The 140,681-nt window shown below is 47.5% G+C and overlaps 8 protein-coding genes and 1 non-coding gene across 12 annotated transcripts; 3 read left to right on the forward strand and 6 right to left on the reverse strand.

Annotated features, from left to right (window-relative positions):
- Positions 1-4,332: 4,332 nt before the first annotated feature.
- Positions 4,333-8,006, reverse strand: LOC127016446 (cytochrome P450 1B1-like). The gene is made up of 2 exons (XM_050896960.1): positions 7,927-8,006; positions 4,333-5,743 (listed from the first exon to the last, which is right to left on the reverse strand). The coding sequence occupies exons 1-2, from the start codon at positions 8,004-8,006 to the stop codon at positions 4,333-4,335; spliced, it is 1,491 nt and encodes a 496-aa protein (XP_050752917.1).
- A 13,947-nt stretch (positions 8,007-21,953) lies between these two features.
- On the reverse strand, positions 21,954-33,949 carry RAD51 (RAD51 recombinase). Its single transcript, XM_050897546.1, has 10 exons — positions 33,899-33,949; positions 32,705-32,817; positions 32,088-32,225; positions 30,814-30,931; positions 30,167-30,258; positions 29,181-29,275; positions 24,454-24,567; positions 23,494-23,623; positions 23,089-23,210; positions 21,954-22,782 (listed from the first exon to the last, which is right to left on the reverse strand). The coding sequence occupies exons 2-10, from the start codon at positions 32,789-32,791 to the stop codon at positions 22,659-22,661; spliced, it is 1,020 nt and encodes a 339-aa protein (XP_050753503.1). The 5' UTR covers positions 32,792-32,817; positions 33,899-33,949; the 3' UTR covers positions 21,954-22,658.
- A 5,397-nt stretch (positions 33,950-39,346) lies between these two features.
- On the reverse strand, positions 39,347-68,618 carry KNL1 (kinetochore scaffold 1). The gene is given in 26 exon segments (XM_050896961.1): positions 39,347-40,532; positions 40,643-40,765; positions 42,099-42,217; positions 42,804-42,913; positions 43,060-43,128; positions 43,421-43,521; positions 44,000-44,101; positions 44,204-44,243; positions 44,668-44,736; positions 45,515-45,602; positions 46,258-46,374; positions 47,877-47,967; positions 48,808-48,923; positions 51,519-51,617; positions 51,744-51,811; positions 52,810-52,954; positions 53,738-58,996; positions 60,432-60,484; positions 60,832-60,869; positions 61,988-62,027; positions 62,491-62,540; positions 63,071-63,132; positions 64,718-64,777; positions 65,022-65,061; positions 65,463-65,532; positions 68,399-68,618. Coding segments are annotated over 26 exon segments (7,455 nt in total). The 3' UTR covers positions 39,347-40,426.
- A 255-nt stretch (positions 68,619-68,873) lies between these two features.
- On the forward strand, positions 68,874-68,955 carry TRNAS-GCU (transfer RNA serine (anticodon GCU)). The gene has a single exon. It is a non-coding gene; the product is annotated as a tRNA-Ser (tRNA).
- A 3,449-nt stretch (positions 68,956-72,404) lies between these two features.
- On the reverse strand, positions 72,405-75,715 carry RPUSD2 (RNA pseudouridine synthase domain containing 2). The gene is made up of 3 exons (XM_050897551.1): positions 75,314-75,715; positions 74,504-74,800; positions 72,405-73,785 (listed from the first exon to the last, which is right to left on the reverse strand). The coding sequence occupies exons 1-3, from the start codon at positions 75,713-75,715 to the stop codon at positions 72,973-72,975; spliced, it is 1,512 nt and encodes a 503-aa protein (XP_050753508.1). The 3' UTR covers positions 72,405-72,972.
- A 178-nt stretch (positions 75,716-75,893) lies between these two features.
- LOC127016396 (protein-L-isoaspartate(D-aspartate) O-methyltransferase-like) lies at positions 75,894-82,046 on the reverse strand. Of its 4 annotated transcripts, none has more exons than XM_050896856.1 (9): positions 82,004-82,046; positions 81,072-81,207; positions 80,050-80,154; positions 79,476-79,507; positions 78,874-78,978; positions 78,071-78,191; positions 77,348-77,433; positions 76,959-77,128; positions 75,894-76,632 (listed from the first exon to the last, which is right to left on the reverse strand). In XM_050896856.1, the coding sequence occupies exons 2-9, from the start codon at positions 81,184-81,186 to the stop codon at positions 76,620-76,622; spliced, it is 747 nt and encodes a 248-aa protein (XP_050752813.1). In that variant the 5' UTR covers positions 81,187-81,207; positions 82,004-82,046; the 3' UTR covers positions 75,894-76,619. The 4 variants fall into 4 exon arrangements, with proteins under 4 accessions (XP_050752813.1, XP_050752812.1, XP_050752811.1 ...); XM_050896855.1 differs by lacking the exon at positions 82,004-82,046 and adding an exon at positions 81,765-81,808; XM_050896854.1 differs by lacking the exon at positions 82,004-82,046 and adding an exon at positions 81,702-81,750.
- Positions 82,047-82,275: 229 nt separating this feature from the next.
- On the forward strand, positions 82,276-88,249 carry CCDC32 (coiled-coil domain containing 32). The gene is made up of 4 exons (XM_050896859.1): positions 82,276-82,302; positions 82,665-82,914; positions 84,889-85,045; positions 86,920-88,249. Exons 2-4 carry the CDS (start codon positions 82,674-82,676, stop codon positions 87,056-87,058), a joined length of 537 nt encoding a protein of 178 aa, XP_050752816.1. The 5' UTR covers positions 82,276-82,302; positions 82,665-82,673; the 3' UTR covers positions 87,059-88,249.
- An 11,152-nt stretch (positions 88,250-99,401) lies between these two features.
- LOC127016395 (prolactin-releasing peptide receptor-like) lies at positions 99,402-100,493 on the forward strand. The gene has a single exon (XM_050896853.1). The coding sequence runs from the start codon at positions 99,402-99,404 to the stop codon at positions 100,491-100,493; it is 1,092 nt and encodes a 363-aa protein (XP_050752810.1).
- Positions 100,494-136,448: 35,955 nt separating this feature from the next.
- On the reverse strand, positions 136,449-138,693 carry CHST14 (carbohydrate sulfotransferase 14). Its single transcript, XM_050896852.1, has one exon. The coding sequence runs from the start codon at positions 138,635-138,637 to the stop codon at positions 137,543-137,545; it is 1,095 nt and encodes a 364-aa protein (XP_050752809.1). The 5' UTR covers positions 138,638-138,693; the 3' UTR covers positions 136,449-137,542.
- Positions 138,694-140,681: the final 1,988 nt, after the last annotated feature.

Genomic DNA, 140,681 nt, shown 5'->3' on the forward strand with positions numbered 1-140,681 from the left:
CTCTCCCATGTGCTGGGAAACTTCTGACTCAGTATTGGAATAGAAATGTCAACATCGCTTCCTCCTAGGAACGGGGCAGTCATTCCGACTCCCACCCCAGCTTATTTCTGCTAAACCCGGATTTCTTTGGTTCAATGACACTTGTAATTCCTTGGAAATTCCCTGGCAAAATCTGACCTGCACAGCCCCTGCCTGGTTTGAGAGACAACCTGGAGTGGGAGGATTGCAAGCACCAGGCTCGCTGTCTTGTTTTTGCAGCAGTTCTTGCTGTTACGTGACTAACCTTCAGGTTGATGTGAAGGAGCAGTCGCTGGTTTTGTCTGGCATTATTTAGCATAAGCCCACCTCAGTTTCCTGAATATTATAATAAATAAACTGTTTGGGGTTTTTTTGGGGGGGGGGGGGAAGGGGGGGGTGGTCAGCAGAAAACACGGGTAGAATTAAAATTTACTTAAGTTGGCTTGGCTAATATTTGAGTATTGTATGCAAAGCACATAGTAAAACCAGAGAAAAAGCTGACCTTGGGGAAATGTTTTCACTGTGAAGGGAAATTGAGGTTAAAACTGGGGGGGGGGGGGGGCGGGGAGGGAAGAGAGGGAGGAATAAGGTTGAAGATAATTACTGCTCGCTGTAGACCTGCCATGCTTCTGGTTTTGCACATACAGGCAGCCACGGCAGTATCGGGCATGAAAACATGATCTCAGTGACTTCAGTAGCCAGAGATTTAGTTTTCTTCGTAAGATGTATTTAATTTTTACCTTGTGAGAAGGGCACAAGACCCTGAAGGCAGACAAGATAATACAGGATTGCCCGCTGTCTTTGGAGGGTCCCATCACTATAAAGGTATCCCGTAACAAAAATCAGCTGCTTATTTACTGGCCTGATGTCAGCTTGACTGCGATGTAGAAGTTAAAGGCCTTTTGGATCAGGTTTTAAGAACAAAGTTGTTAATGAAAAGCAGAAGAGACTCTGAGATTTGTCTAGGCTCCCTGTGCGGGGTTGCTTGCATACCTGCAGTGAATTGTTTTGAAGGCAAGATTAATGATGGACTGATTGCTTTTCTTCTTAGTAAAAGGCTTACTTCTGCAGCCAGGTCTCTTGTGTATCTTTTGACTAATGATAGCATATTCCAGCATTTCGGTGGCTCACAAGCTGCGGTGGGAGCAGTGCAGTAGCTGCCTGCGTGCAAAGATGGCTGTCATCGCGGGCGAGGAGCAGGAAAGAGTTTGGACACGGGACTGTAAATAGACAACGTGTTTCCCAGCATCCCGCTTCCATATTAAAAAAAAAAAAATAATAATATTTCCTGGCGCGTCTCTCCTTAAACATGAGAAATGAGGTGGTCAAAGTATTGCAAAATCATTCAAGTGCGTGCTGGAAGCAGATTCCTCCCCCCGCCGTGGAAAGAAGAGCTGCGGCCGTACGCTTTGCATGCCGCTGCCGTGAGCTCCTGCACAGCAGCGTTTCGGTGCCGTAGCAAGCGCCTAAATCTTCACGATTTGGGCTTGAAGAACCCCAACGTTAAATGCCATATGGGTAGGGTGAGAACTGGAGCTAGAGGCAAGCCGGCTGGGAAGCACGGCTGGGGAAGCACGGCTTGGGAAGCGGGGCGGGATGCTCCCGTGGGCATTGAACTGTGCTGCACGCCAGGCAGGCAGCACCACGGGCTCTGCCCCATGGGCTCTGCTGTAGCGTGGGGCGAAGCGCGGAAGCGAGTCACGGTGCTCCTCGTTCAGCCCAGCGCCTTTTCCTCCTCCGTGGCCTTCGTTATGTAAAGAGTACAGGGGTGGTTAGTTTTAATGGCAGAGGATGGCCTGCATGCGGTGTTTCTGTGTCAGGCTCCGTGTCAGCTGCAGGCGAGTAGAGAATAATGCAAGGACAAGGAAAAACCACGCGATATTTATCAGCAATATTCCTGATGAGCAGCAGCAACCTCACCTATTTTCTTGGGGGGGGCAAGAAGGGGGAGCGAAACACGCTCAGCGTGCAGATGGGTTTGCACAGAGCCCTCGGGATCTGAATCTCATCTCGAGGTTTCAACTGAGTGGCGGCTGCTGCTGCCTTCACTTCGTGCCGGTTCCCACAGGGTTTTGGCGGGCGTGTTGCTTCTGTTGACCATGGGTGTCATGGTCATACCGGTGGCAGTGCGGTGTGAGACAGCCTTGAAAGTGTCCTCATGCTCTGAGATGGCTGAAAGAGGAGGGCTGAGGCCCCGGGGCTGTTCCCATAGTCATTCCCCTGGTTTAGCGTACCCATAAAATACGGTTGAATAAATCACCAGCCTGTGGTCCCGGGCAGGAAGGCTGGCCACTGGCCAAGGGGCGCAGGAGGCCGCGGTGTCGGCATCTCCAGAGCGTGCTGCCATCGGGCAGAAGGTCTCCAGCTGGACCACAAAAGCTGGAGATGACCATCGGTGGCAAAACTCCGAGCAGGCAGTATATGATGCCGAGATAAGTACCGTTTTCTGTCTTACGACACCTCAAGTTTTCACAGACCTGTGTCTAAAGAGGAGGAGAAAACTTGCGCTTTCTTTCAAACCTTGGTACCATGGGGCTGTTGCTGAGCGCTGTCTTGTTCATGCCTAGTGATTTTAATTGCCCACAGAGGTGCAGCCGTGGGCCGAGCATACCCAGGGGACAGCGCGGTGGCATTGGGAACCCACCGGCCCTGAGGCTGGGCAGGGCACGACCAGGACTTAATTCCTGTGCTGTATTTCGGAGGAGTTTCAAATCCTACTCGTGCTGTTTATGCGGTGGGTGAGGATTTGTGTCGTGCATTTGCACCGTCGGTGACACACGAAGAGCTGGCGAGTGGGTATTCAAATAGGCTGTAGCGCAGAACGTTACTGGGGCAGTGTTTCAACAGGCCAAATGACGATGAAGTCAAGGGGTGAAAGGCGGCTGCGACCAGAACAACTGACTCTTAGGCGCTACGGGAAATCCCCACGTGATTTTCAGGACCAGCATTTTCCTGACGAGAGCGAACACCAGCACAGGCAGGTGGAAAATTGTTTCTGCCACCTCCCCTCCCCAGCCAAAGACATAAATCCAGCCTTACCGATTGGTAAAGCCTCTGAAGGCAATAAATCGGCTATCGGTAAATCGCTGTCTTTAGGAGGGGATTTGTGCCGTCCTCTGAAGCTCCTCGGGATGGCCACAGGCTGGGGGCACTGAGATGAGCCCGGTTTTAGCTAGTGTGGCTGTTTCTGCCCTCCCTTTTGGGGACTATAGAAAGCTGAAGGCACCCTGATATAAAGCCAACTCTATTCGCCTTGTCTGACCTTCAAAAAAATTGCTGAGGTTTATCTGCTTTAGCGACCCAGTGATGCGGTACGGCCGTCTGACGGCGTCAGTGGTGTGCAGGGCAGTAACGGCGACCCGGCAGGGATGGATTTACTTCATGCACGAGGGACTTGTGCCCAAGAAAAGAGGATTTCCTCGCAGCTGCAGGTCACGCTGCCAGGTGTCATTCAGGAGCTGAGTTTGGGGGGGGAAAGCTTGATTTCGGAGATCGGCCATGCCCCATTTCAGCAAAGAGACTCAATGCACACTGTCAGAGCCTACTTTTGGGTCCCAAAGCCTCCTTCCGCTTCAAGCAGAGGCTTGTAGAGGAGAAATACCTTCCCCTTGGTTGCTCAACCCCCAGGGAGGTGTCCCTCCACCCCACGCCACAGGCCACCAGTGGGGTCAGGGGGAAGGGGGGCGAGAAAGCCCCCGGCCAAAACCTTCCCCAACCTCCTTCCACACCCAAACTGGAGCAGGGAGACTTGCTCATGGGTTCAAACTGATGGGGCCATCCTCCCACCCCCCGGCAACTGGTCCTTAAACTCTTCTTAAGCTCTGTCAACCAGACCCCCCCCCCCCAGCCTCACTTAGCTCCCGTGTGGCTTTCTTGGACGTTGGGAAGTGCGTTCCCCGCCCCGAATATCCTCCTCCAGCTTTCTGCTGCGATGGGTGAAGCAAATTACGCCTTGCTGCACCCTGGGGCGAAGCGGGGGTCCGGTCCTTGCAGGGAGGTCGCTGTGGGGAGGTGGGTTTTGACCTGTTTTGGGGTGGGAGAGCTCAGGGGGATGCAGGACGGGGGCTCGGGCGTGAATGATGCTTCCAGCCACCACCCTCCCGGAGAAAACGAGCGGAGCCAGGTCCTGTGTCAAAGGCCTTTATTGCTGCGGGGACTCGCTGCCCTTCACCCTACGAACAGGGACAGGGATGCGCCGCAGCAAGATCCACCGGCGGGCGAAGCAGGATCCGTCCCCCCACACCCCGGCCCTGCCAGCTCCAAACCGAGGGGGTGCAGCACCAATGGGACCCGCCACCCGCCCCCGGCAGAGGCTCAGGGCTGGATGAGCGCGGGGTGCCTCTGCCGCACAGTGACGGTGAAGGGCCACGGCTTCAGCGCCAGCCCGTGGATGCAGTCCATGGTGAGGTGCTCCGCCGGGTTGGCGTGGAAGGAGCACTGGTGGAGGAGGATGGCGGCGAAGAGGAAGAGCTGGAGTTTGGAGAGCTGGTCGCCGATGCAGCGCCGCTGTCCGGCCGAGAAGATCATGACGCTGCCAGCTCGGTCGCGGTCCAGGCGCTGCTGCGCATCCAAGAAGCGCGCGGGGTCGAAGCGTTGCGGGTCGGGCCACTTGTTGCAGTCGTGGTTGACCGACCACTGGTTAACGAAGACCACGGTGCCCTTGGGGATGTGGAAGCCCTCAAGCTCCACGTCGTCCGTGGTAGCGTGCGGGATGGTGATGGGCACGAAGCTGCTGTAGCGCAGCGTCTCGTAGATGAAGGCCTCCAGGAGGGGCAGGTGGGGCCGGTCCTCGGCCGTGGGCAACCGGGAGCGTCCCACCACCCGGTCCAGCTCGGCCTGGAGGTCCCGCTGGAGCCGTGGGTGCTTCAGCAGCAGCAGGAGGACCCACGAGAGCGCTGTGGACGTGGTGTCCTGCCCCGCGCCAAAGATGTCGGTCATGGCGCCCTCCACGTCCTCGGGTCCCAGCCCCTCGGGGGGGCTGTCGCCGCGCTCCACGGCAGCGATCATGACGTCGCTGACGTCGCGGAGGGCGCGCGGGTCAAAGGTCTGGCGGTGCTGCGCCACCTTGGCGCGCACGAAGGCGTGCAGCTCCCGGTTGAGGGCTTGGAAGTCGCGGAAGACGCGGCGCACGGGGTTGGGGAAGCGCAGGAGCCAGGGCAGCACGTCCACCACGCTGCCCGCCCCCACCGTCTGCCCGAAGCGGTCGTTACGGCCCAGCAGCGCCGTGAACTCTCTGTCGGCGTGGCCGTAGCGGCGGCCGAAGCAGAGGGCGCAGAGGACGTTGGCGTTGGCCACCACCAAGAGCGGGGAGGGCTCGAAGTAGGCGCCGCCCCGGCTGCGCCGCAGGAAGAGCCGGACAAGGTCCCCCGCCTCGGCCGCCACGTGCCGCTCCACCTCGGCTGCCGTCGAGCGGGCGCGCAGGGCGGCGTGGGCCAGGCGCCGGCGAGCCCTCCAGCGGGGCGAGCAGGACCCGAAAGCCACGCTACGCCCTCCGGACACCAGCTCGAAGGATGGGAAATCGGGGCGGCCGGCGAAGCGGGCGCCCAAGCCCACCAACGCCCGCCGGATGACCGCCTCGCCGTTGAGCACCACCACCCGCCGGCGTCCCAGCCGCAGCTGGAAGACGGCACCATAGCGGCGCGCCATCCGCCCGAAAGCCAAGTGGGGCAGGCGGCCCAGCTGCAGCACGTTGCCCACCAATGGCCAAGCGAAGGGTCCCGGGGGGCTCCGGTTACCCGAACCCCCCGGCTTCGTCCCGCTCCGGCGCCGGGCCCCAGCCAGCAGCAGGAGGGCACCCAGGGCCAGCAGCAGCAGCGGCGGCAGCAGCAGCAGTAGCAGCAGCAGCAGTGCCGGCCCCGCGGCCGCCCCGTCGGGGCTCCCCGCAGCGCTCATGGCCGCGGCCGCTCTGCCCGGGGAGCGCGGCTCGGAGCCGCTTTATAGCCGCCTCCGAGGGGGCCGAGCCTCTCCCCTCCCCCGGAGCGGCCCCGGCCGCCCCCAGCTCCGGAGGGGGACGGGCAGAGCCCGCCCGGTGCTGCGGGGAGGGGGGGGGGGGGGGAAGCGGTCCCCGACGGGGCGCACGCAGCCGGGCAGAGCAGCGGTGATGCAGGGGGAGCGGGGGTGAGAAAAGGGGGGGGGGGTGTTTGGAAAAGGGGGGGTGGGTGCTGGGCTTTCTGCCCGGCTGCGAGCTCCGCTGTGGAAATGTGGAGAGGTAATCGGCAGCCAAAATTTATCGGGGGGTGAGGAATTTGTATAATGACCTATTCCCCCCCCCCAAAAAAAAATAGAGCTGCCACCCTCCCAAAACCCGCCCGGGGCAATAGAGCAGGCGATGCTCCATGTCCCGTCTCCCCACCAAGCTCTTTCCCCTCTTTTCCATTTCCCCACGCAGGGCTGCAGAGGGCCCCTCGGCACTTGCGGTTTTCGAGAGCCTGGCCCCACGCTGCGGCTTCTCGGTGGAATTTGGGCTCCGGGCGGGTTTTTGCGAATCTGGCGCTGGATGTCGACTGATCCTTGGTCCTGAATGTCGCCTCGTCCTGAGCATCCCCTGGGCCTGGCTGCCAGAGGTGAGGCTGCGGGTACCGGCCGCGACGGGATGCGGGGATGCGCGGGCGCGTTTCAGGTTTGCTGCGTTACCGGGCGGCTCGAAATCTCTTGCTCCCCTTTTCTCCTGGCACCCACCTGTGAAGCAGTCACACCTGCACGCTGCGGTCAAACAGCTTGATAGTGGTGCCTGAAGGGTGATAAAAAAGAGGCTTATTTTTATCAGGAGAGATGGCATTTTTCTCACGCATCCCCCTTCGCGTGCGCTGCTCGGCGATGTCCCCCGGGGATGCTGAAGAAGAAGCTCCTGCCGAGCCGAACGGGGGAATACACACGGTGCTGCAGGGAGTTCTGCGCTTGCTGTCGCGCTGGGGACGCATCGCCTTCCTGCCGAGCGTCTGCCTCCCGCCTCCCACCGCCAGAAGCGGCTCTGGCTTCGTCTAGGTCGTCTGCGGGTGGGGAGCAGCCGTCCCCAGCACAGCCTCTCATCGCATCCGCTCGGGGCACGTAGGATGGGTGCTAGTGATGCCCCCGAAAGAAAAAGCGGATTTCTTCTAAAAAAAGGGATGTTGCTATTGGTGGGAATAAAAAAAAAAAAAGAGGGAGCAGAGCGTATGTATGTGGTCTGGTAAAACGGCTGTGGCATTTACGTGGTCGGCTGGCGGGGGGTTAGACTTGCTGCTCCCCAGCTTCATTAGAGTCAGTGGGGCTGAAGAGGAGCTTTCCTAGGTTTGATGCCCACAGGGATTCCCGGCGGGTGCCGTGGCCGTCGCAGTCACCACGCAGCAAGTCCTGCGGCGGCGAACACCCCAGCTCACACGTGGTTTCGCGGGAGCGTGGCCACGGAGGTGTAACTCGTTATTACGTGCTCGTGTTCCCGGAGGACCCGTGAAGCCGAAAACCACAACCCTGCGGTGTTCAGAGATGGACAGAGAATAAAAAAGCGTGTTTGCCCGCGCCGGGCGAAGCCAGCGGGTGATCCCTGGGTCTTCTCATGATAGGAGCCTTTAGATATTTATCGTGGCATTAGGATTAGGCAGCAGCGTGTCTGTCTGTCGTTCCAAGAGGGCTTTTGTAAGTGCCGCATTTTCCTGTGAAAGCTGGGATTTCTGTCGGTTGCGTGAGAGCTCAGTGCTGGGGAACAGACATTTTCCTGGCGGATCCCAAGGGAGCGGCAACGCGAAATCAAATCTCAGGCGCATGCAAGCTGAAGCGCATCAGCGTAGGGGCGAGCTGCACAGCAGAGCAGGCCAAGCGGCCGTACCGGCAGCGAGACGGCGCGGTACAGAGCATCCCAAGTGCCGGTGCTGGGGATGGAGCGAGGAGAGGAGCGTGCCCGCTCCTTCCCTCTGGCGGCTTTTCGACAGCCTCGAGGTGTAGGGCTCAGCCGTGGAGCTCACGGGCGGTTTTACACGTCGTAACGCTGCAGCCGTCGTCACGCGGGTCATCGAGTCTCATTTTTCAGGAATGAAACTTCGCATCACCTGAGGTTTCTGCTGGACTGAGGGAGCCCGGCACCGACTGCAAGGGCAAAAACCTTCCCAGGGAAAAAACATCATTTATTTCCTCATAGTTACAGGCGTGTGAAACAATAATGCTTGATTAGATTAAGCTGCAATTTTTGGGCTCCTATAACACAAAACTTTTTGTTTTCCGGCATGCAACGTTGCATGAGGCTAGCCTGTAATTCCCGTTGGCATTTCCCTTAATTGAAAACACTGAAATTGTTAGTAACTTTCTGCGCTCTGCCTGGCACGGATGTGTGGTGGCTTCGGGGATGTTTCTCCGCAGCTCTGGCTGGACGCTCCGGGGAAGGTCGGGGGGTCCCGGCGCTGCAAAGGCTTCGCTTTAAAGATGTATTTGTCACCGCAAAGTAGCAAATCCTATTTGCTTGGGTGAAGGAAAATGAATTCTGCATGAATAGGGTGAAATGGGAAATTTTCTCGGCCATTTCCCACGCTGGTCACCCCAAAAACGAGTGTCTCGGGGTCATTCGTTGCTCCCACCTGGCTCTTCGGCATCGCCTCCAGCCAACAGGTTCCCAAAGCAGCGTGTGCGGGCGAGCAGCGATGCCGTGCTCAGAGGGGCTGAGGCAGCCCCGGCGGCAAAATAGTAATAACAATAATAATAATAATAATAATAATAATAATAATAATGATAATAGTAATAGCAGCAACAACAACAACAAAACCAACGATAAATAGTTATATAGAGAGATACCATAACCATTTTCAGACTAACTCCGCTACCCCAACGATCATTTTAGCCCATGCCATCTCTCCCCAAACAGCCACCTTTCAGGGCGATTCAGCAGTTGGGTTTTTTGGTTTGGGTTTTTGGTTTTTTTTAACTTTTGCTTTTTTTTGCTTTGTTTCCTAAAAGCTCCCGAGAGGAAAAGAAATTGGTCTCATGGTCCAAACGCTGGTGCTTGGCCAGGGGCAGAGGAGGTTTTGCTGCCGGAGGGCTCGCGTTGGGGTCTGGAGGGGAGCGGCAGGGCTGGGTGCCATCCAGGCGAGGGTGCCGGGAAGGCGGCGGGATGCTGGCAGCGACGGCATCGGGGTGTTCATGTCTCTGGGGGTTCAAGCCGACGTGAGGGGGCTCAGCCTGAAATGGGCTCTGCCCTTCCAGTCCCGTCCTCCCCTCGGGGGTCTTGACCTGCATCCCAGATCCGGGGGGGGATGTAGCATCACTGGGCACGTGGAAAAAAAAATTAAGAGGAAAAAAAAATCCCACGCCACGGGAAAACGGGGAATTGCTCCTTAATGCAACCGTTGTGGTTTTGGCTCCTTAGTCCCCTTTTTTGGGTTATTCCTCTTTTTTTGGGTGGGCAGAGGAAGGCGATGGGAATTTCCAGCTCCGGGAGGCTCAGAGGCAGCAGCAGGAAAGCTTTTCCCAGCAGGATTCCCAGACGGGATTAAAGCAGTTTAAAATGTCAGAGAAATCAATCGAGGTTGAAAACTTTGGGGTTTGGTAAGTGTCTGGTCTTTACAACATCGGAGATATATAATTACGCTATTAAAATTAAGCTATTGATCATTAATTAAGCTATTAATTATTAATTAAGCTATTAATAATTAATTAAGCTATTCGAAAAGGAAAAAAAAAGAAGTCTCCCGCAGAGGTGGTTTCTTTTCCCCGCCCGGGGTTTAGGGGACGGCGAGCAGCTCCCCGGCCATCCCTCCCCGGGGCCCGCAGCACGACCCAGCACACGCTGGGCTGCTCGGGGTTAAATTACACCGCTCTCCTGGGGGGGAAAAGGAGGAAAAAGGGATCTGGGGGCTCTCGTAGGGCTCCTCCAACTTCGTGTGTCCTGTTTGATTTGAAGAACTATTATTTTGTTACATATTCATGTATTTTTATAATGTATTTTTAATGTATTTATATAGATAGATGATAAATCGTCGTGCAGAGAGCAACAGTTAGACTGGAAATTGTTATGGTATAACTCTATACAACTATGTCTGTCTGTCTGTCTATTTTGTCGTCTCTGGCCCAGCACCGCAGACTGGTTTGAAAGCGGCGGCTCCATTTCCCCGCCGGGCTGCCTCGGCCTCGCTGCACCCAGCGGCTCTGCTCACCTGCACAATTAGCTATGTACAAATTTATAAACGTATAAAGATATAAATACAGAAATATATAAATACAGAAATATACACATAAATATAAATATATAAATACAAAAATATAAGTATATAAATACATAAGTATACATATATACATATATATAAATATAAATATATAAATACATAAATATATAAACATATAATATATAAACATATAAACATAAATAGAAAAAAATCTGAGTGTGTTGGGGGAATTTGGATGTGGGGAAGGCAGAAACATTGCTGAGTGCTGCTGCTGCGGGCGGGGGAACCAACCTGTTGGGCCGTTTGCCGGGGAATATTTCTCTTTTCGGCGCCGTCCGGGTGAGCCGCGGTCGCTGTCACCGCATCGCAAGCCCCAGGTTTGGGGCTGGCAGGATTAAGAGCGGCGTGGCGGTGGGAGGCGGGAGGGGAGGGCGGCGGCGGCAAGCCCCTGCAATTAGTCCTTAAACCTTCTTGCCCTGAAATGGGGAAAAAAAAAAAAAATCTCTGATGCGGGTCTTCTTTTTTTTTCACCTGCAGCAAATCCCGACCCTGAGCGGGTGTAGGAAATGTGTAGGGAGAACGGGAGGAAACTGTTGGCTCCCACAAAGCTGAACCTGAGAAGGGAAACAGGGACCAAAAAAAAGGTGGACGTGGAATCAAAATGTTTTTCACTTGGAATGGCCCGTGGGGTGGCCAGCAAGAGAATAAGGATAATAATTTCATTAATTATTAATATGAGATTACAGATAATAATAATCATGACCTCCAATAATCTTGATTTTTAAAATGCTTTTATTTTATTTTATTTTATTTTTTTACTTAATTTTTTTGTTTTTTGATTTTTTTTTTTTTTAGGTTAAAATTGTTAACAGACACGAGAGGTGATGAATTTTTTCCAAAGGGATCCACGTGACAAACTCAGCCCAAGTAACCAAGAGTCCCATATCACTCTAAACATATTTGAAATTTTTATTCCAGCGTAGTCAGGGAATTCTTTTTAAGAAAACCAAAAATGTGAGCGAAAGCGTTAAATCCTCGGACTTTTTTCGGCAGGACTCGCCACGGACGTTGCCAAACGCCTCGGGGTGACGTGCAGTCCTGGGAGCCCGTTGGCCGTGCTTCGCGTGAGGGTTTAAGGAGACGGAATCTGGGCGCCTGCTGCTTGAAAACCTTATTTGCAGGGGGAAAAAAAACCCCACGGTGCTGCTTTCTGGTGGTGAAGCCAACCGCTCTGACACGTTTTCTCGTCCAGGGAAGGAAGGGATGTCTCCCATCGCCGCAGGCTGTATCACCGCGGTTTTGGGGATGCTGTGCTCCCTCCTGGGCAATTTCCACCTCGGCTAGCTCAGCCCCCCCCTCTTTAAGGGGCTCTTCGACTATGTTGGCCACTTTTATAGACTATATCACTTTTTTCCTGCTTTTTTCCCTGCTTTTGCTAATTGAGGGTTCTCCTCAAAGAGAAAGAAGAAAGATGTTCTCCCTTTCGGCATCGCCACTGAGATATTAATCCCACTTAACCCAATCGTGGACTCTTTGGTGTCGTCCCCGAGATCAGGGGATGCTGAAGGGGACCTGGTGCTGTTTGTTTTGCGGGAGCAAAACCCGGGCCCTCTTTCTCCTTCCCGGTCGTCCTTCCCGCAATGCCCTGCCTGCAAATGAATGCATCGGTATTTTCATAAACATCATTTTCACAAACATATTTTTCATAAGCACAGCAAACAGGCGCTGCCCCATGTATGAAAAGCCGGAGTCGATGCTGGCTGAGGTCAGACTTTGCAGATTCCCGCTGCCAGCAGTGAGCTTTGGATCAAGGACAAGATAAATAGAAAAATGAATATAGGAGACGGTTAGGAAATCAATCAAAGAAGAAAAAAACAAACACCAAACCGAACCGAGCCCTTGGGCTGCTGGCCACCTACGAACCCTGACCAGAAAAGTGAACGCACATGAACTAAATGCCTAAAAAAATACAGCGTCAGATGGGAGGAGAGGGTTTCGTCTTTAAATTAAAAACACATTTGGAAAAATAAATCTGTTGTAATATCTCATTTCCTCTCCTTGATGGGCTTACACGTTATCTGGTCTGATTTTAAACGGCTCCGGAGGGGATTTTTCATCCTGCATGGTTATAAAGAGCCCGCCGGTGTCTGAGCACAACATAAAATAATAGGAAAACTACACCTGATTTGGCAGGCCGAGCCTCTCCTCGGCATCCTCGCGGGATCTGGGATTGCAGGGCATCCCGGGCTGGCTTTCGGGGGGTCCCGGGGCACAGCCCCTCGCCGGGCGCTGGGCGCATCCAGCTGCTTCCTCAAGCACCCTTTAACTGGGATTATTTCGGAGGGGGAACGAAAACAGAAGAATTGGCTTTAACCACTTTTTTTGGGGGGGGTCTCCTCTCTCCCCTCCTCACCGAACTCTTGCTGGTCTAATTTTTGCCTTCCCTGGGTTATACGGATGCTAGAGCTTTCTCTTGCTGCGGTCCTCCCCCCCGAAACGCTGAAGCAGCTGGGGAATCCACGCCTCTCCTCCCCGTCCGTGCTTTCTTTAGTGGTCTTCAACTTCATTCCGAAATAAATGGCGCATTGCTTGATAGCAGTCGTCTTGCTAAGGGGGTTCCTCAGCCTGGCTGTAAAACAGCTCAGAGAGGCTTTTTTTCCACACCCCCTCCATCATTTACTCCCCAAAATGCAAGCCGCCTTAGGCTCAGTTCACCGTTCTGCTTCCCCAGCGTAAATCTCTGCAACGAATTCGACTTAGATTTACTAACCCAACGAGGGTAGAAATGTTGTTCTCCTTATCGTCAATCTTAATGACAGTAATCACTTAAGAAATAATTAAACCTACGCACAAGAGAGCTGGGAAAGCAGCCGGTGAAGCTGGGAGCGAAGCCCCGAGCAAAGGGATGCTCAAACCCACCCCGGAGGTGTTGGGAAATCATTTGCTTTGAGTAACCCAAACTGTTAACGTTTGGGTTTGAAGGAGTGGTGTGTCCCTCGCGTGCTTTGGAGGGTGACGTGGACAAGACATTGGAGGGGGAAGGGAGCCCCGATATGGGCTCTCCTGGGAAGCCGGCAGGGATGCAGCTCTCGGCATCGATTCCGTCCGGGCAATTCGGCTGAAAATCGAGTGAGATTTGCCCAAAGGGGACGCAGGCTGGTCGCTCTGTGGATGCAAAGAAGGTTGTAAAGAGGAAAACGTGGCCAGCGTCACGCTGAGATGTTTAACAGGGGTTCGAGGGGAGCTCACGGCCACGTCCCCTGCGCTCACACCGGCTCCTATGCCCACGGGGATTTTAATTTAATGTCCCCAAGGAGGGGAGATGATAGCTGTACACCGCTAAGGAGGGGGGTCAGCTATAAAACACACCAGCAAAATGCGTCTGCCCGTCCTCCTGCGGCTGGCTGAGACAGTAAGAGCTCATTACTGCCAACACTTTATTAGCTGAAGCATCACAGGGCTATAGGAAGGATCCAAAGCTCCAGCCCGGCTGGTTTTCCTTGTGGTGTGGGATTTCTTTGGGGGTTGCAAGGCCAATCCCTTAAAATCGCGGCATTTTGGAACTAAATCACCTCCTCGGTTGCATCGCGATTGCCATGAAGCCAAAGGCTGCGTACTTTTCTTGCCCGAATCCAGCTGAGAGCTGTCTCCGGGATGGCTGACCCTCTGTTTCCGCCTCCTCTTTCGCAGTTTCAGAGCTACAACCGAGAACGACGGCTGACGATTTTGCAGGCGAGGCGTTTTCACGCTGCCCTGAAGGGGTGGGGATGGCAGCCCTGCCTGCGGTGGGCTTGCAGCGCTTCCTCCCCAGCACGTCCCGGGGGAAAGCTCCTGCAAGCCTCGTGGTTGCTTTAACCTCCGAAAGCTCACGCGAGACCCCTGCCCCAGTCGAGCGGAGGTGGTTGGCCTCCACCGGCTTTGCCGACAGCCCCGGCGGAGCTGCAGTAGCAGAAGGGGCTGCCAAGCCCTGTTCCTGCAGCGCCTGGAGTCTCTTGCATTGAGTTTTGTTTTGTTTTTTTCCCCCCCCTCCTCTCTCCCCCTCTCTCCCACTGCATCCAGCTCTGTCACCCAGCCAGGATCCCAACTGAACTGTGTAATTGGGTGGATAATATTCCCCAAGTCCTCCAGCCCCATTTTCTGCTCCAGCAGCAGCACAAAACGCAGCTGACATTTAAGGAGCCCAGAGCACTGCCGGCTCACGTAGGGTCGAAGGATTTTCTTGAGCTCGTGCAAGGCACGGAGGGCATTCGCAGGGGAGGGACAGTTGCAGCGAGGACCTGCTTCTCCGCGGTCCTTGCACCTTGATGTTTGAACCAGGCTGAGCTTTAGCCCCCCTTAAAATTGGGCTTTTGCAACCTGTAAATCCATAGATTAATAATCCTGCTTCAAGACGAGGTCCTGATAGCTGGCCTAAACTAACGTCCTATGAAACGCAGCCCGTCTGTGCTATAAACTCGGTCTCCCCGCTCTCGTGGGAAAGGCAGCGGAGGGAGGGAAGCTGATGCCAAGGCACCGCATCCCTCCGGGAGGCTGCCGCTGGCTGAGGTTTACCAGAAGGAGCGCGTGGATGTTAAGAAGCCAACACGCTATTTCCAGGCAGCTTGGGTTCACGCGAAGTTGGAGCAGCAAGGAATGAAAGCCGTCTGTTGCCCTCTCGCTGGACTCAAGCCACTTTGGCCTGACACATCCATTAAAAAAGCAACGCGGGATGTTTCTTCCCCGCCAAAGGCAAGGGGAGGCCCTTTCGCTGTTCCTGAGGCAGCTAAAATTTCATCCCAAGTGGATATACATAACGCAGAAGTTGTGGACGCAGTAGATGAGCGTCACACAGGAACCCGGGGCAGCATCCCCACCTTATTTTAAGCCCCGGCCTTCTTTACCAAGACTCCCCTGCGACATCTTTGCTCTGGCCCTGTTGCCCCCGCAAGCGCTTTGCCCGCGTTGAGGGTGGTTTTGGTTCAGTTCTTCCTTCTCCTACTTCTGGAGGTTCACTGCTACTGCTCTTGCACGGTGCCGGCTGCTGTTGCATGAAGCCTAAGCGGTGTCTCAAGGCTGGCAGAGGATTGTGCTGGGGACCTACAGGTTTGCTTAGAGCTTCTTGGAGGTGTCTCTGGGGGACCTTCGAGGTCTTTTCGAGCGCGCGATGAGTTCAGTCCTCGGGAGGCTTCGTCAGCTGCTGCTAGTGAGAGCAGCGGGCTTCGAGTTGCTGAGAGCAAGCGAGGGAAGAGCTTGTGATGGTCACAGGCTTGCAGGACGAGCTCGTGAAGGCAGCAGGCAGCAGGTATGGGCTAAGCGAAGGGAAGCGGTTTTTCACGCAGCAGATAATTACACCGTGGAGCTCATTATTCAAGTCTTTTCAAACTCGATCTAAAGAGCTGTAAAAGTGAGCTTGTAGCCCAGCTAGATGCTACGACATCGCCTGCACTGCGTTCAGAGCTGCCTAGGGCTTTAAATTTGTGGGGTTAGCCCATTATACATGGTTTCACGAAAAATTGGGGTGCAGAACGTTGCATGTTCAAAGAGCAACTCGCCAGCAGCCCAGCTGGCTGGAAGATGGGCAGACCTGGATTTCAGAGGCGCTGGAAAAGCTCCTGGGGCGGGAAAGCTCACTTGGGCTCTGCCCTGCTCAAGAGCCAGAGCAAAGAGACATGTTTCTGAGTCCAGGAATTGTTACTGTGGGTTTCTGCTGCCACGCATTCGGCCACAAAAACAACCCAAGATGGGCTGGGGGGAACACACACACAACGCCGAAGACATGGACCAGCAGCTGCAGGTCAGGGATCCACCATTACCCTCCATCCCATTCCTTTTGAGGATGTTTCCTCTGCGTTAGCAGCACAGATGCTGAATTCTGGCGGATAAATCTGTGAACCTGCCTGTGCTCGACGCTGGGGGAGCCGAAACACCCTGGTTTATGCAGCTGGAACTTTGGTGCGATGCGAGAGCGATGTGGTGTCGGGGTGCCCGTGGCTCTGCAGGTGCTCGTGCCCAACGGGAGAAGGCAGAAACCTTTCAAATCTTACAGGCTGGCGGGGAAACAGGAGATATAGAAATGGCAGCAGCTGGATTTATAGGCAGGAAGGTTAAGCCTCCCTATCACTTGACTCTCGCCCTCTTCTCTAGCAGGAATTCAAGTTGTCCTGGGTTGTGGTGAAACAAGGGCTCTGGCTGGGAGGAAAAACAGGTCTTAGGAAGAGCTGGAAGCTTAGTCCTGGCCCCAAGAGGGCTGTGATAACGGAGCAGCTGTGCGAAGGCTGGAGCTAGCTCATCCCTTGCATCCAGACTTTTACAAACCAGCGTACGGTTTGTAAACCCGTACAAACCAGTATAGTTCAGACTCTGGAAATGGTGTTGAAATAGTCCTGAAAGGGTCTGCACGCCTCCTGCAAGGCTGGGTGCAACAGCCCTCTCCTCCAGCAGCCGTAGGCTTCCAAGGGAATTAATTTGCTTCTCTATTGCTTAATAAACCGGTCCTAAAAGTCCCGCTCAAAGAAGACGCCGCCAGTGCACCCAGGGGTGCCGCGCACGGGCTGACAGCCTTTCTTTTCCTGTAATTAAAAGCTATTCAAGGGGTGTTTGCGTGCTGGCGGGGAGAGGGAGAGTGTCCTGCCAGCGAGAAGAAGGAGGCCGAGATGAGAGAGTCTCCTCTGGCACGTTGCGAGGGGGGAATAATCACCGCTCTCCCTCAACGGGCTGTTGTTTCTGGGCGAGCAGAAGGCAGGGCAGCGCGGGCTGCTTGGCGAGGGACCAGCTCCCCCCCGCCGCTGTCTCGCCCCTGGGAGGGAGAAGAGATTAATCCACCGTCGCCACGGATTAATGCTGACAGGAGGGCTGGCCCGCGACAAGATAGATGACAGGGTTACACGGCAATGCGTGAGAAGGCAGCCCCTCTCGAGCCAGCACGGTTTTCCTTGCGTGACTGCCTTCCTCCTTGCTTCCAGCCAGCTCCCACCTTGGGAAAGGCGCCTTTAACCCGTTCCTGCCCCGCCGATGGATGGGGAGCGCACACGAGGCCGGAGGAGACGTCGGGCAGGAGAGGAAACCTGGGACCAGGCTCAGAAGTAGAATAAAAATGCCCCAAACCTGCTTTGTTCTGGGGGCAGCTTCGTTTTTGCTTGTTAGCCTTGCCGGACGCACAACCTCCCTGGACCTACAGAGTCCTTCTACACCTACAGCATCCATAATCCTTTTGTCCAGCCTCCGATAAATTCGCACGCATGCATTTCTGGCAGCGGTCGAGCGCTCAGGTTTTTATTGCAGCTGTAAATACAAACTGCTCTCCGCCTCGCTTCGCTCAGTGCATCCACTTGGAAGTCCCGGCCCTCCCAGGCTGCACCCTGAACACCCCCAAGGCTGGCCTTTCTCGACGGAGCGTGCTCTCACACAGGCAGCTCTCAGCTTCCCCTTTCCACGAGGCAGGTTGTCCGCCCACCACGACCACCTTCTCCTCACCACGACCACCTTCACCTCACCGTGACCACCTTCCGAACCCTCTCACGTGCCCCCCAGGTGCTCTGCGCTGTACTGGGCTTGCTGTGCTTTTCCCTCCATTTCATACACTCAGGCATCTAAACCTGTTACTTAAGCAAGCCCCGGAGCAAAGCACACATAAAGTTGACTTTTATTGTGCTTTCTGTCCCAAGATTGGTTTAACCATCTACTATTAATCTCACTCTTCTGTCCGAGGCATAATGCCGAATGTGACCCCACAGCTACAGGACGGATTGGATGGTGTTAAGCTAGAGCGGTGCTGGAGCTCATTAACCCTGACCAGCCAGGCTCAGAGATTCGCTTTCATTTCAGAGTTTTCACTCCAGCAAAGCCTTTCCCTGGGGGGGTGGGGGTGGAGATTTGCACACAATCGTACTTTTCTCTTTTTCCAGCGGATTTAGATGTTTTTGAAATATGCGATGGACCATCAGTGATTAAAGGATGATATTTTATACGATACGGACAAAGAAACAAGTACAGTCACGTTATCTTACAAACAAGCTTCTGCTAAAGAAAAATACAAGTCCTCAGGATAAATTTAAGCAGCAGTAGAATACAAGTAGTTTAATAAAAAGGAATGATTTTAAGTGAAATTTGAAGTCCTGCAGTTTATTTTCTGAAAAGGTGTGAAGATACACCACCTCCGATTTCTCCCCCTCGCACCTCCCCAAAATCCGTTCAACACTCGAACACCTTCCAGCGTACCAGAACACCAACTTGCCGGCATTTGCTGCACAGGGAGAATAAAAACACTGCCTTTGCTTTCAGACTGGTGATGAAATCTTTGGCTTTGCTGTTAGTTTCTGGTAAGACGTTCTAAATATTCTGGATGTCACTTTAAGCTGCAGCATCCCCTCCATTTTACTTTTCTTCTTCATTCGTTTGAAGCCTCGAGGTTACAGTTATTAAAACCTCCTTTGTGTCTTGTATTTAATGATTGGACAAACAGATATTGAGTGCTCCGAAGTTTGTTTAAAGCCCCAGATCATCGCTGGATTATGCAGATATTTTCTGCCTTTCCTGGAAGAGAACACAGCCCACTTGAGCGAGACAGGGTGAGGAACCACGTAACTCTGTGGCACAGAGAAACGCTTTTGTATTTTAAAGTTTCTCCTGGAAATAAAGGCTGAAACCATCTGAAAGAGAAACAGTAGGATTGTACGTGGCCGTTGGAGTCGGCAATTTGTCCTTTCAGTTCTTTTCACCATCAAGAGCGAGGTCTGTGCCAGGAAGGATGGAGTATTAAAGCTGCATTTCAATAGCATAAACACACATTGATCTGAGGAGGGAAACCACCCCCGCCAAGACTAATACACGCTGCTGGCCCAGGGCAGCAGCATAACGGTAAACTCAAGTACAAGTTTATGTAGTTTAATTAACTCAAGTTAGGCAGTGAAAATAACTAAGTGTAACCGTAGACTTTGGGCACTTCTACCTTTGGTTATTTTTCTCCTCCCTGGCTAAGTAAGACGGGTTGTACGAGGTCACCTCGTAAGGCTGGTGCTGCAACCTCAGGTCTGGGTGGGGAAACCGAGGCACCGGGCGTATTGACCTGAGAGAACATAAACCAGGCGCAGAGGTCCGATGCTTTTCGGGCCATTTTGTGACCTTTAACAGAGATTCCTCCCCATAATTAAAAGCACATCCCGGGGAAGCGCTGTTGTCACACAGTGGGTTTGTGTATTTGCAAAGCTAACAAAAAGGGAGAACTGGAGCCACGGAGCAGCACTTCACACTTGCACCGCCGTGGCTGCATCTGGAAAAAATTTAGCATTTGCTTCTAAAGCCGGGTAGTTGGGAAAACTTCACCGGCCACACACAACGATACACAGCCAGCCAGCCATCTGCCCGCAAAGCGAGACGCATGGAGTTCCGAGATGCGGCTGCTCCCTTCTAAAGAAAACGGGAATATTTTTCAACGTGACACCGCGCTCGCACCCTTCCAACCGCGAGCCTCGCTTCGCTCCTCGCGGTCTCCGCATTTCGTGTTATGAGGGGTTTTTAATTTGTGTACACAATGGAAGTCGCGTAGCTAATAGCATCGCCAGCTCTTCTGGAAATTCCAAGCGAAGGCACGGGTGGGCCGAGCCGGGTAACTAACCGGTGCTGAAGGAGCGGCGGCCGAGCCCGGCAGCAACGCAGCCAGCTGTTCGGAGATGAACGCAGCTCTCAAGGGAAACATGGGAACAAAACGCTGCAGGCTCTATCTATGTCGTTTTAATTAATCAAACCGCTCTCCATCGTGCTCTAATAAGGGCATGAGTAGTTCAGAGTAACGCACGTATTTCTGTACACATTTCAATTCGGTTACAATTTCCTCTTCAGCTCTAGACATGGGTTCAAACGCAGCAAAACTTGGCCGGATGAACGTGGGCCAGACGATTGCGCAAACACACACACACACACAAAAACAGTTTAGAATTTAAAAGTGAGTATGATTTCTAATCATATTCCACTGCCTTGAGAGGAACTTTTGGGGAAACATTGAGAGAAGTATTTCAAGGAGACAGCCGGAAATATGTTTACTAAAGGAATATTAATTATGCCTCCTTGAGGTTAAAGGAATGTTGACAATAAGCTTATTTAATTAGCGTTTCATAGCATTGTGTCATAAGCAACTTAAACCCTCTATGGAAATACTGGCCTGTGCAGCTGCTACAGGGATGTCATGAGATGACTTGAGAAAGATCTTTCGAAAAAGGTTCTTGTGTTTAAAAGAAACAAAACAAAACCCCTAAAATCCCCCCCGAGTTCAGAGCCGAAGCCATAGAAGAGCTTCGAGAAGAGGAACAAATATTCCCTAGTTTCTTCACCTTTGCTCTCCCAATCAAAGTCACAAACCTTTCGGCTAGCTCAGAGAAGTACTGCAGGCTATTAGAAAAATGAGTTTCCATGCTGAGCATTACACGAACAGAGCGCACTTCAGATGTAGTTTTAGCTGTTCAAAGACCTAAGCAGACGTCGAAAAGGAGGAAAAAAAAAAAAGGTTCTATTAGATGGAATTACACAGCATTAACATACAAAGAGATACAACCAGCAGAGGACTGACATAGGCATGGCAGAACTCCCTCTCCTCAAAGGACACGGAAGAGAAGCAACAGAGCAGAAAACAAACGTGACATTTTGACCGTCAGAGTAGCCAAAAGCAATAAACCAAACTGTTCCATCGTCCCATAAAGTGTCATTTATACCTACCTGATACCACATGACATGTACACATTTACAAAGCGGGGCTTAAAAACCAAAAAATACTTGGTTACCTGTAAGCAAATTTCCGCAGGGACAGGATGAGACATTTCCTCTCAGAGACCACCTTCTGCCAAACTTTAGGTCTGGGCTCTCAAAACCAGAAAGGCTAGAACTTCTCAGAAGTCTGGACTTTTTTGAGGGGGCATAACATTGCCTTTTACTCTAGCCTCACTCCCGAGGGCAACTGAAAGTCTTTGCCAGATTCCCCCGCCCTCCCAGAAGTATCAGCCTGTTACAGACCCCAGCCATGTCAGGTTTTGGCCGACAGGATTAACGTCTAATTACTTTCGGCAATAACAGGATCTTAATCGGTCACGTCAGACAACAGCAATCACAGACAGTATGTTGTACCATCTTCACCCACCTGTACAGCAAGCGTGAACAAGTGCTGAACTTCTGTCACTAAAAAACCTGAACATCTCAGTTCCTTACTGATGAGTTCAACCCCAACTTAATCCCCTAATTAACATTTTTACATCAGTTTTGATTCTTGAAACTCAGCTGCAGGCAATGGTGACAGCAACGGCCTTTTGTGCACATCTTCTGAATAGAAACAGCAGACACTCGGTGGCTACGCAGAATTTAAGAACAAAGGCATTCAGCTATAAATGAGAGAGCAGACAACTGACCACGTCCGGAGATTCAGTAGCCAATATAGCACAAGTAGTTAAGTACCTGGATAAATGTAGCTTATGCCTGCTAGCCTGTAAGAGACAGCCGGATCCCGCTGCATGTATTCCTCATTATTTGTCCCAGAAAAATTGTGCCAGAGAAAAAGAACAAGGAAAATATTTTCTGCTGCCAACCACCACTATGATATTATTCTCTTTAATCAAGTTTAGAGTAGTTCACAATAGCACAGCTTATATAAAAAATGTTGCATAATACAAAAGACCCTTTTTAACCTCAAAAACTCTTAAAAGACATCTACAGGGCACTTAGAGCACAGTTGCACTGCACAGCTCAAACCAAGAAGGAGATGATGCATTTTGTTAGCATTAGGAGAAAAAAAAAAAAAAAAAAAGAATCCAGACTGAGATTCATTGAAGATTTATGCATCTTCTTCCTACCTGCAGATTAAAACTGCCTTGGTCTGAATTCCAGAAACCTGTAATGTCGTCAATATTTTCATAGTCCTTTTTATTAAAAGCAGATTTCCACAGAGAATTAATGAAATACAAAAAAAGTAATTGAAATGTAAATTAACAATTCCTCAAAACCAGCATGTTGCAGCATCCAAAACAAAATTAACATAAAGAATATGGATTGTGATCATCATCAATCCCAGCAATATCCTCAAATTCTTATTGTGGAATACCATTCTGCTTTATTTTATAATTAAAGCAATCCATTAAGTATTTAAGTCACCACTTTTCTTATTTGACAAACCCATCAATGCTACTTCAAATTCACCAAGTTATGAACTACGGCCACATACTCTCAGATTTTACTGTGCTATGTCCACCGGGAGAATCCAGCTGGAGCAACAGCCGTGAGGAAAATACAAAGGCTATGGTCCTCTGAAAATGTTCGCAAGAAACCACGTGAATCTAACATGTGACTAAAGCGCAAGAGGGTAGATCTCTTCCAAGCAGCACCTCCAGATGCGTCTCAAAGTGTATTCACGCGACGGACTTCTGCGCTGAAATACAACAGATTCCTCTGCCAGCATTTGAACAGCAGCTGCGTTGGGAAAGCATCTGGAAGGCGCCAGAAAGAAAGGAGTCTTACGGACACCTAGTCTTGGGCTACACGGGAAATGAAATGGAGTCTTCAGTCTTTAGCATCTCCCACTCCATCAGCATTAATAGCAAACATTGCTTCAGCCTCAGGAAGGCAAGGCGAGTCATAGATTTTACATATTCTGGTTTCACCTCGGCCTTTTCGCAGATACAGTCTAAGAGGGAGAAGGAAACAAAACAGGTAAGGGCGTATAGCCTACTTTCAGTAAATCATTATCATAAAGATTAAAACATTGCGTTAGTACATGAATACAACACACTGCAGAGCTGTAAGAACTTCTGAAAATGTTGTGTTGGTTTTACTGCAGATTAATGAGTGCTCAGAATGGCACTCATTTGTTGAGAAGCGGGCTGGACTTGCCATTGACAGACTACGCAGAAACCCAGAATTTAAAGGTGCTTAGCTAGTTTCACAGAATCTTCCAAAACAAGGCTAATGGAATGATAATCTGTTCTCTCACCTCGTGGTGGAAGCGTGTGCTATGATGTTTCCTCCAATAGGTTTTTTGGGATCTGCAGCAAACATGGCTGCTCCATCTACTTGTGCTACCACTTGGTTAGTGATCACAACTGCCACCCCAAACTGTACGGAGAAAAGCAACAAATCAAAATCAATTTATTTTCCACAATCTGAACAAAGGAAACAGAAAAAGAGAAGGAAACAGAAAAAGAGAAGGACAAAAAGACACGCATGCACTGTTGCTGCCCTCTCTGCTGTCCATAACCACTCTATCGTGCATCTCAAAACAAAATGGAAGCAGACACTGAGCGGGCAGAAAGCCCTTTGTACAAAACTGCTAAGCTTTACAAGAGAAAGAAAACTGATCACCGGTCCTTTAGAGAATAAAGCCAAGTTCATGGTTTACCTCATCTGCAAGTCGAAGCAGCATACGCAGAAATCTGGCCAGATGCATCTGTCTAGCTGACAGCTCACCTCTTCCTGAGTAATCTGTCCGATAAAGGGCTGTGGCACTGTCCACTATCAGCAGCGCGTACCTGGAGAAGATAAGTACAAGGTTCTCAGAAACATTTCCAGGCATGAATAATGCCTCCATCGACACGTGACAGCGCCCAGCACATTGTAAGGCTGCATACAGGTGCAGATGTAAGCTCCTCTCAACCTGTCAGCAGAATTATTTTTAACAACACTGACTTGATCTGTAATGTTTGGATTACTAACTATAAAATAAAACCCAGTAAACCCAAAGAAAGTTGCTGCATGATGAAAAACTTAGATTTATTGTACTCTTATAAACTAGCCCAGAATTTAATGTTTTGACACCACAGATATTCTGTGGACAGGTCCCTATATACCTCATACCACCACCTCCTTCCCTCTAAAGGGGCCCGTAACTCAGTTTCAAACTAGAGCTGTCTGCACAGGTTTCTTTGGTGCTCGGCATGCTCTGAATCAACACTCTATTTCTGAAAGCAATTATAAACTGATCTTTAAAATTGTTCCTCAGGCTGGCACTTGTTCTTTGTAAAGTAACATCAGTTGTCGCAGTTCAAGTCACTCGCTGTCACCCAACATTTCAACAGCAAGAGGTATTAACTGACAACTGATTGCTGATACACCAAGCTTATTATCTGGATATGCCAAAGCATAATCCAATTTGAGAATAACAAAGCCTGATCTAATGGAGCTACGCGCTGAAGAAAGCAAGTATATTGCAAAAAAGTTAACTTTTGAAGTAAACAATTACTTTGACATTTCACAATTATGTAATCTACACTTCTCTTGCACTTGTTCATCATCTCAGGTAGCTTTACAATATGATTATGTGCTAGCACAAAAATCACTCCATCTAAATCAGTCTTATTACCGTGACTCAGCCATCATAGCAGATGCCTGATACAGGAGCTGGGTCTGATGGTCTGTGTTAAAACCTCGAGCATACGCCACATTATCCAGGACATCACTGCCAGACAAGCCATACCTGGAGAAATCAGTGAAAAAAAATAAAATTAAAAAAAAAAAATCTTTAAGTGACAACTTCATCAATAGGAGTTATGTAGCAGGTTCACCTAAAGACTAGAATAAAAATTCACATTCCTGGGAGAGTCTTAAGAGATAAAAACAGACACCAAAAAAGGCAACACAACCTGGTGATGAAAAGAGAACAGAATAATTTGAAACCATTTTTAAAGACTACTTTCCTGCCTAGGAACAATAGTAAAGTAGAACACCAGACATTTTCCTCAAAATAAAACCACAGGCAAGGAAAGCTACAATTCTGGAACAGAATATTCTGAAAGCAGTATATTGCTAATAAGAACCAGTGATAAACAGCCTTCCACCTGCAATACCTCTGTCAGTGGTTTACTACCAAAATAAAATTAAAAAAAAAAAAAAGTTACATTCAACACCTTGCATTTAAATTATTTACATGGCACTTTGAGAAACCCCTTAGAATTTGGAGAACCAGTTGATTATCCTCCTTGAATCTGAAATGTAGTAATATTTTTTCCAATGAAATGGAACATACATAATCTGTTCTCATTTTTCATTTCACACTACAGCATATTTCACAGAATTACAGAGCCTTTGAAGTTGGAAGGGATCTCTGTGGATCAACGAGTCCAATTCCCCTCCCCGCTGAAAGCAGGATCAGCTGCAGCAGGTTGCTCAGGACTGTGTCCAGTCGGGTTTTGAACATCTTCAAGGACGGAGTCTCCACAGCCTCTCTGGGCAACCTGTTCCAATGTTTGGCCACGCGGAACACTAAGACCTTTTCTTGCTACCTTTTACATACCTCACCACATTCAACTCCAGACAGACTGTGGCCTTCCTATCCCCATTCCTGCATGCTCGGACAGTGCCTCTATATTCCTCCCAGGTCACCCGTCCCTGCTTCCACCTCTTGTATGCCTCCTTTTTACATTTAACAGGAGCTCCTTGTCCATCCATATAGGCCTCCGACTGCCTTTGCTCGATTTCCTGTTCAACAGGATGGACCGTTCTTGAACTTGGAGGAGATGATCCTTGACAATCAGCCGGCTCTCCTACATCCCTCTTCATTCAAAGAGCGTGTCCCATGGGATTCTTCCAAGCAGATCCCTGAAGAGGCCAAAGTCGACTCTCCTGAAGTCTAGTATTGTGACCCCGCTGTAATGCCTTGCGCCTATCTCAGGATCCTGAACTCCACCATCGCGTGGTCACTGCTTCTCTGTGATCACAGTGAGTTTTTAGACCTGAAACTGCACACAGATGTCCAGCTCTTCCCGTTTGTTCCCCATTCTGCATGCATGAGTGTACAGGCACTTTGGAGAGGCATACTTAAAACGTCTATGTAAAGCAAATTAAATGGAGTGCATATATCAATGGTATACTGAATGCAGAAGCACACATCAATGAACATAAGTGCACATTCAGTTGATAAGACGTCCTGGGAGAAGACTGCAGAACTTTTCTGGTGTCACAGAACTGATTTTCTAGATTCTGCCTGAAGAGCCAGGTCAAAGAGGGCTCTCCGGTGAAGGACCACAGCTTCTAACAATACAGTTTTACACTCTAATGACACTAGCACAGCTCAATTTGACTTTCCTCAATGAATAGTACAAAAGATCCAAGTCATGCCAAAATACATCAAATGAAGAACGTGAATTAAGGTAAGTATCTTTATGATTTCAGTATTCTGCTTTTCACAGCTGGACGCCTAATGTCTCCCTCCCTAATTCCTCCTAATTAGACTTCTAGGCTAACCATAGCTTTGAACAGTACACTTTCAGAATCACAGTTACCAATTAATTTTGTTACCTGCACATGATACCTATTAATAAATCAAATAATCCAACCTTACCAGGCTATTGGCGCCTTATGTTTGAAGGTGAATAAGAGCCAATCCTGACTAGCATTCTGAAGCAAGACCACACTGAAATATTACATATTTGAGATTAAAGTCAAGGGTGCTAGTCAAATGCTTGGCAAATCAGTAGACTACTGGTCTACAGAACTACAACTACAGAAAAAAAAAAGAAAAAGAGTGGAAAGATAGTTAGCCTCCATCCTAGCTGAGCTGGAGAAAAAGACTGAGGGCTGAAGGGATGGAACTGACTGGAAGAAGTACTCTCTGTATAGAGCCACGCACAGATACCCTCTTACAGATGTACCTACGCTGCAAACATCATTTCACTTTCTCATCAGTACCCAAGAGGTGTTTGTTGCCAAATATCCACTGGTGACCGGCAATGTGGGAGTACTCCTCTACTTGCTGCAGGAAAAGCCAGCAGGGTTAGATCAAATTGTCTTCAAGGAGAGTTAACAGGATTTAGCTGGTACTGTCCCCAGATGATTAGGAAGCACACGTTCCCTTCCAGTAGCAAAAAAGTGAGGGAAATTACTTCCTGCAGAGGGACAATTACACAAGAGCTGTGGGGAGAGAGAAGCAGCAGAGAGAGAGGAGAGGAATAGTAATACCAGATGTTTCCAAAGTGAACATCTGTCAAATTAACCTCTAGGACCTGTGTAAAATGTCTTCCAAAGAGTTTTTTTGCCTTTCAGTAGAAAATCATCCAAATCTAGTACTGATCCAAATCTTCAGCTTACTATTTTTCAGTAACTCGACCTTACTTCATTCATTTAGGATGGTACATCCATTAGATCATCTCCCTCTATAAAGAAAAGGAGGCTAGCATGTCATATTGGCTTGGTATTAAATCTTATTTGATTTTTCTACCTACAGCCATGGAAAGGCCCATAAATACTGGCCTTACCTCATAAATCTGCAGTGCTACTAAAAAGCAGCAGTCCTACCCTTTCATTCTCTCTGCTCATTCTTGTCCCTTCCTTTGCTCCAGCACCAGCAATTTATGCTGCCCTGCAGTGAACCACGTTAGCAACTGCTCTGCTTCAGCCTACAGCCTAACAGTCACTAATGCCAACACCGTGGGGCAAAAGGAACAGCAGGACCGCCTGCAGTGGCACAGAATCGAGCCTCATTAAACCAAATTAAAACTTAAGTTTCTGCCCCATACAGACTGTTATCATGCTCCATAGCTATTACAAAGCAGACATACTGTGAAATCAGCCTACAGCATAAGGAAGGCAGCTTTGCCTACCAGGTCACATGGGGTCATGGCAAAAAAAAATCCCTTCACGAAAAAAATATCTGCTGCGAAATGATGAAGGGTGAAAATAAACAAACTTTAGAGAAAACATCTATAATGATAGGCCAGGCCTGGAAGTATACTTGAAGGCTGCTTGAAGGAAACACAGTCACTTGACAACTAAGTCTCGCTTCTGTAAATGCACGGTTAAAAAAGGAGGACAGTTGCTTTTCAAGCTAGGAAATTTGTACAAAAGCTTTTAAAATACTTTTTAAAAAACCCCACGTACACAGCCTGAAAAACTATGCACCTAAATCAGACTAGCAAAAGTGTAGTAGAAAACAGGCCAACTGTTTTTATCTTTGCAGAACATCTGAGCCTCTGTATTCAAATCAGCCCAGCCTCGCTGCATGATTTTGGCTTGCAGCTTAGAAACAATCAATGTTTGTCACCTTAGTACTTTCAGAAGAAAGTGCACAGCTTACTGACATGAAAATTCTAATCAGTATCTCGGTGGAAATATTTTTTAAAGCTATCATAACACTGAAATTGTTAATCTGAAGCTTAGGCCCAAATTCCAGTCTGAATAATTGCATTATGCATCCTTAAAATTCCTGTCCTACTGCAGTCAGGTATGACATGCTTCACATCCCTTCCCAAAGTGTTGGGCTGCTTTTCTGTTCAAGCTGATGCAATTTCAGCAATTGATAAACACTGCAAGATCAACCCAAGTTCACTGAAGTTGCATATATACCTCGATATTTAATTGAAACAACTATCACAGAGAATTAAGCCCCATAGAAGCAGTTTTAATTTTGAGAAAGTCTAAAGAATCACAAGACCAGAAGTAGCTCCTTTTTCTAATGTACAGAACCAGTACTTCAGGCTTTTAAGTCTCACCAGAATCTCTGTGTATACAGCAGAATTTTTATTTGGGTAATTAAGTTTTACTTTCCAATTGGTATAAAAAGACACGTCAGAACATTCTGAGATAGAGGCAGGAGATGAGAAAACAGCTTTTCAACTGGTCAGTGGATGCTCTTGTATTCCCTAACAAAAATCTTCCAGCTGCTGTTGTGATAACCTTTTTACAAAAGAATCTTTGTTTCAATGTAATGCTATTGGCAGAATTTAAGAAAAAACTTCGAATATATTTCACTAACAGTAAAACTGAATTTGAAAGAGACACTAGTAAGAAATGAAGACATCATATTCCAGGGGACAATGGTGTTGGCTGCTGTCATATCTAACTAAAGCTAGAAACTTTGTTTATAAAATACAGCCAATGAAGTGGTCTAACATGCATGTAGGTAGGCAGACAACTAGAATACAAAAAGGTTTTTGTTTGGTTGTTTTTTTGGGGACAGTTCTTACTGCAACAGTCCCGTGAATTTAAGGAGACAGGCTGATTTACGCAGTGATCCTTATTAACTAAGTTGTCCCATGAGTAAATGTATTCCTTTCTTCAACTAATGCCAGTTTACTTCTAGCCGTAAGTACAGACCTTTCAGCCACAGCAAGCAGACGTTCTGGACGGAAGGTCCCTTCTGTGTCGATATACATAGCTTTTCCTTCACCACCACCTCGGTCAATGGGAAGCTAAAGGAAAAGCAAATGAACGAACATGAAATAAAGTATTAACAAATAATCCAGTTATTACCTCATGCCCTCAACTGACATCATACAATAAATAACATACCAAGCTATTGTGATTAAAGTCACCTTTATCTGGGAAAAGCGAGAAGATTCCTGTTTCAATCTCTCATACCTATGTAAGAGGACAGGTGCTTAACTTTGAGCTGGTAAGGTTAGGTGCATAAGGGTGTTAACTAAATGATCAAATTAAGCCCAAAGCCTCTAATATTTTATGAAATAGCAACCTCTAGAAAGTAATAAACACTATTATTTGTTTAAACTAAGATTAGGAAAAAGGTTAGTCCAAACTGATCTACTGTTTGATAGCAAGAGCCAGCTGAAGGCTTTTACAAAAGTAAAGTGAAGTAAGCTTAGGATATGTTAGGAAAAAAAAAGCAGCTAATCAAAGAAACTCGTTGAACCTAACACAGTTTCTTCTCTCTTTTCAACACTCTTGGTGATAAGGAAGGTTCTCTGCAGTCTAGAGCACCTGAAGAGAGACACCGAACGCTTCTCTGCACTTAAGACCTAGAATTACGCTACAAGGCTAACGCGTGTTAAATTTTGTTGTCAGAATACTGAGGAGGGGGAAAAAAAAAAGCTACAGAACATGTCAAACACAAGCAAAAAACATCACAAACTTAATTGCTGCTAAGTAATCCTCATAGGCAGATTAAGCACAAAACAAAAGATCCTAGAAAGCTGCAAGTACAACCAAGGGTGCTGCAAATACTCACGTTCTCTGCAGCTGTTTATATGCATCACATTTGCAGTGGTTGAGAAAAGTGCACAAATTAGCAAATAGCCAAAGCTATGTTGTCTGAACACTTGATTTTAACAAAGTGGACTACTCACTTGACAGGTTACTGCCAGGGTATGACACAACTGTGTTTTTCCAGTACGAAACTCCCCGAATAACTCTGTTATGGACCCTGTTTCTATTCCTCCTGAAGGGAAAATAATATTAATAATAAAATAATTTTAAAAGGTCACATACTTCAAACAAAGACCACGTATAAAGTATTACATTTACAGAGACTCAGTTAAACACTTACTTTGGTTAAAAGTTTCAAAACTCTAATTGGAAAAAAAATAGTTTTCATACCGAGGTTTGTTCACGTTACAGATAAGAAGTTTAGGTGAGTGTATTTTTGAAGATGCTGAAAAGCTGAAACAACTTGTTTAGATTTTTTGATTACAAGTAGGAACGGGGAGAAGATGATACCTGGTTTTGTTTTTTGAAATAAGTCATAGACTAGAATAAACTAGAAACATCCAAAATGAACAGCTCTGGGTATTGCATCATGACTAAAAGGTGTTAAAACTATTTCTGCAGCTTTTAAAAGAAAACCAATTGTGATACAAGAGAGTAGTACTTGAGGAGATTTTTCATTCAACCAGAACTTGTGTGTCTTACGGGTTTTTGTGCAAGGATCATGCTCATAGGAAAAAAAAAAAGCAGATAACAAAGGCTAATCAATAAAGAGAAATAAAATTATTACCTTGAAGAAGTTTATCAAGTTCTTTGGACCCAGTGGTGATCTGGATGATCTCTGACCTTCGCTGGTGGAATTCCGTTGCTGTGGTGAAACCCATCGGAACCAGTTTAGCTGCTTCAGCCTGAAGAAAACCAAACTAAGCAGTGCAACGAGAGTTCATCCCGTTCGTTTACCCCCTCTAGTAATTACTACTGTAATTTTCTATTTTGTGAAATGGAGAAGCACCTATATAATTTGATGCATACATTTTATTTTATAGACCATATATTAGTTGGTACCTCTGAACAGAACTGAAATTCTGCTCAAAGAAAAAGCTTCAACATCCATTTTGTGTATGTTATGGAAATCTTCCCCCCCTCGCCCCCACCTTTTAGTTCAGTCCTGTCCCTGTGAAACTTGAAATACTTAGGCTAGGCATACAGCCTACTAGGAATGCTGTCTTCCTAATAGTGAATAAATACACAAAGTAAGAAAAGTATTGGAGTTAAACATTGTGCTAGGTCAGATTTCGATAAATGAGAACCCATTTGGCAGAAACTCCACATTCTGAACTAGAAGATGCTGTGAGATCACAGCTCAGGCTTCACTCTCAGTCCCCAGAAGTAAACCCCGGGTCTCAGGGTGAGTGCCTGTCTGAGGTACACAATTAACACGCTTAAGAAGAACATAACAGAAGAACAGCTGTACTGGGTCAGTCCAGTCGCTGTAACGCAGTAGCCTCTGCCTTGACAACTGCCAACAGCACACACTTAGGGAAAGAGCGTAACAAATCAGGGAACAAGGGATGATCCTCTATCTAGTAGTTCCTCTGGGTTCAGTTAGCGAGCTTCCTGATCTGAACGTTACCCCACAAACATTGCACTTAGCCCCTTTTTAAGCCAATTGATCCTACAGATGGCCAACGTGTCTTGGGACAAGGAGTTCCATAACAATTACAACCTGTATGAAAAAGTACTTTCTTTGCTTTAGGCTTCTCATGATAAGAAGGCTTATGAGAAATACTGAGCTAGAAATAATAGTCATCTCAAGCATATTCTCCATACCTTCCACGATTTTTATAGACCTTTCTAACAGTCCCTCCCTCTTCACTTCCTGAAGCTGGTCCTAGTGTTTTTTGTCTCTTCTTATCAAAAGTCATGTCACACCTCTAATCATCTTCACTGCCCTTCTCAGTATATCATTAATGTAGACCTTCCAAAATCACCAGAACACTTTAAGCCAGTAGAAATAGAACTTCCTAAATATCTTGGGTTAAAGCTTTTCCATAACATCCTTACCAAGATTTTGTCAGCTTTGGCTTCACTGATGCCTTTAATACTTAGTAGCTCCTTCTTTGGTGCATAAGCAACAGCCTCAACTGTGTGAAATCCAGCTTCTTCTAATTTCTTCACATCATTTGCATTTATACCACATTGCTGAAAGGGAGGGGAGAAAAAAGGACACACTAAGACACAAATACTTTATCTAACTTCCACTGAATACCTTCAACTGGCTTCAGCAGATTTGGATCAAACTCTGTTGTTAGAAGTCAGCATACTGAATGTTACCTCCCTATTCACTTATACACAAAGAACCATAAAAAATAAAATCCTTTTACCAGTGTAATGTTTGCATAAGCTATTAACTATATAGATGGCATAAAACAGGCAGAAGATATCATTCTCCATTTGGTTTAATAGATGCTGGAGGTGACCAATGCACGTTAGGAAAGGGTACACAGCAAGGCAACGTAATATAAAACGTAATCGTTAACATGTTGGGTGTTTTGTTTTGGGTTTTTTTGACGGAACACAAGTAAGGATTTAGCAACGCAATTTTCAGATACAACTTGTGCTTAAGGAAAAAGACTAGCACATTTCTTGAAAACTTACTCTAGAGCTAACTCCTTACCTACCTCTAACCTAGATATGAGCTGTGGTCCAAAGCTCTCTTCCTCTGCTGAGGTATCTGCATTTGCTTCGAACTGCATCTGCACAGCCATCGCACCAAGTACTCAGTACAGCCCCACTAGAAGAAAACCAAATACCTCCGTGATGCAACATACACCATTCAAACAAGATATACCTGCAAAGTGTTTCAAAACATATTAACAGATCATCCAAAGTAGTATTTGATGGTTTTCTCCCCTCCCGTATCTCTTAGCTCGCGGTATGCGAGTGCTGTAAGAAATATCTTCTGTGTGCTTTCCTACGTAGCATTAAACATTAAAAACAAAAAAACCCAAACAACTCTTGTGTTACCTGGTAAGGAATAATAAGAGGCTTAATAGAGAGCTCCACAGTATTTAGGAGTATAATATAACAAAATTAATTTGCTATTAGCAGTATCTCATTTTAGCAAGAAGTTATGCAGTCGCGTTAGATGTATTACTCGAAACTGGCACTTGATGTTCGAGCTTGATTGTGCCTAAGAGGCTGCCCTCACGGCAGCTACAAACACCGCTAGTACCTTGCAGAAGTCTGAAAGGGGCTTCGGATTCTCCCCCTGCCCCCTGCTAACGCTGCAACGCATCCGCACCCCCTCCCCGAGCACTCAGCAGAGGAGCACGACGGGAGGCACAAACAGCCAAGGGAAACCGAAGGAAAGAAGGGAATTTGCACACTCCCTGGAAATAAGGCTCCTCAGGTGACTTTACCCAGGGGCTTGGCAGGAGCCAGAAACGGAAATCACTAACAGCACCCCCCAGACACCAACTGTCCATTTGGAGGAAAGGAGAGCCACACGCAGGCACAGCAGGGACAGTTACGCTACCGGAGCAAGTCTGTTTAGCCCAGTATCCTCCACCGGAGCCAAGCACCCCCAGAGCAGGCGGCAGAAACCCACAGCACGCACACAGGCTCGAAACCGCCGCCCACTGCTCAGCCTTTGCCGACTCCTCGGCGCACCACGTTTCACAATTCCCTTGGTCCTCCTACGCTGGGTACTCCCACCTTGTCTAATTTTACTATTCCTTTTAATTTTCCCTCACAAGTCTGCCCCAGGTGCCGCCCTTCCCCGTCCCTCAGGCCGCCCGAGGCCTCCCTCGCCAGGCCGAGCCAGTCACCGGGGCGCAGGCCAGTGTTCAACCCGCCGCTCCCCCCCCCCACACCGGAGAGGGATGGAGAAGGAGAGGGGAGGCCGAGGAGGGGGCCGGCTGGGCCCCGGCTCGCTCACCCGGCGGCGGGGCCGAGGCCGGGCCCGGCGCAGCTCCCGGCCGTTAAACTCGCAGCAGCCGTGTTCGGAGGAGCCCGCCACCGCGTCACGTGACGGAGAGCGCGCGCAAAGCCCCGCCCCTCCCCGGCGCACCCTTAAAGGGGCCGCTCGCCCCGTTCCCCGCACGGGAGCGCGCGTGTGCGCGCAGGCGCTGCGGGGGCAGCTGACACGCTGCGTGGAATGAGACCGCGGTGAGCGGCGTCGGGGCAGGGATGAAGCTCTGCCGATAACGATCAGGCGTACAGCCCCGCGTTGGGCAGGGCGGGCTGTCTTTTTTCTGTCTTTCCCCCCCCCCCCTTCTCTCTCTTTTTTAAAAAAAAAAAAAAAAAAAAAGACAGGTGCGGAGCAGAGGCGGAGTGCCGGGGGAAGCCCCTTCCCTCGGGGCGCTCCCCCAAATTAAGTCTCAATCTAATGAATTTGAGGAAAGCCCTTCACCTCAAAGCCTTGTTGGGCAAGGATAGGAGCCTCTGATTCTCAGCGTGTACAAGTGAAGTTCCCCATTAGCTTTGAAAGGTGAAGAAGGAAAATTAAATTGGGGGGTAGGATCTGGGGAAGAACGCTGCTGGAGCTGAAGGAAGACCTCCAGATTGCTGGAAGAAGGATGCTTTGTCCTCTCACACCGTTCTCGTCGGTAAGAAGCAATGCCTGCATTATTTCCCCTCCATTTCCATAAAAATAAATTAGCTACAGGAAAATCCCGGTAGAGCAGTGAAAGCTCTTCCCATATATAAAGCATCTGCTAAAATGCCAAAAGCATTTTACACATAGCAGTTACACTGAGTTAGCAGAGGAGTGGAAGCCGGGAGCAGGGGGATCCCAGGGACACCTCTCTGCCTGTAGGAAAAGTTCTTCCAGCCTTTCCGCCCTGGTCACCCTTGGAAGCAAAATACTGGGCAAGATGGACTTTTGTGTGGCAAGCGAGGGTAATGCTAAATAGGAAAAATCTGCATTTCACCAGTGCTTTTCATTTCCTCCGATTTACAAGGAATTCCTTGTAAATTGCTTTATTAGTACCAAGCATTAGGACAAAACATAGCAGTATCATCTTAGCACAGACGCTGACAAGAAGCTATTCTGACACTAGACAAAGCATCACAATCACAATAGCTGCGGGCCAGGCATGTTAGAAATACCTGCAGAGTTTTTATGCTTTTCATTAAAATGTTTATTAAACCCATTTTAGTGCTGGCAAGCTATCAGGAGCATCACGCAAAGATAAAGGACATGAGATTTTAAAGAGGTATCAGCCTAGCATTAAATATATGAGAATATTTACACAGCTAGCTTTAAAAAGGCCTATTAACAACTCAAATGGGAATCTCACAGCACAGAAGTAGGAGGGAAGGATACACAGCTGAGGTTCACTTTGTACACACCGTCGTACCTCACGCGTGCTGTATCCTGACTAGTTAGAAAAGAAAATTAAAGTAAAGACCTTTTGTCCACTTGTGCCCCACAGGGTGTAAGGCAATGCACATCACAGTGCACATAATAATTCTATTAATTGTCCTCCATCACATGGGCAAAACCAAGTGAAAAGCAATGGAGATCTGGACAGGAATTGTTCACAGGTGAGAAGAGCCTGTTTCCTCCCGCCCTCGAGTGCCTGACCCCGTAATTGCACAAAATGCCTCATTACTCGAGAGCTCGCTACCTCATATGGTCCAAGGGCATAAATTGTTTGACTTTCCTGTTGACTCTTAGAGCTCAAGGATGAAATGAGCACAGGATTTTTGAGAGGAGGTCGACTGACTTACCAGTAGCTTCTCCATTACAGGGAATAACTGGTCAAGGACACGCAGCAGGCTCTGATGCAGTGCTGCCCCATTATTGAAGAAAATGGTTAGAAAAGCCTACCCTGGCTCAGGACTTTTATTGTATCATTGAAGATTATTGATTACTGTACACAGGAGCAATATCCTGCCCACTGTAAAAAGAGATGAAGCTGTGTGGAAGTTGGGAAGTCTCCCTGTGGTAAGCGGGTAGGTAAGCAAAGGGTGTTTGTTTCTACTGGTTAAGGTGGTTTTTACTCACTCCCTTAGGATTGTAAGAGTGGCTGATAAATCCAGAGCTTTTCAGGTTAACATAGGTGGTATCAGCCTGTGATAGCTGAGTGTTTCCAAATCAAATGAGATTATCACAGCCTCTGAGCAGGAATTTCTGGAGTTCCATCTCCCAGTCTTCCGTGGAGCCATGTTTACAAGATGGTGTGGGCTGGAAGCAAGAGATTTGGTATTTACAGGTGGTACGAGGATGAAAAGTAATTCTACGAGAATCCATTGACAAGCTCCATAAGCCATCCTGGAGGGCAGAGGGGTAATCAGACTCACGACAGAGCTGAAGAAAGCCTGCAGCAATAAATGAGTCCAGCAATAGAGGACTGCAGCTGTGAGATGTGCTCCAACTTCGGTACCTGCATGCAGGCAGAAACCATCTTACTCATAACAGATACCACACACAGAAAAATGGGTTGCCTGGCCTTAAGTGATAAGGCATATGTGTCTGTAACATGACAACACATGTCAATAAACACTCAAAATACATAGATATTTAGATTATAGACTTGTGAATGTAAGCACTATTTGCACAGTTTTACCACCACAAAGCCACACCGGGGGTTTTCAGAACAAGCAGCGTGGAAGGCATGAGCCTCTTTACAGAAGTCTCTTTTCCCAAAACTAAGTTTCAAGTTCAGAGAAAAATAGAACATTAGTTGCACTCACGGGCCATACAGCAGGGAATGAGGAAAAATACTTAGAAAAAGGAAGCATTCAGAAAATAATCCTAATTTTCTTCTTATAAAACAAGCAAGCCCAGCTCAAGATGTCAGCATGCCCCTGGAATATTGTATACGTAATGCTCATGACTGGATTTTGCTAACTCAGCAGCAGAAGCTGACAGAACGGCATGCTATTGCCATTCATAACTGAAATCCTGTAACCATTTGCATTATAAGGTGAAGGAATGTTAGGAGCAGTTTACAACTGATGGCAGAAGATGCCTTTTTTAATTCTAAGATCCCGTATCAGCCTGATGAGAACTTCAGGTGACTTAACAGGACAGCAGAGTCAACTTTGACTAAAAGAATATCAAAAGGAAATTTTGTAGGTCTCTATAGAACTCGAAGTATATTTAGGTATCCAGGTGCACGGTATAAACTGAAATACATGGAGCACTTCAGAATCTCATACCCAAGGAAATACTTTTTATGGTCCCTCTACTGACTTAAATCCAATCGTTGTGTATTTTAAAACTTCACAAACAAAAGCTACTAGAATTAAAGCAGATGAGCTTGTGTACAAGTCTACACTGTTAAATGTAACTAAATCTTCCATATCTAACAGTTAATTTGAATTTACCTGTTATACCTTCAGAGTGGCATATCTTGTATAAATATCCTATTTAGAAATTATTTTCCACTCAGAAGTCTTTTTCCCCGATGGTTCTTGGAAACACTGGGATATCTAACGTTGGTGTTAGTAGCTTCCGTTGCCACAACTGAAGTAGCGCTAGAGCTGCAAGGAGAGAAATTACTAGGCATTTTGCAGAGTTCAGGTTTAGAAACATTAAGCGATTTCAACAACGTGAAGCAACGATGCCCTTTAAAGAACCTGGTTTGCAAATGGCCGATGCCCCGGACTCAGAGACAGAGAGGTACAGCAAATAAGTTGATTCAATACCAGAATTTTACCTCAATTCCTGAGCTAGCCGAGCACTTGCTTTAGCGCTAGACTGTCCTTTCATCTTACTCTAAATTGCAAAACTGATCACTCGCTCATTTTACTCTTGGACATTCCTCAAAGCATTGCCGTATGTTTAAATGGATACGTTCTCCATTCGTGTTTCTGTCTTCTGTCCAGATTCTGGAATGTTTCCCATGAAAACTAGGGTTGGGAACGTGAAAGCAGAGTATTACTAATAATGCACGATAATTTGCATCCTCATTATTTAACCTTTTGCCAATGAGCTAAAGAATTTAATATGCATTTAAGAAGACAAAATAGAGATCACAAGAGGCTTTTGCATTTATATATACAGAAAGATATCAGTCTTAAGTTAGCAATATTGAAGGACCATAAAAGATTCTTTTCCCATAACATACTAGAACTTGGATGTGGTTGACATTCTCCGGGAATTCACACTTATGCCAGGGCATAATCGCTCATGGATGATCTCCAAATTTACAAGAACAAGTGCTTTAAATTAAATGCAATAAACCAATGTGCCCTATTACTGATATCCATAAATTAATCATTAAAGAAAGCCATAGTGAAAACAACATTCCAACTGTATTAGTATGAAAACACGATAGTGCTCATTCTTTCACAGCTAGTATTATATTACCAAATATGAAATAAGAATCATCATCTATAGACTTTTTTTTCCTAGAAAAGTAAATTAATTCTTGAAACGTAATTAATTTCTTCTCCCTTACCTTTTCCCCATCCTTAAGAGTGGTACAGCCATAACTTCAGATCTAATCTGAGCTTTACTCCATGAATTGCAGTGGATTGTTGAAGGAAATAAGAGTGCTCTAATCTTATATATCCAGCTTTATGACTGAGCAATGGTTACAATAAGCACTGTGTGTGAAAAGCTTTAGTAATGGCATTCTCATCAAAATTTGGCTTGCAAAATAATATAGTTATTGTAAATATATTATCTCTATGATGATTTTAACAGTAATACATCAAGTCCTATAGATGACAGATGTTATGACGTTTAAGTCCTAATGCCCTGGGAGGAGTTTAAATAAGAGTGTCAAGTACAAATAAAAATTAATTACGAAAAAGGAACTGCTTAATTTCTGCCTAATCCCCTTTTTCTACTGCAAGTGCATGGCTTTATTTTGCTTTGTTTCATCTGCTACTTCGATTCAATATCCAGAGCAATATAATAAACTCTGCCAAAAACTGACTTCAGTCTTCATAGTTATCGGATTCTTCAGCTTGTAGATATGCTGAAAGAAAACTAAACCAGACAAACAAAAAAGCCTAAACTGGATAATGCTCATGAAGTACTGCTGCGGCACCCTCTACTGGTTAGTAATGCTGATATAACGACCTTTGGAAATTTAAAAGCAATTCCAGGTATAATACCCAAGTCATTTGCAACTTAGGCACTATTTTCCTAGTTAAAAAAAAAAAAAAAAAAAAAAAAAAATTCTTCTGCGAAAGCCAGGCCACAGAAAGCTAACACTAGGGAAAAAGAAACCCAACAAGTTCATATTACGAAAAGTCCTCCCAAATCGCTAACAAAATTATTTCAATAGTAGCAGGCAAATTTTCAGTCACAAGTTTAAACAGAGCAGCCAATAATCACAACTTGAAGAAGGAAGAGCAATAAGTCAAATGTTTAATGAACTTCCACCTTCCAAACAGAAGGAAAATTTGTAAAAAGACAAAAATATATAAACACTTAAACACATGAAAACATTTTTAAATTCAACATATTTTACAGAGATACAAAAATTTGTGTCTGCCTAAAGAATGGACAGCTGAGAAATGGTAGGCACTTCTACACGATAAACTCAGTCAGGGTTAGATCAGTTCCAACAGCTCAACCTACATAATACACAAAATATGTACAAAAGCAATCCAGACCACACCAACGATATTACAGATACCTTCTAAATTTAAATGGCTCAGTCTCCTCACTGAAATTCTAATGCATTACAAACTCAGACAAAGTACCGGAACCAAGAGACAGCTTGTACTGGACAAAGACACTGAATATCAGAACAAACTTCTAGTTGGAGAAGATCACACAGAGGGAACCTGATGGCTTTGAGTCTGTTGCACCACAAAGTCTATGGTCAAGCACGGGGATCTTTAGTCTTCATGACAAAAGTATTTCTGACTTTGGCCACCTGGTTAATTATTACAGGTTATTTGGTTAATCAGAAGCGGGACTATAGTTTCTGTGTTTTGGGAGGGGTTCCAGGAAACTGATAAAAATCAAACGTGATGTGATATGTTAAAATGCTACGCAGGAGTGAAGTAATGATAGTGAAAGTAAATTCCAGTCACGTTAATTTAGAAAATACTCATAATTGGTTTATACAAGAGCTCTGTAAATCAACCCAAAACAAAATTAACATGCTATGTCAGAAGAATATCCATACTAGGAAAGACTATACAAGGAGGCCAAGGCCACCGGTGACTGAAAGAATATAAAAGGCAGACTGGATTTATAAAAGACATAAGAAATTCTTCCTTCTCCTCTTTAGAGACCTCTGCTTTTTATAAAACTTGTGGCCTACACCAAGCATCCTGGATATCAGCCAATTATTAGAAAAGAATACTAAAGAGCTGAGTAGCTAACAGCACTCCCATTCTGGTGAGAGACAGCTTGAATTCTTACAAGACTAAAATCAAAGACTATCCAGTCTGACTTCTTCAGTCCTGCACGTGGATCTAGTGAATCATCTGGGATCCTGGAGCAAGTTTTGATGAATCAAGCTGACTATTCTCCGCAGATAGTGGTAACCAATTGGTACATTGGAGAGAACAGCAGAAATTTCCTCCTCCCTGGGAAAGGGAAAATTATCACATGTTTGAGAGGATACAGAGCATTTAATTCCCCATCCCTAGCTTGGAAACTTAAAGTCATATGGAGTGGTTCTTTCTGTTCAACTCACCCAATATTCCCAATTTGGTTTTGGACAGTAAAAGGCAGTGAAGCAGACGGGTAGTTGGCGGATAGAGACAGGGTCAACTCAAACTTTGCAAAAGCTGTGGAAGCGGAGAACAAAAGCTTCACTCTGTATGCGAAATAAACACAAACAAAAAGATCAATCCAAAATATTCAAATGTACTGCTACTGCCTTTGAATTAGGTTCCAGAAGTGAAAACAAATGTTGTAATTGATGCAGCAAGCTCAATAACTCCTAAAGAGTTCCAGCACAGACTAACAGTAACTTCATAAATAAGGTTAAAAGAACCTTTCTGCTGTCAGCACTCTAACACTGAGTTAGAATACAAAACCCCAGCTTTCCTCACAGAAAAAGTTAATACACACATAAGTCACAGAATCTTTCAAAAATTATGGGAGAATATAGACTAATAATTAAAAAATACGTTTTCTAGTTAACATAAAATATTCCTAGATAGCTAAAGTTTTCTGAAGTTTTAAGTAGGACTGATTGACCACTAATTCCATAACTCTAAGATTGTTTCATGAATCCAACCCTATTTAAATCAGGCGAAATTTCCATCTAGCACAGTACTCTTGTCTATGACAATGTGCAGGAAGGCCAGAGTTGAATTTTATTGTAAATATGGGTGAGACCATCACCAAGGACACAATGCCCAGGAAGCAGATGCTTTGGGGTAGCGTAAACTAGAAGCAGCATCATACAGGTCTTTTCCAGGTACATCTCCCACAATTTGCAACTTCCTGAGCACAGGCTGCCCTTGCACCTGTTTTGCTGACTTAACTAAATACAGCTTTTGTGGGATTTTTGGCATGTAGAAGAACACCACTCTTGCAAAGTGTACTACAAAATGAGAATAATCTGTGGGAACAGCATCAAGGCATGCAGAGCAAGGTTAACTGGGCGCTTCTTAGGTAAGGATATACATCAATAATAGAAGGATAAGGTGAGGTAGTATTTATCTTGTTCCACTGGGACATGCCGCAAAATTGGGAAGTAGTATGTGAAAATGAAAACTAAAGAAAATAAACTTTAGTTTAAGTGCGTCCGTCCTTCAAGGACTGATTCTGCTTGGCTGAAGCAAATAGAAGATTAAAAGAAACAAAGCACTAAGCTACAGGTAAACTCTTGGCTCTGTCTCCTTTGCATTGCTACACTCTGGCCTAAAGTTTTAAGTGAGAGTCAAGTCAAACAGGAAAGCAGCAAGGAAGGAGAGGTTATATGACAGTAAGGAAGTGGCTGAATCCAAGAACAGCTTAATTTCCATGCATTTGGATATTATAGCGCAATTGTATTAAAATAAATCAGACTGTTGTTAAAAATAGTTGCATAAAATCTCAATTTCCAGAAAACCAAATTGAAAATATTTCAGTGTTTTGTTTCTGGTTATCTAGAAACACTCTCTGAAGGACTGGTGTAAACTCCATCTGAAGTTACTCACTTTGTGTCACTGATATCTGTCTTCAGAAGATGAAATTTTCCACCCCATCTCTCCAGAAATTCAATCTCCTCTCCTAAGATCTTGCAACGACTGACCACCAAAGAGATGTCATGAAGAACCTAAGTGGGCAATCAGAAAAGCAATCACATTGGCACTCAGGCTGGTAAACTATGTGACACTTGAAAACGCAGTTTATCCTAGAAAGCATACAAAAAAAAAAAAAAAAAAAAAAAAGTAGTTTAACTGCTATCTCAGTTTGGATGTGAAAATGAAATTGTACAAGCATAACAACAAATATACGTTCTTTGCCCTAAGTTTCTCCCTTCAGCTTTGTCAACAGGGGTACACAGACGTGCAGGAACACCAAGTTTGGTTTGGCAACTTAAACCATTAATTCTTTAGGAAGCAGAATGGCATTCAGCTCAATTCTTTAATTTCTACTAGCAGAAAAAAAAGGATTTTAAGAAATCACTAAGACAGGCAGACATTAATGCAGCAAACAAGGAAGAAATCACAGCTTTTAGGACTCCTGCCTTCAGGGACAGGTACTTCCCCTCGCACCTCAGAATATTCATGAAGCAGGTTTTGATTTGCGTTTATAAAGCATTCATTAAGATGCTTCTGTTCTCAGTATCAGCCCTATTCTCTGTGACAGAAAAGATTTAATGTTTTTCCAGAGTCTTATAGGCTTTCCTGGAACATTACCTGGGGCAAGTAGTACAGTGTGGGACACTTTTCCTGCCAGCATCCCTGACTTTCAATAAACTGGAAGATGAGTCTTTGGACTAAACATGAGGAGGGTGGAGCTTTTTCCTCTGTAACGCAAAAGAAAAACACGTTGCCAGAAATCTTTTAAAAGCCATATAGTAATGCATTAGCAGATAAACCGCAAATTTACAGATGTCTTCCCCAAGAACAGATTATCAGGGCAGCTACTTTCAAGCTACTCAAAAAATCTTACCATCCAGGAGAGATTCAAAGTTCAGGCTAACTATCTTTCTGGAAGGATCTTCACCGAAAGCGTCACCATCTGAGAAGGAAAGGAAAAAAACCCAAACAGTAGTTATTTCCATACTTAGTTCTGGAGTTACAGCTCTTCCTCTTCAGAAACAGCCATTCATTACATACTTTTCTGAATTTTCACAGAAAGCACTGATAAACATATTCAAAGCCACCTCTCTCAGCTTACACGCTCCTGCTGTAGTATGTTTTCTATTTCCTTTTAGCAGATCTTCACAAATACTGCAACTTCAGGTTTCTGTTATGTAACTATTTAACCTTTCAAATTCATAAAAAGGAAACCTACCAGTTTTGTGACTTACCTATTGGGGGTCCAAACACAACCGTGAGTTCAATAGAATCATAAAGAAAATTAAAGACTGCCTGCTGTTCACTCCATTCAGTAATATCCCACTCAGTGAAGCTAAAAATGGGAGGGAAAAAAAAAAAAACCACACCATCACCCCAAATTTCAACCAACCAAAACAATTATCTGAAGGACAAAGATCAGAGTATTAAGTGCACTTACAGCTATTACCACAAAATATTTTTATTATATATACACCACAATGAAATTTTCACTTTCCAACAGAATGTAAGAATCTGTTGGGAATGCAAGCATAATACTATTCATTTTACATAAATGGTCATTTTGGAATTGGAGGAGAGTTGGATAGAGAAAGACTGAACGTAGAGTATTGGTGCAAAGTTGGTAATAGAAAAGCACAACACACAGAGAAGTTCACTGAGGCTTTATTGCTTATCCTAGGCTGCGAGGAGATGGGCATCCAAAGACTTCCCAAATCAAATAAAAAGGAAAACCAAAACCAAAAACATTTATATACGAATATGAGGCCCCAGAACTAGCTGATGAAAATAAAACCTGAAGGTCTTTTCCTTACTTGTATCTCTCCAGGAGTTCCTGGCAGCTTTTTTCTTTTTCCTTTAGCTGGTTCATCTCAGCCAGCGTTTGCTCATTCTGAGTCTCCAGATCTGACAGTTCTCTGCAAAGATAAACCAACCACATGAGATGTAGCACACCGACCCTCTAAAACCTGAATGTGCACGTGTTATTTAAGGTCTTTAGATCCTCTTTGACATCTTACCTTTGAAGTTCCTCTTCTTGGGCTTTGAGGCTTTCCAATTCTAAGAGAAAGGGGAAAAAGCTATGATTGAAAAGAGCAGCAAAGAAAGCCCTAACTTGCTCTGCAGTCACTGTTCTTAACAATACAAAAGATCTCAACGTGACGGCTGTTACTCCTACCTGGATACAGATATGCAGTCAACAAAGGTTAGTAATTATTGAACAATTAAAGTGCTGAATATGATAGCTGGCACACTCTTCAAGTCACACTGTACCAAGTTCTAAACTCCATTTTTCCAGGGGAAAACCAGTCCTTTTCATACTTTAACATCTCTGTAATTAGCTATGTCCAATGCAGAAAAGAAAGCAGTAGTGTTTGCATCCATATCAGAATTAATGTATCAGGGTGGGGGCTGAGTATCACCCTCTCCAGAATTTAAAAAAAAAAAACAAAACCAAAAAGTGCCATTCAGCTGGTACCGTTACCTTTCTCTAGGCTTCTCCCTTCTGCCATTTCATCGCTGCAGTCTGCTTCCCATTCTTCCCAGTCAGAATCTATGGGAAAGAAGTATCAGGTCTCCGCAGAACTCCCAGATTCAATACTTAGATTCCATTTTATTTGTCTGTGGGTTCTATAAATCTTAGTATTTCAAAGCTAACTAAGAAAAACAAAGCTAACTAAGAAAAACTACAAAAAGCTGGAAGGGTATCTACCAAAAACCTCAAAAACTAACAGATAACAAGGAAAACTCCTTTTATTGCATTGTTTCAAAGCTGCTACTGTGCAATTTGATTTCTACTTGAGGCATTGGAAGAAAACTCAGTTGGAAGAAAAGAAGTGAAAACACACAGGGCATCGTTATGCAGCAATGCCAAGTAGCGCCTGCAGCTTGTGTGAACACAGCTGAACAAGTTTTAAACCATCCAGCTATGATGCTGAAAACAGTACAGTCCTGGCGTGCAAAGCTTAGTCTTGCCTACCTGCAGGATCGCTGGCGGGTTTTGCAGCCGTTTTGAACTGCGTGCTGCCAGCAGCTGTACTGTTATCGCTAGCCGATTTAGCCAGCTTGGTTACATGTTCATAGGCTACAACTACAACTCTGTATTTCAGCGCAGATAGACCCCTAGTCTTCATATGATGTGTATGTGATTCCCACAAGGCAAGCTTGCAGACACAAATGAAGGCATTTCAGCCTAGCAAATACTTGTAACAAAGGAATTGTAAAATTCCAAGCAACCACCAAACGCAGAATCCTGATCTGACCATTTAAACAGCAGCTCTGCAGAAAAATAGAGAAATCGGCATATCGGTCACCAGTTTGGAAACACATACCTGTTTCCAGAGCAACAAGACAGCTCTCTGCCTCCTTGAGCAATTCATCCAGCTTTTCTATTCTTGACTGTAGCTTTCCATGTTGTTCCTAAGATGGGAAAATTGTACTCAAGTCAATGACATTTTTTAAAAAAGCTGAATTGTCTTCTGGGACCACCACGAGGATCTTTGCTTGCTAAGGAACTAATTAAAGAAGCTGATATCATCTGTCCTTAGAATGAAGAGGTAGACAGACAAATATTAAGGCAGTAGCCATGCGTAAGAAAGTACTAGATACTTAACAGCGTATCTTCCTAATGACTTTTCTTATGAAGGGATGAGGCAAGACATGGAAATAAATAAATTCCTAGAGCTTTTAACACATACAAATTTCTGATACCTATCACAATGCATTACTTCTGCACTTCCCTGTTAGTTACTAATACTGACATTAATACAGTATAAAGAGCTAATTTCTGATGGCATTTCCTTTAATACTCCCATTTTTCACTCTGTTACTTTAATTGCCAAAACCCTTACGCAGAAGGTTCCTATAGCGTAAGTGCAAGAAAGTCACTGTCCCAGTATGTTTTACATTTGCATATAAATAAAAGGGAAGTATGTTTAATAAGTAGGAAACTTTCAAGAGAATGCACACTTACATACAATAATTAGGCTCCTAAGCTTGACAGTGAAAGACGGATGAAATATGGTAGAAGTTCCCTTTTTTAAAGCTAAACCTCTGCAGCCTTGTGGCACATTACCTGCGCGCTCTGCAGCAATTTGCTGTACAATGTCACTTTCTCATTGTGAGCCAAGATTTTACTCTCCTTGGTGAAATAGGATTTCATTTTGTTCAGTTCTGCTCCAAAGCTCTTCAGCTGCAACGAATGGAAAATACAGAAGAGAAAGTGAATGGGAACGTGCAACAAAAGATTGTTCAATTGACCCTTTAGACTCCTTCTCCCTTCTCTGCTCCTCCCAATATCCCATTTCTCTAGTTGCAGTATTACATGACACTTGCAAATTAAATCAAATTTAAGACCGGACAATCCCTGTTAATTCAAGTACAGTTGCCTAGTAAAGTAACTGATTTTCTTCACAAAGATCCAACAAGATCTTTACTCAAATAGGGAGCCACACAGATAACTAAAGAGATGCTTTTACCAAAAACCAGAGCACCTTTATTAAGTACATCAGATGTCTCTCATCCCAGTTGTTTGAGACATGTATTTAGAACACTTGCCTCGTTACCGTTAAGGAGGCTAACTGAAATGCTCACGGAAGTCCAGGCAGAACCCAAACCACAAGAAGTAAACTTAAAACCTGTTTTAACAGAACATAGCTACAGATCATGCAGTTCAATGTTTTCTCTGACAGCTGTCAATCTAGACGCTGCAGAGGAAAGTACAAGAAGCTTTTTTCTATGGTGTTTGCCATCTGCCTATTTCCACTAGGTGGTGTCATTCTAATTACAGTGTGTAGAGATTTGCTTAACAAGCTTTCAAATTTCTTATTCTTAGTTAAGGGTTCTCGCTGCTTTCCTTGTTCATAAGTATAATTCTTCCTGAAGCTAGTTAATAACCTAGCCTCAGTGATATCCTATATCGATCTAATTATGAACTATGAAAAATACTGTCTTCTATCAATGTTGACTCTTTATTTTCATTGAGTAGATCTTTATTCTTGGCATTAGAACCACGGAAAACAGAATCCCTTGATCTACCTTCTCAGTTCTGGCTGGGATGCATTTAAAAATCAGAAGCATTATAAAAGTAAGTGTCTTTGGTGTGCTTTTTTGTGCCTATTATCATTAGCATTCTCCTTTAAATACACTCTGGCCTCATCTTTTGTTTGGCATGTGACACCATTGTTGCACTCCAAATCCTGTATGCAGTTTTATTTTTGTGTAATGACACATATTTTCTGTTCATTATGTGTCTTGCAACATCACATGTCTTTCTGAACTAAATAAGCATTTAAGTTAATGGACAATTCTGCTCCACCAGTGAAGCAAGAGTCTCTACAGTAAGAGCAGTTCATTTTTTCCTTCCAAAACCACACTGTTTGCTTAGGCCCATCTAAAGCTTCTCTTCTTATCTGCCCTCAACTAACCTGAATTATCAACTTGAGTTATCAAGTTTTTCTGTTTGAAAGCAACATATTCCCTTTATTATATTTTAAAGGGCACATATCCTAGCATTCTTCTGATATATTAGAAGTTCTCATAGCAGTTTTCCATTCAGAAAATATTTTGCCTTGTATCACCTACCTGCCTACTGTTATTCTGTGACTGTTCTTGTTCTTATTTTATTTGAATACATAAATTAACCTTACTTCTTCATTATGTAAGAAACAATATTATCTCTTCATGCAGTATTACCTCTTCATCGGAGCAGGTTCTCATTACTTCCCACAAACTCCTGTTCACATTCACCAGGAGTTGATCCTGGACATTTGCATACAGTTTTAACCTGAAATGTGGGGAAAAAAAAAAAAAAAAAAAAAGGTTGAAAGAAAGTCGTATTGCAACTTCACCAAGCACATAAAGCAGCACATTGGTATTTATACAATTCATTCCCCTTTTCTAATTAAAACATGGAAATGTAAATATTTTCATTTAGTTGGGTCTTACATCTTGGAGAGACCCTCTCAAGCCTTGATTAAATGGGGGCCATGTTTGTTAAACTCTAGCACATAATACAAAGTTCATTTCCTATAGTCTTTTTGTTGAGGGCAGGTCTGAACAGGAGGTGGAGAGCTAGAGAGCCAAAGAAATTGGAAGTGGTGCTAATGAGGCTGGGAAAAATGTTACTACTGATTTTGAATTTTATCATAAAACCTGATTTTGCACATAAATTGTAAAAGGCGTAATGAATCAGACCAGAAGTGTCTTTCAGATAAGAAACTAAATCATGATAACTGTATTTCAATCTAATAAACACTGGAAGATTGGAACAAACAACAGATTGTAACCTGTTACGATTCTGCTTTCTATGTTTGATCATTTTTGATACAATTTAAAGTTTTACTCTAATTCTTCTGATGTGCAACTGAAACACCCTATTAGTAAAAGATAAATTACTTGAGGAAAATCAAACTTTAATTATCTCCATAACCACAACTCCTCCCCAAGAGTTAGCCCTCTACCATCTACATCTGTAATAAACTGGCAACCAGCATAAAGTAGGTTAACTATAATTTTTTATTTTTCCCATATGTAATGCATTAACTTTCTTCAGGCCACTTTGCATGCAACCAGAGCTGAAAAAAATAAGATTACTCATATACTCTGTGACTGAAAAGACACTTACTCATCTATCATCTGAGAAAGGGCCCGGCAATCTTCTTCATAAATACGCAGCTTGGGGCGATAAACATATTGACTGTAAATGAGGTCTTCCGGAGTAGGTGGTGCACTGACTGCACACTGGGGAAAAAGAGGGGGAAAAATTGTGAAGAAAAAGAAAAAAGATGCATATTTTTCAGAAACAGTAACTTCCAATCAATTCACATACAGAAACCAGCAAAAGGCCCAGGAGCTTTATTTTTGCAGAACAGGAAAAAGAAAACCCTCATGGAGGCAGCCTGACATACTTAAATGATTGTTTTCATTCTGGACGTGTCCTATTTCATTCTGAGACAAGTTAGTCATATAACCTTAGAGAGCTCATTCCACTTTTATGCCCCACATTTCCTCACTTTTGAGACATATGCCTCATCACTAGAGCTCAACAAAAAATACCAAAACAAAACAAAAAATTGAAAGAGGTTAACTTCCTTTTAGATGAAGACTTGAAAAATACATGTATGTTATCCAGGTAACAGGAGTGCTCTAGAATAAAACAAGATAGCTATGCTTGATTAAGAATCAAAGTTCCCAGTTTTCAACAAGTCTTAGGCACATCAGATAAATACAACGGGGTATTTCAGCAAGCTACTTATATATTGAAGCACATAAATCATTGACATTAATTCCATCCCTTCAGAGAAAGCTTTCAGGGGCTTTTGGGATGGTGGTGGTGGTTGTTTTTTATCAGAGATCGGTCTCTAATGAATAGTATCAGAGTTTTGTAAGCCTGATGAATATTTAGAGACAGCTCAGTATGAATAAATTTGCAAACTGAAAGTGTAAACTAAACTGTAACTGGGATAGCCAGCATTTTAAATAAAAACGGAAGAGATTTAAAAGTCATAAAGGAAGCAATTTAATCAATACAAATTATATTAACTTAGTTGTGATTCTTTTTAATCAGTTTTCATTCTTTTGTCATCACAGTTTTAAAGAACTTTAAAATGGACAGACTTTTCACTTGCGCTTGCTAAGTTGACACACAGAAATTTTATTCGCTCAGCAATGAGGCAATGAAGAAAGGCGGAACATCACAACACCACGTGTGCCCCACAAACATACCAAACCAGCTGTATGCACTGGCTTTCTGCAAACTAACACAACAAGGTCCGCAGCTGCAGTCCTTATTTCCAAGAAGATACCTACATTTCTAATGTGAATAGTCTACTGACATATTTGCCCTGACAACGTGACATCTTACAGCAGTAAGACTTGGTTATACAGGAACCAGTTTTCAACTAATCTGAAGTACTAGAATGAATTTCACAAGCAAAGAATTTTCACCAATATACCATTTTCCACGTGAAGAATATGATCTTGATCACACCTTTTCATACACAGCAACTACTTCACTCTTACACTCATTATCATAAAGACATATTAAAAATTCCTACCAAAACAAGTGTCACGCCACCCATTTGAAAGAAGGAAGATCAAATCTCATTAGAACTTATTTAACATTGAACAGACTACTGAAAAGTTCTCCAGCACTCCAGAATAAGTACGGGCATAGAAGAAGCTCCCAAACCAGTGTCCAAATTATGCAGACACTGCCAAGGTTTTCCACTCCCAAGATGGCTTTTCCATTGCCCCAGTACATTGTTCACTGTGCCAGTAGAAACTGTAGTAAGCAGCAGGAAATGGAAGTATTTGAACTAAATCCCCATATACTTTATTAAATAAATGCTAAGCATTGCAATCTTACAAACAAACTGTTTATGAAACTTGAAACTTTTCCATGTCAGTATAATAATACCTACGTACAGAAAACTAAGCAGCTCATTCATACTACTTCATTAGGTAAGTACCATTCCTGATAAAGATTACGTGCGAAATCCAGACAGATAACAGAGACCAGCCCCAGCATCCAGTCAGAAATTCAGGTGGCTACACAAATATATACAAATAAGTCTGAAACACTAGTCTCAAGAAAGCTTATATATGAAAATAAGGTGCCTTTACTGAAAACAAATTACAAGGGCTTGTTTTCAGGATGATTGCAAAGTAAGATAACTGCCTTGTTCAGCATCAAGTTACTACCAATGAGTGGTACTTGTCTGCATGCAAAAAAAGAAGTTGTTCCCATGTCTGCAAGAATTCAGCAGAAACCTTTCAGGATGAGGGTACTGAAACTGGGTTCAGGCAGAACAGGCTTAAGGGGAAGAAATAAGGAGTAGTAATGTCATGGTGAAGCACTAATGAAGAAGAGAGTAGAACAGGTAGTAGGAGGCAGAGTAGCATTTCAGGATTCTAATTTCAGTGGCTGATGGACATAGTAAGAAGATAAAGTGAAAAGGTTAGACTGAGCTTCTAATTCTTACTTTCAAACTTATCATCCTTAAAACAAGTTAAAAAAGCAAGAATTACTGTATTTATCCAAGAACAGATAATCCTGAATATATGGTATTTTGTGAAGAGATTGAAATCTATTCTATTTTTCAGTACTGAGGAAAAAAAAGCATCAGACTTATCAGAGGTGAACAAGCAGAGAGACAAGAGGAAGCATGCAGTGTCTAACACACTTGTCAAGGTGGAACTGACTCCTGGCTTAACTCATTTAAAGGCCTTTAATACAGACTGGTTAGTTGATAAAAATTAAAAAAAAAAAAAAAAAAGACAACGAATATAATTTAAGGTCAATTATATTATGCATATCAAAGGACAGATACTCACATTGGCTGGCAGATGGCTATGCCGGGGCTTCTGAATCGGAACATGGACTTGAAGAAGTGTAAAAAACTCCCCAACCGTGATAACACCATTCTGAAATTTCTGTAAAGATTAGGAAAAACATACAGATAAGTATATTTTTCAAGCAAGAACGCTTACTTGCATATACACACACAAGTATTTTTCCTGTTAGGACAAGAAGTTAGCATCTTTCAGCTATTTACATACCTCCCGTAAGTTATCTTCACAAATGCTGTCTGTGAGAAGCTGAGACTCCATCTGACTGCTTCGCTGAACTAGGAAAAAAAAAAAAAAAAGAAAAAAAAGGGTTAATAATATTCTTACGGAAATATGAACCTAAGCTCATTAGCTCTAGAAAAAAAAAAGCAATTTAATGTCGAGTTTGACCTTTATGTGTGTTTCCAGTGCTGAATGAAGTAACTGAGGAAACAACTACTTGGGACAAATAAGGAGGACTAGATTAAGAATCTAACGTAAAATAAAATCTATGTCAGAGCGGTAATGAAATGACAGCGTTCACTCTTCTATGGGAGGAAAGCCATATGTAACACACTAAACAGTCATAAAACTGAGGAAGAGACTCCAACCAGTTCACAGAGGGCACCCTGTGTAGACAGAGCCAAGCTGTCCAGGCAAAAACATGGCATTAAGTTCTGAGCCCACAAGGGCTAGTTTCTCACTCAAAGGAAAGAGCCCAGCTTCTACTGGATAAGGCATATGCTTTCACGGTTGCAGGAGGCCAAAATCGGAATTGGTTTTGTAAATAGAGGCAAGATATCACTTACCAGATGATTGGCAGATTTCTGCCTCATTGTTAGGTATCAGCTAATTAGCAAGAGCTAATTAAACCTGAGGGCTGAATCTGCTTAGAGCCTGTCCCTGCAATGCACTCTGAGGAGTCTTTTTCCAAGAGCGCAGTGCTGAGACATGCAGACTCGTTCTGCATGGAACCAGCTTAAAATCATCTTTGGGCCAGCAGAGTTTGAGTTGGGGCTTTGCTCTGTGCTAAGGTAACAGAACTGCCTCATCAGCCCAGCTTGCCCTTGAAAACAAAGCTGTACTTAATTTCTGCTCCTTTTTCTTCCCATCTCGGTTTTCCTTGAACGGCTCGGACTCTTAGCCAGAACGTGAAAGCACGTTGCCTGGCGGGGTGGGAAGCTGTGACACAGGCGTTCAAGGCCGTTCCCAAATGAAATACATGGTACGGGTGGGGCTCTTCCTTGATGAAGCACGAAGAACACAAGTGTTTGAGACCATTACCACAAAGTCTTACTTGTTAATTCTGTGTCAGCCTTAACAGAATCCAGAGAGCTGCTGGTGCTGGCATGAGTACAGTCAGGGCTTTTAGCCGATAGATTTGGAGGATCTTCACCTTCATGAACTTCTACTTGGCTTTGAGACACAGCGCCAAAAGTAACCTAATATTAGCAAGTTAAAGAAAAATAAAATTAAAGGAGTTATATGAAACAATACAAGAGTAAGTTGATCAGTAGTTTATTGTAGTTGTTTCTTGACATTCAGAATGATTTCATTTTTAGTATCGGCATATTTTATATCTAATCAGCATGACAAACCAGCGTGTGGCTAGTTAAGCCATTTCCTACGATGACATATAGGAAGTAAAGCTGCAAAATCCTTCCTTCATTTCTCAATCAAAGCAGTAACCACCACAGCACACTCTTCCAGCTTTTGGAACTAGAAAGTTTCTACTGATGATTACAAACTTATTTTTAAGGTCAGATGAATGTTCCATATTTGCACAGGTTTTCTTAATTCAACTGCAATTTGTGCTGTCTATAAAAAAGTTAATTTAAACTAAACATCCATGTTTGGACTTTAAATAATTGCTTTAGGCCTTACGCTATCATTGTAGCTAAGCAACAACTAGCAAATAGTTTAGTTCAGAGGATTAAGAGTATTCAGTCGAGAAAGGATTGAAAGGATACTAGAGAGAATGATTTAACATTGGCATATCCCTTATTCTGTCTGTTTTGCACAGTTCAGGAAAGTTGCACACATCAACCTGATTCTTCTATTTTGGCAAAACAATGAAAAATACAGGGGACGACATAGCAAAATGACAGCAAACTGGTGGTTAAGAGAAACAAGAAAACCTACCAATAGATCTGCTTACACCCCAAAATCTAAACAAAAGTCCTGTCAGTGTTCACTGTATCCTTATAGTGAGTGAGTAGGCTCACCTGCAAGTCTTGAGAGGCCTCACCATCCAAGTTTTCATCCCTCTTGACCTTCTTTGGACTTTGAAGATCCTCCTCATCTTGTTCCAAAGCTCTTTTTGTGTTGCAAGTTTTTGTCTCTTCAACTTGATTCTTTTCATTGTGGGAGATTTGTTTTTTGCTTATCTCATTGCAAGCATTTTCCACGAGTTCGGAGCTTACAGATTCATTTGAATCCATTTCTTCTAGGCAGACAGGAAGAAATTCTTCTGCTATAAACTGAGAAGGGCTGAAGTTCTGCCTACTAGACTTGTTGTTACCTGGGCTTTCACCAGCGTTTACGCTTCCTTCTGAAACTAGTGCTTCTTTGTCTGAAGATTTTGCATTTATGTCTTGTACACTCGAAACAGAAGGATTTCTTCTGTTCGGTAATTTAGGCTGGAAGATACCTAGAGGGACATTCATTCCTTGATATTTATCCTTAAGTGCCATACCTAAATTTGCATCTATGGGAACAGCTCCAGATTCAAGACATATGTTCTCCTGCTCTTTGGTATAAAATAAATTATTCGTTTCATTTACAGTATTTTTTCCTAACCTCAAGATATCTTCTGGCTGAATTGATGATTTGGGCAACTGGTCAGAAAAAGCAGTTTCAGAAACGGAGAGAACTGCAGATTTCCTTCTAATATTTTTCAGTTTTGAACACACATTTAAAATACCTGATAATTCAGGTGCAAGGGTGGGATCTGTTTGATCTCTTGGGCTCTCACTGACCAAAAGTTGCTTAGTTTGTTCAGAGTTTATTTGAAAGTCTTTTGGAGATGTCTCCCCTTCAGCTGACAGCCCCTCATTTTCATTTGATTCCTTGTTAGAAACTGGAACAAGGCTTGCTCCAGCCAAGCCTAAATCTATAGCTAAATCTTGTCTAGATGAATCATCTTTCAATACTTGGTTTCCCTGAGTACTACGTGCATCTGGAGAACCCTTCAAAGAATCTGATTGCTGGCTGGGAAGTGAAACGTGGGATACCAAATCGCCACTTTCTTCACTGCAATCCATGGGCCCATCACTTGGAAGCTTGAAAGATACTCTCTTTGATTTCAGGTTTTCTGCTGGTATGAGATCCTGCTCACTGCTTACAGGGACAGAATTATCCGTGGGAAGGTCAAGATCCTGTGGTGTCCGCACACCCATAGTCTCTTCTGGAAGCGAGACAGAATAAACGGAATCTGGTGGTGTGCCACTGGGGACTTTGAGAGCTCCTCTGTCACTAGGAAATGCTGAGGCTGATGAAGCAGAAGAGGGAGTGTTGGGCTTACCCTTAGATTTTGTATGATATTCACCATTCAGGTCTTCTGTATGCGGGGAATCCCTTTCATCTCTGCAAGAAGACAACGACACACTACACAAGTCTGGTTGCTGAGTGCTTTTATGTGACAATTTTTGGTTCTGAAATCCATTAATATTGTTATTAACAGCAGTAGTATGGGATGCAGTTATTTCCATGTCATCTTGGTTGTGGGTAGACACAATGGTTTTATCAGCGGGAACTGCAGAAATGGCTGGAATGGACTCTCTGTCCTGTACATCAATTTCAGCACTTAATACAGCTGTATGAGTTCTGGTGATCTCCATATCCTCAGCCAGAGTAAAAACGACCGTTTTGCTATGTGCAACAGCCTCCTGTCCAACCTGCTTAGCCAGGTTTAATCTATCCTCACAAAAGACACTTCCAATACTTTCATCACCAGAGTGAGACTCGGTCAGTTCCATGTCAGCCTGGTAACTCGTAAACATAATCGTGGAAGTTAAAGGAACAGACTGATTGGGTTGCCTACCCTGCAGAGAATTTTCTTCCAAAGCTATGTTATGGGATTTAGTGATTTCCATATCATCCATAGCAAGCATAGTAGCTTCGCTATTTGAAAATGCTTGCTGTCCAACCTCCTTATCCAAGTTCGGTTTATCATCACGTACAACTTTTACGGTAATTTTATCAGCAGAGCAAGACTTGGTAATGTCCACGTCAGCCTGGCTACTTGTGAACATAACGGTTTTAACAGGGTGAGCTGCAGAGACAGAATGAAGCCCTCCCTCATTTTGCGAGACAATTTCATGGCCTATTGCAGCCGTATGGCTCTCTGTGATCTCCATGTCATTATTCTCATCGCTCAGTGAAAATAAAACAGTCTTTTCCCCTGTTGTTCCCTTCAAGCTTTTCCTTCCAGTCCTTTTAGCTGTGTTAAGCATCCCTTGAAATGCAGCCTTTTCCATAGATTTATGAGTTGCAACAGTATCGAGTCTACTTATTTCCATGTCATCATTGTAGGTAAAAACACAAGTTTTATCTCCAGAAATTAAGGATGTGTCATCATTTGAACTTTTGTGCTGCAAAATTATTTTGTTGTCTGCTGAAACTGTATGACTTCTGGTGATGTCCATATCAGCATCTTCTGAAAATATGGTAGTTTTCTCATCTGCAAAAGGCAAATATTTTAAACCACTCACGGTTAACATTTTCTTGCCAGATACCAAGGAGTACACATCGCACGCAGGCTGCTCTTGGCTATTTATTGTCATCGTGACCCCTTTGTTTAAGGACGTTATTTTATTTTCATCTTGAACAAGGTATCCAGGTACTGCTTTTCTTTCTGATAAAACAGCATTGATGTTGTAATCAGGAACCATTACTGCACAGTTTCCAGTCAAGTCCATGTTTTCACCAGAGGGAAACACAACTGACTTTTCTAAAAACGAAGGCAATTGGGAACTTCCCTTATGTGGTTCAGACGTGTTGGCTAGTAAGGGCTCTTCAGCACCCCGTAAGTGCAGGCCGTCAACTGAGTGAGGATTTTTAACATCTTCTTCTGAAGAACCTGTCTTACCAATTGAAAAATCTCTCTCAGAATCTACTCGAGTTGGCAATACTTTGTTTACTACCTTCATGGTATGGGTTTTCTCTTGCCCGTCTGAGTCGTGGCAATCTGCATTTATTCCTAATATTGTTCCAAGTTGTTCATTTCGTTTCATCCCAGAGGGAGCGGGTTTATTATTGGAAATAAATGAACCATTTGGAGCCAAAGGAGTAACAGTTTGCTTATTTGGGTTCATTTTCAAATCCCCACATTCTATTGCTGCAGTCTGATTTGTGATATCTACACCAGAACTACCAGGAAACTGGAAGGTCTGGTTTTGCAGCTGCTTGGATATTACATTATTTTGATTATGATTATTCTCATATTCTTGTACTGCATTAATAGGAGCAACATCAAAGGCAGCAGGATGAGTTTTGGTTATGTCCATGTTTTCATCATCTGAAAACATGCCCATTTTGTCATTTGTGCAGGAAACTGAAGCATTTAGAAAGTTTTTTCCCAAAGGTTGAGATACATCAACTTTTTGACTTTGCAAAGACACGAATGCACTGGTGTCGGTGACAATATTCTCAGGGACTTCTCTCTTTTGCTCTTGTAATGAACACATACTCTTTGCACAGGAACTTGGACCCCTTGCCTGAAAGCTTGTTTTTCCAAGCTTCTTATCAACCATTACCATCTCAAGATCTTTAGTATTCATTTCTATAGCCTGGCTTCTTTTAATGTTCCCATCGATACTGATCCCCTCAAGATTTTCCTTGTCCATATCTAAAGAATTTGCACCTTCACTGACATTTTTGTTCTGGTTCTTTCTTGGAATTATTTTACAATGCATTTGTTTTGCTTCTGCAGTTATCCCATTGCTTTGATCATCAATGACAACAGCATGGCATTTAGTTATTTCCATTTCTTCCTGTTCATTTAAATTGGGAGATGTAGATCTGTTATCAAGAAAATGAGGTTTGCAGGTGACAGAGGTGAACACTCCAGCAGGAGATGCATTTTCAACATTCTCTCCATCATCCTTGCCAACACAGGTTTTAGTCAAGTCCATATCTTCTCCTGAGAATATTACTGTCTTCTCACCTGGCAGAGAAACAAGTTGAGAGTTTGCTAGTCTGTGCTGAAGTCTACTCTTAGAAACACCAGCAGACGCTGAATTTGTACATGAATCAAAACCAACATTCACTGAAGCAGTCCCGTGACCTTGGGTCACTTTTTCGAGTTGTTCATCTGAGCCCGAAGATAGTTCAAGTGCACTATTTTTATATGACACAGAAGCTCGATTATCTAAAGATGTTAGACTCATCGTAATGTCCCTATCACCATGTGCTGGACATCTGTCTTCTACTAGTGAAGAGTTTGTATTAACTGGCTTTTCAAAAGTTTTATGACATGAACTGTTCATTTCTTTCATACTGTCATTATAGATTACATCTGTATAATTCCCAGTAATTTCCATGTCATCACATTTAGAAAAAACAACAGTTTTATCACCTCGGAAGACAGTCTCAGAAGAAATGGATCCCGGGATGGCAGACATTGTTCTGGCCTCTTGTTTAACAGTTCGCAGCACCGTAGGATCTTGTCTGTCTTCAACATTTACTATTTTTTTGTCTGTACAAAGTTGAGGGTCGTGCTGAACAATTAAGTGCTGATTAGATGCTATCTTTAATATAGAATTATCTAACTCTGTGGATGGGAAATCCTTTTTGAAGTTTAGACTTTGATTCCCAACGCTAGAGAAGGGAAAAGACATTTTTGCAGTGTGACTAGTTGTCATATCCATTCCATCATCTACAAATGCCTCAGTAACATCCGCACACAGTAATTGCTCTGGTGGAGCTTCACAAATACCAGAAAACATAGCTTTAACATCAGATGCCTGGCATTTTGTCATTTCCATTCCATCATCTTGCCCTCTAAAGACTTTTGTTACATTGCAGGCGTCCAGTGGTTCATGGGAATATACAAATTCCACCGACGATCGTGCCATGTCTTCTGAGACTTGTGAAGGAACAAAAAAAACATTCTCTTTTTCAGGTCCCTCAATAGGATTGAGTGCCTTTTCATTTGACTTCAAGCTCATCAAAAATTCATTGAAATTTATTTTTTTTACAGTAGTAGCATCTTCCTTCTGTTCAAAAGATGGGCACGAATGGTTTGTAGGGTCAGAGAAAAAATGAAATTCTTTGCTCATTTCTGCCTTTCCATTGTTAGAGTTTAACCCAGCCAGAAACGACGTGATATCTATTTTCTCAGTTTTGTCAGCTTGATTGTTTTTCATATTACGTGTAATCACTGCAGTGTGACTAGCTGTCATATCCATTTCATTTTCATCTGAAAAGATGAGGGTGGTGTCATGCCTATTTGTTCTTTGAATGGCGTTGTCTGCATCATGCCACTAAAAAAAAAAAAAAGGAAGAAATTAGTTACTGACACTTAAAACAAATGATACAAGGGTTTATTCTATTTAAAACAGAAGTCAACTAATGCAGTCCCAAGGTTATAGCTCTATCTTTACATCTTTAAAAAAAAAAAAAAAATTACTGATTTCAGTCCTCCTCATTAAGCAATAACACCTCAAGGAAGGGACGACAACTTAATTATTAGAGCATATCATATTTAAATGGCTTTTTTTGAAAGAATGTGTTTCAGTTTTACTGTTGGGCAAATACTTCTAATCTAAACATATCTTGGTAAACATGGAACAATTACTGAGTCTTACGGATCAGTATTTTCTGTATCTTTACAGTGTGGTTTCCGCCTTTCCCCCCGCCAACTGCAGGCAAAAACTGTGCCCAGCTTATCATGCATGTGCCCCAAAGCAGCAGCACCAAGTTGGATGTTTTAAAAGACTTCTGACTAGGGAGATTTTAGTCTCTTCAATAGAGAGGATTTACAGTTTTAAAGCTGGGGGAAAAAATTGGCGAGTAACAAGATATAATACTATATTTTATCAAATATAATGAATATATTGATTAAGAACAGCTTCATGTTTACTTCGAATTACATATGCTATTTTATAAATGCAAGAAGTAAAATATACTAGAAGCACAACCATATGCATTACCCAAAACAAGGAGAGACAGAGTTTCAATCTGACCTTTATAGCCTCATGGTATACATCTTCTCATCCACACTAGATTTTAACTGTTTTGCTTTGTGGTTTTTTTAAACATCCATTAACAAGAGCTAACGTGTTTTTAAGCCATATCTTTAAACTCAAAAGTCAGAAGCCATTGCAGTAAGGGAGACTCCCTTGACAATTGCTTTGTTTAACAACACGGTGCCATAACATCATCACGGAAGTGTAACACAGTTCAGGATTTCTGTGCAGTTGTGCCTGTGAAGGTCTTAGCTAAGAATTTTGTGTTTTATCACTTGATTCTCATCCTAATCATTGCAATTTGTCTAAAGCTTTTTAACAGCAGGAACAGAGAGTACATTTGTGCATATCCATTCTACCCATAGAAGAAAATATACACAAGCAGAGAGTAATACATGAGAAAAAATACATAACCAGACTTATCTGAAACATAAGCGCCTTTGCATATTCTTACATAAGAATTGAAAAGAATGGAGGAACTAGCTCAGATACTGAAAAGTTAGCAAGCAATTTTAGAAGCAAGAGTTATCAATACTGCAGTATAATGCCTATCAGATTAGGAAAATACTTCAAAACATAGAAGATTAGCTTTCAGAAGAATTTTATGTGAATACAAGGATTCATTTTTTAGGTAGTTGAGTTACATTTTGCATCTTTACTACACAAATTATTGGAATATATTTTGGACACTGATATTTTCAGCACCAAAAAAATAAAAGCCTTCACATACCTCAGTCTGCTGCACCAATGCCTGGATAGGGGCATGAAGCAAAGTGTTCATCCCTGCCGAAAGAAAAGGAAATACTCTATTTGTGGCACTATTTTCTTATTATTTTATCCACTCAGCTGAAGATCTATGCGCTCGTTTTACAAATACCACTGAGTAAGTAAGTGCAAATAAAACCAAATGTATCCTGAAAAATATTTTCAGTACTCCCTTCAGCATGTGGAAGAGCTACTCATACTTCTACAACACAATGCTTGTAAACAGCTTCATGGGACAAAGCCCGTTCATGCAATAGTCGTCTCGGTCAGGAAGATTGTTCTAGGCACGTTAAAATTATTCAAATAGAATCAATAATTTTGAATAAAGATAGTCATTTTGTTATTAAATCTATTGCCAAACTCACCAGTGATCTCACAGGGAACAGCTTCAGGTTCTTCATTTCTACAAAAGGTGGGTTAGGTAAACAGTTTGTTAAAAGATTTCAAAACAGAAAGCTTCAGCAATACACTGAAAAGGCAGAGAATTCTATTGCATAGCTCATACAGGACTGGGCAGCAGATACCAGACACTACTTATATGTCTTCAAAATACTCTAATTTGAGTTGCAATCTTATTTTCCCATGAGATTCTCTCATCTTAGCATGCCACAAGCCATTGTTCAACATACAGATGGCATTTGAATTCCTCAGTGACAAGTAAAAAAAGAGAAAAGATTAATTCTTTATTTTTAACTCAGACCTTCCACTTTTAGTTATGCCTTTCTCTTTGGGAAACTGAAGCTGTGTTCCTAAAGCCTGAAATAATTTCTCTGTGAAACAAAAAGCCAGATACAATGTCCAACTTGTGTGGTTTTCTGTCTAACTTTCAATGCCTTCTGCTCTCCACTGTTTTACTGATTGCCCTTTCAAGACCAAGAAACTTTAGCCAGAGTACTGATTTTTTTATATATATATGTGCATGCACACACACAGAGATATATATGTTACTATATTGGGTTGATACCTTTAAAAGCATGAGTTAACTACAGCTGTACATAAGCTATTTCCTTGCTATATATTTTAAATGTAAGAAATTCCCCTCCACACATAGAAATTGTCTAAATCTGTTATTTTACTTACCAGGTCATTTTAATTTTAAAAATCCCATCTTTGTGTTTTATCTAGACAAGAACTTTGAGGCCAGACTAACACTTTATCTACCTCTGAGGGAAAAAGTTATGGTAATAAATATCGAAGACTATGTCTATCAGATATGGAAACTGGTAGGTCTTTCCTGGAAAACATTCCCAAGCAATCAGCTTTGGAAGGAAGGAGTTTCAAGTCATAATTGTTCAATTTTTCAGAAACTGCTGTCTTTTTGTGAGTGACCAACACAGTTATATGCTTTTTTTGCTGTATCCCTTCTTTCACCAATCAAAAGCACTGAGCAATTTTATATCTAAATAAATACATATGCTGGATTTCTTTGAGGAGTAATATTTTGATGGTTGCATGTCATGTGAAGAAATGTATTTGCAGGACAGAACTCTGTAGTCATGGAAATTTTTTTTTCAAACTTACTGATTAAGCAGGACATCATTCCTTGTATCTGCTGTACACTCTAAAAATAGTAAGGAAATTAGACGTTACAATGTGAGAAGCATGATCAAACCATTCAGAGACAAGAGTAAACTGCACAGAAAAGAATGTTATGAAGTTCTCACTCTTTACGTGCCTTCTTATTGTGGCAAAAACCCAGAGAAGTACTTAAAAATGCATTAGCTTTTCAGATTCTTCCCAGTAATCTTTGACAGAGTGAATACGACATTCTGCTCAGCCTTCTTTTGATCTAAATCCCCAAGGCAGATTTTGTTCTCAGTGCGTTTTGTCTAAGAAAATAATTCCTTTTCTGAGCTACAAGGTCCACAATACCAGTAACTAATGGGTTTTCAGCCAGTCCATGATAAACAGCTGACCATACTGTTCCTTACCCATAACTGACAGAAGTGACTTCTTAAATTCAGGCTAAAATCTTGTTGCTAATAGTCTGCGAATCCTATCAGGAGATGAGAAAGGAGTTTTACCTGTACTTTCTGCCGTGTTATTCTTAAGATCTCGCTGGAAGACTCTGCAGCTAAGAAAAAAACAAAACAAAAGAAAACAACCCAGTTTTTGAAAAAGACAAGACCATCTGTTTTGAAGCAAAGAAAAAAAAAAAGTAGGAAAAAAAAAAAATCAGCCCTAATTTCAATCTTTTCCACATGGTACGTTCTGAAATGAGATATCAAAAGCCAGAAGCTTACTGAACCCAACCATATTTTCCAGCTGGGAGATGCCATTATCATACTTAAGATGGAAATCACTAAAAAAATTTAATGGGAAACAAAAATTCCTAATTATATTAAATTCACTGAACCGTTTTTTTTCCTAGCTAGGAAGAGAAAACGAATAATGGCTCTCTTAGGGCTCAAAATCAACTCAATATAACAACAGTCACCAGTTTGCCTTCACTGAATACTCACAAACGTAGGCAAACAGACATTTTAGGGGATACCAGATTATTACCTACAGCCTGCATTTTAGGAGGTACCAGATTATTACCTATAGCCTGCATTTTATGCTTAAATAAAGGATGTAGATCTACATTCTTCAGATCAAACTTACTTTATGGTGTTCGCAAAGCTGACACGGCGAGAGTTTTTCCTACGTTTTTCTATATTGATATCCTGACAATAAAGAACACAAAACTTTGATATACAGAGAACTGTTCTTATGCCATAAGGCACAATAAGCATAGCTTTTCATGAAACACAAAACCAAACAAAAAACCACACCCCCCTCAAAATAATAATTTATGAGCCCAACAAGTACAACAGATATTTACCAACATCCTTAAACTACTTTATTGTTCTCCAGCTTCTCCTGACATAAAGACACCCATCTCATAAGAAGTAGGATCTAAAGATCACTTTGTGAGAACTGCCTGGTTTCAAACACAAGAAGCACAATGCCACTTATAAGGATTTTTGTCTGGCATATTGTCTGGTATACTAGGGAGAATATATGTAGTTGCTTAGCAATAGCATTGCAGATTTTTTTTTCTTTAGTTTTCCATTACAAAAACTGGAAATAAAATAGTAATAATGGTTTGTCTTTATGGGAGAAAGGGAAGGATTCATGAAAGAATCAAAGTCACCATTTTCCTATGGAAATGTTTAAAAGGTGTCACTGGCTACATGATCATACTAATGCAATGTTACAAGGTATGTAACAATGCAATATTACATATACTGGAAAGCTAATTGATCATACCACTGCTGTGCAGTTGCTTGCAATAAGCTTTCCTAACTAAATAGCTGTCTCAGGACAGCGGAACACTCGTCGTTTAAGAAAACACGAAGTATTAACGTACCAGGCACTACCTGTCCTATGCACATGACTAACAAAGCTTATAAAATACCTAAATTCTTTTTAAAATCATGTCAGCAACACAAGCAGTTATGAATGTCACACTACTGTATGTGATAGTCTTACATTGCTCATTAGCAGCACTGTCCATCATTGTTAACAGGTATTAAAGTTTAAATGAAGACTGTGAGACGCTCTTCATACTCAACCCAGTTTTGAAATACATTTTGTGCATAAACATTTCAGGCTCATATTTCATACTCTAAAGAAGTTACTAGAGGCTTTTTCACTGAAAGCCTTATATACTAAAAATGAGTTTTCAAGTTCTGTAATCAGCGACAGATAAATCATATAAATATATGATGCAACTAGCACATTAGTCCATAGAACACAAGCTAAGTATAAATGGCATTTAAAAAGAAATCCAAACTGAACAGGCCTATAGTTACAATTTCTAAGAAACAACAGACACTATAAACATGAAATATATGCTGTATGTATTTCTGGAAGAAAATGTTTATTTTTTAGCTTTTACTTTAAACAAATTGGCAGGCTAGCTTTTTTTTTTCAGATATAAAACCATCTTACTGGCTATACCAGTTTGTACACTGGTGGATCAAACTTCAAGTCAAATGGACTACAGCAGGAGCAAGTTATCCCTATTAATCTCTGGTTATTCCTCTTTTCTTGATAGAAGAAATATTCTGATGTAAAATAGAAGTATAAGAAAAACTTGATGGATTTCTTATAATATTTAGTACTCCAAACATTATCCTCCTAAGCAGTTATCACAAGAGTGTTTACACCTGCATTATTCTAGTGACACCATTTAATCAGCGACAAGTTGAGGAGCGAACTGAAGGTGCTAAAGAGCATTGGTGAGAAAGGACTTAATAGACCTACCTGCGTCAATTCATTCCCATTTCCCAGATCATCAAGAGGATTTCGTGGAGCCTTTAAAATCTAAAAGAAAATATAATAGCTGAGAAGATCACCTCCAACTACAAGAACTGATTACTTGGCTGGAGAGAGTTTATAAGAGCCACCAGTGCCCTAGTCAATCATATCAATCTAATAGGCTCTGTCTTTGCTTTTGGAATGCTTTTCTTCAACTGTGATGAGAAAACAAGTTCCTCTTTACAGCTTCCCTTTCTTTCCTTCACTCACTCACACGGTTTGCTTTTGAGAAGTGCCTTAAGTTACTCACAGAGGACAGTCGCTTCCCTCTGATGTGCTCTGTATTATCACTGCAGGGGAAAAAAGGGTAACAGGTATTAGGGCATAAACTTGAACCCAGATGTATGTCTTTAAGGTTAATAAATTGATTTCTCCATTATTTTTACAAGTGTGAAATTAAATAAACAAGCTTGCTTGGAATAGATCATTCATTCCAGCACTAGTTCCCAAAAATAAGCTTTGGAGAATTCAGCAGACTGCCCTCCAAACCCCATGGTCAGTTAGTCTCCAGGCAGCCCACTGCTATGAAATTTCCTCAGAGCTTTCCTACACAAAATGAAAGAAACTCCCTGTTCTTTTTCACAATGGAAAACACATTTCATTCAAGAGATGCTGCAGGGATTAAGAAAAGTTTTACCTCTAAATGATAATATTTATACCACAATAAAATTCTTAGAAGGTTCCAACTTACTTTTCCATGTTGGGGTCTGCATAAATCTTGTCCATTTCTGAAGGATGTGCTTTTCCTATAAAATACAGTACTGAAATCCAAAATATTAATGAACCTCAGTAAGAAAATTGCATACAACCACACCTAGATACTAGCCTTAGATGCTATAACTTTTGTCTCCATCTTTCTGTAGTCACCAGGATGCACTGAAGTCTAATAGGCCTCTCAAGTCCACGTTTTCTATTACATGTCATATTATAAAACAACTGTGCTAACAGTTTAAGTCTTACTGGTTAGGCGTCCTTTTATTTAGAGTTAAGATTCTGGTAACTGTTGGAAATAAATGTGATCAAGTCTTATACAAGACAAAGTTTGCTAGTTTGCTCTGACGCACAAGACAATTTTTCAATCACTAATTCTCCCCCAAGAATATCTTATGTCAATGCAAGTAACTCCCACCAGCACAGAAAACTACAACACTTAACAAAAGTTGCATAAGGGGATAAAATGAATTAACCCACACTGACAGGATGCCAGTGCTAACACAGATGTAATATTGCCTAACATTTCTTGTAAACCGCAACAAAATTCAGGGCCTTGAATACCAGGTTAATATTCCTCATAACTTCAGTCTCCCATGGACCTGACAAAGACCACCAAAAAAATGTACCACAGAATTGACACTATAAGATCAATGCATGCAATTTTCTGTGCTATTTCCTAGATTTCAGTGATGATCTTTAGCTACATGCATCCCTCCATCAATAACTACGCAAAGTATACTTACAGAGAGCTATAAGCAATCTGACAGCATTTATCACGTTACATTATTCTCCCCTTGCTAAACCTTGGCAAGCAACATTGTAAGAGAAACCCTTGCCTAAGCAAGGATTAAGTGATTTGTAAAACGGACAATTAAGTTTTACAATTAGAAATAGAGAGATCTGCACAGAACTGCTCAGCTTTTGCATTTCACAGAATCACAGGCTCTCAGGTCTGCAGGGACCTCTGGAGATCATGTAGTCCATCCCCCTGCTCAAAGCTACAGCAGATTGCTCAGGACATTGTCCATTCCAGTTTTGAATATCTCCGAAGAGAAAACCCCACAATCTCTCTGGACAACCTGTTCCATCTTCACTGCATTTGTTTCCCCCCTTATGTTGAAATGGAATTTCTTGTATTTCAGTTTGTGCCCATTGCTTCTTGTTCCTTCGCTAGATACAACTGAGAAGAGCCTGGCTCCATCTTCTTTAAACCCTCCCATCAGGTATTCATACACATTGATGATTGCCCTCTGATAAGCAACATCCACTGCTCTCCCTTGTCCACCAAGCCAGTTACCTCATTGCTGGTGATTTAAACCACAAATTGACTCTTATTTTCCAAGCTAAAACTAAGCCTTATGTAGGAAAAAGAAAGCTCTAGATTTAGCAAAATGCTAAATCACATAAAATGCTATTGCATATTATTGGGATATTGCTCACAAGGTAGAACAGAGTTTGAATTATAGAGGAAGGGAAAAGGAACAATCTTTTCAGAAATACCAGTTTGCTCAAAGATGATTTTTAGGCAGGGCAAGAAAGCACAATGAGAAAAGTTAGCCAACAAATTTCTGTTTGCTTAAAAAGAAAAAAGCACTATTTTGAAAACACCATTACATGTGAAGGTATAACAAATAAGAGTCAGAAAAGTTTTCCAGAATGATGTTGTACTTGTACACAGACGCTGATTTGCTGAAATAAACTTTATTAATTTCTTGTTTTATTTTTGCAGAGCAATTCCTCTCACCAAAGGGGTAGCAGGTTTACATTAGTACCAGTCAAAAAGGTAGTGGGAGAGGCTTTGGCTTTCAGAGCCTGCAGCGCTGAGGCAACAAAACCAAGACACTGCTTTCAGGCAGGCATCCCTGCGGTGGCTCCCCAGGCAGAAGCCGGAATGCTTTGGACGTAAGAACTGCTGCACTGGATCAGATTAAACACAAGGAAGAAGTGACAGAGAAGATGGCCATGCATACAGGTGTCTAGAGAAGAGCAAAAGAACAGAGCGTGGCTATATAAAGCCCCGTTTAGTCTGCTAGGAGTCTGCTATTAGTGGGTCTATTAATCTGGAATTCACGTCCCAATCAACATGCTCAGTAGTCATTCTCTAATCCTTCTGTGAACTTATTTACATATCTTTGACCTACAAGCATATGGCAGGGAGTTGAAATGCTTTGTTATTCTGTTTATGAAAAAGCATCTCTTTCTGTTCTTATATTTGATAGTTAAGTACTTCCCAGTTCCACACTGTGAACATGAAGAATCATTCCATAAATTTTTTCAGTTCATTCATGATCTTACAGAAGCCCACCCAAACCTTCCTCGGTCTTTCCCCCCCCTTTAAGAGTATGAATCTATTTAGTCTCTACAATTCCTTTTTGTTCTCAAGCTGTTTCCCTCACGATCCTCTGTGTCGTTTGCTTCACCGCCCTGACAGGGCTGACAGTCTGGGAGCACTGTCCAGAACGCCCTCCAAATGCTAATTCACACCTCATTATCACTTACATCGGTGTTTTCCCAAATTACTTCGCACTGATCAGGACTGCATTCATCCGTCAGTTTATCAGGCGATTCCTCTCAGGCTTCGAGGCCGACCCCGACTCCAGATGAAATCTCCTCAGGCCCCGGCCCCACGCCGCTCAACCCTCGTTCCACCTCGCTCCTAAAAGGCCCCGCAGGTCTGCGGGGGAGGCCTCTCCTCACAGCGGGACCGACCTTCTCCTCCCGCCCTTTGTCTTCCCCTCCCCGGTCGTTACCCGGCGGGATCCGCCCCAGCCACAGGCAACGGCCGTCGCCTCAGGCGCTCCCGCGCTCCCCCGGCCCGGCCTCTTCTCGCCTTCTCCCCACCGGGAACCCGTCCGCGGCCGCTCTCACCTACCGCTCCGGACACGGCCCTCACGCCTGCCGCCGGCAGAGCACTCCCCGCTCCGCCTCCCCTCCGCCGCTGCCCCCCGGTCCCTCAGCTCCCATAAAGCCGGGCCGCCGCCGCCGCTTCGCCATTCAAATCTAACCGCCGCCTGGCGCGCCTGCGCCCCCGCGCCAAATCGCCGTCGTGACGACAGCAGAGTGGCGCTCTAACGGCGGCCGCCGCCGTACAGCATGGCGTCCCCCAGCGCTCCGTACAAGATGGCGGCCTCATCGGTATCAGCCCGCTGCCTGCCATTTCAGTATTCCCCCTCGCCAGCACGCCCCGCGAGCCGGAGCGGCGGGGCTGGCGCGGCAGGGCCGGCCCGCGCAGGGCTGCCCGGTCCCCGCGCGGTGGCCTTGCTCAGCGTTGTGCCAACGAAGGGCCGAGCGGCCGGCGCCATCTCGCAGAAGGAGCGGCGGGCGGGAGAAGATGCCAGGAGCGGTTGGCGTCCTTTGTTATAGGCTGGGCGAGATTGCGGGTTGTCGTGACGAGGTGGCCGAGTGGTTAAGGCGATGGACTGCTAATCCATTGTGCTCTGCACGCGTGGGTTCGAATCCCATCCTCGTCGAAAAGTGAACTTTTCTTTTTTTCCTCCATATTTTTTTTCTCCCCCTCACCTCTCAGGGGACCGCACTGCAGGCTGCCGCCGGCTCACGGCCCGCTCAGGGCTCGGCCCGTCACCCCGGAGAGCTCCCGCCCTCCCTCCCTCCCGCGGCAGCCCGCTGGGAAGGCTGTGAGGGGAGGTAGGGGCTGCGGGCAGGCCCGCTCCTCACGTCCCGCGGGGACACCCCTCAGGCTCCCGCCTCCCCGAGCTGATACTTTTAACCGTGATGGAAAGAAGAGGAAGCAAAGCTGCTGCCCGGGGCAGCCACCACGGCCGTGGCGGTGCCAGGACGGTGTCCCCGGGGGTGTCATGGCCCCTGGTGTGTGGGTCCCTGTGGGGCTGGCAGAGCTGCCACCTCTCTGCCTGCCCGCGGGGTAGGCCGCCTTCCCTCTCTTCTCAGAAACCAGCCGTGCTGTGGAGCTGCGAGCCACACCTCCACCGGGAACAAACCACTTCTGAATCTCTTCTTGCAGTCCCAACAAACTGTCATATTCGAGCTGGCCTGGTCCTTCGCGGGAGCTTTGGGTAAATATTTGCAAGATCAGGGGTTGAGGGAGCTCCAGTCAAACCGATCCTGGCGCCTCAGTGAAAACTACGTCAAGGTTTGCTTTAGAAAAATAATTATTGCAGTCGGCCTTGCTTTTCGTGAAGCTATGACGATTTTAAAAGCATAAATGATTGCATTGAAGAGATACAGGAAAGCTTTTCCTCTCTGCCTAATCCATCAATAGTTAACTTTTTAAAAGTCTGGAAGTAGAAGTTAATGAAACACAGAGCTCCCACGAGACCGCCCTGCTCCGCGGGTTAAACACATCATCACAGCACGGGAAGGGGCCTCTCGCACAGAATTTGCTGCAACAGCTTCCGCGAGCCCTCTAGGCATACGCTGCAGCAGTTTTAACTATGCTTAAATCCTTGTGGAAATTAGATTATACTAAATCCCGTGCAGAGAATGGCCAGATCACGACTTACAGCCTCACAAACGGCACCCGTGACGGACCAGTTAGAACGCAGCCGGGAAAGTGTTACCATGTGGAAGATGGGCGTCTTGGTGATGTTTTAGGGGTTAATTCTGAGTCAGTCCTACACAACAAGTGGGTAAGGCACAGCGAAGTTCCCACCAGGGTTTGCCAGGAGGGTTTATTCGTATAGAGAAGTCCTTTAGCTGCTGGCGAGATGCGCATTCTCCCGGTCCTTTGCTGGAGCACAAAAAAATGTATCAGAATAAAACCATACTAGAGAAAGGACTTCTTCTTCTTTGTACAGATAACTTTATGCCCACAACCAGGACACAGTATTTACCTCAGACCTAATCTTAGACTGGAGTTTATCACAAGACATCTCTAATAGTAACACTTTCCCTATTAGCAAAACAGCAAACGCCGACTTCTTGTGCATGTTTACAGCACGTATCGGCTGGACACCAGCTCTGAACTGAAATAAAATGAAGTACAATGCAACTGGTGGTAGGCTCCTTGTGAAATCAACTTTAAATTGTCAGTGTTCAAAGTGTCTGGAAAACAGAAGCCCCGGGGTTTTTTGACCAGCAAGGTGTGATAATTAAAAGATGCTAACTGCAGTCATTAAGTGTAGCCAGAAGAAGGAAAAACACAGCACTGAGCTCCAGTTCCACATCAGGCCCTTCAGCCATCCAGTCTCCATCTACTGGCACAAGTCAGTAAAATCCCTTTCCGATGCTTATTTCTTCTAGAGAGGAAAAAAAAAAACCCAACAAAAAACCCCAAAACCCCCCCAAAACCCCAGACAATGTAACTTGGGACACCTCAAAGTCTAATTTAAAACTGTTGCCGCTAAATATACTGCCTTTCCCTTGCATCTAAAGCTAGTAACAACTGAAGGCACCCTTATTTATACACTGAAGATGCCCAAGTTTCATTTACAGTTACATGAAATCTGTATTTCAGTGCATGAAAGATGTGGACGACACTAGTTTTTAGCGTCATCTCTCAAACACAGGGGACTTTTTATCTCCTTTGTTTAACAGGCTGCCTGTAGCGAAGTACTAGACCTGGCCTTAATACATGATGGCAGGAAAAAAAATAAAATATCTGTGGTTAAATTAGAATCACGAGACAGCCTTGGCAGGATGTGGAAGAGCAAAGCTCAAGCCTGAGTGAACTTTTATGGAAAGATTCAACACATCAGCTGGATGATCCAGGAGAGGAAAAAAAATCACTTGGCTACTTTGAGCTATTGGAAGAAGTAAGCCCTGGTTTATTCTGATTTGGTACGCAAGTCCTGATCCTGGTAATATCACTAACAAGTGATTCTAGGAGCCTTGCCAAGGAGGAGGGTAGTCATTCCTGCGGGCCTGGCCAACCTTAGGTCCCCAGCATCCCACGCACAGACACCTGTGAAGCAGGGAGCTCTCCAGTAACCTGTGTGAAATGGGCAAACCGGTAATAAAAGATCTGCATGAAAACCACGTTTTGGGGGGGCTGAGAAACAGCTAGAGCTCCCTAGAGCACAGCACGACGCGGAGAGATCATCTGAGACTGGACTACGCTCCAGCAAAGCTGTTGCTGGTATCAGCTCCTCCGGGTTCCTTTCTTCACCTTTAAAAAAGGCTTCTTTAATATTTTAGAAGCATAGAACGCTATGCATGCGCCCTATGTAGGAACGGGTGTGAGGAGAGGTGGATATGGAACGACAGGGCTAGAAACCATCATCTGCAAACAGTCCTGAAACAACATGGCTCTTCCCAGGTAAAGGTTTTGATTGTCTGTAGCAGTCACTGGAGCTGGTCATTACCACTGGTGACACACACGGAAAAGTGGGGGGGGGGGGGGGAGATAAAAAAAGAACCTGAGACAGCAGAATTATTATAATAACCCTCCCAGAGGCCAAGAAGCGACCATATAAACACTGATTAAATTAAGAACTATAGTGATATTTATCATCTTGGAAACATATATTAATATAAAATCTATAAAAAAAAGTCTTCTGGTTCATAAAACAGCTTTTGTTCCTCTTTAAAGCTGATTGTCACACTGAAGCGATATTAAAAACAATTCCACAGCAATCACAAACAACCTGCCTATTGTAGTTTAAAAAAAAAAAAAAGTTGGCAGACTGATGTCTACTTTGGATTTCTCCTCAAGCATGAAGATGTTTTCAATGAGGCATAAGGGATAAAGATCGATAGGTTCTCAGAAGAGAAGCCAGATGTTTTTGAGAAGGCAGGAGATATGTCACAGGGGAGGTAGCAGAACAGAAAGGCAAAAAACTCTGCTAAATCAGTCTCCTTATAAATCTCATAAGGACAAAATCCAGGGCCTAGTACCTCCAAGAATAGGCCCAATATAAAGAGATCAGTCCCTACAGTTACTAACTTTAAAGTCAGTAATTATTTGAATAAATACTGAAAGAGCAATTTCAAAGCAAAGTCCACCTTGCTGACAAACAGTAAGCACAAAATGGATCAGCTTCACAGTGCTCTGGTTTTACTTTATGGTGTTCTCAGTGATAATATTTGAGGTTTAAAAATCAGTCTGACAATAAAATACAGTAAAAATAGTTTTGCGTATGACATGACATCCAGCGTATTGAACAACATTCCAGTAGCTCTTATTGTAAGATACAAGAACATAGCAGGCCAGAAGAAAAATCAGTTGCTGACTTCTAAGTGCATGCACTTAATTATCTGTGTGGGTAATGGACAGCAGACCCAGAACAGGTTGAGGTGAAAGGCACAGCTGCCTGGGCCGAGCAGCGTTTGTTGCCCTGAAGTGCTAGTTCACTAAAGGGCAACGTAATTCTAGTGTTGTAGCCCCGTCTTCCTGCTCATCTTTTACAGTGCCTGTCGGCAGTCAGGACAATTCTCCAGCCCCAACAATCCTTCCCGCCCCATCGTAAGTCACGGGCACTTTGTTCACCTCAACCACATCGAAACAGTAGATCTGAGGTCTTTACAAGACGCTTTCCTGGCCAACAGTGTCCGTAGGCGTCAGATGTCCTCGGTCATTCCTCCCAGTCTTCCATTGCCCACTCGGGCATCTTAGAACAATACTCAAACTCCGCTCCCTTATAGCGCAAGGCATGTAGGTACATCACCAGCTCCTTGGGAGATGGGTCCCGCCTTGTGATTTTACACTCCACGCATAAAGGGTCCTTCTCCTCTGAACTCTTGCCTCCCGCTTGCCCATCCTGATTCTCACATGAACCCAGTTCTTTATTTTTTTCAAGCGTTTCCAGGTTGGTATCAGAGTTCAGTGGATGAGCTGCTATGTCATTTCTCTCGGGATCCTGAGCGTCCCTGTCAGGATCCTTAGTGTCCTCGGCAGGGCAGGAGCTCTCATTTATAGGATCAGCCCGCGCAGACTTTGCGCAGTCACTTGAATTACCACAGTCTTTATTTTCAGCGCTGGAGTTCAAGTCCTCCTCCGAAATACCCAAGATATCCAGGCTTTGTTTGGAACGATGCTCCTCCACTAGCGCCTTAAGGAGTTCTTCATCCGTTTTATCGATCTTGCCACCTTTACCCCTGTCGGGGCCCCAGGCTTCCATATTATAGATGGGGTCGTTGACAATAGGATGCCCCAAATACTGCAAATGGACCCGGATCTGGTGCGTGCGGCCAGTACGCGGAAGACACTTGACTACGCTGGTCTTGCCGTTGTAACTGAGTCTCTGGAAGATGGTTTTGCAGAATTTCCCTTTGGGGTCCACGCGGCACACTCCCACTTTGTAAGAAACAACCAGTATGGGCTCTTCACAGACCACTTCGTGTTCTGGAAACTCCCCCACCACACGACAGACATACTCCTTTTCCAGCTACGGGGAGACACAAGAGTAACTCTCAGAAAACAGAACAGAAAACCGTCTCTGTCCTGATTACACCCGAGTCCCATCCTAGTCACTCCTCTCTTTCTCTTCAATGAAATAGATTTGTAGGCAACAAATTTTATTGCAACTGAACAGAAAAGGGGAAAAAAAATAAAATCGGCTATCTAAAACCAAATTTCTCTCACGCTTTGCCCAACTAGTCAGAAAAAAAAAAATCAAGAACACAAGGACTCTTTTACTCACATTAAATTCAAGAGCCATCTCTCAGTGACCTTCAGTTTACGGCCTTGAAACAAATCCTGGAAGATAGTACCCTACAGCTACAGTTCTGTTTGGGTCAAGAGCCACTGAAAAATGAGAAAAACTTCTAAAACTTTTAAAATTGAGTATTAGATGACTGACACATTTCCACTTACAAATAAAATTGCTCTCTAACCGTTTTGCACAATCCCCGTCAGTGTGCACAGTCCCTTAGGGAAGGAGATCCCTTTCAATCTAATATTACCAAAATCAATTAAATTTCTACTCAGTCTTTTTCTCTCGATGCCTCTCATGCTTAATACAATAAGAACAGTAAGATGACCACAAGCTGTTTTGGGAACTTGTGCTTGTTTAGACCAAAAATTCGGCTGACTTTGGACCTACTCTGTTTCAAGAAAATACTGTGCAAGAGGCTCCAACAACTGCTGCAGCCCTTGGCTCTCACCTGTCTCTCCCGAACCTGCTCATCGATCCTCTTGGATACCTCTGCAGTCTTGGCAAACATAAGTACTCCTGAGGTCATGCGATCGAGCCGGTGAATGGTATGCAACTCCTTCAGATCATGCTCTTTGCCTAGGATGAAGATGACCGTGTTGTGACGAAACCTGCCGCAGGGATGTACTGGCAAAGAGGAGGGTTTGTCCACAACCACCACCTCATCGTCCTCCACCAAGATCTGGATAGGCTGGGCAGTGACCGGCGGCTCATGGCGATGCACCGTATTCCTGAGAAAATCGTTATTCTGCAAGACAGACAGACAATTAGCGTGAGTCCAGCCTGCGTAACCACCCCATCTGGCCGCACACAATGGGGGCTTGATATTGGTGGGGCGGGGAAACGAAAGCCTCTTTGTCCTGGAACGCAGGATTTGGCACAACAACTCTGCGCATCGCCGTTCGAATTCGATAACGTGTCTTAAGCGATATCTCCGTGCCTCGCCCGTTCTCAGGGGGCTGAGCAGGAACCCGTGGGGTGCGCTGGCTCTGCAGGATCCGCATACGCCTGCCCCCACCGGGGTGAGGATTCCCTGGCAGACCCGACTGCCCCTTAAACACCGCAGGCTTTAGCGACCACCACGGCGTTCCTTCACCGCACTGCTCGGGGCGATGCTCATCGCCAGAGCCGAGCTGTGGTCTCCCATGTTGGGTTACCGGCCCGCCACGCCACGTTCATTACCAGGACGCCTCCGGGGGTGCCCAGCTGTACCCCAGCCCGGGTATGTGGGGGTGTGGGGGTGTGCAGGGGAGGTGCCCACCTTGAGCACGATGTCCAGATCGCGCACGGGCTCTTCGTTGAGGCGGAGGCGGCCGGCGCGGGCGGCGGCGCGGTAGTAGGCGAGGGGCTGAGCGCGGAACTCGGTGCTGAAGACGTGCAGGAGGCTTCGGCCCACCCAGCGACCCTTGCAGTAGGTGCGGAAGTCGAAGTAGTAGGGCCGCACCTTGCGTAGCCCTCCCTCGAAGTAGTAAGAGGTCTCGGCGAAGTGCACCGCTCCGAAGCTCACCCCCGTGCTCAGCTTCCGCGGCGGCGGCACGTAGCGCTCCCCGGCCGCCAGCCGCCGTTTCTTAGGGGCCGGCGCTGCTTCCTCCTTATCCCCGGGACCCGGCTCCTCCTCCTCCTCGCCGCCGCCGCCGCTCGGGCCGCGACCCGGCTCCGCCATGCCGCCGCGGGGAAGGAGCGGGCGCGGCGACCGGCCCCTCACACCGCGCCGGCGCATGGCGTGACGCCCGGCGCGCGGCCAATCGCCGCGAAGCCACGCCTCCCCCTCCTCCTCCTCCCCCGCCCTCGCGCGGCGGTCGCCTCTCCCCTTCCCGCCCTCCCCATCGCCTCAGGTGAGGGCTCGGCGCGGGAAGGAGGCGGCGGCAGGGCTGAGCGGAATCGCCTTTATTTACCGGGACAGTTCCTCCCCTATAACTGTTCCAGAAAAGCCCCTTAAGTCTCACTGCTGCCCACCCGCCGCTCTTAAGCCTCCCGATGCAGCCGCCCGTGCGGCCAAGCGCCAGCGGGAGAAGGAAGGGCGCATCAGGGAAAAGTCGAGAGACCGGGATTTTTCTTAACCCCCAAATCCTCAGTGTTGCTATCAGAGATTAAATTAGTTGATGCAAGACAGGAAGAGAACACACTCTCATCATTAAACTTTGACAAATCAGGGTAGATCGCTGCTCTGAAACAGTAATTGCGTCTTATTTTCTTCAAGCATTAGGCAGAGTAGTCGATATTAAAGAGTATTTTTAGTGAAGGTTTAAGTATTCCTGTCTGCTTGTGGAATTCTCTGTGAATAGATGTTATCTACAGCTTATCAGAGAGGACAGCTGGACCTTTCTGAATCCAGCCACTGCCTGGAACCAGACATGGCCTCCGAGAGCCTCCCCCTGCTCCTGCCGCTGCAGAAACACCCTTTTCTCCATCCCTCCGTAACGAGCTCTGCTAAAGCACAACTTGCCTTCGCAAGCACGTCCGCTAATAAAGCTTCCGTTCAAAAAGCAAAACGGTACAGACCATCTACAGTCATAAGTCCCATTCATGAGCTTTCTGAGGTCACTTTAGAGATATCCATCCATCCGTCAGAATTCATCCCTGAGGCAAAGAAAAACCAACAGTTACTATTCGTGGCCTTCAGTTCAGCGACAGAATCAACATGGCTACGGTGTTTATGAAAGTGCACAGGCTCCAAAAAAGAAACAAGAAAAGCTCGAGTCCTCGGTCTGCAGGCCCTATCTAACAGAAAATACATCTGTTCTCCTGCTGTGCCTTACCACAGCCAAGCCTCTTTCTTCTCTCTTTTACAAACAGCATCTGCTAGGAATCCAGGACTCTGTCAGTAAAGCCAGCAGTCAAGGAGAGCAAGCTCACAGAGACAGCTGCGAGGAAGAAATGTTCCTCAAGGGCGAGCAGATTTTTACCGAGGCCACTGCTTTTCCTTATCTGTCAGGGGAACGTAGATCACGCCCATCAGTTGCGTTTCGACGATCTGCCCGTCGCTGGTTTTGTCGTACTGCATCAGAACTTGGTTTGCACCTTCGGGACCAACAGGCAATATTAACCGACCTCCTGGCTTCAATTCATTCAGCAACTGGCAAGCAGAGAAATCGGAATCAGGACAGGCAAAAAAAGAGTCAACAGAAGTAAGCCACGCTGTGAAGGTCACGACACCTTGAAAAGCACGAGCTTGCCAGCTCCATATCAGACAGACAGAAAAAGAAGCTTCCAGTGGCTCCCTAATTATTAGTTTTTTCGCAGCTCCTGATGCAGGCAGCCCACAGCAACAGACATCCAGCACGATCACTCTTACCTCCTTCGGTACAGTTGCTGCTGCCGCTCCAACATGAATGGCATCATAAGGAGCCTCTTCGGGGTATCCCTGCCTGCCATCTCCAACTACAGGAGGAAAAAGCACGCAGAAAAGACTTTTGTTCTGGTAACAACTCCACGCAAAAATAATTCTTCCTATATCCTTTCAGTTGAAACCCAGATGATGAAAACTTCGCAACGAGATTGTGATGGGAATTTGAATTTTGTTGGTTTACTTTTTAAAAAGGGGGAGAGATTTCTGGAACTGAGCCGTGCCAGAAAAAGGAACAGTCCAAGCCAGGAGGGCCTTTCAATAACACAGTGGCTTTGTGCAGGCTTGAGATTCCAGATACAGGCAGAGCTACCTCCAGTTACCCTCCACAAAAAACACAACAGCGTGTGCAGACCCATTCAAATAAACTAAAACCCAGATGTGGTACAACCACTCTCCTCTGAAGGGCGTCTCTTACTGAATTAAGATAGTCACTACACACTTGGAAGTAAGGTGTACGATAAGACTGCCTGTAACATTAAATACTACTTGTTTACACCGTAGCGTTCAGGTGAGCGCGGCACGGTGCTTACTTAGCCAGTGGCTTCTGGCAACACCGTGGCAAGCATTCACACAAACTGGAACAACTGCTTGGAGAAGCAGAGCTCTGCAGGCAGCCAGAGCTAATGCGCTCACAGGAGAGAACAAGCACCAGGACCCCAGAGAGCTCACCCACAAGCTTCACGCGGCCAGAGCTGAGCAAAGTTGGATCATCTTCTTGGACGTTTCTGATGGATTCATGGACCAGCTCTTTAATGTGCTCTACGCCCACCGCTTTCCCTGTTGGGCCCATCTAGAAAGAAAAACAGCAGACAAACACCTAATACCTCCTATACGGTAGAGAGATGTATTTTATAGGGCAAGTTACTGTGGCGATTGGAGAATTTCCAGGAAGAAACTTAAGAGCAGGGTTTCTGAACAGGAGGTGCAAATACTCTGCCCCCTTGGTTTTAAGGCTGAGTAGTCCCAGTTATATTAGCTACTTGAGGGATACGCAGACACTGCCTACGGGGATTCCTAGTAATCCTTCACTTCCAAAGAAATAATTACTTGGTAGAATTAGCAGCTTCCGTGGCAGGGCCAGTTCTTGACTAACTAACCTCCTAAGAAGAGTAACTTGACCAGCTTTCTAGCACTTCACAGAAAATAATTTCAGGAGTTTAGAAAACAAAGAAACAGACTATGACTACTGAAGAAGCAAACTAAAAAGAACCTGCAATGGCCTTGCACAGTGGATTAACACACTCCTCTCGATCTGAACCAGGATAACATACAAAACATCTCACAGCAGATACAGCATCCGTGTAGATTCCAAAAATGACTGTGTTTTTCTTTTACTACAAGCTGGTCTGGGAAGAGTTTACCCCTTCCTCCCACCTTCTCCTCCTCTCCCCGCAAAAAGCACATGCCAGCTACAGCAAGCTACCCATCCTGATGCCACCTCACTAGCTAGAAATGGAGTCCTGCGAGCTTACCATCCTGGCAAAGCAAGCTGTAAGATATCCACTTCCAGATCCAACATCCAGCGCTTTTGCACCTTCCACAAGCTGATCCTTTAGCAATTCCAGTGCATGGGCATGCTGTGTGGACAAGAAGAAGGTGTGAAACGTCCCCTTTGAGTTTCCTCTCCTAAAACTTTTTCTTGTTCTAAGCATTATCTGCTCCGATGTAAACACAGCACACCTGGCATTTTGTCTGACACATTCAGAGAGAAATTCAGGTGTTTGATCTGGAAGATCTTTTTGCAGAACAGCATTTAGGAAGAGGTTCAGAAATAAGATGTGAAGCAGCAGGAAAAAAGGTCTCATGCAAAAAAACGGACAACGTTAATGGTTGGCCTCAGTTGCACAGAATTCCTATCTAAGCATACTTTTAAAGCAACTTAAAGAGCATAGGGCAAACTCTTCTTAAAAAAAAAAAGCTTCACATATACAGTGCCTAAAGAAACAAGCGTGATAATCACATCCATGGGATCTGTTTCACCTTTCTACTTTAGTATTTAAGAAAAAATGAAATAAAAAAATGGCAAACAAACAGTTCCCTCCATTTCTGTTAAAAGTTTAAAGTTTCATCTTACCATATGTGGTGCGCTGATTGTGGCCTTGTATCCTAAAAGGAAACCGGTGACAAAAGTTATGTGATAAAGAAACGACGATTAAAATTACCGATGTGAACAGTTCTTTGTTCGCCCCCACTTCCCCAGAAAAACACAAAAGCACTCTTCTCTTTTGCCGCGCTAAAGCACTTCGTTGAATTAAAAATCTCCTCCTGCGGGATTACTAACGAGCACAAGATGGCCGCACAGCGCTGCGGTTCCCAAGCGTTCCGGCCCCCAGCTCACTCATCAAAACGCTCGGCATCTCTCGCAGCCTGCGCTCGCTTCCACTCCCTAAGCAGGACTCGGAGCAATCAACGAACATTTTGAAGGCGGGAAAGCTGTCTTGTTCTTCCCTCTGCGTCCCACGGTTGAAATACGGATGGGGTTTGCTCCACTTGGCCTATCGTGAAACTCAGCCACTGCTCTGGGGAGAGAGCACCTAAGCGCGGAGAACTCGGACCTGCCGAGCCACCTCACGCCCCTCTGTCAGCGTGACAAGCACAGTCAACGCGCACACCGTAAAAGTGGTGACACTTTGCCTTCAGTTACTCACCGATAGATTGAGGAGAATCCATGTACGGGAAATATTTGATGTAGTGACCTCTGTCAGTAGCCAACAGCACATCAAAGACTCGCTGGGATTTAATGATCCCTTTTTCTGGGAGAAGAAGGAAAACAGAGACAGAAAGGACTTAAATCCTCAGTACTGCAGCAAGAAGAGATTTGGAAGGGGGGGAGCGCAGTTCAGGCAGTTAGTGGAACTGGGAGAATTCAACCTTAACAAGTGATCTGAGAAGGGAGAGAAAACAAAACCGCAGATGGAAATACATCCTTTTCAGTTTCTGCTGCACCAAATGAAATCACTTTATGGTCCCAACCGTCAGCCCAGTCTCTCTCAGAGGACGCTGACTTACACCCACAACGTCTCCGGGACTGCCAAACGTAATGAAAGATAAATGGAGTCACACTTTCACTCCTGAAAGCAGAGACTCCGCTTCAGGTTTCAGGAGCGCTGGCACGGTGACTAAACTAAAGTGAAGAGCGATGACTGCAGAAGCATTCAACGTCCCTTCACGCCTCACCTCTGAGGGAACTCAGACAGGGTAAAAAACCAGCTTTAGCAGCAGGGGAAATTCAAAGCTATTTTTAAGTGCATTCCAGCCCGCTGTCCGGAGCGGAGCGGTAGCACCAAGCACCACTCCCGTCCCAGGGCATCTCACTGGAGGCGAGGCACAGACTGCCAAGAAGCTCAGCGTCCACAGGCTCAGAGCGATGTCACGTTGCGCAGCATTTTAAAAGGTGTCATGCGTTTACCGCTCCAGAGGAGCGGAAGGAAGGCTGCGGATAGTCTTTCCTGCCACTGCTGGCCTAACGTCTTGTTTCCAATTACAAATAGAACAAGTTCAGCTGGGGACAAATCCCGAAACTCAGGCAATATGAGCTCCAACGTTTCAGAATGAACAGCATCACAACCTATCACTGTGTAACACTAAATATCCTTATGCTGAAGCACCAACAGATTCTATCGGCAGCTTTAGGACCTGCTCCGAACAGGAGCCCGCGCCAGGTACTCACTGTAGAGGTTGTTGACTAGCTCAGGGTGCGTCTTTCCGCTTGAAGTCCAGGCCATCGTTCTGGCGAAGAGCAGTCCCATGAGTGTAAGCGCGGCGCAGGGCAGCAGACAGCTCATCCCACGCAGACGGGCAGCGGCCTGCCCGGAGAGAGGGAATTCAAACCGGCTGTTAGACAGGCACCCCAAAACTTAACCTCCCCTCACTGGAACGCCACCTTGCGCTTATTGTACCGTTCAAAACGCGGCAGCGGTTGCACGCGACATAGGGCGGCCTGTCAGCCCCAGAGAATCGACACCCCTGCCTTAATTACAGGCAGGAGCTGTAAGAAATAACGACCGGCTGCAGCTCTCCGCATTTAAAACCCCACATCATGCCTCGAGCAGCTGCTTCACGCCGAGCCCCCGAAAACCCAGTTACGGGGCCGGGCGGTGGGCGCAGGGCAGGAAAGAAGCCCTTTATCGCCGGGAGCTGCCAGGCGGTCGATGGCAGACTGCCGGGCCAAGCCGCCGCTGCCCGCCCACGGCTCGGGGTGACACCGGCTAACGGCCGAGCCGCCGGGAGGGGACCAGGCCTGCGCCCCCGGCGAAGGGCACAGGGACGGGGGTGCCCGCGGCGGGGAGAAGGGCGGCACCTCCTCGGAAAGGCCGCGGCAGAGCCGGAGCTGGCAAAACCACCGCCGCCGCCGGGAGCGCACCCCGAGCACCGGAGCCACAAGACAATCCCCCCCCCCCGGGGGGGGAGAGGCTTCCTCGCCGGTTCGGCCGGCACCGGGCGGCCACCGCCTTGCTGGGGAAAGCGGGACCGTAGAGGGCACGGCCGCCGGCCCGGAGCAGGCCCCAGGCCGCCCCTTCCCCGCCAAGGGCCCGCGGCCGCACCAGCACCCTCCGAGCCGGTACCGGTACCGGTACCGGCCCCGCGCGCCCCGGCACTCACCGCGCAGCCGCACTAAGGCCCCCGCGGCCCGTTGCCAGGTGTAACGGCTCACTCGCCTCCTCCGCGCAGGAAAACTTCCGCCCTTTACCAAGATGGCGCCGCAGCGGATTCAGTCTCCTTCGCGCATCCTGCCGATTCCCCGCCCTCCGCTGGGCGGCGAGCTAATAGGCGCTCTCTCGCCGCTGGGAAAGCGCGGCGATTGGCCAGGGCCGGATGCCAATCGACGCGCGGTTGGAAGCCGTTGCGGCTTCCCGTGTTTACGGTGCGGGCGGCGGCAGCGGCGGCGGTGGCCGAGGCGGGTGAGGGGACCGGTGGCGGCAGCCGGAGCGGCCCCTCCGTGCCCCCGGGGAAGAGGCTCGGGCGGCCCCGGGGAGCGGCGGTGACAGGGGCCGCCGGGGGAAGGGGCGGAGGGGGCGCCGTGCGGCAGGGGCAGCGCGGCCTGCGGGGTCCCTCAGGCCCTGAGGGGCTCGCTGGGACCCTGGATATAAATGCGACACACTAGAGTGTATCGTCGCTCTCTGGAGGGAGGCCACGCTTCCCCGGTGGGACGAGAGGTCCCCAAAACATCTGGTGACGTGACCTGGGCAGAGGGGGGTAGATAGGGGAGGCCTGGGGGAGAGGGTTTTCTGCTCGGTTTCATCATTTATTCCCTCCACCTCAGGACTTCACGATGAGAATGATTGAGAGCGTTGACTCCGTGGTCACCAGGTCCAGCGAAGACCTCTGGGCTGAAATCTGTTCGTGTCTGCCACATCCCGACCAGAAGGATGCTAGCGATGCTTTTACAGACTCCTTCATGGATTCCTACACTGACGGAGGAAGCCAGGGCAGTGAATCAGGTGGCTCTTCCCAAACAAATCTGAAGCCCTGGGCACCCCTGAATGATTCAGAGGTGTATTTAGCATCCCTAGGTGAGTGTCTGGTAAGGCTTTGATTTCTCCATTTGCTTAGGTGCCTGATGACAACTGTGGCTCTGTTTATGCGGCTGAGGTGACGGTGCTCACACGTCTGGTTGGAAAGATGTCTTGCAACTATTTAATAGAGCATCTGACTCATTTACTGCAAGTGCATTAGTGGAAATAAGAAGCACAGTCATAGCTTCTTCAGCTGTGCCATAGAAAGGAACTTTTTATCAAGTCCAAACCAAAGAATTTGCTTTTTTCCGCCAAAATAAGTGGGGTAGGGACACTGCTGTTTTTTCTCTGAAGAGCGTGTAGTTCCACTGTAGTTGGCTTGGAGAGGGGAAATGCATTCTGAACACATTATAGAGCCTATGTGTTTTTGTGTTACCAGTATTTGTCTCATTCCTTTTATGGAGTCTTGGGAGATGATTCTGAGCTGCAGTCTTTAGCTCTAAGGCCATGGAATTTGTCACCCTGTTTTAAGTATTTCCCACTCCCTTCAGAGGCCTCACTGTGCAACAGCATTCAACCCCAGGACAGATGCTCCTGTTGCCTGTTAGGAGGAAGCTTTGGGGTTCCCCTGCTCTTCAGCAGTTGGACTACTACTCCCTCCACTCGTAGCAAAATATTGCATCTTTGTGGCTCTTTTTTTTCCCCTTCCTTCCCTCCTGTGGAGTTATTTTTATCTTGGGTCAGTTTGTAACCTGGTTTGCAGTGCAGCCACACACATAGTTGTCTTAGCTTGCATAGGAGGCTGCATACAGAAACAGGCCAGGAGGAATGGGTGGCAGAAGTGGCTTTTTAAGCTTTTATTTCTGCTAGAGCTTCCATCTTGCCTTAGTTACTGTTTTAGACTATTATTTCACAGTACACTAAGTAGAGTTCTTAGTGTCAGATCAAGGGTGCCACAGCAACAAGACATAAATTGCTCTTCTGGTATTAATTACTGCTGCAGTTCCAACTTGTTCAGAAAATGCCGGTGGATTAATTTTTACAAGCAGGCTTCAGACTAGATCTGTGTCTGTTTTCTCACAGCCAGGATGAAAGCATAGTACTAGCACAAAGTTTCTCGTGTATATTCTGGCTAAGTCAACAGAAATAAACTTGTTCTGTGTTTGTACCTGGCCAGGATTAGTGATTGCGAAATCATAGCATCAGCCTGCCTGTATGTTTGGACAGATACGATAATTCCAATCTTCTGAATTGCTAGGGCCAGAGACTTTCGGTGGCAGCTCAATTCTGTGACACAAGGCAACCTCCAGAAAGCTTAACAGGTGGGCCACAGTGTTGTGAACCAGCCCAGTTCGGCTAATGATGATACGCTTTTCGGTAAAAAGTGTGATTACTAGTCAATACCTGACCCAATTTAAGGAGGAAACCATTACAATGGATTTGTGACCAGAGGAATTAATGACATTTGCTTTCTTGTAGCTTTGTGTATTGTAGTTGCATCACCCTGCGTCTGGTAAGGAGGCGCTTTTCGTCGTCCCCTGTGGCTGAGAAACTCACAATATCACGTTCTGTTATGAGATATCCACCTAATAATACTGCTGCACTCGCACTTTTTTCCCTCAGTTTGGGCGTTATTTGGATGCACACTATAATTAGTGTGACTTGTATTCCATGCCAATTTGCGTGGAAATTGTGGGAACTTAATGCCCGTGAGATCTGTACCCTCCTGTGTGATTTCATGGAAACTGAACAGTAAGTGTGAAAGTTATTAAAACTCAAAAATGGGCGGAGTTGACTCATTGCATAAACCTTATTTCCGTCAGAAACATCACCTAAAAAATATCATCTTGTATACATACAAGAAATAGTTATGCAGACTTGAAATACAGAGGGGAAAATGAGTTTTAAAATATGACTTAGTCTTGAAAAGTTACTTTAACTTTTTTGATATAGAAGTCCAGACATTTCTTTTCTTCCCTTTCAGAAAAACGTAATATAGATAATAAAGACCCCTCCTTTGCCTCTTCACAGAGAGAAGACTGATGAGAATTAAAGGCTTGTCTCAAGAGGTGACCTCCAAGGATATGCTGCGCACTCTCTCCCAGGCTAAGAAGGAATGCTGGGACAGGTTCCTGCAGGAGAAGTTTGAGTCTGAATTTTACGTAGAGGGACATGACTCTGATGAGAGGTAATAAGCAAGTCGATGAGAAGGGATTACCACTTACCGTGTTGGCAAACAGACTTTATTTCTTTAAAATAAGGTTTGGTCAGGACTTGTGATAGGGCATTATGACAAAAATAATGTCTCATTGCAACTTGGTAAGGCTGTCATAGGCTTTCTGAAACAGTTTGATAATGACCATTTGCATCATACTAGAGGGGAACACCCGGGGCATGTAGGGTTTGAATCTTCAGTGCTGTTCGCTGATTTTTGCATCCCTCAGACTGGGGCGATCCGGCGTGGAAACAACTGGAACCTACTTGATAATTTCCCTTGTCATGTTTGGGGTAGGGAAGGAATGGAGTGGAGGAGGGGATGTCTAATGTGTCTCAGATGGCTTTTTTTTAAGGCTTAATTTTAAAAGTGAACCCCAGGCCATTCCGTACATCTTTGTAAGGGCCCCGTTAAGTGCTGCTTCAGACACAAGTGGGGTTTGAAGTTCATGATAGGGTTGGTACCAGTCCTGAGATTAGATTTCCAGAGCGGCTCTCCCTTCCGTGCCTCTCTTACAATGCTTCTGCTCTCTCACCCATTACCCTTTTACAGATGATGTATGAATTAAGATGAGAGTCCTTTTCTTTAGCAATCTCACATTCCCAATCACTTATAATGCTCTCCCTATTTCTCCTTTCTGAGCTGACATTTTTCATGATTGCTTCTAGCTGAAAAGAAGATTATTCTTCTCCCTTGAAGAAAATCTACTTAAGCTAGTTTGGGAGTTTAAGTATGAAAAATAATCCATGTTTATAAGGAGTTTTTAGTTCTTTCTTTGACCAGTTAACTTCAATGTGATTTATATTCAAAACCAAGCTTTTGTAGACGTATGTGCTCTTTCTACTGTTTTTAAAGGCTGGGGATGTTATCCATGAAAGAATTTTCCTCCCTAGAATTTGACTATGAAGTTAGAGGTCACTCTCGAATGGTGCCCAAGTATTTGATTCTCACCCACCAACGTAATTAAACAAGCCTTAGCTTTTAAGCACACAGATAATTTCAAGGACATTACCAAGTGAAATTCTGCCCTTGTGAAAGAGCAAGAGCAAGTTAATTTTGTTGTGGCGGTGTCGAATGACTTGAATCACACTTCTAGAAGATGAGCGTACACACACGCACACGCATACATTTAAGAATTTGTAATATTAAACTTTTAGGATTATAGTCAGCATTTAAACAAAGACGGGGTAGATCTGTTCTGGTCAGACCAGTTATTGTGAGGTAGGCTGTAAGACAGTAATTATGCTAGTATATATATATTTATAAACATCTATAGAATCCATAGTATGGTTAGCAGTCTAGAATGTACACGTACTGCCTTTTTCTTCTTTAAGCTTCTGGTGTTATTAATGGTTGCACATTTTTATATGTGCTTCCTGTTTTGGTTTTGTTCCTCTGCCTTCCCCCCTATATTTCCTAATCTTCATCACAAATAGGCAGTTGTGGGGTGTGTTTGTTTTGTTTTAACACGAGTGGTTTTTACTTCCAGCCCAGAAAGCTGGAAATGGAATTGTAGTCTTTGGCTACAGAGACAGACTAGTACTTCAAGAATGTAAAGGTTGGTGTACCTGCTAAGGATTCTTTTCATCGAGAAAAATCAGAGCATAAAACTTTTCTAACCGTAGTTTAAAAAGCCCAGCTACAGCAGAATGTCTTTGTAGAATGAAAGCTTCTGCTTGCTGCTCCGGCACACGGATCAGTCCCATGACAGACCTCATCTGTGGCATCAGAAATACCTACAGGGGTGCAAGAAGTATATATGGAGGATTTTCCCGACACTTTTTTCATACCTTTCTGCGAGGCTTTGTTGCTCTCTCGTTTCACTTTGTGTCTTTGCTTTCCCTCAGCACGCTGGAACATCTAAAGCGATGGCTGCAACCTGATAAAGTGGCAATCAATACTGAGGAGGTACAGTACCTCATCCCTCCAGAATCTCAGCCAGAGAAGCAGGAGACCGAGGAAGAACCTCCAGCTGCGGAGCAGTGAGATACGCGCCAGCCGTGCCGCAGAGCTGCCTCTTGTCCGAACCCTGATGAAGTTGTATCAGCGACAGTAATAACGGGAGGGGGAGCGGGGGGCAAAAGTGCCAATTATCAGTCATTTAAAAAACAAAAAAAAGCCCAACACACACACACAGAAACCCAGCTCTGCACCTCCAGAGACAGTGACTGGCATTTGTTACGGACAAGAGTGAAACGCCTGTGACGCAGCGTATGCTGAACTGAAATCTTACTTTGATCTTCTCCCAGCCTGTAGCAACCTAATCATTCCAGTCTGAATGTGAATTGTTTGTAATTCATCAGGAGACATACTGGACAAAAAAAAAAAAAAGCAGTTGTTCAGAAGCATCAGAAAACATAATGGTCTAGAATAGAACAGATAAAACCACTGAATCAGTTTTTCTTCCTGTCTTGTACCTTTTTTATTACTCAGTTGGGCATTTTTTTTAATTTCCTGCAAAGTCCACTGTGGTGTTTTCTATAGATCTTCACTATTTAAGCCTGAATTGGCCCTGAGCTCTGAGGAAGACAGATGTTTTTCACCTACATGAATCTGGAACCCTAGAGGAAGCTATCCTTGCAATCATTAAATTGATGGTATCATTGCCATTGTAACTATTTAACATTCCTCTCTATGTAATGTACCCTCCTACCATATCCCACTTCATTGGCCAAACTCTCTATTATAGAATAGACTGGAGGGGGAGTATTTTTTTTTTTTCTTGTTGGTCATTTTGTACCTGTTCCTCATCCTTCAGCCTTTCCAAAAGAGGGTCAGATGAGATTCTGTATCGGGAAACCAAGCGCAATAACCAGGGAGGCTACAAATAACTTGTTTTCATCACAGACTTGCATAGAATTACCTGACTTTAAATATGTTCTAATATTTAATTGTTTTTCATCCTGTTTAACGCCGCAGAGGGTTATTCCCGTTACTAATCAAAGAATCTGTAATCATGTACTTGTGTAAGACTGAGTCGTCTTTAACCTGTGCTTTCTGTCTTGGCATTGACACTAAAGGTCGATAGAGGGAAGCAGCATACATCTTCTGTCAGATAAAGCCCGTTAAGACAGAAATTGTGGGGGTAGTTCTAGTAGTTTATGCACACTGGGTTCGTACCATGTTCATTATGTATCTGTATGAAAATACATTTTTAAAAGTAGCTTCTTGATAGACCGTCCTTGTTTCCTGTCTCTGTGCAATTATAAATGGTGCTATTGTCTCCTTCCCTGACAGCTGTTGTTCTGTTGGTGCTTCTCCTTCAGTGACATGGCTCAGTGTTTGCTTCCACAATCAGCTGTATCAGCATAACCACCCACCCCAGGCTCACCGCTCACAAAAAAGTCACGCTTGTAATTCTCCATTAGAACAAACACTTTTTTTTTTTTAAGACTTGAGAAATCGGGTGAATCACCCAAATGTCGGTGAGACAAGACGTGCAAGTCTCGTGTCTTGTTGGAGGGTGGTTTTTGTCATCTTTTAAGTGTCCTTTTTAATTTGTCTCTCAAAATAAGTCTGCTTTCCTGCACAGATACAGTGCTGCAAATCTCTCTCACCTGTGATGTCAAGCTGTAACAAAGATGCTTCTGAGTACTTACCAGAAATGGTATGTACAAAGAGAGAAAGAAGCAATTTCTCTGTCTGTACCCAGGCTATTTCATAATCAATACATTTCCTCTTGTGATTAGCAATGACTATGAAGATGCTTTGTGTTATTTTGTCTATTCCCATTAAAGCTATCTCTCTGAGAAAGAAATGTATTCAAAATAACTGTACCGAAACACTTACAGTTCCAGGTCCACATAACCTAGCATTTCCTCTAGAGAAGGGACCTTAGAGAGAGTAGCTCTCACCATTTCATTTTTAAAAATAGCTCAGAAGCCCAAGGAAAGGGTCTGGGGAAGAACTGCTGTCCAAATACAGAACTAGCCGAGGTCTTTGAATTTGCATTGATGCTCTGGCAAGACATATGCAGGTCCTTTACTGGTTAGTTACGTATATCTGTCTGTACAGCCGACTGAAGAATGAGAAGGTCATCTGCCTTGATTTATGCAAAGTATCACCTACTCCCAGTAGCGTCTTGCGCGGGAGGATCCGTTCAGACGCAGCAGGGAAGAGCAGCTATTTCGACCCTTTGCATTTGTAAAGCCGGCTCTGCCAGGATGGCAGGGAGTGAGTCCTGTTTCTGCGCGTGGAGAACAGGCACTGATCATTTTCACCAGATCCAGGGACTTTCAGTTAAAAAAAAAAAAAAAGAAACCGGAATAAATCAGTACCAAGCGGGCTGGAGGCCAGAAGGTGAAACAAATGCGTTGTGATGGAGGAGGAGAAAAGAACTAGTGCTGGTCATTCCAATGGATAATTGAAGGGACCTTTGTGAACAGCCGCATCCAGCTCCGGCAGGGAGTCTCCGTCCCCGAGGGGTGCACCAGCTCCCGCTCCGAGCAGCGCCGTGCCTGTGTTGGCAAAGGGTCGGTTGCCTTCCCGTGGTGTAATATCAGCTCTGCCGGCTCTTGGCCGTCCGGCCAAGAAAGCTGCGTGAGCGCGGGACAGCGTAGCGTGGTTGTGCTCAGTTGTCACGCTGGACACGAGTCGGGAAGAAACACTGGTTTTCTCTCTGGCTGTTGATGGGTAACGTCAGCACAAGACAGTAAATTAGGTCCTGAAGCACTGCAGCAGCATCTGTTCAGCAGAGAATTAAACCTGCCAAAGCGCTTATAGATGGGCGTTTAATTGGAGGCTGCCTTCGGATCAAGCAATAGAGCCAGCCCTACCGATTTGCAGCCTTGCTCCAAAGGCTGGCTGACTCAGTCTAACTCAATGGAGATGTAAACCGTAGGACTGAAAGACCTGATCTATCCGCTTACAAACAAACAACAGATTAAAAAAAACGCTATTTTATAAGCGCACAAGCTATTTTGTATCTAGTTTTAACCTAACCACACTTTTACTGTATAGAAACATTTACACTTGAGTAGTTGCTCAAGGAAAGGGACAACACCTGATGAAAGCACTACAGTATGGGGGTGTTCAGAAGAACAAGCTGGGAGCTTTCACATGGTCCACCCTTTGGACACTGGCCCAGAACAAATCAGTCTTGGGATGGGTCTATACTTAAATCACCACAAGGACAGCAAGAAATCCTCTGTTAAGACCCTTAAGAACTTCTTTACAATATCACTTAAACTGTGAATAGGTGAAGAAGCATGATGCGTCCGGGCAGTGTTGTTGCACTTGGTGGTGATGCTACCTGTGGTTTAACTAGCAAGGACTTTACTTCAAGCTGTTATGGTTTGTTCTAGGAAGAGCAAGCTGTTTGGCTCCTGTCAATCAAACAAACTCTTGCTGGTACAAGCAGCACTTTCACTAGGGATTTTTTTTGCTTGTACAGCACCACCAGCCTTCCTATACGTAGAAATAATGCGCATGCTGGGAGATGCGCTCATCTAAACAAAAAGACGAGCTGTTGGTAACAGCATAGCAATGGAGAAAAAGCAAACTATCAGTAGGTGCAGACGGGTCCACAGCAGCAGTGTCTGAAAGCATCGTGTCCAGACTGTTATGCATGAGCAAAGACCTGCTATCAAATACGGGAGACGATTTTTCAGGTGTGAGAAACTAGTAATCACAAAAGAAATGTTAGCCCCCCTCCGGTTTGTACCTTTTAAAGACAATACTTGAAACAGCATTTCTCTACCCCCTTAAACTTCCCCGAGAGATGGATCACACCGGTATTGTAACACATCACCTTCATCAGGCTGCCCGTCGTTTGTTTTCAGGATGGGGCAGAATAAAGTGAAGTCTAAGACAATCCAAGTGCTGCCCGTCAGAGCAACGTGAGGGCCGTCGCTGCAGATATTACCGGCCAAAACGACAGCCAGGCTAATGGAGCACATCAGGCAGCAAGGAAAGGCATGGGAGGAGGAAAAGGGGACTGGAAAACGGCCTCAAAGCACCTTTTTGTTGAAAGCAGCACCTTAAACAGCGAGTGACTAAGCAAAAAAAAATAATCAGGCAATGGCTGAGGCTGATTAGTGTCTCTGTGGAATATAATCGGCCGTAAACATTCATTAAACGTACCTATCAAGCACAAGCCAAGGCACAAATTCAGCCCAGCGCTAGGATTCATGCATATCCATGGGCAAACGAGCACGGGGCAGCTGCCTCCAGCGGCACGACCACACACGTCGAGGTCGGCTCCGTTGGGCTGTGCTTGACGTACGCTGATAAACGTGCTCGTGGCAGTCTGATCCTCCCCGCGCTTTCCCAAGAACTCCTACCCACCCATACAAGGGGGAAAAACAAACAAACAAAAAGGTGGTTCACCATGTACTCGAACCGACGAAATCAATGCGATTGAAGCGTGAGCTGGCAGCACCGTATAATGATGCTGAGAATATTCTGTCCCGCTTTTTAATTGACAGGCTCTCTAGGACCTCAGGTCAGGAAAAATTGCAACCTGCTGCGGGAGGAAGCTCTGCGCTGCGGCTGCCATTTTGCAGAAAAGGTGATGAAGACTGACATTTTCAGAAGCGGCTTCGGGTGGTCCCGCTCCGGGTGCTCTCTGGCAATGTCTTGTAGGTGCTGGAACCTGTGGTTATTTCTAAAAGCCAACCTGGTGACCAACGCACAAAGAAAAGGGTAAAATCACAGCAACCTCTGAGTCCTGGTCATCCTCTGTACGGGGTAGGATGGACACTGGGATGTCGTAGCAGATGCCTCGGGCACTGACGCTTCAAGGCATGGCCAGCTCACAGATCGGGGATCCGCAGGGTGAGTCGCAGCTTTCCAATCCGTCACTTGTATCCATTCAGAGACAGAAACTCCTGGTGCGGGGCAATACGAGCTTTGGAATAAGAGCGACTTACCCAACCGGGCTCTGGAAGCAGTAAAGATTAGGTCAGAAAAGGTTTTTCCAGGGTAAGCATGGGCAGAGGGAAAAGCTCCCAGTGTTGCTGCCGGATTGCCCTGGCCGTGGTGCACCCGGACCTGGATGAAGCCTCCAGCTGACTCAGGGTGGATGTTCTCTGCCCCAGCCATTCATTATTCTGCTGTTATGTTCAGACTCCATCTCTCATCTCAAATGCTCTTTTAAGAGCCTCCTGCTTTCCTTATCAGATTGTCCTGCTGTTTAAAATTAACAGCAGCTCTCGGCCAGACTGTGATATGGAGGCAAAGATGATTTTCTTCCCGCTGATTATTTGGCGGGGATGAGTGCTCGCCCCTGAAGCCAGCTCTCAGCCAGCTTTAATAACACCGACCCGCTTTCATCAGATTGAGGCAAATTAACAGCCTTCTCTCACCAAAAGTCAGAGTTTTGCAGAACTTCTCCTAGGACCGGTCTGACAATTTCCATTCCTGTTACCAAAAAAATTCCGGTTGATGATGATTATTGTTTGAAATTTTCCCTTATTTAAGTAAGCTGTAAGATCCTACACATGGAATCAGAGGCTTCTAAGGAAAACAGAGCTGATGGGCAATGACGTGCTCTGGGTCTGGCAGCCAGGTACCCCGGCCACGTTAAATAACAAGCAACCCTGTTACTACACACTCCCTTATTGTGGGCCGTGCAGTAATTAATACATCTGACTTCAAAGCAATGCCTGTGGAGAAGCAAAGATTTGTTTTTCCTTCCGCAGGAGAAGGAAAAAAAGAAAAGATAAAAATTACAAAGCCCCAATCTTTTCATGAGGGGCAATAACTGCTCCAAAGCAGTTTCATGACAGCGTATTTCTGAGTAGCCAAGAGCTTTAAAATTGCAATGACTGTCCTGACACTTCTCATAAAAACTTCATAACAGTATTTAGCTGAAAGATGGTGTTTGTGGTTGGGGGAAAGTGGCTGCTTATTGCTTTCGGTACAAACTTTGCAAACCCAGGGTGGATTTCTGGATGCTTGTTGCCCTCCCAGTGCCTTCATAATCCGCTGCCCTGCAGTAAATGACCCAAAACCATTAGAGAATCCATGGGGAATTCAGCTGCACGGGCTGGCCAGGGAGGCTTCCCCCGCCTTGCACTTTCGAACATTTTTCAGCTTTTTTTTTACTCTTTATCTGCTTTGGGATATCTCTGAGATCAACCCCTTCCCTGTCCAGCTGAGACTAGGATCCAAGTCCTACCCAGAAACCACAAACACAAACCCCCGACCAACTCTTCCTGCCATTCCGGAGGCAAATCAAAGCCGCTTGAATTTGTGGAGTCACGAAAATTACATTACGATCCTGAAAACGACACGCCAGGTTTGCTGCCAGGGCTGAGTCTGCGGATGCAAACCGCCCCGTGCGGACCTGGGCACGGCCAGAATGGCTGCCCGGAACGAGCCGGGAGCGAGGAGGTCGGCGCCTGCCTAACGAACGGCCTCTCGGCTGATTTTGGAGCATTTTTGGCCCAGGAAAGAAAAGGTTTTCCGTAGCTTGATTGCTGTGGGCTCCCTCCACGCTGAAAAACAAACCAAAGGGTGCAAAGCCTTTAATCGGTCCCGATCTGCCCTGTCTTAACATCAGCCCTTCGCTCAGGTCAACAGGGCAATTATCCCCGGGGTTAATTTCAGCTCTCATTACCACCAGGCTTGGCATAACACTCTTGCATACTGCAATGGAAACTAAGTAATTACTACAGTCACTGGACACTGATGTCACTGTTTGCCACTCAAATCTTGTTAGGAGTCATACATTATTAACTTCATCTTGCCACTGAAATCAATACCGAAGCAATACTCGGCTCCTCTTTTTAATCACACGGTGCAACTGTGTTGCAGTAATAAATGCCCAATTAAAGCTAATTTCTCCCAAGCCCCTGTTTCTAAAGTCTTTATCTGCGTATCAATCGATCACGTGGCAATTCACTAACTTGAAATAAGCTGGAAATCATTTCTGAAAGGAAAAACCGGAGCGGAAAAAGCACCCCGATGCGGCAGAAGCTGCAAGAAAAGGTGGGAGAGCGGACAGAAGAGAAACCGCAGCTCGTGCATGCTCCGAGCGGATACTACGGAAGGAATGATGCGACCTGCAAACAGCAGCGCTGGCACGAGTCGCCCTGACCTTTCAGCCTCCAGCACAGGAAAAACGTTCGGTGACTCCGCACCGCGTTTCCCGGCCGCCGCTGCTGTGTTTCAACCCGTTTCGGCTCTTCGCTTACTTACTGAAGCCCCTGCTGCCGCTGCCGATGATCACGCCGGCGGGAGCGACGCTGCTCGCCCCCTTGATCTCCGCTTGTTTTATGGATTGCATCCCTCATCCCTGCTCCCGCGGAAAAGCCCGCGGCCGCCTTGAACCAGCTGCACCGCGGGAAAGCAAAGCCCCAGCTCCGAGACACGCGTTTAAGGGTGACGGGGAAGGGCCCTAAGCGACTTCAAGCGAAAAAAGCAATTCCCTGAAATTGCCTTATGCAACAACGTCTGCCCTAGAAACAGGTGATTTCAGCAGAAAATGAGCAGATTTCCAACGCGTCGCCCTCGGTCTTTGTAAGGCGAGGAAGAAAGCGGGGAGAAGGGCTGGCAGGCGCTCACGCCTGGCTCTCGGTTACGCTGCCTTCTCTCCGTCCAGCCCCAGCCCGCTCCTTCGACTCGGCTGTCCCTGTTCCTCTGCTCATTTACTTACCCGCAGTTGCTGGGTATCGGCTGGGTACCCGGCCAGTGACCCGACACCTCTCCAGCAAAGCCTTAACAGCTCACGGTTGCCAAGAGCTTTGTGCTTGTCGCTGTATTGCGTGCAGCTGACTCCAGCCACGCTTTTATTTTATTCCCCCTCTTATTTCAAGCTTTCAGCCTTACGAAAGACCCGCTGGTACAGCCACCACCTCCCGCCTGCTCTCCTGCAGCCACCCCACGGGGCAGACTGCTTTTGCCGGCTCCTCCTGCCCGCTCCAGCGCTGGGCCGGGCGACGAAGGGGACACGCCACTTCGGGAACGTAGCCACGGGGAAAAGTCCTGAGCAAAAGCCCGAGCGCGGGCAATGCCACAAGCACACTCGTGTGGCTGCTGGGCGGCTAAGGAGGCTGTTGGGAAAAAGATTCATGTTTTTTTTCCCTACGCCCCACCCCAGCTCGCCTCCCAGGACAAGGACAGGCAGATCAGCAGCGCCAGTGTTTGGTACTTACATTTTTGGGTAACCCCTTCCCACTCCTCTGCCCCGCACGGGGTGCAGGACTGGCGTAATCGAGCTCTTCCATGGGAACAAAAGCACCTTTATATCGCAATGCCAAGGAGATGGAAACCCCCTCCTCACCAAAGGCAGCTCTTCCCTCTCCCAACTGGCAGAACAAACCAGGTTTGGGTGGGTTTCCCCCCCCCCACTATAATTTTTTTTTTTAAGTTCTGTGAAGCACTTAAATCGCTATTTCTAAGTTTAGCAAATTGCTGCAGCTCCACCAGCAAGAGGACAGAGCAGAAAGAACTGCTGAACACAAATAATCCCTTACAGAAAAGGCCTGGCATGACCTTTTATATCTAACTGGGGAATTAGTTCCGCCTCTTGAAGCACCTTTGGCTGCGTTAGGCACAGCTGAAGCCGCAGCCACGCTGCCCCAGCAGCTCCGCTGGGTTTAATCACAGTATGTTAGCAGAGCAATAGCCCAGGCTCTGCGTGGGCTTTGTCGGAGCTGCCTGACCTTAAACCTGGTTTAAAGACCGGCTCCTATGGCCCCGGCTGCACGTAAAATCTCTGATAAAAAGGAGAAAGCTCGTTAAAGTAACTCCAGCCACCCTCCGAGGCTCTGCCCATACAGCTAACCTGGGCTGAGCTGGGTATAGCGCGTCACTCAGGCATACGCTGAACGTAAGAGCGGAATAGTTTTAGTGACTTCAGCCGTATGGATCATGCTCGCCCTAAATCCAAAAATGCCTGTTTTGTTTTTTTTTTTTTCAAAAAACCCCATTGATCGTGGCTGGATGATGTCGTGCCTGGATGATGTCCTGAACCTGTACATCCAGCTCTTCAGAACTGAGGCTTGCAGCCCAAAGGGACTGAACATGGGTGGAAATCAATAAAAGAAATGTACAGCTGCCATTTGCAATCCTAACAGCTTCATTCTAGGAGCGAACAGCACATGGAGAGATTGGTTTTATTTGGTTTTAAAGCCATTTACATTATTTGTAAACACACAGAGGAGGGAACAGTCAAGAAATAAAAATCTAATCCTGATTCTTGGGTGTCCCTAAGCACTCAGCGTGCATTGCAGAAGCTTTTTCAAGTGTCCGTGCAAAGAGCATTTTAGTGCCGAAGCTTTTTTCCCAGGCTCTTAAAAATGTCAATGTTGACGTGACCTTGAAGGTAAATGCCCGTTGATTGAAAAGGTCACATATGTCTGCCGTGCCTCCGTGCCGATCCTGCAAGCAGCGGGGTTCTTGAGTGCATCTGTGATAAAAGGTGACCTGAGGTATTCCTGGAAAAACGGGGAAAGCTGGTGGTTTGGCGGAGAGAAAAACAGCCGCGTGATGGCTGGCCCCGGCTCCCATTTGCGTTTGGGGCAATTCTGCTTCATTGCCCGGCGGCGGAAAGCGGGGCCAGGGGATCGGCCGGACGCGGGGAGCACCCAGCACCCTTCGGGCCGGCGGTACCAGCGCTGCTCCCGGCAGGCTGGGGCCCGGCCTGGCTTGGTTTTTTTCTTCTCCACCAGGAAATAAAATGCAAACCGGCATTGTCACTCCCCTACCCCGTGGCTGTGGGCTGGATGCGATTCCCCGCTGCCCCTCGCCGTCGCTGCCTCCGCGCCTGGCTCTTGCTGGCTCGTTGGCTGGAGCCGCGGGGTTTTGGGGACAGGCTGGTGCTGGTGTGCACCGGGGATTCGGCTCCGTGGGGCACACGCTGTGCCCCACGCCTGTGCCCCACGCCACGGCTGGCTGGTGGCCCCCGATGGCTGGGCCACGCTCGCCCCATGGTTGGGTGCCCATCAACCCATGGCTGGACCACCCTCACCCCACCCTGCCCTTGCCCCACGGCTGGGCCACGAGCACCCCATGGTTGGGTGCCCATCGCCCTATAGCTGGGCCACCTGCGCCCGACGGCTGCCTTTACCTCATGCTGCCTGCACCCCATTGCTGCCTGCACCTCCACAGCTGCCCTTACCCCATGGCCATCCCCACCTCATGGCTGGGCTGCCCTCACCCCATGGCTGTCCTCAGCCCACAGCTGCCCTCACCCCATGCTGCCCTCACCCCACGGCTGCCCTCACCCCACAGTTGCCTTCACCCCACGCTGCCCTCACCCCACACTGCCCTCGCCCCACAGCTGCCTTCACCCCATGCTGCCCTCACCCCACGGCTGCCTTCACCCCACGCTGCCCTCACCCCACAGTTGCCTTTGCCCCACACTGCCCTCACCCCACAGTTGCCTTCGCCCCACGCTGCCCTCACCCCACGGCTGCCCTCACCCCATGCTGCCCTCACCCCACGGCTGCCTTCACCCCACGCTGCCCTCACCCCACAGTTGCCTTTGCCCCACGCTGCCCTCACCCCACGCTGCCCTCACCCCACGGCTGCCTTCGCCCCATGCTGCCCTCACCCCACGCTGCCCTCACCCCACAGTTGCCTTCGCCCCACGCTGCCCTCACCCCGTGGCTGCCTTCGCCCCACGCTGCCCTCACCCCGTGGCTGCCCTCGCCCCACGGCTGCGCCCCCCGCGCCTTCCCCTCCCCTCCCCGGGGCCCCCCCGCAGCAGCCCCGGGGCCGCCCCGCCCGGCGCAGCGCTGCCGTCCCCCGGAGCCACCGGGGCTCCCCGCCGGGCCGGCCGCGCTGGGGCGGGGGGCGATGGGGCTCCACCTGCGAAACGGTGGGGTGGGATGTGCGCGGCCCCGCCGGTACTCGGAATACCGAGCACCGCGGGTGGGAACGTCCTGGTCCTCCAGGGCTTAAAAGATCAGGCATCGGTGCAAAAAAGGAAGAAAAAAAAAAAAACGGACAGAAAAACCGGAGCGAAAGCAAATGTAAGAAAGAACTGCGGCTGCCGGAGGTCTCCCGGTGAATAACACCCTGCGAACGAAAAGGCTCTCCGTCACCTTCGCGGAAATATTGGGGCGGCCGGGAGCGGCTCGGGCAGCCCTGCGCCCCCGGCCCCGGCCCGGTAAGTGCGCTCCGGGACCCCCGGGCCCCGCCGGCCCCCGGCCCCGCCGGCCGGGGCGGGGAGGATCGCTCCGCAAGTCCCTCTCGGCGGCTTGGTCCCCGCTGAGCACCCCATAAATAAGGCAGCCCCAGCCGGCGGTGTACGGCGCTGCCGGAGAGGGAGCTCGGCGATGCACGGGAGGGCTGGCTCGACTCCTAGGAAGGGAATGAAGCTGAGTATTTATTCTTTAAATTAATGATCGCGTTGGCTTCTCGGCTGCAAGTTGCGAGCTGGGGTTTGTATTCCCACCCCGGGCAGGGCATGGGGACCTGGAGCTGCATTACTCGCAGCGTGTACTCAGCGTGTGCAGCCGTGGAGTAGAAAACCGTAGTATCTCTCAGTTAATTATGGAGGCTACTTAATTAATGCTGGTTTGACTCTCCACTGGGGAGGAAGAAGACTGTCCGGGTCCTGGTGAGGGGGATGAAATGGTAAATTGGACAGCGTGGGGTCCGAGAGGACGGTCCTGGAGGGTAATTCTGCATTGCCTTACGCTTTCTGCTAGAATGTATTTGACATCATCCCCCTGGTGCTGCTGTAAGAAGCTTCGTGGATGTGCCCAGGGAGCCAGGCGCTCCCTCCCGTCGCCGTCGCGACAAGGGAAGGCAGGAGGAAACCACCCGGAGCCCGAGCTCCGTGGGTGGTGGAGAAATAACCAACGGGGTAAAATAACCCCACGGGACCGGGGAACAGTGGGGTGGGCTGGGACGCAGAGAGACAGGAGGGCAGGGAGATGGAGAGGAGCCTTCTGCCGAGCCGGAGGGCAGCGGCAGGGCCGGCAGGTCGGGGTGGAGTTGGCAGGGGAACGATGAAAAGCAAAAAACGCAGGAGCGCCTTTTATTTCTGCTTCATGTCAGCACAGCTCCCGGGTTACTTTCCACCAGGCATCCCGAGCTGCTTTCCCTGTCCTGCTGCTCCAAACTGGCAGCTCCCCGCAGATCTGCGCCCGGCTGGTTAACCATTTCGTAGCCAGGTTCCCCGTTTTCCCCGTACCGAAGCTCCGCTGTGTCTGCCACGGGGCACGCTCACTCTTAAAAAAAGTCACAGCATCTTTATGTAAGTCAGCCGGTGCATCGCTACGGGGCTGTGCAAGAGGACCTAGACCCCGGAGACAGGTTCTTCTGCCCAGAAGTACGACCAAAGCATGTTTCTTTCCCCTTCAGGGCTGACGGTCTCGTCTCTGTTTGACGTCACGGCGTGGAGAAGCAGCGTCGGCCGCAGGAGAGACGTAGCATGGCTCCCAGTCAGCTGCCCAACAGCTCCTGGCAGAACGGCTCAGCCCCTCTCTTCACCGGCCTGGACCTCCTCCTGGAGCTGAAGCCCCTCTTCATCCCGCTCTACGCCACGCTGGTGGCAGTGGCGTGCACGGGGAACCTCTTCCTCATCCTCCTCATCGCTCTCACCAAGAAGCTGCACTGCACCACCAATTTCCTGATCGGGAACCTGGCGGCGGCCGACTTCATCATGTGCCTCGCCTGCGTCCCCCTCACCGTCTCCTACGCCTTCGAGGTGCGGGGCTGGCTCTTCGGGATGTTCATGTGCTACTTTGTCACCTTGATGCAGGCCGCCACCGTCTTCGTCTCGGTGCTGTCCCTCACCGCCATCGCCATCGATCGGTACGTTGTGGTGGCGTACCCTATTCGCAAGAGGATAAGCCGCAGGTCCTGCATCTGCCTCGTGGCCTCCATTTGGTTACTCTCCATCACGGCCTCTGTTCCCACGTCGCTGCACACCCACTACCTGGATCTCAACGCCATCGGCCACGACATGATCATCTGCGAAGAGTTTTGGAAGCACGAAGAGAGAGAGCGGCTGCTGTACTCGTGCTTGATGCTCCTCTTGTCCTACATGCTCCCACTTTTGGCCGTATCGGTCTCCTTCTGTGCCATCACCTACCACTTGCGGAGGAGGAACGTCCCGGGCGCTGCCTATCCCTGCCAAGACAAATGGACCAAAACGAAGCAGAAGACCTTCCGGGTGCTCACCGTCTCGGTGGTGTGCTTTGCTATCTGCTGGCTGCCCCTCCAGGTGGTGAACTTCATCAGAGACATCGACGAGGAGTTCACCATCCTGGACAAGAGGTACGTCAACGTCATCCAGGTCTCGTGTCACCTGATTGCCATGAGCTCTGCCTGCTACAACCCCTTCATCTATGCCTCCCTCCACGACAAGTTCTGGTTCTACCTCAGCAGCTACTTCTACCGCAAGAAGAAGAGCTCCAGCATTATGTCCTGCAAGGCTTCTCGATTCAATACCTGCTCCACCCTGGCAGATGCTCCTACCGGGGCCTCGGATAAGATAGCTTTGCAGATGAGGTTCTCTTAAGTGAAGGACCCCAAGAGATCAGTTTTGCTTTTGGACCTGGTGTGCACTTTGCTTTAGACTGGACGTAGGAGCTGGTGGCTGGTCGCGGTGGTACGTTGCCGTTCCAAGAAGAGATCTCTCGTGCCTGGCAAGGAGAGCGAGCACAAGGGAGCAAACCAGTGGGCTTTGTGTCCTCGAGGAGCAGCTCTTCGAGCAGCCCAAGGATGTTTTGTTCTTTGGGGAAAACAAACCAGTGCAATAACAACCACCACAGCCAGGCGAAGGCAGAGTAATTCGGAGCAGGACGTACCTGCTAGCCCGCGTACAGACGCGCTGGAGTAGCAGGAGGTGTTTCCACCTGACCCGATTCAACAGACAGCTGCAGAGAGGTGTCAATGAAACAACAGTTGCTTGGCTCGTTGAAACAGAACAACAGATGAGTATCCAGATTAATGACCGGGCATGCAACCACCCCGATGCGCTTCTCGATAAGCGTCAGGGCATATACCTTGTATCTTGAATCATGGTTTGGGGTAGAGTATATACCCTATATCTCACATCAGGGCTGGGCATGGGGCATATAGCCTATATCTCAACTCATGGCTGGGTGTGGGGTGTATACCCTATATCTCGAATCATGCCTGGGTATAGTAGGCAGCCGGCGCTGTATTTGGAGCACAAAGACTTCTCCCCACAGTTTATTTAGGAGGTGGGTCAGCTTCTAGGCAAGACAAACACACATCGGGTGCGTTTAAAAAACTCTTTGGCGAGCGTACGTCTTCATTTTGTAGGATGAAGATTGTTCCTAAGCAACAGATAGCACTCTCTGCCTCTGGAAGAACACCGGCTCTCACAGGTAGAAGTTAAATCGCTGTGCATTTTTTCTTTTAAATTGCGGTTCGTTGTTGAAAGGACAATATACATTCAGAAATGTGCACTCTTGAGTCAGAGACTGTGTGGGAGCATGCGGCCACTGAAAGCAGACGGCTTCTTTTGAATGGGGGCAGCTTCCGTAACCTGCTTGCCTTTCTGAAGAAGCCACCTGCGCAAGCAGACTGGAGGCTCCCAACACCTCCAGCCGACAGCGTGCAGCCCAACAGGGCAGAGGTAGCCGGGCACGTCCGTGAGATTATTGCTGTTCTTCGTAGCCGAGTTGGACTCACGGGGATGGGGCACCCAGAAAGATCTCAAGTGATGTGTTTGCTGGGGAAGATGTCTCTGTCTCTGCTCTCAGGGTGGTTTTAGACCGTATACGTCCATGTTCAGGCTCCTTGGGTGGAGGTGGGCATCCTGGCAACGGGCTGCTCTAACCCAGAAACTGCCGGATGAAGGGTGGGTTTGCTCGTCAGATGCTGCTTGGTGCCTCCAGATGCCTGGTGCATCTGTGGCCCATCAGCCGGGTCCGTGCAAGCGGCACACCAAGAATACACCGTCTCTTTGCACCCGGATGCCCAACTCGGTTTTAACCTCTTGATTTCCCAGGAGGAGCCTTTGGGGACAGCCCACAGGCACCAGTGTCACCACAAGCACTGAGTCTCTGGGTCATGACAGCTGCTGGCCGCCCAAGGCCATGCCTTCAGGTCACCATCTGCTGCTGTGCTCCGTGGGGCCGAGCCATGTATCTCCCACCGCTCTTTGTGCCCCGGGGACAGGACTTTAAAGCCCTCGTGCAGCATGTCCTCACCGCCGCATGAAAGCTCTCCACGGCGTTGACCATCACTCATGCTTTCAGAGAGCAGCTTGGCACCCTCCGGTGCGGACGCAGCTGGTCGGACCCTAACAGGATCCCTAATCTGCTCTCGTTACACCTGGGCGTGAGCTGCTGCCCGCTCGCCTTCCTGCTGAGACCTTTACGGTGGTCCTCGAAGGACCATGCTAACATCCGTGCTGCAACCGGCAGAGACGGGGACCTGTCAAATGCAAAGTGACGTGGATGCTTGTGACCTCCGCTGCGTGCCCGCAAAGCAGCTCGCTCTGTTTGCTTCTCGCAGCTTTTGCGTGGCCGCGCAGGGTTGTGCTGGGGGCAGAGGCTGGGTCGCTCGTCCTGGAGGAGCAAAGCAAACCAGAAGGTGCACTGCTTGTCCTTCCTTCCAATAAAGGCTTAAAAAACTTGGGCTGTGTGTTTGTATTGATTCGAATCCAACAAAAATAAGCTATCCTCGACTGCAGCTTAATCACATCCCAGGAAAACGACCCACTTGGACATGTTCATCTGTGTCGCCGTCACTGGCGGAGGCAGATCCTTAGGGGTCTGTCTGAGATCGGGGCTGGAGAAGGGAGGCTGGCTGAGGTTTTGGGAGAGCCCTGCAAAGAAGCAGCTCTGGCTGGACAGAAAAGGTTGGACGCGCATTTGTTTTTTTAATGAGGTCATGACTCAAGATGTGCTTTTGTTCGCTTTGATTTCTCGCTACAGCACTACCAATACCCTCTGTCTGCCTATCTGAAATCTGCAATAGCAAATAATTGGTCTCTAGGGCGAGGGCAGCCTCTGAGCCGCTGCCTGCTCGCCGCCCGGCCAGCCCTGCCCCGGCTGAGGGCTTTGATCTGGGAGCACACGACCAGGATATCGTCGTGGGCTATCACGAAGCGTTGGTGGCCTCTTCTGCCAGCAGCGATGTGCGTGCTCAGGCAAGGGCGGCTTCACAGCCCCACAGCTTCCCCTCCAGCCACGGGCCTCTCAGTCCTCGTAATATTTGCTAGCGAACCTGCTTCTCGCTTTCGCAAGGTCGTTGCACCCTCGCCTGAACCAGTAAACCCCAAAACCAAATCGTTTCTTCTTTAGGTGAAGCTCAGGATGGAGCTGAAGGGCGTTTACCAAGTGGGCACGGCTGGCCGAACCACGATGGCATCTTTTTTAGCCTTATTTTGGCCTCGGGTATTGCTCCACTACACTTGAGCTAGCGCTCCTCAACGAGTGGGCTGCCCAAGCCGCCTGCAGATGGAAGGGAAAACTGGGGTATCCTCATTCCCCTCTGGGTTTTAACATCGTCCCCTGCCCAGGCTCGCTGCCTTCCTGCCCCTGCCACTGCAATGCCTGCCAAGGGCTCTGCTTCCACAAGCTGCCGGCGGCCGCTGTTCGAACCTCGCAGCCTTGGCTGGCAAAAACGGGACGGACGATACCAACGTCCACCTTCCCCACCAGGAAAGCAACGCCCAGGCACGAGGTCGGGACGTTGCCAGCGGCGGCAGCGAGCCAGAGCAAATTACACCAGCCGCAAGGCGAAGCGAGGAGAAGTGCCAGCGTTACAGGAAAAAGGCACAACCCCAAATCTCGGGGCACATGCTCATGCGATAAACTTGCCTGTTAGTGACATAAAACCCAGACCGATACCAGAATGTCAGTGGGCAACACAAGAACCTAGCAAAGAAAATGGTAATTAAGTTTAAAAGCCATTTTTTATATGTAAGCTGGATTTTTTCAGGGTTGTATTACGAGGGTTTCCTATTCAATAGGGCAAATGCCAGACGATTTCTCCGCAGCCAGCATCGCTTTAAAGTCTCTGGTGCTCTGCGGCATCAAGAGGAGCTCTGAGTGTCTAAGGACGGGAACCGTCGTCCCTGCTCCCACGAGCCTGGGCAAAAAAGAGCTTTTTCTCCATTTAGCATTTTGATAGAGGCACTGGGCAGGCACAAAATTGCCCGGAGGTACTAAAAGCATTTCTGCCTCTTGCAGCTTCAGCGGGAAAATGGACCTGGGTGGTAAGCCCCCCCTAATCTGGGACTAAGTGCTGGCAAAAAGGCACCCTGCCTGCCGAAACCCGGCGGGAATTTCTCAAGCGAGGGCTGGACACGGCCAACGCAAGCTGCCGATGGCTGGCACCGGACTGCTCTTGCTTGACAGGATAATTCCTAACTTTAATTAGCTTGGAAAAACGATCAGCAAAAGTGATTAAGTCGCCCAGTCCCTTTCAATCATGCGGGGCTCGTGTTTCCCACTGCAACTGTGCTGTTAAACACAGAGGCAGCCTCTAACGAGGGCGAATCGGGTAGGAATCAGCACAGTGCTCATGACTGCTTTTTGAAACAAACGTATTTCAAACCGAAGAGGTTTATTCTCTGGGATTTCGGCTCTCTCAAGCCACGTGGCCGAGAGGAGGCTGCCTGCGTGCCGGCAGCTCTGATTTCAGACCTGTGGGTAGCGTTTCCTTGGGAGAGAGGCAGCACAGAGCCAGCGCTGGGAAGAGGACGGACAGACGGATTATCCGCCGAGCTCGTGTTCTCCGGGCAGTTTCCACTGCTTTGCAAAGCTGAGCTTTTAGGGACGTGGCAAGCGCAGTTTCTCTGCCAAGTGCAACTGCTGCCTATGATTCAATAGCAAAAACACAGCCCAAACACATGAGAATTTTTTCTAGATTATTTAAAACATTGCTTGTTCCAGTTGTACTCCGTGGCCGATGTCAAACAGCACAAACAGGAATGCAAACGTGCCTTTTCATCTTCTATTTTCTGACTCCTGTTTTAAACAGAAACGTGGAGCTCCTTGCATCTATATTCTTCAGCTGTGTGGCTTATTTTATTTTGCCGCGTGGCTTGAAGGCTTTCTGCTACACAAGGAAAAATCAGGCTCAAAGCCTGCGAGGAAAAACCACACAAATCCTTAAAAATGTGGAAAAGCAAATAAGTATAAAAAAAAAAAAGACGGTGCTGCTGCAAACAGGAGCTAAAGTGGCCAGGGGATATCGATCCAGCCTCGTAATAGGTATTCATACTAGTGCATTATGCAGCTTGCACGGGGTTTGGATTTGAAATATCCGAATGGTTCAATATCAAGATGGTGTGGGACACCGGTGGGGTGATCAGAGGGGGGCTCCCGGTGCGAGCGGGTGCTCTGGGGGCTCCGCGGGGGCTTGGGCGCCCTGGGAAGTCCCCATGGGTAGAGGACCAGGGTGTCTTTTCCCTTCCCCTTCCCCAATCCAGCTTTTTCCTGCCTCTTTCCTTTCAAACCGCAGGGCTGGAGCGCTCCTGATCCCCTCCTGGTGCCTACAGGTCTTCTGGGTCCTCCCCTCCCTCCCAGACAAGCCCATCCCCGCCTCGACCTGCCCCAGAGGGGAAATCAAAGCGCCCGCATATCACCCACATCTCCAGGAGGTTTTCTTCAGCTGAGGCTCAGCTTGAAAAAAATAATAAAGAGAGGCTTGTCCTCAGTAGGAGCAATTTTCCGTGCCAGGTGGATGTCCGCAGGAGGGAGGGAAGGGCGGCACAGGGCTCTCCTTTCCCCACCAACACTCACTCCGCCTGGCTGGGCTGCTCCGGGCTGCAGAGCTGCTGGGAGGGGAGGCTTTCCTCATGCTGAACGCCGCACAGAAATCCCCACATCCCCGTTTCACTTATCCTGCGAGTCGAGCTAAACCTTTCGGCCACCTTTCCGCCTCACGAAGTGCCGTCGGAATGGTGGGGGAGGATCTTCTCCCCTGTGCCCAGCCTGGGCTTGCGGCGCACTGCCTGCCGCCCCCTTCTCCCAATGCCGAGATCTCGCTAGCAAAGCCCGGGCATGCCTGCTGATAGGAGCTTTTTATTTTTCTGCTTTCAGGATGAGCAAATGAAGAAGCTGGGCACAAGTTTCGGGTCCTGCTGGGGCTGTGGGACCTGCACCCCAAAGCCGTAACAGACCCTCCAAGTCAAAGTCACCTTGGGGTGAATGAGGTTGGAGCATCCATCGCCAGATGGATGCTTCCCTGCCTTTGCTGTTGTTTCGAGGCAGGAGGGAGCTTTTCCGGACTTTATATGGATTGTTTCCCCCCGTGGGATGAAGCGGTCTGGAGAACATCATTGGTGCGCAGTATTGAACACCGCTCGGGGCTTTACGAGCCAGGCTCTCCTCCGGCTTAGCCTCACGGCAAACAAGAGCCAAACCAAAATCTTTTTGACCTTTGGCCAAAGATGCAGAGAAGACAAACCAAAGAGTCTGAGCATTTGCGACGTAAAGTCTTAAATAAGGAATCCACTCCAGCGTCAGCCCTTATTTAACTATTACTCTTTAACAATTACCCAGCTGGAAAGAAAGAGATGCAGCCGGGGCAGGCCGGGGCTGCTGCTGGCCTCAACGGTTTCAATTATTTTTTTCTTGAACACAAAACAAAAGAAACACAAGAAGGGACAAGAGCAGCAATGACAGAAGATGCAGGTTCTGGTTGCGGTGGGGAAAGACTTGCAAAATCCCGGGAGGAAGGGGGATTTTGTATGGAGTGGGGTTTGTGGGAGCGGGGAGCTGGGAATGATGCTTTTTTAGCCGTGTGCAGGTCCACGGACCAAACTTGGTCTGCTCAAGGTCTCATTTATGATCTGGGGGGTTAATGAAGCTGTCATGGCCCACGGGATCATGGGTGGCTGCTGCGATTCGAAGCTCATCCCCGCGTCCATGGTGTCCCCCAAAGGGTCCTTGCACGGTCTTGTCCCCATGAGCATGATGGATTCAACCACTGCGAGAAAGGAAAAGAATGGGAGCATGAAACGTGCTCGATCGTGTTCTTTCACCCAGAAGTGGGCTTGTGTGATAGCCATGGCCACGCCGGCAAGTCTTGAGAGTAACAAAAGGCCACCTTTTTTGTGTTTTTTTGGAAATCATATGAAGTTTGCCATTCTACGCACTGTTCACCTTCATCTGCAGGGGACGAGGACGTGGCCAGAGATGCAAACCCATTTCTTCCCAAAGGCTGCTGAGAAACGCAGGCCAATTCCCTGCAAGTTTCTCACAGGAAAATAACATTCCACTGTTTGTTCAAGATCAGACAAATAAAATAATGAAAAGAAGAGATCCCTCTTCGGCAGGTTCCTTTTCTTTTCCTATTAATTTCACTGACTGATAAAAATCCCTGTAGTTTCAAAGTCAAATCAAGCCTCTTCTAAATTCAAGGTTGTCTGAGAGACATTTACTGAATGGGCAGAATTCACAGATTCTGTGTTTTATAAAAAATTTACAGCTATGAACAGACAGCAGATACAGGTTTGTATCTCCGAGTCTAGAAAATGGAAGGAAGAGGGGCAGGATCCTGGCCCTTCCCTCGCGCAGGGTTTGTCCACGCTACCTACTATTTTCTCCCACTTAGCGTTAACTGAGTTAAAAGGATGGTGGTTTTACTACTTGCCTTGGGCTGTTAGTCCTCCTTTGAACCAAGGCACTGGAGGAAATCACGGGCTGTTATCCAATGTCGATTCTTTCTCTCTTCATTTCCTCCCATCACAAGCTCTATTACTTCACTCTTAATTAAGACCCCTTAAATTGCCCTAAAGAGCTCTTCTTGTCCTTTTTTTTCCGACTCAGAGGCACTAATGCAATGAGGTGGGTGGCTTTGAAAGAGGAGAGCCACCACCCGTTCATTCCCATAATCTGAAACAATTTATGTGTTTCATTAAAAAAAAAAAATCTATATCTCAATCCTGGAGAACTGGTCTACAAAGAGTACGAGGTTTCCTCTTCCATGTTGCCAGACGAGAGTAGAATTTGCAATTGTTGAGCACCAGGAGAAGAAACTCCGACCCCCAGCTTCCCCGTTGAGATGTTTTGCTCATCTCCCCAAATTACGTGCAGGAAATGGGAAAATACTGTTTTGCGAGGGTGAGCTAAAACCCGAGCGTCTTCTGAGAATAAATTCAGAACCACTCCAGAAATCCAGAAGCCACAGTCTCTGATTCAAAGAACATTTGTTTACTTAATGAAAGTAAATTAGATAAACGGGTGATGAAAACATGTTTGAAGGCTGACTCTGCAGAGCTTTCCTCAAGAAGATACTGTTAGCTTCTGCTGCCAGAAACCGGTGGGTATAAAGGGATAATTTTGTTGAACCATCCTCCGTTACGAAGACTTTTGCCGGATATTCTGCCTAAGCACGTTTCCTCCTTGCAAACTCTCTTGTCAGTTGAAAGACGGTTGGTAACCCCGGGCTCTTGCCAGCTTGGTACTGCTCTTGGTCTCAGCAACAACCCGCAAATAGCCTTCCGACAGCCTGTTGTCAGGAGCTGAAGAGGTACTAAATCAGCCAAAAGTTAAAGCTAAAGGGTTTTTTTAATTAGCGTGAGAGTCTTGAACGCAGGGTATGACCTTTGTAAGCAGCGCTCTCTGCAAACGGCATCCTGCTTAAACGTTTTATCAGTTGATTTGGTAAAACTGATGAAGACCTCCGGGTTGAGGGTCTTTGCACATTGCAAATGTCCAATCAATTCTCGATTGCATGTGTCTCAGCGACAGTTAATTTCTATTACAGATAGGTATTTAAAGACCTCACGATCCTCTTCTCTAATGGGATTTGGTGGCGTGTAGCTCTCCCATCTGCTAGAACATGGCCCCGGAGCATTCAAGATCATCTGTTTTGAGTTGTCATTGACTCGGAAACTGGTGATGCTGCATTTGGATGAAGATGGATTGCCATCTTCTTTTTGCTCACATGATCCTCCTTAAATTGATGATAATTAGTGATTTTAATAGTTCAGGTATGTGACTTTAGCCTGCCTGTTTCGAGCTAGTCTGTTTTTCTCCTCCGTGCCCACCCTCCAACCTCCCCCCAACCTCTGGTGACTTGGTGGCTTCTTCCTTGCCCTCAGGTACCCAGGATGCTGGCGCTTCTCAGACTGAGCTGTCTGAGGGCACCTCCAAGCACCACCCTCCGAATCGCAACCCTTTTTCTCCAGCGCAGCCCCCAGCATCAGCTTCGGGCAGGGTTGTCTTAGCGTCTGGCGCGGAAGAGCAAGGACACGGCCTCCGCAGCCTCCCCAAAGCCACTCGTTTCTCATCTCTCTCCGCCTTGGGCTGTTAAGAAAGCTGGAAAACTTTCTTAAGTGGAGGGTACTGCCGACAGGGTCTTCTTATCAGAGACCTCCAAAAGGGAAAATATTAGAGACAAACCTACGCAGGGATTTAACAACAGCAAGGGCTCAGGCTATTTAGCCTTAGCCTGTTTAGCTGTCTATAGCTCTAAGAGGAAGATAATATTATTTATTACGGTGCCGCTCTTTAGAAAGCACTCGAGAGATTTTCATTTGAAAGAGCTTACATACATGCAAGGTATTATTACCATTATTTGATTACCAATGCGGTTTCTCCCACAGCTGCAAATGATGAAATCCTTTGTCCTGCCTTTCAGAATAAATTGAGATGTAGCATTAGCTACATGTACATGAAGGATCACTGATTTTTTTCATGTGTACTGAGTCGCCTCTTGGAAATTTCCTCCTTTGTCTTCCAATCAGGCAGAGCAAACAAAATTAGCCTGGTAATCTTCCACTGGTTTTAGCCCCCCCCCTTGCTATGTTTGTTCTGTCTTGGTGTCATCAGTGATGAATGCGATATTGCAGTTGACAAAACAGCCGATAAAAGAGAACCTCCTCTGCTGAGCCAGGATCATTAGACAAATTTTTTTCGTGGAGGAACTCGGCTGGAAAATGCTTAGGAAATGTTGATTTATTTTATTATTTTTTCCTGGTTTCTTAACAATAATATTATGACTCCAGCCAGGGATCCCTTCAGTTCTGATTTCCTGGACAGGTCTTGCAAAATAGCTTTCATATTTCTCTGTAAGCAGAGATTTCATGGGCCGCAAAAACTGTGCCCATCTCTTTCTTCTCAGGTCTTGGTTCAAGTAAAAGAGGTAGGTTTGCAACACGTACATGAGTAAAATAGGCTAATTTTCACTTCTTTTGGCTAAAACCACAGTTACCACAGCTCAGGCCTCCAGTAATGATTTTTTTTTCCTGGCAGAAAGGCAGCTCTTCTCCCCAGTCACCTTTCCAAGGGGTCTCTATTCACAAACGTAACTATTTTGAAATAAAAAAGGATAGCTAAGACGAGCAGCAGCAGAAGGGAAATATATATATATACACCTCTACAGACGGCTCCTGGCCACAGCCGGAGGCAATAAATAATGTGGGAATGAAGAAACACGGGAGCAAGTCTGGAGGGCAGAGGGGCAGCTGGGGGTATCTGGACGTTTTGAAGCCTGGGTTGAAATATCCACCTTCTCCTTCCCAAGAAGTTTGGTACAAAACCAGTGGTTGCCCAAGCACGTTAGCAGATAGACATGCTGATCCTTCTCCCTCCTGCCTAAGCTTTCTCCGCTGCTGTCTGTTTGCTTAGCTGTTGTCTTACATTAAAGACTCTTCCTAGCTCTGAGCTCCAGTTTGACTTTCGCATTAACCACGAGCGCCGAGCGCTGCAGAATAAATAGCTCCCGTGCTCTCCTCCGCGCTGCGAGGGGAGAGGCAAAGGCTCCTCGCCCGGCTGAGCCCCTGGGGAGGTCTGGGGCAGGCGGCCAGGCTTCCCCAGCTATATGCCGAGCAGCAGATTTAAACACTTCTTTAATGTCACGCTCTCTGGTGATGCTTTTCCTGGTGGAAATGCTATTTGCCGTGGCCCGTTGTCCATTACGGCAGTGGGACGCACGGCCGGCTGTGTCCAAAGACACAGAGTAGGGCTGCGATGCTTCCCTGGCTGCCGAAAAGGCAAAGCGATGGGTCAGCTGAAGCAGGGGCTGCACGTTTGTGAGGGATGGAGTTGCCCTAGCAGGGTCCCTTGGTGGCTGGTGGGGGTGACGAGCCACCCACATGCAGACAAACACAATTCTCCCTTCTCCCCCATCTCTTCAGCTTGGGCTGAAGCTCAAAGCCCCAGCCGACCCCAGAAGCGAATGCCGTACATTTCCCAGTAACGCTAAAGGACCCGGGGCTCAGCAGAAGTCAATGGAAAAGTCCGATGGCCAAAATCCCTAGGGGACCAGGTTCAGCTTGAAAGAGAAGCAGTTAGCGACGGGGAAGAGATGGGAGGGCTAATGAGGCTCCCCATCGCTTTTGCTTCTATTACACCAATTGCGGAGAAATAAAAACAAACCTGTCCCTGCTCCATTAAGTTATTACAGAGACAGGAATTGCTGCAAGATGGTCATGCAATAGAAGCGAAGAGCTTCCACAAGAGCCCCATCACAGACACGAGCTGACCCCAGTTTGTCCTGGTGCCAATCATCACTCAGATGAGCATGGTGCTGTCAGGCTCCCAGAGGTTTGCTGGCTCCCGGAGCCCCTGGGAATAGCTGAGATGAGCAATTTCTGCAGAAATAAGGACTAATGGCTTCTTTCTAAAGATGAGTCACCTTCTGTGCATGCTGGATAGTCGAGGGTGCATGTGGTTGACCTTAATTAGCAGTGGTCTGGTCCTAGCAACTTGCTGGTGTTCCCCAATACAGTCAGCAGGTTCAGCGATGGCCGCTCCTCCTGCTTTTTCGGAAGCACAGACTGTTTCGGCAGGACCGCATTGGTCCCTCACACAATGATTTTGGGATAGTATCCCCTTGGGGACAGCAGCAGGGCCATGGAGAGCCTTGAGGAGCCCACAGGTGGGAGAGGTCCAGGAAGGGGTCCATCACGGCGATGACTTCTCACTGGGGCTCCGCCAGACGAGAAGGGCTCTTCCCTCGTCGTTTAGGCTCGAATGTGTCATTTTGCTCTGCCAGAAATGAATCTCTGTGGCCTCTCATGTCTTACCCCTGACCTAGGGAGGTCACAGCCTCAGGTCCTGCCTTTGCTCCACCAGCAATGCCAGCCAGGACGCTCGCTCCTTGGCCACCAGCACTTGCTTCTTGGAGTCATTTCTCCCCATCTAATAGAGGTAAAGAGGGAAGAGTCATATATAAACGATAAGGCTTTGCTTCTCTTTACAGCCCCCAGTTTCTAAGGGTTGTGAGGGTCCTAAGCAGGAGGCTCAGGCAGCAAAAGGGCTGGAGTTTCCAGGAGATCACCCCTACAGAAGCCAGTTGGCCCCATTTCTGCTCAGCTGGCATCATCAGCCAAACGGGCTCGGAACCATCGCACACTGTCAAGCTCCTCTTCCAGCAATTTGCTCCCTGCCAGACCCTGTGGGACTTGGCAGACCGGAGTGCTCCCACTTCTACAGAAATAAGAAGTCATTTACCCCGGGGAGAAATGAGTCATTCTTTTGCGGGGAGGATGGCGGCTGGGTCAGGCTGCACGCAGCCTGCCTTACCCACCGCTGCCAGCTCCAGCCGCCTTCCACTTGCTCAGCACCACACACCTCCCGCCCGGAGAAAGCTGCTGGTCAAGCTGCTGAGCTCGCTGCCAGCCCCAAAACACAGACAGTTGGGTTGGTGTCCCCCACCCACCCGGCCTGGTCCTCTGGTTTGTCCCCTCCGGGCACGAGCTCTCAGTTAATTGAATTATAAAGCCTTTGAGGAGATGCTGTTATGCAGCGTACGGCTGCAGAATAGGGATGCAGAGGGATGAACATGCTCAACGGGCACTAGATCAGCGATTGCCCCCATCATCTGTAGCTGCCCTGGTGCTTCTTGGAGTCACAGCTTTTCCTTTGGGAACCACCGATACAGGTATTCTTGAAATGTCTGTTAAATATCAGAGCTGTCGCAGCACAATCCAGCTCCTTACTCCCCAGGTCACCGCAGGATGACAAGAAACAAGTTGCAGACCGAGCAACACACTTAGCAAATCGATGCTAACACATCTTCGTTCCCTGCCTCAAACCTCATTTTTCCCCGTCAATATTATCAGTGTCATCTTTTCAGCAGCAAGCCGATATCTTGCCTTGACAAGGGTGAGCTGTGAAAGGGCCAGCGCTGCTTCTGAAATCCTGATAAACTAAACCATAACAGCATCTCCCACGGGTACCCTGTAATTACCCTGTAATCCAGCGAAGCCTGGGAAGCAATTGGGATTTCAGACAGAGCTAAAGGCTGGGGAGGGAAGGGGACTCAGGAAAACCCGGGCTAGGCAACGCCTTCCATATAAGCATGTGGAGTAATTCAGGGCTGACCAACTGCCATCACACACAACTCTGAACACCCAGCTACTTCTGCTTTTCTAACCCAGAGGGACCTCCGAGAGATGCTCAGAAACCAGGGGCCCCAAATCCAGCATCACCCAGGGCGGTTCATGACCGATTAATCCCACCTCCGTCAAGAACTAGCAAGGAACTGGATTTATTCGTCGCATGCTGAAATTTGTAGGGAGAAATACGGTTATCGCCTTCGGTGTTTCCATGCGGTTTGTATCGCTCAACAGACAAAAAGGCTTCAAGCTGAAACTACACGGAGTAAGTGTTTTATCCCTCACCGGGTTAATAATGTGCTAATGGCTCAGCCGCAGAGAAAAGAGACCTGCTGGGGCTCGGCCGAAGGGATCTTTGATTTCCAAGAGCTCAGGAAGAGAAAGTCAAATCGCTTCCAGAAGTTGTTAAATGTAGATACACCTAAGAGAGGGGAAATCTGACTAAATCACTGCTCAGCTCCAAAAAACAGAGGGAGGTCTGCAAAAAGGCTGGCTCTAGGACAGCCAAAAGGCAATGGTGCATCTCCCTGTAGTGGAAAGACCATCCCACATGGCCTTGGGGTGTGAAGATAAGAGCTTAAAATATTCCAATGGCTTTATAAGATGCCTGTTTCTGGGCAACAAGAGCTGAGTGTCTTCCTGGGAGCTCCAGGTACTCTCGGTGATGGATGGAAGGGCTGGGTGGTGACTTATGGTGCTTGGGTGAAGCCTGGTGGGAGAGGTGGTGGGATCGGGGAGGCACTGGGAGCACGAGCTTTGGCCAAGAGGTTGCTGCAGGAAGCGGTTAGAGAGCAATTGCCTTAGTGAGGAATCAGAAAGACAAACTTTAAATATTTGTACTTCGGAGAAGCAGTTATTACCTCGTTTATCTTCCTGCAGAGACACAGCCGCTTGGCTGGAGCTGGGAGAGGCAGTGCGCAGGGCTCTGCAGCATGAAGCCACTGAAGGAAGAAGAGTTTGGCCAAAGCATCCACCAGAGAAAGGGGGAAAAAAATGAGGTTTCTTCCTTCTGGTTTGCCCCAGTTCATGAATCTGAAGCCAGTCCGGCACAGGCAAGAAATCTCCCATTTCTTACCCAGGCAACCTCAAGACAGGACTTTATGGGATATTTTTTTTCCCCCATACCATATGGAAGTTGAACAGATAATGGGGCAGAGCAGCAGGGAAACGTTTTCACTTTAACGACACCACCTCTTGCCTTCTTTTCTCCAGGGGACCTAATGGAAACCATTGGCAAGTCTATTTTTGGCAAAAGGTAACAGCCCTGCAAGCACAGGCTGCAGCAACAGCGGGCGGTTCGGTGGCCAAGCAGCAAGAATGCGGTGCTCCGCTCATTAAGCACCGCTGTTTTCATTTATTGCTAAGAGGTTTGTATTGTACTCCGAGGACCGAGCAAAACAAACCGTTATTATGGGCTCCTTATTTCATTATTTATTAACTAACGCCGCTGAGTCAGGCTCGCCGCGGGGTTTGCAGCGGCCTCGGTGGAGCTGGGGGCTGGGGCTGGCGGCAGGAGGCTGCTCTGGTTTGTAAAACTGCTTGGGCATCCCCAGAGGGGCGAGGGCTGTGGTGGCACCGCTCGTGGTGCCGTCGCAAGGGTAAAAATGCAAGCATGGTAAGGCTATTCATCACTGCGTGAGCAGGAATGCTTCCGGCTCGTTGCGTGGCCGATCCCAAGCCCTGATCCATCTTCACTCTTGCTGGTTTCTTCTGGGGGGGGGTCCTAGTCTGAGCCTCTCTTACCAACTCTTTCTTTCAAACCCATCCTTTCACGCATTTTTATCAAGTAGCAGACGCCTTTTGAAGCTGTTCCTCTAGTATTATTCAGACTAGATTAGGAGGCTTAATTGCTACAAAGACATTTTTTAGGTATGAAAGATGACTAGTGGTACAGAGATACCTCCTCCTACAAAAAGAGGTCCTACGAGCTCCGGCAATGCTCAGCTTAGTGAAGCTCTATTGCAAGCAGCATTTCCCAGGAAAAAAAAAAAAAAAAAGTGTTTATAAGCAGTATACACACGTACAGCACATCGAATCCACCAAAAGCAGTTTGGCTTTCCCGAGTAGGTGAATCCTTAACACTTAGCTCAACCCGCTGAAGTGGCTGCACTAAATGCATGACGACTGCCTTAGCTGCACCCCGTAACGCTGACCTGCCAGTGCAATATTACCAAACAGTTCAATGACAGCTTATGATCACAATCCTGGCATTCCCCCAACAAGGGAGCTATAGCAAAGACGTGCTTTGTAGCCCTCGCATAGTGCAAAGCGCTCTTGGCGTCCTCCAAAGTCCTCGGGCACCCATCTCCTGAAAGCAGGGGGGTTTCTCCCAGCGAGCCGCTATCTGGGAAGGGGAGCCTGTTCTCCAGAGCTCAGCCATTTCAGTTAAAGGGATTTTTGCCTACTGACCATTAACGTTGTTTTTGCAGCGCCTGAGGTCAGCTTCCCGCCATCTCATACAGAAGTCCTCCTCGTTGCTGCTTCATGAAACATTAAAAGCTGCGTTCGAGCAAACTGTAACTTCAGGAGCTGATAAAAAGAAAATCTTTCCCCAGAAGAAGAGCCGGCTTAAAGCAAAGCCTTTTCCCCAGCCTCACTAAAACTGCAGTTGCTTTTCTTGCTGCTACTTCAAGACCCTCTGCTCACCTCCACATCCCGTCAGCCCCCGTCCTCTTCCTCCATCTCTCGCGAAGGACGCAGCGCAGCCAGCGGTGGCTGATCCCACACCATAGATATTCTTCTTTTTTTAGAAGAAATGGGGTTAGAGAGCTGCCAAAGATGACCCATTGCTTCTCTGACAGCAGCAAGTCAGATGGCAGAAGGAGAGAGCTGATGCTACACGGAGAGACTTGCCATACCAACGCTGAAAACGCAGCTTGCGTAAAACGCACTCAACATCTCTTGCACCGTAAGGAGAGTGAAAACGGCGACGTGCAAAAGGTAACGCCGAGCAGCCTTCTGACAACGAGCCGTTTTACGCACCCCCTTCTCTTTCCTCGTTATTTCGCCTGGTGAATTTAGGGCTCGGGAACCACCTTGGGCACCGTCACAGCCCTGGAGGCTCAGCCCTTGGCAGGGCTCACGCGGGGCTTGCGGATAATCATCTTTGAAACTCAACCTGTCATTTGCAGGCAAACCACCTATCCAGCATCACAGCTTCTGAATACCTTGGTTTTATAACCTACGAAATCATATATAAAAGAGCCTATTTTTATTCCTTGAACTTCTTCTGCCGCCTTGCAAAATGGACTTCCTCCAGCCCCCGCTCCTCCCCACCCCTGCTGCCTCTGCCAACGCTTAAAAGCCTGATTTCCAAAGAGCTAGGATAATTATTTTGCTTACCTCAAACAAATCATTTTGTTTAACTCAGAGCTATGAGCCTGTGACGATAAACCCTCTGAGGGCTGAAACCGAAAACACTGCTGGTAACTCGGTAGGTGGCAATTTCCAGCGGGCACGTGGTCCCCACGCCGTATCAGACATTCTCACTTGTTTTACCGCTCAGCTCAGACCAGCTGAACCCCACTTTCCCTCCGCAACACAGAAGGGGCAGTGGGGAAATGCCCCGGGTCTCGTTGGATCAGGCAAACTGAAGATCTCCGCGCGGATGTTACCCCTCCATGGACTGCCAGATCCTTTAGCAGTGGTGAATTACTGAAAGCGCCGCAGCTGATTTACGAATGTACCCGTTTCTGTCTCACTATGTGTTCCCCTGGTATCTCCTCCTCCTCAGCTCGCTGCAAGATGATTTTGAGAGCTCACATGTTAATTTCTTCAAGCATAGCAAGCTCTTGCTGCAGCAAATTAATGAAGATTTCTTAAAACCCAGTTTACTTCTCATTCAGTTAGTTTACCCTTCATTCAGCTCCCGTAGCAGATGCCAAGAAGCTCCTTAATTATCCTCCACGGTCACCACGTCCTTTCTCAGAGAAAAATCTGGCATTTGCCATGCTTAATTCTACTTTGTTCCCCAAGCTGGCGATGAGAGACGGGGTGCCCTGTGCCAGTCCCCAAAACCTCCAGCCACATCACCCAAAGCACTCCGGCTCGGTACCACCGCCTGGGCTCTCCCATGAGCCAAGGATGGAGCTGCGCTGGGAGGACTATCCCGTCCCCCCCAAAAAAATCCCACAACCAAAGCATCACTTTTACTGCATTTTAATATCCACCTTTTTGGGGGTGATAAGGAAGACCCAGGCATTTGCTGCTGCAGGGACGGGGTTGTCTTGCAGCCCCCGGTTTGCCGTCTCTGTCAGCGATGAACTTGGGGTGATCCTACAGCAGCCGGGCAGATACCCCTCCGTGGGGCCCTACAACCGCGGGGTCCCAGGCAGGGGGTCACTTCTTCAGCCTCTGCATCGCTTCAGCCAACGTACTGGCTGCTGATTAGTGTAATCGCGTTGACGACACGCAGGCGGCACCGCAGCGCGCAGGGTGACTGGCACTAATTTCAGGCAACGAGGGCGAGCGCTCTTTTATTGTCATAAAGGTAAAAGCTGCGGCTGGCGGCTCGCTGTTGCTATAGGAACCCATCAGCCCCGGGGGAAAAGCCAAATTGCTGGACCGCCGCGGCCCCCTCGGAGGTGGCAGCGGGGGGGCTCCTTCTGGTGACACCCCTCCTCGTCCAAGAACGGAGCCGGGGCAACTCCGGGAGGCAAAACGCAGCGGTGGGGAGGTCTCGCAGCGCTGTGCTGAGCCCCGCTGCGGTGACACGGCAGCGACTGCGCCACAGACCTCGTACGTACTCAGCCTGAGATATCCCGCTCCAAAACTCGGCCTCTCTGGCATAGGTGCTGGGCTCTGAGCTTTCATATACCTGGTGGGAAACAGCCTCAGCTCTGGGAGTCTAAACCTGTCCAGACGATGTGCTCTGGAGGTGCCTACTTCTGTTGGACATAAAAAGATGGGGGAGAGCTGTACCTGTCTCTTGTAACCGCCTAAAATTCGGCGAAATCCATACCCGTTCTGGGAGGGTTAGTCCCCGTTCCCCTGCAAACCTCCGGACACAGCAGTGAGGATGCCCGAGCGTGGAGCAGACATCTAAACCAAAGAGACGTCCCCATCGTGGAGACGCACAAGGGGCAGAGCCAGGCTGAAGCTCAGCTCCCCAAAATCCACTGTTTCTCTGCCCCAGGTCTCTGATTTCCATCCCTCCGCTCAGGCAGACGCAGAGAGCCGTGTTGCCTCCCAGCATCGGCCCCAGCCTCCCCAGTTACCCCACCAACTTGCTGCAAACTGCTTTTAAGCCCCACTCCTTGCACGCAAAGTTGCAGCGTGAATAAGCCGATGTGGGGTTTGGGTATTCTTTTTAGCAGATGTACAACGCAATGCTTATCTACTGAAGGCAAATAGGTCCAAGGGTGAATGTGAGGTGGTGGATGGTGACTCCTCAGCGGCTGCTTTTCAGCCAGCAACGTGCCAGTGTTTTCCTGTGAGCTCCAGTGCCAGAATAAAAGGAAACTGGAGCTGCGTGATAAACAAGGTCAAAGCCTAACAGGAGAGATAAGGATGAAGTGGCTAATGGAGAAAAAGCTCTGCATCATCACTTATTCAACTGAAATTAAATTCACGAAGCATAAAGCTGCTTTAAAGGAAAACCTGATGTTCCAGAAAATACAAAGACTCTGTGTACAAAGCTCTGGTCCCACTCGTGGGACGTTTTCATGCGGGTGAGAGCTTTGCTGTTGCAGACGTGGCACCATCCCCACGCCACACACATCACTCGCTGATACTGAGCCCGATCCTGCAAACATCCCCAGGGACCAGGAGCCCTGAGAAGCCCCTGAGGCTGCTAACATTTGTGAACGTGTTGCTCTGCGATGGATGCGACATCCCGCCTTACCGCAAGGCACAGGTTGGAAAAACCTCCAGCCCTCCGCCCCGGCATCGGAGTGTTTGGTTAATTGTAATAGATCGGGGAGAGGCAAGATCAGGTCAAAACTTGGGGTGCGGAGCCCCGCTGCCACACGGACCTCAGATCTGAGACTAACATCTGGATGAGAATTTGGCAGCTCTGCCTATTCCCACTGCTGACCAAGAAAAAAAAAACCATATAATCCAGCTGCAAATATCCCTCCTAACCTCTGGTGTGTCTGAAATTAGGAAATCAATGGGATGGAGGGATGCACTTAATAAAAATGATGGAAATCTGGGCATGTGGACTGGAGCACATGAGATGCCACAAACTGGGCAAGGAGCCTGGGCACAGCCCACAGTCCCGGGGTGGTTTTGGGGTGCGAAGGTCGGATGAAACCGTCCTCCAGACTGACGGTAGCGGACGGAGATGCCCACGGGGTGCAGAAGGCTGGTAACGCACGCGGTGATCCTGGCACAAACCAGAGGCAACGCTTAGGGTCCTGTCCTGATACACAGACAAGGAAAAAAAGCGCCGAGCCCCAAAATTTGCCAAAATTCAGCTTGTTTGCTTGCATCTAGCCCCAGGCAGGCCAAATTTCAGCTAAAAGATGAGTAAGATTGAGGCAAGAGCAGCACGGACAGGACAGGCAGTGGGGTCGGCTCACTAGCAAGCGTAGCGCTGGTAACGTTTTCTTAAATGTCCTGAAAAAGGAGGATTTGAAAGAGAAACGTGACAGCAGCCTGAGAGAACTGGGCAATAGAGACATCAGTATTTTGGTAGGGGGACGAAGAGTCGCTGCAGGTTTTATCAGGGCTCTGAAGGGAAAGTCTGTATTTGCTGCCAGCGTGTACGTGATGCTGATAAAGGTCCAAAGTTTTGGACTAAGATCCTTGCAGCTCTTTACCCCAAAAAACACGGCAAAAAAGGGTATTGCAATAATCACGCTGGGTTGCAACAAGAGCCTGGACAAAGCTTGATCTGGCAAACGGATAAATTTTTAAGATTTACCCTCAACCTCAGCCAAGGGCACAGCCTGGCCCTTCTTACCCCGGCAGGGACCGTCACCCTCCTGGGCCACCCCGAGCCCAAAGCAATGCCGGGAGATATCCGGGCAGGTTTATTGATGCTCGTTCCTCCTGTACTAACAAGAAATCTTAATTTATACACTTGCCACAGGGAGTTTTCAGGCTGCCAGCTCCTTCCTTTCACGGAAGACGACACAGTTTCTGGGTGTCCATATTTATTTACACGTGGGCTGTATTTATTGGCAATTAAATGGTTCAGTGGCTCCGAGACATTAGTCTCCTCTAAACACGTTGTCTGCCAGATTGCTTCCTGCCAGCAATCCCTGTGGGCTGGGAAATTTTGCTGAGCCCTCTGGGGCTGCGCGCGTATCGGAGGGAGCAGCTGGCAGAGCCCCCCCTGCCGAGGCCGCCGCGCTCCCTTGGCAGAAATAATGCTATAACACAGCCTCACGATCAGCAATTCGGAGCCAACGGGAGGGGATCGTGTTTGCTTTAAACACAGTTGCAGCCAGGCGGATCCGAGCCCTGGGAGCTCAGAGAGGTGGCAGGGATGGCGTGCGCAGCATCCGTGGGAAACGGCCCGGGAAAAATGCACCGACCTGGGAAAACACGCAGCAGTTTGGCAAAACTTGCAGTGGGAAGGTCAAAAAAAAAAAGAAAAAAAAGGCAGCGATCTGGTAAAATGTGCGGAGACCCTAGAAAAATCTGCGGTGGTCCTGCTAAAACGTGCAGCCAGCCTGGCAAAGCATGCAGCGGGCTGGTAAAACATGAAGCAAGCCCAGTAACGTGCAGTAAACACACAGTGGCTCTGGCAAGACGTGCAATAACCCTGGGTAAAATATGCAGCAGCCCCAGAAAAATACGCACTGATCCCAGTAAAACATGCAGCAAGCTGGTAAAACACAAAGCAATCCCAATAAAACATGCAAGAGCCCTCGTAAAGCGCGTAGCAGCTCTGGCAAGATGTGCAATAACCCTGATAAAACACGCAGCAGCCCCAGCAAAATATGCAGTGATCCCAGTAAGACATGCAGCAGCCTGGTCAAACGCACAGTGACCTGGTGAAACACAAAGCAACCCCAGTAAAACATGCAGCAGCCCTGGGAAAACATGCAGCGGCTCTGGCAAGACATGCAATGACCCCGATAAAACACACAGCAGCCCCAGGAAAATATGCAGCAACCTGGTAAGACACGAAGCAACCCAGGAGAGCATGCAGCAGCTCTGGCAAAACATGCAACACTTCCGATAAAACATGCAGCAGCTCTGGCAAAACATGCAATAGCCCTGATAAAAGATGCAGCGGCCCCAGACAAACACGCCGGGGCCCTGGTGAAGCATGCGGTGACCTGGTGAAACATGCGATGATCTGGCAAAACATGCAGCGGCGCTTGCAATGACCTGGTAAAACATGCAGTAAGACATGCAACGACCGTGTAAAACTCGCAGCAGCCAGGGCTGGATGCAGGGCGTTCTCGGTAGCAGGACCCATCGCACACAAGCTGTTTACGCGACCAGCAACGCGGCGCTTCATGCCTTCACCATCGCCCCAAAAAGACCTGAGATTAAAAAAAAAAAGGGAAAGCAGCCGGCTTGGGGAGGCACCAACTACCCCCAGCATCACCGAGGGGGACGGCAGCGGGGTGTTTCCGAGCAGACACCGGCCTTAAAATATCCCCAGTTCCCTCTCCCGCTTCCCGTGCAAAGTGTCTCTGAGGGGCTGGCCCTGCCGCTGCTGCTCCTGACGGCACTTTCTGCAGCATCGGGGGAGGCTCCCGCTCGCCATCTCCACATCCCAACCTCCCACCGGCCCCCTCCGCCTTCAGCTCACCTCCAAAGGCCATTAACCGTTATCCCTGGCAGCGGGGAAAGGAGACGGGATGGGAGAGGCGCAGCTCAAATGCTGCGGAGAGACAGGGACGCGTGGAGGGTGTAAAATCGCTGAGAGATGGTGGGTGTGAGCTTAAACAGGGCAAAAAGCAAGCCCCGAGCTGGGCAGCTCCCTAATTCACATCAAGTGGGTTGCAAAATGGCTTCAGGGTGAAGAACGGCATATTGCGAAGCAGGAGGGGAGGTCTGGCCTCCAGCAGTGAGCGATATGATTTTTGCTGGTTAAAAAAAAAAAAGGGAAGAAAAAAGAAAGGAACAAAAAAGAAAGGAAGAAAAAAGAAACGAACTAAAAAGAAACAAAGAAAAAAGAAAGGAAGAAAAAGGAAAGGAAGAAAGTTTGACTGTAATTTCAAAGTCTGGGCGGCTGCTCTGCTCCCTGAGAGCTGCTGCAACAGCTCAGCTGCAGCAGTCACGCCGGCACAAAGCACATCAGAAAGCTGCTTGGTGCCGTACTTCCAGACCGAGAAGAGCTTCTCGCTGCGTGACTCCAACGGGGAACGTCGCGCCCCATCGCCGGAGAGATGTCCCAGCCCAGCGCGGGGACAGGAGAGATGCGAAAACCCAGGATGGGGCCACGGGGACCACGCTGCATCTCCATGAAGGCAGCTGCTAGAGGGAACAGCGGGTACCCAAACCCACCCCAAAAGCTGCTTGCAACTATTCAAAGATCTGTTAAAATAAGATGCAGGGCTCGTTCTTGCTATTGCAAGACTTTTTTTATTATTTATTTATTATTATTATTTTAAGGAATTGCCCGAAGTTTCCAAGATCAGGGTGGATTCCTGTAGAGCTGCTTTGGGGAAGCATCCGGCGCGGTGCTAAGCGCCCAGGGCAGACGCGGTGTTTTGCAGAGACCTTGTGCCTTTGCAGCATCGTCCCGTCAGCGCCGGGAATTTGCCGCCAAACCCGGTCCCAGCTCCCGCCTGGCTCCATTGAGCGGGAACGGCAGCCGCCCGGCAGCGCCGCCGCCCTTTGTGAACACGCAGCGGGGAAGAGCAACAAAAATAGGCCCTCCTGCCCGGCGAGGAGAGGGCTTTTGTAATAAACCTGACGTTTTCGCTGCCGCCCCGAACGTCCCCACCTCCTCGCCATCGACGGTTGCCGCTCGGTACGGCGTGAGCTTCGTGAAAAGCCCCATGGACCCCAAACGCCTCCCAGCCCCTGCGATCAGACAGAACAACTTTATTCTCTCCGAAGGTCAGGCTCGCTGCGAGCGGGGCTCTAATCAGCTTAAGACCCACTTGGACTTGCTAATGAGCAGCGGGAAGTGGGACGGAGGCGGTGGGACGAGCGAGGAGCGCGGGGATCCAGATATTTAAGCGCATTTATTATGTTTTCAGGTTTTAAATTTCAAGCTTTTGCTGTTTTCCCCGCCTGGCCGTTTCCCAGGCTTAGCTGCTGTTTTGCAAATGAGCCTGAATTGCCTCACTCCTGCTCCGTTGCTGTCAGACGAGCAGAGCCCGTACCCAGCCATGCTAGTTATCCTTTCCTCCTCACTATTATTCAGGCATCTTAAAAGTCTATCAAACAGTCGCAGCCTCAGCAGGGTGTGCATCAGGTGCCTGTGTGCTGTCGCTGGCTTTAGCAGCCCCGTTTTCCTCCTCACCTGATGCCCCCCAATACAGACACAGCAATAAACGTGATTTTGCTGGGTGCTGTGAGCTTATTGCCAAGCCACCGACCCCGACGTGTTGGATGCGGGGGGGAAGCACACCCCCAGCGCCTTTAGGAGAGCAGAAGGATGCATTTAAGCCCCAAAGCGTCCTGTTGTTTCCCATTTCTTTCACTGCCCAAGCTCCCATCAGCAAATACCACTTACCAAAGCGGTCCAGCGCAGCCGTGACGCCGCACAGCTCCCCAGAGCCGCTGAAAGGTGCAGTTCCCCACACTGCTCGCCGGTCCTCGCCCAAAAGCTCTGCAGCTTGCGGATAAACCCCGCCAGTGCTTTACTTTTAGTCTCTTTTGTAGCACAGCAAGGTTTCCGCCGCTCCCGTTAGCACTTCAGAGAGGTATAAAGCAAATTCATCGAGCTTCTTGGCTTGAAATCGTGTCAAGCTGTGTTAAAAGCAAACAGAAACTGCAATTTGTAATTCTGTGTTTGGGATCCGCAAAGGAAAAGGCTTTTGGTAAGTTTTAAAAACCAAAGGTGTTTTTTTTCCAGAAGAGAAGGAAGCCACCTCGTATGTCTTTACAGGCAAGCGCAAAACAGACCCGGAAAATTCCCTGACACCGGGAGGAGGTCGGATACAACCGAGGCAGGAGACTCCTGCCTCTTACGTGAGATGGGGTTTCAGTTTTGGTTCCCAACCCCACTAACGATGTCCTTTGAGACCCCGAACACCCAGTACACCACGGTCCCTCTGACTGTCACAGGGTGCGCAGGACTTGTGTGCACAAGAGGTTCAAATGCTGCACGAGCAATGCAAAAATTGCTCCAGGGCTTATTCCCCATCCGATACTCGGTATGAGCTGCGCTGTCGGCTGCAGAAGTGCACAAATACACAAGTCTGTGCAAAACACACGAATGACACAAAGCACATAAATTTGTGCAAAAGAGTACGTACCCAAACAGGGCTGGCATCAACAGAGCCCCCGGTGAGCCTTGTCCTGCCAGCCCCCGGGATGTCCCTTGAAATGCTACAGCCATTTGCACCAACTTGGGGTAAAAAATGCCATTTGGGAGGATCTTACAATGCTTTTAACCAGAGGTTTTTGCACAGATGTGATACGACGGCACAACGTAAAGGCAGCCCAGTCTTTTTTCCATTTTCTACACCCTGGCATTTCTAACAGAGCACCGTTACGTACAGCCGCCCCTAATACCGGGCAGGCATCACCCTTTTGCGTGCAAACCCCTTCATTTTCCTGACGGGCATTGCTGAGGCAGGACAGAAACCATCGTTTCGCTCTTGGGGTCTGAAACAAGCTCCTCATCCCTGGCAAGCTCACGTCCATCAGCCCATATACCTCTGCTGCAGCAGGGAGGCTTTCACCTCCTGCACGGCACCGCCGGGGCCAAAGAGCACCCTCCGCCCGCGCCGGAATTGCTGCAGGAAGGTTGCAAGCAGCCTCCTGCAAGGGGGAGCCCCGGGGAGCGCCGGCGGGGCGCGCGCGGCATCCGAGAGGCCGTCTCGCTCCGGTTCTCGTGCTCGCAACAGACCCCGCGCGTCTCCCCCAGCAGCTGCCAAGCCGTGCCAGCGCGGGGTTCGCTCGCGCGTGTGTGCTTGAAGCACGCGTTTAACCAGGCGCAAACAGCTCCGAGCACTGTTTTGCTTTATTTGCCAAATACTGTTTTTTGGTATCTACATTAACTTGCTTGTTTTCCTGGTTAGGCTGCAACCAAAACGCACGCATAAACGCCGGGTGTCATAACGCCGTGGCTTCCTGCGACCTCGCTGGAGCGGATCTGATTTAGAGCCGAAATAACCCGGGCCGCCTTAAATCTCTGCTAATGCTCTGGCAAAACTACTTGTGAAAACTTCGGGTGCTGCTCCAGCTTTGCAGAGCTGCCCTTTCAGCTCCCGTCGGAGACAGCCAGCCTATGAGCTCTGCAGACCCGGCTTGCAGTTTAAGGGCAAAGAGAGATTTTTTTTGGCTCGTGCATCACCAAAGCGACGGCGCAGGCAGCACTTGCCAGCGGCCGATGATGAAGCATAAAAATTCAACAGCAATGGGCGGACGTGCTGGATGCCGGGCTCGATCGGCAATGATTTATGGGCTTTATTTTCGGGAGACAGGCAGGGTCTGGGAGCCCGCAGGGAGCTCTCGGGCTGGTTCAGCCAAGCTCTCGGCAGGAGTTACCCTGGGCTGAGCCGCACGGCCGTCCACGCCAGCGATGGATGTCTCTGTGTTGCAACCCTGGGCCGCGGCGTTGAAGCATGCAAAGCATCTTCACTGAGCAGAGCTGCAGCCGAGCGCCCTGGGGGCTCGGCAGTCCTGCCCACGTTGCAAGGAGAAAGGGGAAAAAAAAAAAACCCCACTCCAAAAAGAGCTGTTTGGTGCAGCAAACCCCCCCGGCTGCGGGCACTCATCCGGGCTGCGATCTCACCAGGAGCCTCGAAAGTATTACAGCCCTTTTCCCACGGTTGCTTTTCTATTATTCTTTTTAATAGCCTGTGACGCCATCAGTGCATACTGAAGTCATTTGCTGAATGGGGCTTTAATACAAAGCATGCACTGGCAGCGCCGAGGAAGTTTGGAGGGATGGAAGAAATCACCCTCCTGCCTATTCTTCTAACGTGCACTAAGGAGATGGGAAAATCCAGGAGTTAAGGAGGTCGGCAGAGCCTCTCTCACCCTTCACATGGGATTGCCCCTACAAAATGCTTCCCGGGGCACTATTAAATACCCCGGGCAGGAACGCTGGGCACCCCTGGGTGCCGGGGACGCGATGCCAGAGTCCCCCAAGGGACCCATTTGCTTTTTTCACGCACAACTTGGAGAAAAGCTGGGAGCAGCCAGCCAGCCGTGGGATGCTGACGGAAAAGCACAGGGAAGCAGATTTTCAACACGATGCTCTTCTCCCTCTCCTCCCTCCAGTTATATAGGGATATTTTCTTTTCTTTAACCGCTTTATCAGTCTGTCTTTGAGAGGAAGCATTAGCAACATGTCCTACTTCACTGTAGCTGATGATCACTCCTGCTGGGAAGTGTAAGGCGATGGGTAATTCCCATCAAGGGAGAGCAGACCATGCTTTGGGTTGGAGCCGTGCCCGGAGACCCCGACACGACGATCATTTCCTTCTGCAAAACTGGGACTCCGTTCAGGTCGTAAAAATGACATCTCTGCTCTCAAATCTCTTCCACGTGTGCGCAGGGGTCATATCTGCTGAAAGGAGAACAAGTCGGTCTTTTCCCCAGGCGAATCCGACAAACCGGCCTGACCGTGAGCGAGCCGGCTCTGGCCCTCTCCGCTTAGCCATCAGCAGAGCTGTTGGCCCAAATCCGCCCTGAAGCCACGCGGAGAAGCTGTTCGAGGGAGCAGGTCCCAGCGAGGACAACCTGCACGTGGTGCTGGTGAAGCAACCAGACGGTGGACGGCCAAGAAGGTGTCCGTCCTGCAGAAGCTCCTTCAGTCCACCTTCATTGCAAGGGTTCAAGTGGAAGTTTGGTTGCTTAAAAGCCACTTCTGTGGCTTACCAATTTACTTGAAGAATGTGAAAAATCCTCATTTGATTTGAAGAGCTGGGTCAGACCCGGATCCCTGGGATGCACCAAGCCTGACCTGCCCGATGCCAGTTCTCCAGTGTCCCTTCCCAGCGTTGACTGAAAGCCCTTCGCCAAGGGACCTGCAGGAGTCGGTGCAACAAGCGGCTCGCGTGGGGCTGCATTGATCTCTCCTGCCGGGAGGGAGAAGATAATTAAGAGTAACCTCTTCAGGCACCACTTACCAGGAAGCCAGACATGTCTCTATCAGCTGGCTGGTATTGTTTGTGGCCAACCGTGGTCGGTGGCCGGCTCTCCTTGCGGCACTCGTGCGTGGACCCATCCACCCACCCCCATTAAAGGCTCCAGCTCTGCTTCTGCCACTTACCTGGGAGACCGCCGAAGCTTTAACAACCTGGGGAAGACCAAGCTCCCTCTAAGATACACAATCCTAAAGATATATATTTGGTTTCTTCTTTTGAGCTCATAGCCTATTTTTAAGCATTGCACTGATGCAAAGAGAAAGCAAGGTCAACACCTCATGGCTTGGTCTACTGCCAAACTCAATGGGTGGACACTGTACAACAGCAGGCAAGAGTTTTAGCCATGAATTTGCCCTCATTTTCCAATTTCTTCATATAATTTCTCGACGAATGGGAGTATTGCTGGACAGGTTTCTCATTAACCTGAAGAGGGCTGCTTTTGAATAAATCAACTGATTCAAACCCTATACAGAGGGATAAATCTGCATGAAGGGCATCTCTGCTTAATTTGGTGGTGCTAGCGCTGGAGAAAGAGCAGATGAGGTTCGTACAAGCTGTTTCCCTCCAGTTATAACATTCCTGATTTCTCCATTTGTGGCTCTTTCGAGCCAAAGGACAAATTGCCAAGAATAAGGGTATCTGAGGAAAATCGCGTGGAGGCACGTGGGCTCCCACAGAAGTTGTGTGACCGACAAGGTGTCTCCTCCTCCCTCCCGCTGGCTCTGGGCCTGAAGATATTTTGCTCACGATGCAACTTCCATTATTTCCATAGCAACCATCTTTTGTCAGGTCTCAAGACTGGAGATTTTTAACAACTCCATTTGCCAATTCAAGCCCCAGAAGGAAGTGGGCTGCAAAAGGAAAAAGTTCTCATTCAAATGCAAAATAGCTGCAATAATAGCTGAGGGGTGCGGGGGGGCCCATCGCTTGGGCACGTTGCTTTTCATCCAACCGTTCCTCCTGTGCTTGGTTTACGCAGTGTGAAAGAGCCTCATCCAGTGACACCTTTGACACTGGAAGCCACGACGTGGGTTGGGGCGCTCAGACAATGCCAAGCCCAGCTGGCATGGGCCTGAATGAGACTTCCCTCTCCTTAATGAAAAGATATTTCTTTGCTTCAATGCGAGCTTTGATCTGGTTCTGTCAAAACCACCCTGGGGTCTCTTGGGAATGTGCTTGATGCCTCCTAGCCCCCAGCCACTTCCTAGGCCAAAGAGGTCCTCTGCCCTCTGTCCCCTTCTTGCAAGAAGCATCAGCTTCCATCACGTTGTATCTCAGCTCTCGACAAGCCTAAAATTAACGTCTGAAACGTGCTACGAATGGGCTTGTGTGCCATCACACCGGGAAAAGACGCCCAAGATGCCAGTGCTGCTGCTGAGCACTTGGTGCAGCAAAACCCCAGCCCGCGGGGACGGGGCTCATCGCTTCTGCCCATCTACCAGCGCATTGGGGCTCTTACTGCTGCGAAATGACAGCTATTTTGTGCAAGTTTGCCGTCCTGCCTTCCCTAGCTCCTTGCTGGGATATAGGGACACCAGCTCATACCTGGCTCATTTGCAAATCAGAGTCATGGAAATCTTATAAGCCCTTCCAAAACCTCAGCCTAGAGGATCCATTGGCCTCATCCCTAATTTTTGCCCCAGAGGTCTCACTCAAAACAGCTTCGCCCTGCTTCCTAGGGTATGATGGCTATTTCTTCTCCCCAGAGACAACTAAATTCATCAGAGTCAACCTCCTGCCAAATAATTTGGCTGTTCATTAGAAAAAGTAGCAAACTAAGTAAGAAGCATTCTGTGCTTGTGCATTCACTTTTTTTGTTACCACTTACTTTTGCAGCAGCCCTTTGCGCCGACCTCTTTTCATTGAAGCCCTCTTCCTGTCATCTCCCAACACAAACCAGTACAGAACTGGGACTGGAGACAACCTCGATGGCAATGAGGGGGCAAAGAAGTGGGGCTGGCAGCTGGAAAGCAGCCTTCCAGGCAAAGAAGCGGGGCTGGCAGCTGGAAAAGCAGCCTTTCCAGGGGCTCCCCAAAAGGAAGCTGTCTCCTGGTGGCCAGAGAAACTTCAATCTCTTTCATAAAATCTCATTTAAAACCTGAGGGCGACCATGAAAACCAGTTCTGCTCCGAGCATCGCGTGGCTTCCCCAGCTCCAGCAGCAGCAGGCTCCGGCGCGGCGGGCTCAGGTCCGTGCTACCCGCCTCGCTGCCTGGCTGAGCAATTAGATGAAGCATCCTTTAAATTGTCGTCCTGCAAAAGAAAAAAAACCAACCAACCTGGGAAATGCAGACTTCCAAAAGGAGAGCTTTGAATATCCCACCCTTCCCCGCCACCTTTTATAATGCCTTCGACAATGGCTTCGCTGTCCTTTTCCGGGCCCTTTGTGGGTCTGCCGGCGATGTCGGAGCCCCGCCGTCTTGGCAAATCTTTGCTGATATCATTACCCACAACAGGGCTCTGAAAGCCTCCGTGATGTTTTCACTTGATGAATGTATTTTTTTTTTCCCCTTCGCCGAATAAACCATTCCGTGACTCCCGCGGTTGCTGGGGCGTGTGTATGTACACTGCGCCCGAGGAAACCCCAGCTCCAGCCCGGAGGCTGTCGCAGGCTGCCCCGCCGGGCACTCGTGTCAGCTCCAGCTGATTTTTCAAATCCATCTCCCGCTTGCTTTCTTTTTCCCCTAGGCACCCCGATCTCAGCAAAAGCAAAACAGGAAAGATGCCTGGTCTTTGAGACAACAGCAGTCCGACGCTGGAGTGCCATCCCAGCGCCTTTTTAACTCCACGTTTTCATCTTTATCTGCTTTGCTGCCCTGCATCTTTGTCCTGCATTGCAAGAGGGCAAGGCAGGGCACGCTCTGCAGGGGTGTTTACCTCATTGCGAGGGTGGACACCCCCGGGACACAGGCCCAGCCTTTTTGGGTGCAGTTTCACCGACAGAGAGCACAGGAAGCCGCTCTCTTAAAGAGCAAAGTCATGCCTGAAGCACACAAATAAAAAACACTGTGGTTTTCTCCAGATTTTCATCTTGCTGTTGCATGCAGACACTGTCTAAGCCTTGCACGTAAAAGCAGACCTGCAATAACACTTTTACATCCACCTGCAGAAAGAAAACAGTAGAAAGGGTAGACACACTCCAGACAAGCCAAATGCACTGACGGGATTCACACCAAAATCCTCCCCCACCAGATTCATTGGGGGAAGCCTTGTTTGACGCCAGGGAGGTCACAGTCTTGGGTTGTACGGCCAGGCCGATCTGCAAAAGATGTGGAAGAAATGAGGCAGGCTGTGAGCAAGGAGAGGGAACGCAGACGCTGCCCCAACCCACATCCTCAGCTGGTCTGGGGGGCATCTCCGGGTGCAGTCCAGCCCTTGCAGACCCCTACTCCTGCACTAGGCAGAGGGCTCCGGGACCACTCAGCCTCTGCCTGGGAGCTACAGGAGGGGAATCCAGACCTAAACGTGTCTGCAGAGGGACAGAGCCTCCCTTGAGGACATCTGGGACCACCCATCCATCCCAGGAGACGACGCCTTGCCGTACTGCTGAGCTCTGTCACTGATGACACTTGTCACAACATTACAGCTGAGAGGTTCATGCCTCTCTTTCTTCCAGTCTTTTAATAAAAAGTTCTTAGGAAAGCAAGCTGATATTGATTTGGCTTCATCCACAAATAAACTCTGCCCAAAAGAGCAAGACCGACTTTCTTGCCACTGCGGGATAAAAAAAAAGCACACCACTCATGCACACCCTGTTCTGCAGAGGGCTGAGCGTTTTATCTGTGTGAACCAGATAAGGGGGAAGCTACGGTTTCGTTTTAATAGCTTGTTGCATTTTTACAGTGCCTTAGTTCAAGGCTTTTAAGAGATTTTACAAACTCTGTTTACCTCTCAGCCCTTAGCCATGGGGTTTTGGCTAGGTTTTGATCCAAGAACCGTTTCCGTGGTCTGCTCAGAAGCATGCTGAAGGCAAAAAATCTCATTGAGGGACCCACCTCATGAAGCTTCCTCCATCTGGCAGCAAAATCTTGGGAAAACCACCCTGCTCAGTCTGACCCGAGCTCCAGCCCCAGCTCCCAAACAGTGTGTGCAACTGAATAAGCACCTCTAAAACCATGGGCAACCTCACCGAGAGAGTGTAGGTGTGAGTCCTTGAAAACACCGTGGGAGTCTCTGATTACAAGGAGTTCTTTCAGTACAGCTCAGACCCTCAATAAGAAGACACTACTGATAAGCCCCGAGCAGGTACGTGTGGAATACCGACTCCACCAAAATATCTCAGCCTCGTTATACACAACAGATCCATCGGAGACATTTTCTTTTGGCTCTTTCAAAATCCCGCCTGCGATGAAAGAAACGTCCCAAGGATGCTCGTGCTTCTGCATGAAACAGAAATGCAGCTAAAAGCAAGAGAGACGGTCTGCAGTGATTCTCCTCTGTCGTAAAGAAGGCTGAAAACAAAGGGGAGCAGAAGCAAAGCTGGTTTTATGCCTTGTGCAGGTATTAAAGCAGCCGTCCATGGCACTGCTTATTCCTGCCGTGTTTGGGAAAGCTTTATTCCCCTTAGATACGGGGTCATGGCTACCAGCCAGCAAGGCGACTGGCAGCGTTAATGCATTTACTTCAGCACCAGTGCCTGGCAAGGAAGTTGGTTATTTCTGCAAAAGCAATAGGAAAAGCCCCACAGGAAAGCGGAAAAAATCTGACATATGCCCTGGAGCTCAGCGTGGAGACCAGAGGGACCGTGTTTCAAACCCTTTTCTTTCTGCGAGTGGCTGACTGCAGCGACCCCGGTTTAGAAATTCAGAGACACCAGGTTGCGGATGCCAAATTTTAGCTCAGCGAGTGCTCCTCGTCACCGGAGCCGGCTCTGCTGCCGGCGGCTGGTGCACCCTCCCAAATCACCCAGGTTAAAGCCGCTTCTTCTGCATGCTGTGAAACCACTGAGCTTCAATACCCATTCCCAGCGTTGCACTGCAAAAAGCCAACCGCTTGGGTTTTAGGTACGCTGAAATGAGGCTTTGCAGGCATAACATTGGAATCGGTAAACAAGATGACACGTGAAACGAGATTTTTGAAACAGAAAAGGATCCTGACCTGTCCCGCTCCCTTGTCCAAAGGGCAATACCAAACCAGCAGCTCCGAATGCCGAAAATCGAATGGCTCTCTTCTTCTGCACCGTTGTAGTCCAAGCACAACGCTGAAGGCATTAAACATGTTCGCTGCAATTATTTAAACACCACAAAGACAGAACAGGGATTGATTTCGCGCGCCTCTCAGAAAACGCCCTACACGCTGGTTAATCGCCGGGAAACAAGGACCTTCCCTCCCACACGCAGAGGTTTTCCCACATGCCAGCAGTCATTCCTGATGGAAGTGCTCAGAGCTACAGCACTCCCAGCGCTGCAGGAATCGAGGTCTTCTCCATTGGTCACTCAGCAACGGAATGCACGCATCTCATTTCACAGGAGGATCACCTTAACCAGACTTTTCCACGAGCAAGTAAATCGATCTCGGGTGTAACAGATGAACTATGAGAAATAACCCAGGAAATGAATTAAAAAAAAATAAAAATCATGACAGGTTGCAATTGCCTACTTTTAGTTCTTTGTGCGGGGCAAGAATACGCTGGTTTGTGTTTGTATGTAGATAAACCATCTGACTGTAATAACTTCTAAAGCAGAGAGGTATCATAGAAATTAGCATGGCATAAATGCATGCCTGTATAAATAGGGAATTCTTTGCAATTGCATCCTCTAACGGTGAGTTACAACAATTTAGGAAGCTGGTAATTGGCCTTGGAAAATGTTGCTTGCTTGCTGTCGGGTCTTTTTTCCTTTCAGCAAAAAGAGATGTCAGCGAACTGGACAGACAGGGATACCCAGGACAGGGTGGAAGCCAGTACGCTGAGCGGTGACGGACAGTTAGCTTCTGATGCTGGATCATTAAATCCCTGAGAAAACGGATTTTGTGCCCCTGTCCTCTCTCCAGCACAAAACCTCACATTGTTATATCTATGTATGCCTCATAATATACATAATAATATAATACAACACAGAAATGTATTCCTGCCTGGGGTTAGGCACAACTGTTGGCAGCAAGCAGCCCCGGACGGAACGTGCACCGAGCGTGACTCTCCACCTGCAAATGAACCACGTCATGAGCCAGGTATTTGGCAACGTCAACTTGGGGAACTTGACTCTACGAGAGAGATTTTTCCCCGCCAGGCTCTTCATCCGTTGCCTTCGCTGATCACTGCATTTCCTAAACAAGTGATTAAAGCATCTGTAAAACACCTTGGAAGTTTCCCTGCAACTAGCAGCCAAGCGCTAGGATAAAACCCACCGTTAAGACGCCTTAGTCACCTTAGGCTGATGCAAATGGCCGTGAGGTGGAAAGGGCTGATTTCTTCTCTGACAGAAAATTATTAGCAGAGGAGAGTTTCAGCATCTGTGGAAATAAAGGGAGCTCGGTGCAAAAAGCATCGCTCCACGTCACAGCGGGCAAGCGCACGCGGCTCTGGACGTTCTGCCGGCGCTGATTCAAGGGAAAGAGACATCGTCAGCTCCCCGTCCGTCACCAGCACTCGCACGACGAGAGTAAAGCACTCGATTCCTTTCTGCAGCACCGCGTTAAAACCACAAGAGCTGAGAGCGACGAAAGGATGCAGTAACATAAATTCTCCTCTCAACTTTGGTGGAAGTGGATTAGCAGGTCCAAGGGTTAGCAGGGAAGGAGGAACAAGCACGTGCACATAAATGGCAAATCCACGAGCATGTAAAACGCTTCTTTGTTTGTTTGTTTGTTTTTAGGTAAGCAGGCTAAGGAGGGACTAGTGACAAAATAAAATAACGTCGTGGTACTTTAGAGGGAATCAGAATTTCTGCATATAACGAGGTGGAATTAAACTGCTGGAGCGTCTCCACATATCCAGGCATGCTTCTACAGGGAAAACCTGAGAACGGCAGGGTCAGGGCTAGGATTTATCAACACGAAATTAGAAAAAGCAAGTGAGGGAAATGCGGTGACAAAACGCCAATGCCAAAACCTCAAGTTATTTACTTGGGGAAGTTTGGGGCATTCAGTACAGTGTTGAGGCTTAATAAAATGTAACAATTCAAAAGAGAAAAGACCACCTTTTTATTCTGCTGGGTGACTGCAAGCGTGGAGACGGAAAGGTGGAAAAAGGAGCTGCCAAACTGGAACAGATCAGAAAGCAGGAATGTTAGAACAGTTCGATTAAACCAAACCAGTTTATAACTTTATGGTTTCCTCCTCGTTTGCACTTGAGCTGCTATGAAATCCCCTCTTCCCTGCTTTCGTAGATGTTACCCCTTTCCCCGCTCTCCAGGGCCCCGCAGAGGGCTGGATCCGGCTCGGCACCCCTCACCTCCAGCGGTTGCTGTCAGCTCTGGAATTTGCTCCTGATTTATTCCACACCGGAGAAACACCTGACAAAAGAAAGAAATGATACAGCTGCCGAGGGAGATTAGCTTTTGGCCAAGTAGGAAGGGAAAAAAGCTTTCTCAGGAAATTGTGTTATTGGCCATGGATAAGATGAAGCACCGCTAATGGAAACCTAATTGATTTTTCATATTTGCTGACTTGCAGCAAAGAGATAAGAAAGTCAAAGATAGTCCGTAACCTCGATCAAGTAAGAGAAATAAGGTTTAGAGGTACCTGACAAAATGCGCCCCGCTTCAGCTTTGGGGAGACTTTCCCACACTCCATACATTTTTTGACCGGTATGGGGCAAACTTCTGCCCAAGCTACGAGGTTTTGCAGGTTTTGCCTGCATGAAAACCCTCCTCATGGGAGGGTACCAGGAGGTGGGAGGCCATCAACGATATCCCGTAAAGGAGCAGGAGACAGTCAAAGAAAAGCAAAACCCTTCTGTGTGCAATAGATTAAGGGGACAAGAGACAAAAAATTTAATATAGAGAACAGAAGCTGCAGCAGATAAACAAACAAGCGGCACAAACCTTTAGAACTACTGAGAAATAAACATTTAATTAAAACCCCAACTGCTAACAAGCAGGAAATGTTCCCTCAGCTACACAGAAGCAGACAAAGATAGTAAAGTCTAACCAGCTTATTCCTAGTTAGAGAGACCTGAAGGTCAGGCTTAATTAAAACTCAGACCACCCCACCATCGGCATCTGTTTTACAAAATAAAATCAGATTCCCAGCTGGTATCTGGTGCCTTTGGCTGGAGAACAAGACAGATCTCCAGCTCTTCCAGCACCGGGCACCAAACATTCCTGTGTTGTCACCAAAATCGCTGGGGACAGACAGAAATTTTGGAGGTTTCAGATCGGGCACAAGGAGAGCAGAGCCAGTTTCTAACCTATTTTTCGTACGGGGTAGGTGGCTGCAGAGGCAAGGATGCAGCCGGGAGCTGAAGTCCACGAACGCCCCAGTCATTGCCCTCATGCCCAGCCACAATCAAAGGTAAAAAATATCAGTCCACTCCAACCGTGCTTGGCTACCGACTTCAACAGAGGGAGACAGTGATTTCGTCGGGAGTTTGTAGCCACAGTAAATCTATTAAGTTACTTAAGTCCCGCCCTAGGCAGGATTTTTCATCCCACCGCTTTGAGTTTGCTTGGATGTGGCTCCATGCCCTTCTTTCAGACAATTTCACAAATCCTAAAGAAAACACCTTAATCTCCCTTCCCCCTTTTTGAGAGATTAATCCCAGGAAACCACCAGCTCCCCGCAGTATCCATAATCCATCCCTACCGCTTTATATCAACTCCACAGCAATCGGGCGCCTATTTTGCTGCTGACTGCTGCTTTTCACCTAATTGCCCGCGTCACGTAATCGCCTCGTCGTTCGGCTCGGGCGCGTTTCTTTCTCCGCTCGTTACCGCTGCTCTGGCACTTCAAACACAAATTCATCAAGGCAGGAACCCGCCTATTCATACCTTCACGCCATGGCTTAGCGCGAGGGGCAGGCAGCCTCTCCAAGAATGCAAATAAACACTAACATGGAAGGAAAAGCACAAAGCAACAGACTAATTCATATAAAAACTTTATTAGAAACGAGGACACAGCCTCCCAGGAACGACATTCTGCGTTATCTCCCAAACTTTTACAATTTAGCAGCCGTAATTAAATACAAGTAGCTACAAAAACGGTGTGCACATCTATAAAAGAAGGGAGAACTAATCCTCGAATCACCGTTGTTTCAAACATGGCCAGAGAAAGCATTTTGCCACGGTGGTTTGCACGCACGTGGGCACGCAGACGCCCACCGAGGCTGTGAGCTGGCACGCTGCGGGTGGGTTTTCTTGTTGCTTTCTGTCCTAGGAACCAGGATGGGTTTTGATCTTATCAGAAGTCTGTATTGCTTTCGTTCAAGGAGAGAGAGAGCAGAGCGAATTGTTATGGCTTGATATTGCATCTGATATGTCATGCTGGGTAAATAGTTGGTACTTTCAAATCTTAAAATTGCACAAAAGTGAATATTATCCTATCACTAGTTTTACTTCAATGGTAAATAATAATTAATAATAATAATAATAAAATACAGAGGTACTACTGTCACAGAAAAAAAAAGACCAGTCTCATTTAACCACCATCTACAGATGAGAAAATAAAGGATAAATAGGGCCTAGTTTATAAAAGCCTTTTCTTCTACTCATACCCAAAAAACTACCTCCTGTGTAATCCAGGATCAGTTTTAACAGCGCTAATTTTTAGCGCATCAACCACTATGATTGCAATTCAGCCGCATACTATTTAGTACAAAACACCAAAAAGGAGGAAAAGATACTTAAAATATATCCATTTCTCAGTTTCCTTACAGCTGTTTTCCATGTCGTGCCATAAAAAAGAATTTAAAGCAAAATAGATATACAAAAGCTACTGTGCTCGTCAGCGGCGTATGTACACATTAAAATCAGAACAATACAAAAAGTATTCTAGTAGCAAAAGGCAATATATAATATTTTATATAAACAGTGTTTGAAAAGTATAAAATTAGGAAATAATGCATAGAAGAGCGTGTTTCACAGGCCCTGCAGCGACGCGTTATTTGCAGCAATGGCTGCATTAGCAAATCCTTGCAGCGAAGGCAGAATTTACACCAGATTCCGACATGAACAACTCATTGCCTGCAGAATTCGCTGGTTATGTTGGGAAGGGGGTAGGCAAAGAGGGAGAAATCCAGGATATATTTTGGTAAGAGCTCTTTTATCAGCCGGCGTTGGGTGTTGCACAGGTAGTAATGGAGCGTTTCTGCCGTCACGGGCTTGTACCACGACTGCCGTTCAGGGAAGCGGATGAAGGAGGGCGACTGGACTCGCTCCAGGACGTAGTTGGCGTCCGCATTCAGCCGCTCGTAGGAGCCGATGAAGTCGTACCTCACGGCGCAGGGCTGGCACAGGTTGTAGATGGGCATCCAGTGCTCGTTCATCCTCTCCGCCTCCTCGTCCAGCAGGTACCGGAGAAACTCGGAGAAGGTCACGTCGTCGCCCGCTGAATTCCCCCCGTTCTTCCGATACCGCCTGACGATCTCCACCCCGTACTTCTGCTGGTACTCCTTGATCTCCCCAAATTTATTCCTGTAGGCCGACAGCAGCCTCTCCATGGGGTTTCGCACGAAGATGAACTTGTAGTAGTTCTTCAGGCGGTAGCTGATCTCGTCGGGCTTCATGTCCCCCAGGAACACCAGGTCGCTCTTGTGGTCCATCTTCAGCTTGACGTCGACGCTCTCCAGCGCCCCGTCCAGCACCTTCAGGATGCGTTTCCAGTTGGAGCAGGCCACCTTGGGCACGTAGCAGTACAAGAAGCGGTACTTGTCGCTGACCAGGAGGTGACGGAGGACCGTCCGCCGCTGACCGGCCGGCAGCTCCCAGACGCTGCGGGGCATGGCCCGCTGCCCGCAGACGGCGCGGATGGTGCGGTTGCGGATGTCCCGCAGCACCTCGTAGTCCAGGTCGCCGGCGGCCTCCTCACCACCGCCGCCGCCGCCTCGCCCGGCAAGCTCCCCCGCCGCCGGGTGCAGCGGCGGCGGCTTCACCTCGGCCAGGATGCCCTTCTCGATCATGAGGAGCAGCCCGCTGGAGGCCAGGATCACGCCGAACATCAGCATGGAGGGCAGCAGCACCGTGCCGCCTCCAGCCCCCCGCGGGCGGGACCGGCTGCGGCCCGAGGCGGCCGCCCGCCTCACCTCCCCGGGGAAAGGGGGACGGGGGAACATGGCCTCGGAGGGGGTCGGCCCGCCGCCGCCTCAGCCGCCGCGCCGCATGCCGGGGGTGGAAGGCGGAGGGGGGGGGAAAGGCTGACCGGCGGCTCCTCGCCCCGGCTGCCGGCGCCGTGAAGCGAGGCGGGGCGGCGGCCGGCAGTGACGGCCGCGGAGGGCGGGCGGCGGGCCGGGGGAGGCGGCGGCCATTTCGCGGCGGCTCCGCCCCCGCCGCTCGCCTCCCTGACGGGGAAGGGAAGGGGAAGGGAAAAGGGAGGGCGAAGGAGGTTCCCCCGCCTCGCCCGGGGACCCGGGCCCCTCGGGCGGCTTCGGGAGGGGGAGTGAGCCCGGCCGCCGGGTGTCCAGTCCCGGAGGGATCCCGGCAGTGTCAGTCAGGCCCCGGCATCGCTGCCTTTAGCAGGTGTCTGAGCAACGCCCCACGCTCCCCTCTCCCCAAAACACGTTTTAAATGTAATTTAAAATCAAACCCTCCCGGGTTCGCTCTGAGTTGCAGGGTGCTGCTCGCAGCGCAGTTTAAAGCCCGGTGCTTCCCAGCTCGTATTTAGCCCGTCCGTGGCGACGTACGGTGATAGAGGCTTTAATTAAATGGCTGCAGTGTTTTTCGCAATACTAGGCCAAACTAGCCTTAATTAGTAGCTGTGCCACGCTTCATTACTGTGCAGTTTTAGCAGCCTAAAGGAGAAGGAGATGCAAGTGACCTGCTGAGCCGTCCCCAGAGCTACACCGAGTCGGGGCCAAGGACGGCTGTGCCACCACCTGAAAGCCAAAGGACACGATTTCTAAAACTTTGGAGGTATTTCCCCCCCAAGCTGCCTTCTTCCAATTCTCCTGGCACCACCTCTGCTTAAGGCAAACCGCGTGATGCTGAGGCTTTGAGCGGTCGAAGCAGCAACAAGCTGTAACCAGCGGCTTGTCCGCAGAGCCAGGTAGGCAGCCCGAGCAGCCCGTAGCATTAAGCCAGCCATAAGGATGCCATTTCTACATACAGCCCTTTCCGGAGCAGAAATCATTTCGTACTGGCATTGTTCTGCGTATTTTTCTTCAAGGCGTTTTCAGAGCGTACCACGGGGCTTGTGCGTCTTAACTAGTCTTGCAGGGGCTCTCTCTGTCAGAAGCTTTCGTAACATCAAGAGAAAAAACAGCTTCCACTTAGTTTTCTTTGATGAAAAGCCAAGAGCATTTTGTCAGCCAAGGCAGACAAAGCATTTGTAGTGAAGTGCGAGAGCCTGAAGCTAGGTTATTTTACATTTTACAGTTTTATTTTGATGTCAATATAGCATTAGCTGTAGGAAGAGATGGTATTTTCTGCCCTGCCACCAGCAGCACAGCTGTAAATCTGCACACTCTGTAGCATTACCAGATTTCTGCCCTGATTTCAGAGGGCAGGTCCAAGGATCTGATCTTGATCTCAACACCAGCGTAAACTGAAGCTGCGCCAACGTATATAATCTGTGGCACCGAGACGAGAATCAGGCTGCCTTGGAAAGCCCTCGTCTTAGAGAAGCAGACTCTGATTACAGTAAACTCCATTACAGGCACTAATACTAGTGCCAAAGCAGCCAAGGGAAATTTTTATTTCTTAGAAGGCATGTTAGTCTGGCACTACTTGTCCTCTTTTGTTTCTATTCACCCCTAATCATCTATAACTACTCTAGACCTATAGATATAACAGAGTGGTTCTGAAAATATATTCCAGACTGCTAGAAATAGAAGACTGCCCGTGATGTCAGTGGCTTTATTTTTGCCTTGGGTATGCAAGGGAGCTTCGATTTAAGGACTGGTCTGAGTAGTAGAGGTATCTGGTAGGATGCAAAGTCTCTATAGAAACAATACAGCCAAGCAGATACACGGTTCAGGGGGCTGTTTTGTTTGTTTGCAAGGCTAAACCCCATGTCACTGAAGAAAATTACCTGTGGTTATACTGAACATGCCTAATTGCTCACTCTGGATGTTAATTAATTTGAGTTTCAAAGCAGTTAAAAAAGCCTCGTGTTCAGAGTGTGCAAAACTATGGGAATATATTCCACAGACAGATCCATTT

This window comes from Gymnogyps californianus, chromosome 5 (assembly GCF_018139145.2).
Source record: "Gymnogyps californianus isolate 813 chromosome 5, ASM1813914v2, whole genome shotgun sequence".
NCBI classification, from domain to species: Eukaryota; Metazoa; Chordata; class Aves; order Accipitriformes; family Cathartidae; genus Gymnogyps; species Gymnogyps californianus.

Coding starts and splice junctions, on each gene's coding strand:
- LOC127016446 (XM_050896960.1), bottom strand. CDS start 8,006: ATGACCCGCGTGACGACGGCTGCAGCGTTACGACGTGTAAAACCGCCC. Junction 5,744..7,926: donor GCTGAGCCCTACACCTCGAG/GCTGTCGAAAAG, acceptor GGGTAACCGGAG/CCCCCCGGGACCCTTCGCTT.
- RAD51 (XM_050897546.1), bottom strand. CDS start 32,791: ATGGCTGTGCAGATGCAGTTCGAAGCAAATGCAGATACCTCAGCAGAG. Junction 29,276..30,166: donor CCCTGGCAGTAACCTGTCAA/GTGAGTAGTCCA, acceptor CTTTTCCTTTAG/CTTCCCATTGACCGAGGTGG. Junction 23,624..24,453: donor GCTATGATGGCTGAGTCACG/GTAATAAGACTG, acceptor TATCTTCTCCAG/GTACGCGCTGCTGATAGTGG.
- RPUSD2 (XM_050897551.1), bottom strand. CDS start 75,715: ATGGCGGAGCCGGGTCGCGGCCCGAGCGGCGGCGGCGGCGAGGAGGAG. Junction 74,801..75,313: donor ATCTGGACATCGTGCTCAAG/GTGGGCACCTCC, acceptor TCTGTCTTGCAG/AATAACGATTTTCTCAGGAA. Junction 73,786..74,503: donor AGCAGGTTCGGGAGAGACAG/GTGAGAGCCAAG, acceptor GTCTCCCCGTAG/CTGGAAAAGGAGTATGTCTG.
- LOC127016396 (XM_050896856.1), bottom strand. CDS start 81,186: ATGAGCTGTCTGCTGCCCTGCGCCGCGCTTACACTCATGGGACTGCTC. Junction 78,979..79,475: donor CAATCAGCGCACCACATATG/GTAAGATGAAAC, acceptor TTGTCCACACAG/CATGCCCATGCACTGGAATT. Junction 77,129..77,347: donor CAGCAACTGTACCGAAGGAG/GTAAGAGTGATC, acceptor TCTGCTTGCCAG/TTGCTGAATGAATTGAAGCC.
- CCDC32 (XM_050896859.1), top strand. CDS start 82,674: ATGAGAATGATTGAGAGCGTTGACTCCGTGGTCACCAGGTCCAGCGAA. Junction 82,915..84,888: donor GGTGTATTTAGCATCCCTAG/GTGAGTGTCTGG, acceptor GCCTCTTCACAG/AGAGAAGACTGATGAGAATT. Junction 85,046..86,919: donor GGACATGACTCTGATGAGAG/GTAATAAGCAAG, acceptor GCTTTCCCTCAG/CACGCTGGAACATCTAAAGC.
- LOC127016395 (XM_050896853.1), top strand. CDS start 99,402: ATGGCTCCCAGTCAGCTGCCCAACAGCTCCTGGCAGAACGGCTCAGCC.
- CHST14 (XM_050896852.1), bottom strand. CDS start 138,637: ATGTTCCCCCGTCCCCCTTTCCCCGGGGAGGTGAGGCGGGCGGCCGCC.